At 43.8% G+C, this 144,179-nt stretch overlaps 2 protein-coding genes across 2 annotated transcripts in view; both read left to right on the forward strand.

The window, feature by feature from the left end:
• Positions 1 to 18,057: 18,057 nt before the first annotated feature.
• Positions 18,058 to 71,996, forward strand: si:ch211-122f10.4 (cathepsin A-like). Its single transcript, XM_060838295.1, has 11 exons — positions 18,058 to 18,293; positions 38,217 to 38,328; positions 47,473 to 47,610; positions 48,633 to 48,791; positions 49,547 to 49,638; positions 56,541 to 56,625; positions 58,530 to 58,679; positions 61,152 to 61,282; positions 61,475 to 61,637; positions 61,863 to 61,952; positions 68,030 to 71,996. Exons 1-11 carry the CDS (start codon positions 18,139 to 18,141, stop codon positions 68,111 to 68,113), a joined length of 1,359 nt encoding a protein of 452 aa, XP_060694278.1. The 5' UTR covers positions 18,058 to 18,138; the 3' UTR covers positions 68,114 to 71,996.
• Positions 71,997 to 123,977: 51,981 nt separating this feature from the next.
• Positions 123,978 to 144,179, forward strand: part of LOC132823806 (lysosomal protective protein-like) — a 26,338-nt gene continuing 6,136 nt past the window's right edge. The window contains exons 1-8 of the mRNA XM_060837840.1: positions 123,978 to 124,042; positions 127,273 to 127,384; positions 131,196 to 131,333; positions 133,775 to 133,933; positions 135,006 to 135,097; positions 137,557 to 137,641; positions 142,614 to 142,763; positions 143,334 to 143,467. Coding sequence (XP_060693823.1) covers positions 124,038 to 124,042; positions 127,273 to 127,384; positions 131,196 to 131,333; positions 133,775 to 133,933; positions 135,006 to 135,097; positions 137,557 to 137,641; positions 142,614 to 142,763; positions 143,334 to 143,467 — 875 coding nt within the window. The 5' untranslated portion in view covers positions 123,978 to 124,037. The remainder of the gene's footprint in view (positions 124,043 to 127,272; positions 127,385 to 131,195; positions 131,334 to 133,774; positions 133,934 to 135,005; positions 135,098 to 137,556; positions 137,642 to 142,613; positions 142,764 to 143,333; positions 143,468 to 144,179) is intronic.

Genomic DNA, 144,179 nt, shown 5'->3' on the forward strand with positions numbered 1-144,179 from the left:
GGCTCTAATGTAACGAGGGGTACATCAGGTTCCAAGCAATCGATTGTGATAGGGAACTGTCTAGTCAGAAGCACAGACAGACATTTCTGCAGCTGACAGTGAGAAATCAGAATGGTGTGTTGTCTCCCTGGTGCCAGGATCAAGGATATCTTGAGAATACAGAAAATTCTCAAAGAGGAATGGGACCATCAGGAGGTCATTGTACACATTGGAACTAATGACAAGGGAAGGAAATAGGATCAGATTCTGAAGGGAGAATATAGGAAGTTAGGCAGAAATTTAAAAAGGAGGTCCTTGAGGGTAGTAATATCTGGATTATTCCCGGCTACTGAGGGTAGGAATGGGAGGATAGAGCAGATGAATGCATGGCTGAGGAGCTGGTGCAGGGGGGAGAACAGTTCACATTTTTGGATAATTGGAATCTCTTCTAGGGTAGAAATAACCTGGACAAGAAGGATGGATTGCACCTGAATTTGAAGGGGACAAATATACCGGCAGGGAGATTTGCTAGAGCTGCTCAGGAGGATTTAAACTAGTACGGTGGGGGGCTGGACCCAAGGAGACAGTGAAGAAAGTGATCAGTCTGAGACTGGTACATTGTGAAAAGGAGCAAGCCAAATAGTCAGGGGAAACAGGGACAAAGCAGGGAAGGAGTTAGGATTGATAAATTAAACTGCATTTATTTCAATGCAAGATGAACTCAGGGCATGGATAGGAACATGGGACTGGGATATCATAGCAATTACAGAGATGTGGCTCAGGGATGGGCAGGACTGGCAGCTTAATGTTCCAGAATACAAATGCTATAGGAAAGATAGAAAGGAGGGGGGGGTGGCATTTTTCATAAGGGAGGACAGTATGGCTGTCCTGAGGGAGGATATTCATGGGAAAATGTCGGTGTAAGTTATTTGAGTAGAACTTAGAAATAAGGAAGAGATGATCACTTTATTGGGATTGTACTATAGATCCCTAATAGTCAACAGGAAATTGAGAAACAAATTTGTGAGATCTCAGCTATCTGTAAGAATACTAGGGTGGCAATGGTAGGGGTTTTTAGCTTTCTGAATGGAGACTGGAACTGCCATAGTGTTAAGCGTTTAGATGGACAGGAATTTGTTAAGTGTGTACAAGAAAATTTTCTGATTCAATATGTGGGTATATTTACTAGAGCAGGTGCAAATCTTGACGTACTCTTGGGAAATAAGGTAGAGCAAATGACTGAGGTGTCAGTGGGGGAGCATAATTTTATTAGTTTTAAAATAGTGATGGAAAAGGATAGACTGGATCTAAAAGTTAAAGTTCTAGAATGAAGGAAGGCCAATTTTGATGGTATTATGCAAGAACTTTCAAAATTTGGTAGGGGCGATTGTTCGCAGGTAAAAGGACAACTGAAAATTGGAAGCCTTCAAAAATGAGATAACGAGAGTCCAGAGAGACTGTGTTCCTGTTAGGGTAAAAGGCAAGGCTGGTAGGTGTAGATAATGCTGGATGACCAGAGAAATTGAGGTTTTGGTCAAGAAAAAGAAGGAAGCATATGTCAGGTATAGACAGCAGAGATCGAGTGAATCCTTAAAAGTATAAAGGCAGTAGGAGTATACTTAAGAGGGAAATCAAGAATGCAAAAGGGAGACATGAGATAGCTTTAGCAAATAGGGTTAAGCAGAATCCAAAGAGATTTTATAAATACATTTAGGACAAAAGAGTAGCTCGGGAAAGAATAAATCAGCAAGGCAGCCTATGTGTGGAGCCGAAGGAAATGGGGAAGATACTAAATGAGTATTTTGCATCAGTTTTTATTGGGGACAAGGACATGGAAGGTACAGAATATGGGGAAATAGATGGTGACATCTTGAAAAAATATTGCAGAGGAGGTGGTTTTGGATGTCTTAAACACATAAAGGAGGATAAATCCCCAGGACCTGATCAGGTGTACCCTAGAACTCTGTGGGAAACTAGGGAATGATCCCTTGCTGAGATATTTGTATCATTGATAGTCACAGGTGAGGTGCTGGAAGATTGAAGGTTGGTTAACGGGATGCTCCTGTTTAAGAAGGGGGTAAGGAAAAGCCAGGGAACTACAGACCGGTGAGCCAGACATTGGTGGTGGGCAAGTTATTGCAGGGAATCCTGTGGGACAGGATTTGGAAAGGCAAGGACTGATTAGAGATAGTTAACATGGCTTTGTGCATGGGAAATCATGTCTCACAAACGATTGCGTTTTTTTGAAGAAGTAACGAATAGGATTGATGAGGGCAGAGTGGTGGATGTGACATATATGGACTTCAGTAAGGTGTTTGACAAGGTTTCCCATGGGAAACTGGTTAGCAAGGTTAGATCTCACAGAATACAGGGAGAAAATATCCATTTGGACACTGAACTGGCTCGAAGGTAGAAGACAGTGGGTGATGGAGGGTTGCTTTTCAGACTGGAAGCCTGTGACCAGTGATGTGCCACAAGGATTGGTGCTGGGTTTATAAGTGGCATTCACTCACCAATAACATATTCACCTGCAAAACCAAAAGACCACTTCCCCCTAGGTGTCATTACAATCGTGGTTCAAAATTAACAGAATTCCAGAGGCAAGGTGAAGGTGACTGGCCTAGACATTAAAACAGTTTTTGACCAAATGCAATATTAAGAAATTAAGTTGAATTGCAGTTAATGGAAATCAGGGCCAAAACTTTTGTTGGTTGGATATGTATGTAGCACAAAGAAAAATAATTATAATTCTTGGAGAACAATCATGTCAACCCTTTGACATTGCTGCATGACAGTCATAGAATCCCTTTGGTGTGAAAACAGGCCATTCGGCCCAAAAAGTCCACATCGACCCTCTGAAGAGTAACCCACCCAAACCTATTCCCCTACCCTATTACTCTATATTTCACCTGACTAATGCCCATAACCTACACATCCCTGAACACTATGTGTGTATGACGTATTATAATGACCTACTCCTGGGTGAAGAGAGCAAAATTTATGGATAACATGTGAAGTTTTGTGAACTGTGTAGCAGACTGTAGACAAATTGAAGAAATAGGCAGCCTGGTGGAACAGGTGTGGACACAACATGATGAAAATTAATACAGAGAAATGTGAAAGTTTGAAAAGAGGCAATATAAAATAAATGGTATAGTTCTAAAGCGAGTGGCAAAACAGAAAGACCTGGAGGTCTATGTGTGCAAATCATGAAAGGAAAAAAAATTGGTTAAGAAACTGTTTGATAAGAGAAATGACATTCAAAGAGAACAAAGCAAGGTGGGTATGATGACTTCATAAAACACTCAAATAAAAGCAAAGTATTGCAAATACTGAGTATCGGAAATAAAAAACAGAAAACATTGGAAAAACTCTGCCAGACTGGCTGCAGCTGTGGAAGGAGAAAGAATTAAAGTCTTCAGTCCAATGACTATTCTTCAAAACTTAATTAAACACTATTTTCATCTCAAGTAGGTATGAAATCCAGTTCTGGGCATTGCACTTTAGAAAGGATATGCAGATAAAAACAAACAACATTACAGCACAGGAACAGGCCCTTTGGCCCTTCAAACTTGTGCCGATCCAGATCCTCTATCCAAACCTGCCGTTTATTTCTAAGGATCTGTATCCCTTTGTTCCCTGCCCATTCATGTATCTGTCCAGATACATCTTAAAAGGTGCTAACGTTCCCGCCCCTACCACCTCTGCTGGCAGCATATTCTTGGCACCCATCACCCACTGCGTGAAGAACCTTCCATGCATACCTCCTCTAAACTTTTCCCCTCTCACCTTGAAAACTCGTGATCCCTGGTAATTGAGTCCTCCACTCTGAGAAAAAGTATTTTGCTGTCCACCCTGTCTACACCTCTCATGATTTTGTAGGCCTCAATCAGGTTCCCCCTTCAACCTCCTTCTTTCCAATGAAAATAATCTTAAATCTACTCAACCTCTCCTCACAGCTAGTGCCCTCCATATCAAGCAGCATCCCGGTGAACCTTCTCCACACCCTCTCCAAAGCAATCCACATCCTTTTGGTAATGTGGCTGAACCAAAGTCTTAGGTAAAAACAATCACTGCAGATGCTGGAAACCAGATTCTGGATTAGTGGTGCTGGAAGAGCACAGCAGTTCAGGCAGCATCCAAGGAGCAGTGAAATCGACATTTCGGGCAAAAGCCCTTCATCAGGAATAAAGGTAGAGAGCCTGAAGCATGGAGAGATAAGCTAGAGGAGGGTGGTGGTGGGGAGAAAGTAGCATAGAGTACAATAGGTGAGTGGGGGAGGGGATGAAGGTGATAGGTCAGGGAGGAGAGAGTGGAGTGGATAGGTGGAAAAGGAGACAGGCAGGTAGGGCAAGTCATGGGGACAGTGCTGAGCTGGTAGTTTGGAACTAGGGTGAGGTGGGGGAAAGGGAAATGAGGAAACTGTTCAAGTCCACATTGATGCCCTGGGGTTGAAGTGTTCCGAGGCAGAAGATGAGGTGTTTTTCCTCAAACGTCCAGAATGATCTGTCCTCAGCAAAGGACTCACCTCATCCCCCTCCATCCACGCATCAATGAATTTAATACATGCTGTGACGTCGAAAAATTCTTCCATCGTCTCCGCCTCCGAGCTTACTTTCACAATCAGGATTCCCGCCCACCTTCCGAGGACCCCTTCGCCCACCTCCAACACACTGCATCCACCTAGACACCCCGCGCTGGCCTATTACCTGCCCTCGACCTCATTTCCAACTGCCGCCGGGACATTAACCGCCTCAACCTGTCTACTCCCCCTCCCCCACTCCAATCTCTCACCCTCACAACGCGCAGCCCTCCGATCCCTCTGCTCCAATCCCAACCTCACCATTAAGCCAGTGGATAAAGGGGGCGCAGTGGTAGTCTGGCGCACTGACCTCTACACCGCTGAAGCCAAACGACAACTTGAGGACACCTCTTCCTACTGTCCCCTCGACCATGACCCCATCCCCCATCACCAAACCATCATCTCCCAGACCATACAGAACCTCATGACCTCAGGAGATCTCCCACCCACAGCTTCCAACCTCACAGTCCGGGAACCTCCTTCCCAAGATCCACAAGCCTGACCACCCTGGCCGACCCATTGTCTCAGCATGCTCCTGTCCCACTGAACCCATCTCCACCTACCTCGACACTGTCCTATCCCGCCTAGTCCAGGAACTCCCCACATACATTCGAGATATCACCCACGCCCTCCACCTCCTCCAAGACTTCCGTTTCCCCGGCCCCCTACACCTCATCTTCACCATGGATATCCAATCCCTCTACACCTCCATCCGCCATGACCAGGGCCTCCAAGTCCTCCATTTTTTCCTCTCCAGACGTCCCCAACAATACCCTTCCACCGACACTCTCATTCATTTGGCTGAACTGGTCCTCACCCTTAACAATTTCTCCTTCAAATCCTCCCACTTCCTCCAGACCAAAGGGGTAGCCATAGGCACCCGTATGGGCCCAGCTATGCCTGTCTCTTTGTTGGCTACGTAGAACAGTTGATCTTCCGTAATTACACCGGCACCACTCCCCACCTCTTCCTCCGCTACATTGATGACTGCATTGGCGCCACCTCGTGCTCCTGTGAGGAGGTTGAGCAATTCATCAACCTCACCAACACATTCCACCCTGACCTTAAATTTACCTGGACAATCTCTGACACCTCCCTCCCCTTCTTGGACCTCTCCATCTCCATTAATGATGACCGACTTGTCACTGACATTTTTTACAAACCTACCGACTCCCACAGCCTCCCACCCTATCTCTTGCAAAAATGCCATCCCGTATCTGCTCCCAGGAGGACCAGTTCCACCACAGAACACACCAGATGGCCTCCTTCTTGAGAGACCGCAATTTCCCTTCCCATGTGGTTAAAGATGCCCTCCAATGCATCTCGTTCACATCCCGCAACTCCACCCTCAGATCCCACCCCTCCAACCGTAACAAGGACAGAACACCCCTGGTGCTCACCTTCCACCCAACCAACCTTCGCCTAAACCAAATCATCCGCCGACATTTCTGCCACCTCCAAAAAGACCCCACCACCAGGGATATATTTCCCTCCCCACCCCTTTCCACCTTCCGCAAAGACCGTTCCCTCCGTGACTACCTGGTCAGGTCCACGCCCCCCTACAACCCACCCTCCCATGTTGGCACCTTCCCCAGCCACCGCAGGAACTGTAAAACCTGCGCCCACACCTCCTCCCTCACCTCTGTCCAAGGCCCTAAAAGAGCCTTCCACATCCATCAAAGTTTTACCTGCACATCCACTAATATCATTTATTGTATCCGTTGCTCCCTATGCGGTCTCCTCAACATTGGGGAGACTGAGCGCCTCCTAGCAGAGCGCTTTAGGGAACATCTCCGGGACACCTGTACCAATCAACCACACCGCCCCGTGGCTCAACATTTCAACTCCCCCTCCCACTCTGCTGAGGACATGGAGGTCCTGGGCCTCCTTCACCACCACTCCCTCACCACCAGACGCCTGGAGGAAGAACGCCTCATCTTCCGCCTCGGAACACTTAAACCCCAGGGCAACAATGTAGACTTCAACAGTTTCCTCATTTCCCCTTCCCCCACCTCACCCTAGTTCCAAACTTCAGCTCAGCACTGTCCCCATGACTTGTCCAGACTTGTCCTACCTGCCTATCTCCTTTTCCACCTATCCACTCCACCCTCTCCTCCCTGACCTATCACCTTCATCCCCTCCCCCACCCACCTATTGTACTCTATGCTACTTTCTCCCCACCCCACCCTCCTCTAGCTTATCTCTCCACACTTCAGGCTCTCTACCTTTCTTCCTGATGAAGGGCTTTTGCCCGAAATGTCGATTTCGCTGCTCCTTGGATGCTGCCTGAAATGCTGTGCTCTTCCAGCACCACTAATCCAGAACCAAAGTCTTATACAACTGTAACATAATCTGCCAACTCTTGAACTCAATACCCCGTCCAATGAAATACTATTTTGAGATGCTAGAGAGGTTGCAAGAAAAAAATTTACTCAAAAGGTTCCAGTTATGAGGGACTTCAGTTACAAGAATAATTTGGAGCAAGACTCTTCTGAGAGAATATCAAGGGAAAGTGTGATGGAGTTCCTCAAAACCATGAAGGGTCTAAATAGAGCAGATAAGGTAAAAAGTATTCCTTTTGATGGGAGTGTTGAGAACTAGAGGACATAGATTTAAGGTGTTTGGTAAATAATCAAAGGCAACAATGAGAAGATTTTTTTTGTGTCAAATCTGGAATGCATTGGCTGAGACGGCTGTGGAGGTTGATTCAGTCATATTTGCAAAAGGGCCTTGGGTAATGTCTTGAAGGGAAGTAATTTTTCAGAGTTATGGGAAAGAATTGTGAGGTGGGAACAGCTGACTTGCTCTTGGAGACAGTTGGTGTAAACTCACCGTGCTAGACAGCCTTCTTCTGTTGGGTAACTATTCTAATTCCATGAATCAGTCTGTGCCTACATGCAGCAACACCTGGCCAATGTTCTATCTTCCGCTGATAAGTAACACTCATGCCAGATATGTTCCAGGCAATGACCAGCTCCAACAAGCAGGAATCTAACCATTTCGTCCTGACATTCAATAGCATTACTATTGTCAATATCCCGGGAGTTAATATTGACCAGCCATATCAATACTGTTGACAGCTTATGCGATCTTTCTTCAAAGTACATTTCTTTCTCTTTTATTCAATCTTACTGTTTTGCTGATAATTTCACTTTACATTCATAAGATCTCTCTCCCTCCATGGTGTAAACTGCCTGCCTGTGGGAGTGGCTGAATCATTTCAACTTGATTTCATTTATACCCTGCAGTTAGGCATGAGAACCCTTTTATCTGTTCATTGTTTTAAAATCATGGTTCTTCATGTCTCTCATAAGTTTAGCCAATAGCCACCATCTCTTAGAAGTAAAGAATGACAGTGAGTTTCACAATCACAGGATGTCACAAAGAGCCTTACAGCCATTGCAGTACTTGCGAAATCTAATCTGTGTTATATTATGAATGGATCCCAGTTAAGCTTCCCCAGATTTCCTTAGTCCTGCTCTCATTTGAGGGCTGTCCTTGAACTGGGTGAAGATTATTTGCTTTGGCATTCGTAACTTGGGCATCAAGCATGTAGCTGGCCCAGGAGAGTTGGTTTCAGATGGTTATGAACTCAATACTGGCCCAAGGACATTGATGTTAGTATGCTTGTCCTGCCATCTGATGGCAGAGAATCCATCTCCGACAGTGTTGATGATATTTCTCCAGGGGCCTTGAGATGGCCTATATATGTAGTCCAAATTTCAGAGCCATATAGAAGAGTCAGAATGTCAACTGCCTTTGCACAAGGATCTTGGTTTTAGAAAGGATGTTGAGATTGTCAAAGTTCTCATCCTTGGGCATCAGAAGACAGCACTCGCAGTTTGGGTGTGATATTGAATATTTGCATTGGTGTCAGCCTTAGGTGAGAAATAGCTCCCCTGGTAGGGATAGTGTTCCATGTTTTGGAGGATTTCTTTATCTATTTTAAAGAAAGGGTAGATGGGAACTTGTTCAGGGACAGGTCCTCTTGAGTTGAGGCTGAGACCAACTCTTGGGTATGTTTCTGTGAAGTTGTTAAACAAGGCTTGAAGATTCTCTTCTGAGAGAGTAAGAATGACATCATCCACATATTGAAGTTCCACAAGCGAGATTGGTGTAATTGTCTTGGATTTTAACCAGTTGAGGTTGAAACATTTTTCACCTTTCTTGTTCTTGACAAGATGAATGGTTGCGATGAAGGTGGAGAAACAGGTGGGGTTGAATACATATCAATGCTTGGCTGTTGTCTTGACTTCAAAGAATTCTGTCATATCATCAGTGAGGACCATTGCTGACATCTTGTCATGGAGGAGACAGAGGATGTTGAAGAAGGAGGAGGTTGTTTTTTGGACTGGAGACCTGTGACCAGCAGGGATCGATACTGGGTCCACTTTTGTTTGTCATCTATATAAATGATTTGGATGAGAATTCAGGAGACATGGTTAGTAAGTTTGAGGATGACACTAAATTTGATGGTATAGCCAATACTGAAGAAGATTACCTAAGACTACAAAGAGATCTTGATCAATTGGGTAAATGGGCTAAGGAGTGGCAGATGGAGTTTAATTTGGATAAATGTGAGGTGCTGCATTTTGGTAAAACAAACAAGAGCAGGAACTATACAATTAATGGTAGGGCCCCAGGTAGTGTTGGAGAACAGAGACCTAAGGGTTCAGATACATAATTCTTTGAAATTTGCGTCACATGCAGACAGAGTGATTAAGAAGGCATTTAGCATGCTTGCCTTCATTACTCAGACTTTGAGTACAGGAGTTGGGACGTCATGTTGAGATTGTACAGGATTTTGGTGAGGTTTCTTCTGGAGTACTGTGTACAGTTCTGTTTGTCCTGCTAAAGGAAGAATATTATTAAATTTGAGGGATTTACCAGGATGGTAAATCCTGGTATTTACCAGGATGTTGCCAGCAGTTTGAGTTATAAAGATAGGCTGAGACTTTTTTTAATTGAGTGTAGGAAATCGAGGGGTGACCTTATAGAGATTTATAAAATCTTGATGGCTTAGATAAGGTGAATAGCAAGGGTCTTTTCTTCAGGATGGATGAGTTGAAAACTAGGGAGCATAGTTTTAAAAATGAGTCGCAGTCAGATAGGATAGTGAAGAAGACGTTTGGTATGCTTTCCTTTATTGGTCAGAGTATTGAGTACAGGAGTTGGGAGGTCATGTTGTGGCTGTACAGGACATTGGCTAGGTCACAGTTGGAATATTGTGTGCAATTCTGGTCTCCTTCCTATCGGAAAGATGCTGTGAAACTTGAAAGGGTTCAGAAAAGATTTCCAAGGATGTTGCCAGGGTTGGAGGATTTGAGCTATAGGGAGAGGTTGAACTGGCTAGTGCTGTTTTCCCTGGAGCGTTGGACGCTGAGGGGTGACCTTATAGAGGTTTATAAAATCATGAGGGGCATGGATAGGGTGAATAGACAATGTCGTTTCCCTGGGCGGGGGAGTGCAGAGCTAGAGGGCATAAGTTTAGGGTGAGAGGGGAAAGATATAAAAGAGACCTAAAGGACAACTTTTTCACACAGAGGGTGGTACATGTATGGAATAAGCTGCCAGAGGAAGTGGTGGAGACTAGTACAATTGCAACATTTCAAAGGCATCTGGATGGGTATATGAATAGGAAGGGTTTAGAAGGATATGGGCTGGGTGCTGGCAGGTGGGACTAGATTGGGCTGGGATATCTGGTCGGCATGGACGGGTTGGACCAAAGGGTCTGTTTCCATGTTATCCCACCCCAACCTTAAATTCACCAGGACCATCTCAGACACCTCCCTCCCCTTCCTGGAGCTCTCCATCTCCATCAACAGTGACCGACTCAATACTGACATTTTCTACAAACCCATCAACTCCCACAGCTAGCTGGATTACACATCCTCCACCCTGCCTCCTGTAAAAATGCTGTCCCTTGTTATCAATGAGTCTTTGCTGCATGTGCTCCCAGGAGGACCAGTTCCACCACAGAACACACCAAATGGCCTCCTTTTATAAAGATCGCAATTTCCCCTCCCACATGGTTGGTGATGCCCTCCAGAACATCTCATCCACTTCCCACACCTCCATCCTCGAACCCCACCACTCCAACCGCACCAAGAACAGAAGCCCCCGGTCCTCACCTTCCACTCCACCAACCTCCATATACATCGCTTCACCCTCTACTATTTCCGCCACCTACAAACAAACCTCACCACCAGAGATACATTCCCCTCCCCACCCCATCCGCTTTCCATAAAAACCGTTCCCTACACGATTACCTTGTCAGGTCCACACCCCCCCAACATCTCATACTCCCCTCCCGGCACCTTCCCCTGCCACAAGAATTGCAAAACCTGCACCCACACCTCTCCCTCACCTCTGTCCAAGGCACCAAAGGAGCCTCCCACATCCATCAAAATTTCACCCGCACTTCCACACGTCATTTACTGTATCCGTTGCTCCCGATCCCGTCTCCTCTACATCTGGGGAGACAGGATGCCTATTTGCAGAGCGCTGCTGAGAACATCTCCAGGACACACACACCAACTAACCTCACTGCCCATGGCTGAACATTTCAACTCCCCTCTCCCACTCCACCAAGGACATGCTCCTCCATCGCCACTCCCTTACCACCCGATATCTGGAGGAAGAACGCCTCATCTTCCGCCTCGGGACCCTCCAACTCCACAGCATCAATGTGGACTTCACCAGTTTCCTCATTTCTCCTTACCCACCCTTATCCCAGTTTCAACCTTCCAGTTCAGCACCGCCCTCATGACCTGTCCTACCTGTCCATCTTCCTTCCTACCTATCCACTCCACCCTCCCTTCTGACCTATCACCATTATCTCCACCTCCATCCACCTTTTGCACTCTCAGCCACCTTCCCCCCAGCCCCACCCCCCTCATTTATCTCTCCACCCTCATTCCTGATAAAGAGCCTTTGCTTGAAACGTCGATTCCCCTGCTCCTCAGATGCTGCCTGACCTGCTCTGCTTTTCCATCACCACACACTCAACTGTTAAGTTCCAAGATGAGGGGAGAGAAACTGGGTTATCTTCTTCATTAAATTGATTGTAAAATGGTTAATTACTAAATGTCAGAAGAACTGGTAACACAAAACACAAGCATATGGCATTGGGGCAAGTCAAAAATGACAAAAGTTTAAAAAGCAGATATATGGGCCAGTCCCTTAATTGTTCACAGGGAATGGACAGTTGGACATTGTGACTGTTGCAGTGGAGTTACAGATAGTATGAACATTGATCATTGAATGGTTGACTTTTGAGATTCTTGTTTGTTCAAACTAATAGAAGTTCCTTTGTTTAGATTCCTTTTCTTAATGGTTTGCAGCACTAGGAGTGAGAGAGGGTCTTCCTTTACCTGCGTCACAGGGGCAACTAGGAGATAGTCCTTCAATTGTTATGATGATGGATCAGAATGCCAAAGAATTGATAAATACTTTTACTTCTAATTCCAAAATGTGCTATTTTTAAAATGAGGACTGCTACAAAAGTCTGACTTAAATTCAGTGACTGTCTGGCATAATCTTGTGTCAGACCCATAGAAGATTGCACCCAGTTTAAACACAGCTCACTAATGCTGAAACCCAGGATGGTACTCACAAAACCATTCAGTCCTACAAGTGCACTCCAGTACATTTGGAACTGGCTCTTAGTGTTCTTTAAAGGGCAAAGCAAAAACTGTTCCTACAGTTTTTATTGAGCAGGGTGTCATGAGCCTCTCATTATCCTTGTAGTCACAGGAGACCACAATGCAGTCTGTTTAAAGTTTTGCCGACTATTTACATATGGAGTATTCCATGGCATTAGGCATGACTTTAGCAGATTGTCATAGAGATGTACAGCACGGAAACAGACCCTTTGGTCCAACCTGTCCATGCTGACCAGATATCCCAACCCAATCTAGTCCCACCTGCCAGCACCTGGCCCATATCCCTCTAAACCCTTCTTATTCATATACCCATCCAAATCCCTTTAAATGTTGTAATTGTACCAGTCTCCTCCACTTCCTCTGGCAGCTCACTCCACACACACACCACCCTCTGTGTGAAAAAATTGTCCCTAAGGTCTCTTTTATATCTTTCCCTTCTCACCCTAAATCTATGCCTTCTAGTTCTGGACTCCCTCACCCCTGGGAAAAGACCTTGTCTATTTACCTTATCCATGACCCTCAGCATTGAATTTAAATCCTTAACGTTGAGTTGGTGGTAAGCATGTTTGGTACTGTGCCGTTATTTGGGAAGCTTGATTGATTTGATCCTACCATCGAAGACTGGGCAGATGAAAAGCAATGAGGAATTCTTCTGACAGCTTGTGGACCCTCAGCTTTATTGGTTATTAGGACTATAACTTTATCTGAGGTAACAGATTCTAAAACTTTTCAAAATTTGATGGATTTGGTTAAAGAATGGAACAACCCCAAACCTCCTCTAATTCTGAGTTGCCATCAGGTCAGGTAGATTGGCAATGCTAAATTGCCATCATGTCGAGGGGTGTGTAGATTCGATACGTTAGCCATGAGAAATGCAGGGTTACAGAGATAGGATAGGGTCATGAGTCTGGTGGGATGCTCTTCAGAGATTTGGTGTGTGGACTTGTTGGGCTGAATAGCCTGTTTCCTTAAATTGCAAGGTTTGTGAATGTTCCTTAATGTAGGGATGCCATAGATCCTCTACATCAGTTTTACTTGGCAATTTTACAACCAGGGGAGTCCGTTTCAGGATTTTTGTTTAGGTTAAGATGATTTGCAGAGGGTATTGACTTTGGTTTAACCCTTAAATTGGAAGGGGACTAATACACTGTCAGGGAAATTTGCTAGAACTGCTTGGGAGGATTTAAACTAGTAAGGTGGGGGTGGGGGGACCGAGGGAAATAGTGAGGAAAGAGATTGATCTGAGACGGGTACAGCTGAGAACAAAAGTGAGTCAAACAGTCAGGGCAGGCAGGGACAAGGTAGGACTAATAAATTAAACTGCATTTATTTCAATGCAAGGGGCCTAACAGGGAAGGCAGATGAACTCAGGGCATGGTTAGCAACATGGGACTGGGATATCATAGCAATTATAGAAACATGGCTCAGGATTGGGCATTCTAGCAGCTTAATATTCCAGGATACAAATACTACAGGAAGGATAGAAAGGGAGGCAAGAGAGGAGGGGGAGTGGTATTTTTGATAAGGGAGAGCATTACAGTTGTGCTGAGGAAGCATATTCCCGGAAATACATCCAGGGAAGTTATTTGGATGGAACTAAGAAATAAGAAAGGGATGATCACCTTATTGGGATTGTATTGTAGACCCCAATTAGTCAGAGGAAAATTGAGAAACAAACTTGTAAGGAGATCTCAGATATCTGTAAGAATAATAGGGTAGTTATGGTAGGGGATTTTAACTTTCCAAACATCGATTGGGACTGCCATAGTGTTAAAGGTTTAGATGGAGAGGAATTTCTTAAGCGTGTGAAAGACAATTTTCTGATTCAGTATGTGGATGTACTTACTAGAGAAGGTGCAAAACTTGACCTATCCTTAGGAAATAAGGCAGGGCAGGTGACTGAGGTGTCAGTGGGGGAGCACTTTGCGGCCAGTGACCATAATTCTATTAGATTTAAAATAGGGATGGAGAAGGATAGACCAGATCTAAAAGTTGAAGTTCTAAATTTGAGAAAGGCCAATTTTGATGGTATTAGGCAAGAACTCTCGAAAGCCGATTGGAGGCAGATGTTCGCAGGGAAAGGGACGACTGGAAAATGGGAAGCCTTCAGAAATTAGATAACAAGAATCCAGAGAAAGTATATTCTTATCAGGGTGAAAGGGAAGGCTGGTAGGTATAGGGAATGCTGGATGACTAAAGAAATTGAGGGTTTGGTTAAGAAAAAAAAGGAAGCATATGTCAAGTATAGACAGGATAGATCGAGTGAATCCTTAGAAGAGTATAAAGGCAGTAGGAGTATACTTAAGAGGGAAATCAGGAGGGCAAAACGGGGACATGAGATAGCTTTAGCAAATAGAATTAAGGAGAGTCCAAAGGGTTTTTACAAATATATTAAGGACAAAAAGGTAACTAGGGAGAGAATAGGGCCCCTCAAAGATCAGCAAGGCGGTCTTTGTGTGGAGCCACAGAAAATGAGGGAGATACTAAATGAATATTTTGTATCAATATTTACTGTGGAAAAGGATATGGAAGATATAGACTGTAGGGAAATAGATGATGACATCTTGCAAAATGTCCAGATTACAGGGGAGGAAGTGCTGGATGTCTTGAAACGGTTAAAGGTGGATAAATCCCCAGGAACTGCTCAGGTGTACCCGAGAACTCTGTGGGAAGCTAGAGAAGTGATTGCTGGTCCTCTTGCTGAGGTATTTGTATGATGATAGTCACAGGTGAGGTGCCAGAAGACTGGAGGTTGGCAAACGTAGTGCCACTGTTTAAGAAGGGTGGTAAAGACAAGCCAGGGAACTACAGACTGGTGAGCCTGACCGGTGGGCAAGTTGTTGGAGGGAATCCTGAGAGACAGGATGTACATGTATTTGGAAAGGCAAGGACTGATTTGGGATAGTCAACATGGCTTTGTGCGTGGGAAATCATGTCTCACAAGCTTGATTGTGTTTTTTGAAAAAGTAACAAAGAGGATTGATGAGGGCAGAGCAGTAGATGTGATCTATATAGACTTCAGTAAGACGTTTGACAAGGTTCCCCATGGGAGCCTGATTAGCAAGGTTAGATCTCATGGAATACAGGGAGAACTAGCCATTTGGATACAGAACTTGCTCAAAGGTAGAAGACAAAGGGTGGCGGTGGAGGGTTGTTTTTCAGACTGGAGGCCTGTGACCAGTGGAGTGCCACAAGGATTGGTGCTGGGCCCTCTACTTTTTGTCATTTACATAAATGTTTGGATGCGAGCATAATAGGTACAGTTGGTAAGTTTGCAGATGACACCAAAATTGGAGGTGTAGTGAACAGCGAAGAGGGTTACCTCAGATTACAACAGGATCTGGATCAGATGGGCCAATGGGCTGAGAAGTGGCAGATGGAGTTTAATTCAGATAAATGCAAGGTGCTGCATTTTGGGAAAGCAAATCTTAGCAGGACTTATACACTTCATGGTAAGGTCCTAGGGAGTGCTGCTGAACAAAGAGACCTTGAAGTGCAGGTTCATAGCTCTTTGAAAGTGAAGTCTCAGATAGATAGGATAGTGAAGAAGGCATTTGGTATGCTTTCCTTTATTGGTCAGAGTATTGAGTACAGGAGTTGGGAGGTCATGTTGCGGCTGTACAGGACATTGGTTAGGCCACTGTTGGAATATTGCATGCAATTCTGGTCTCCTTCCTATCGGAAAGATGTTGTGAAACTTAGAAGGGTTCAGAAAAGATTTACAAGGAAGCTGCCAAGGTTGGAGGATTTCAGCTATAGGGAGAGGCTGAACAGACTGGAGCTGTTTTCCCTGGAGCGTCGGAGGCTGAGGGGTACCTTATAGAGGTTTACAAAATTATGAGGGCCATGGATAGGATAAATAGACAAAGTCTTTTCCCAAGGGTCGGGGAGTCCAGAACTAGAGGTTTAGGGTGAGAGGGGAAAGATATAAAAGAGACCTAAAGGGCAACTTTTTCACACAGAGGATGGTACGTGTATGGAATGAACTGCCAGAGGATGTGTTGGAGGCTGGTACAATTGCAACATTTGAGAGGCATTTGGATGGGTATATGAATAGGAAGGGTTTGGAGGGATATGGGCCGGGTGCTGGCAGGTGGGACTAGATTGGTTTGGGATATCTGGTCGGCATGGACGGGTTGGACCGAACGGTCTGTTTCCATGTTGTACATCTCTATGATGAATGAGATACTGAGTGGTTGTTTGGTATGTGGGATTAATGATGTAATTATGCAAAGGTGCCCACTAGCTGAAGCCCAACTGGACTTCAAACAGGCAGACAACTGGCTTTGTCATTGGAAAATGTAGTTCGTGGAGGATATGAGTTGCAGTGTATTCCAATGGATATGTACACCCTCACCAGTCGAACTGAGCTTAGGGAACACCACCTGAGTTAAGGCAATTAGAGTCATAGAGATGTATAACATGGAAACAGACCCTTTGGTCCAACCCGTCCATGCCGACCAGATATCCCAACCCAATCTAGTCCCACCTGCCAGCACCCGGCCCATATTCCTCCAAACCCTTCCCATTCATATACCCATCCAAATGCCTCTTAAATGTTGCAATTGTACCAGCCTTACTCAGAATATACCTGAACAGAGGGACCCTAGGTCAGTCCATAACAAAACCCCAAAACAAAGCCAAGTCTTGTCCAAATGGTTCAAATGTTCCTAAGGATCTGGGCTAGCAAACCATTGTCATTGCTGCCGGTATGCTTGAGACAGTAAAAGAGTCCTACTTGACCCAAGTTCAGTATGAAAACTCATGGGCCAGTGTCCGGGAGAATGCATACCCTGGAAAGTCAACCGATGTCTGGTTTGAAACAGTTAAATTGCTCAGTAACATCCCAGTCAGAACCAAGAGTGGCATTGCTGCCTTACAGCACCAGGGAACAGGGTTCAATTCCAGCTTTGGGCTACTGTGTGGAGTTTGCACATTCTCCCTCTGGGTTTCCTCCGGGTGCTCCGGTTTCCTCCCACAGTCCAAAGATGTGCAGGTTAGGTGAATTGGCCATGCTAACTTGCCCATAGTGTTCAGGGATGTGTAGGTTAGGTGCATTAGTTAGGGAAAATGTCGAATAATAGGGTAGGTGGGTCTGGGTGGGTTACTCTTCAGAGGGTCAGTGTGGACTTGTTAGGCCAAATGTCCCATTTCCACACTGTAGGGATTCTATGATACAGTGAAAATAAACGCCTGGTTAAACGGTCACCTGTTTCTAATGGAGGTCGATATCAGTACAGCCATTTCAGAGTTCACAGAACCAGTCTTCCAACAAAATTCACTCTGGATTCCAACCCCTAAGTTTATGCAAGCCGTCTGCTAGACTGAGAACCTACACCGGGGGAGCCTTTACAGATTAAGGACACAACTTCCCTTCCAGTCTCTGATGTGAAGCAGCTGGTTCAGTTACCAATGATTGTGGTAAAAGGCTGTCACCTAGCCTGCACATCCCTTTACCCTACTGGGCAATTCAGCACGGCCATCCAGCTACCCTGCACATCTTTCAACAGTTGGAGAAAACCTGAGCACTCGGTAGAACCCAAGCAGACATGAAGAGAATGTACAAACTCCACACAGTCGCCCAGGGCTAGAGTCCGTCCCATCCAGCTTTCTCTGACTCATCTACCTCAATCTCCAGACCGTGTCTGCCGGCCTGTCTTACTTTCTCTCTCTTTCTCGTACAGCTCTCGGTTTGTCTCGTTCAAGACCAATCCACGTTCTCTCTCTCTGGTCTGGGTTTCCAGTTGCTCTCAGTGGTTCAGGGTGAACTGAGTTGCTGTATGTTGTGCGCCGCCTCCGCTTCCGCGAATATCTCATTCATTCTCGATCATGTGATCATTTTATTCTGAGCTGGTCATATGAGGAGGCCGCCAGAGCATTCCTGTAGTACTCTCCCAGCGTTCGGTAACAAACATGAGGTGGTGTTTGCTGTTGCTGTGTGTTCGGAGCTGCTTCGGCTTTTACCCCCCAGATGAAGTCCTGAGCTTACCTGGTCTGAGCACCCACTTAAACTTCAGGCAGTGGTCCGGGTACCTTCAGGCGTCTCCAGGCAAACATCTCCACTACTGGTAAGTGAATGTCGCTTCACAGGAGCTGGGATCCTGTTGTAGAGTGAGGCATAACCAGTTTCTGTCAGCCCTGAATTTTAGCCAGTAAAGATTCCCAGGTTGGATCAAGCGGGAAGAACAGAAGAGTATGACCGCGGGTGGAATCTGAACCCAGGCAATTACAAAAGCTGAAATCCTTAAACTGGACTATGCACACACACACACACACACACTCAAATAGTTCCTTATTCACTCTGACCACGAATTAAGTGGCCTAATGCTCGGTTCTGTGTGACAGAACAGTTTCAGAATGATCACTAATCCAAATGAGGAAGTTCCATGGACCTGTTAGGAGTAGGTTTTAGGTTGAGGTGATGCTGTAATGTGATTACAGTGCCTTTAAAAATCACTGCTTAATTTTTTAAGGGCTTCCCCGTCGAATGGTGGTTTTAAAGGAGCAATCTTTCTTCACAAGGAACCCAGAAGTTTTTTTGTGTTTTTTTTTCTGGTGGGTGACCGTGTAAGTTATGTACGGTGATTGCTTCCGGAGTTCGCTTTGAAGTAAGGAACGAAAGGGGGTTGCCCGTCAATTCTTGTCGTGTTCCTTTTTTTTAAAATGTTGCCTGGTCCATCCAGGGAGCGGGAGAGACTTGTTGGAGCTGGTCGGATTCTGGTCTCACGTTATCTCCCAAGCTTTCTCTGCTGGCCTTGTCCTGTTGAAATGTCACATTCTCTCATGGTGAGTTGTCGGCCATCTGGGACACCCAGATTGATCCAGGAAAGTCCTGCTCCCAGCCTTGCCAAGATTGTAGGCGGCGACGTTTTCCAGATGTTATGTTCCTTAATCACTTCTGGGAATGTGTGTGACAGTTACACTGGGCCCTTCCTATGAACCAGAAACATATTCTGACTGGTGATCTAACCTTATTAAAGATGGGGAAAGCAACAGATACTGTGTGCATGCTAATAGTGGCTTCTTGAATTAGGTTCGGGTAAAAAATGAGGTCTGCAGATGCTGGAGATCACAGCTGAAAATGTGTTGCTGGTTAAAGCACAGCAGGTTAGGCAGCATCCAAGGAATAGGAAATTCGACGTTTCGGGCATAAGCCCTTCATCAGGAATGAGAATCTTGAATTAGGTTCGCCAAGGATAGTTGGGGAGTAAGAGTCTATCTTGGAAGCATGACAAAAGGTTTAGTCCATTCTATCCCTCGGGGTTTTAGGGCTATACAGTCAAATGGTGAAATTCTTAATTGACCAGTGAATCAAGAGGTCATAAATGAGAAAGAGTTGAGGCTACAGTCTGGCCATGAGTGTTTCAGATGGTGGAGTATGATTGCATTCAATCTTAGCTCAAGATTCCCGTTTTGATTCCGTGTCCCTTTAATGTGACAGTTCTACGAAAATCCTTCAATAATGCATTGTGACATTTTCACTTGACCCCTAGCATTTTTCTTTGGTAATGGTGGTCTGATACTACTTTTGAGTAGAGTGGTGCTTCCTGACAGCACCCACAAATTTCTTAGCTCTCAGGTTAAGATGATAAATCTTATGAGGAGTCTCCCGCAATTGGAAATAATTCTTCCTCTCTACATGCTAGAAATTTTTTCAACATGTTTTTTCAAATCAAATGTTGTAATTTCTCAAAATTGGAATGTAATGTTTTTGCATTTCATGGTACATTGTCCGGGAGAATACAGCCCAGTCATACAGCATTTGTGACCATGTGGCCCAGGTTTGAGGGGCTAAAGTGGCCATTCTCTGCTCATCACTTCTGTGTGTTCTGGTTTCTGAGAAGCAAGCTTTTCTCATTTGGAGAGGTGGGGAGGGTCTGTTATGTGATTAAACATGACTAAAGTGAGAATTTCACAAGGATCCTCTCCGAATTGCACACTTGACAGCCATTCTTTCATCTTGGACTGTGAGTGACATGGGGTATCTGACCAGAAAGTTACAACCAAGCCTGGTCCTGCTCCATTCTGGACAGGAATGGGGAGGGAAGGGCAGAGAGGCAGTAGGAGTGCCATAATAACTAACTGTACGTGGCTAGTACTGGTAAGTTTACAGTGGGTAATCAGGTTTACAAAACCTCTTGCAGCTGTTGGAAAATGGTAGGCCTTTTACCCTCTTGAACTGCTCCGTTTATTCAGTGAGATCATGGCTAATCTTTGTCTGATAACCCTTTATATCTTTTGATAACCACAATCTATATTAGTTTATTGATTTGAAATGAACAGATGGCCTAGTGTTTTTGCAAAAGCAGAAATTGTTGGAGAAGCTCAGCAGGTCTGGCAGCAAGTGTGGCAAGAAAAGAGTTAATGTTTCGAGACCAGTCCTCCCTCCAGAATGGTGTGATAAAAGATTATGCAATCCTACCAATTTAATCTTGTGTCAAACAGCAACCCTGAAGATGAGTTTAGGAAGTGAAATAACAAACTTTGACAGATTGGGAAAGCAGTTAGCGCTGAGTCAGCAGGCGTATTTTCTAACTTCACTTCTGACCTGGATCAGTTTCTTAGGTAATGCTCTCCAGTTTTAGATTCCCCAAACAGGGGAAATAGCTGAATCCATTTCTCCTTAATACCCTGAAAACCTTGATCAAGTCAATGCTAACCTTCTAAATTCCAAGGAATTCAACTTCAGTTTGTAGACCATAAGGCAGAGAAGCAAAAGGGGGCCATTCAGCCCATCAAGTCTGCTCTATTATTCTAATGAATTCATGGTTAATCTGACAATCCTCAACTCATTTTCCTGCCTTTTACACACAACCATTGATTCCCTTACTGATTAAAAATCTGTCAGCCTCAGCACTGAGTAGACTTAATGCTACAACCTCCACTGCCCTCTGTGGTAAAGAATTCACAATTTTTTACCCTGAAAAGGAACAAATTGGGTAATCCTTCCTCATAATTTAACCTCTCCATTGACAATGTTCCATGCATACTGATGTCATGAATCAGCTGTAATCTTTTTTGATTCCAAATATTAAAAGAAATAATGTGAAACTATTTAGCACTTTGACAGTCTCAGCACATCCCAAAATACTTCACAAACAATTAAGTATGTTTTAAGTGGCAACACAGTATTTTACCAATAGTAGGTGGGTTCCAGGGTCATTCCTTAGAGGTGATGAAAGGCCATAGATAAATGTTATCTCTGCTTCTGAGTATTTTCACCATTTTTATTTTTGTTTCCAGAACCTGTAGTATTTTGCTTTGTGAAATTAGTCACCATTGTAGTATAGAAAAGTGGCAGACAATTTTCACATGGCAGGGTGACATTGAGCAAATAATCCATTTTTTACAATGTTGATTGAGGGATACATGGATACTAGGGATAACTCCCCTGCTGTTCAAACTGTACCATATGATCTTTTATGTCCATCTCGGAGAACAAAAAGCTCAACAACTTCTAATAATTCTGCATACTCATACCACTACATTTGACTGTCTGTGGAGACGTTCTGCTGAAAGGTCTGGAGTGAGACTTGAAGTTGCAACTTTTTGATTTAGACTATTATGACCACTGAGGCAAAGCAACAATTTGAAATGTTGACAAGAATACCTCAAGATTGAGACTTCTGTCAGAATCTGGGCACCAAGGAAGAATATACTGTCCTTGGAGGAAGTACAACTCGGGTTTACGTGAATGATATCTGAACTTCAAGGGTTAAGTTGTACAGAGAGATTACACAAATATTAGGCATGCTTTCTTGAGAATTTGAAAGGTGGCCTGATCAAAGCCTTCAAGATATTAACAGAAAACGATAAGGTAAATACAAAGAAACTATTTCCATTCTTTGGGAATTCCAGAATGAGTGGGCACAGATTGAGCATTACATTCAGACCATTCAGCGGAGATACTGGGACCACAGTATTGCTGTGATCTGAGAGTGCAACTGTTTCCTATATATTAATGACTTGGAGGAAGGAAGCGAATGTACTGTAGCCAGACTTGCAGACAACACAAATATAGGTGGAAAAGCAGGTTGCGAAAGGGATACAAACAGTTTACAGAGAGATATTGATAGGTTAAGTGAGTGCAGAAAAGTTGGCAACTGAAGTACAATGTGGAAAAAGGCAAAATTGTTAATTTTTGGAAGGGAGAACAAAGAACAGAATACTATTTAAATGGAGGAAAACTGCTGACTGCTGCAACACTAAGGGACTTGGGAGTATTTGTGCATGAAACCGAGAAAGCTAACACACAGGTACAACAGATAATCTGGAAGATGAATGGAATATTGGCCTTTATTTCAAGGATTAGAGAAGTCTTATTGCAACTGTACAGGGTGCTGGTGAGTCCGCACCGAGAGTGCTGTGAGCAGTTTTGGTTACCTTATTTCAGGAAAGCTATCATTTCAAGAGATGCAATTCAGAGAAGGTTTACTCAAATGATCCCTGGTCTGGAGAGATTGTCTTATGAGGAAATAGGTTGAGACTCGACTCACAGGAGTTTTGAAGACTGAAAGGACATCTCATGAAACATTGAGGATTCTTAAAAGATTTAACAGGGTAAATGCTGAAAGGATGTTTCCCCTCATGTGAGAATCCAGGACCACAGGGCACAGTCTCTGAATAAAGGGGTGCCAATTTAAGACTGAGATGATGAGGAATTTCTTCTCTGAGGGTTGGGATTCCTTGGAATTCCTTGCCCAGAGAGCTGTCAGGGCAGGGTCATTGCCTATATTTAAGGCTGAGATAGATTCTTGGTCGGATGATCAAGGGTTACAGGGAAGGGGCAGTAAAATGGATGTGAGGAATGTTAGATAAGCCATGATTCCTCTTGAATGGCAGGGCAGGCTTGAGGGGCTGATGAAGCTACTCCTGTTCCTATTTCTTATGGTTAGGAAGCACTTCCCACCTTAAAGGGTGGGATGCAGAATAAATTGCTGATTTTAAATCTGAGATAAATAATTTTTTTTAAAGATATGAGGAATATGGGCCAAAGGCAGGTAAATAGAGTTAGGCCACAGATTGTTAGGTTCTTTTACGCTTGAGATTCTTACACCCTAGGTGCAACTGCAACACACCAACTTCTGTGAACAAGCAGCCAAATTTATTAAGCACAGTACAGTACAAGCTTTCTGGATGAACCTTTGAACACACACCTCGCAGAGGTTACGGGGTCGTGCAAAAGCTCTCTCTGAACAAAAGGAAATGTCTTTCTACAAAACTCTCAATATCACAGTTAGTACTGCCCACAAGACAACCCTCAGCCATCCCCTCATTGTATCTTGAGTTGCATGTGACAATGTGGTGACCAGCCCACCTCCAGAAACAATGCAGAAATCATCCCTTAATGGTCAAATCTGTTGCAGATTGTTTTTTGTAACTAGAGGGGAGTAGTTAAATTTCCAACTACAATGTTGTTATTGGTTTCTGAATGAAAATGTTCCTCTCTCTGAATGGTAAGGAAATGGCTGTGTAAACCTCCCACATTCCACCTATAAGACAAAGACACACCACCTCCCCCCTACCCCTGCCCCAGGGCATTCAATTTCTTGCAGGTCAGTAGAGCAAGTTAACTCTTTGTGATCACAGCTGATCTTGAGATATTAATGAGTAGGGAACAGGTTTGAGGGCTGAATGGCTGACCAGTCTTCCATGTTCCTAATCTGAATGTTGGGTGATATTTAGCAGATGTGCAGAAGGTGGGATAATTAATTACATGTTACTGCCAATTTCATGCTTATATTGCATAAACCAGACACCATGAAGATAAAAAATTTATGAAGTAAAACAACAGACTCGAGCAGATTGAGAAAGCTGATTGTTCAGTCAATGCTGAGTCATACAGCATGGAAACAAACACTTCGGTCCAACTCATCTGGGCCGACCACAATCCCAATCTGACCTACGCCCATTTGCCAGCATTTGGTTCCTATCCCTCTAAATCCTCCCTATTCATCCAGGTATCTTTTGAATGTTGTAATTGTACTCACCCGTACCACTTCCTCTTGCAGCTTGTTCCATACACGACCACCCTCTGCATGAAAAAGTTACCCCTCAGATCCCCTCTCACCTTAAACCTATGGTCTCCTACCCTGGGAAAACGACCTTGGCTTATCCACCTCCCTTATGATTTTATTAACCTCGATAATGTCATCCCTCATCCTCCAATGTTCCAGTGAAAACAGCCCTGCCTATAACTCAAACCTTCCAACCCACTTGTAAATCTTTTCTGCACTCTCACAAGTTTAACAACATCCTCCGTAAGGAAGGGCAACCACAATTTGTATGCTGTATTCCAAAAGTGGTCTCATCAATGTCCTGTACAGCCGCAAAAGACATGCCAACTCCGATACCCAATATCAGTAGCTGGGAGATGGACAACAATTAACCCGGGTGTCTTTGTTTAAAGTAAATTAGCCACTGTCCTTCTTCCTGACCTACACAGGCAGCGCCTGAGGTTACTTCGATATTTAATTAAATCAGGACTGATCTGTGCCTGAACACTGTTATACAGTGTTATTCCATGTCATTTCACAAGTGTGTATGTAGTGGTGAAGAAAATAAACTAACTAAAATCAGCAGTCACACAACACCAGGTTATAGTCCAACAGCTTTATTTGGAAGCACTAGCTTTTGGAGCGCTGCTCCTTCATCAGGTGTTTGTGGCGTATAAGATTGTAGGACACTTATGATCTTACACGCCACAACCACCTGGTGAAGGAGCAGTGCTCCAAAAGCTAGTGCTTCCAAATAAACCTGTTGAACTATAACCTGGTGTTATGTGATTTTCTTTTAACCTTGAGTATCATGAAGTGATTTTGAGCTAGTGAAGTACACGTGAAGAGTCATTGCCTCCAAAAAATTGAAATCAGCAAAACATGAGAGAGAATTGGAGCATGACCAAGTCTTTCCATTTGTTTTAAGAAACTAAGAAACTGCAGCAAAAACAGACCATGTGTTCCACTCAGCCCATGTTGCTTATTTTCCAAATGAGCAGTTTTGTAATCCCATATCCCTTTGTTCTCTGCTTCCTCCAGCTACCTGGCCTATATTTAGATGGTGCTACAGCCTTGCTTTTATTGTTGCCAGTCCAGAATAGCACAGTGCATTGTAACCACTTAGTGGAATATATTGGAATGCTAAAGTGAACATGCTATCAATTGTTTTAATTGTAATGCAGTTTCTTTCCGTTCCTTGCATTCAAGAGGAGAACTGGAAATTGGCACCTCGTTTTCACAAGGTTGTTCCTGGAGTGGGGAAGAGCAGATGAGATTCTGATGTGAAACCTGAGAATTTAAATAGCAAAGCTGAAGGTTCCCTGGGCACAGCCCGTGAACAGCAGCGAGAGACCAAGCAGATGAGTCTCTCTGAGCTCAGGTTACGGTCCCCTGGGATCAGTTTGCAAGACCGACAATCCTCCAGCTTCAAGTGGTGCAGGTTCTGAAAGTCAGTCAATCAGAGACTGTCATCAGTGAATCTCAGCCAACTTCGAATGCCTAACATACTGAAGGCAATTTCCTGTTTTGTACGGCCTTCTATGATCCATTACAGGCAAATTTTAAATAACTGTGAACTATTCTGTAACTTTGACTTGCAGTCTTGAGTGTGGAGCTGGTTGGAAAGGTGTGGCAAGGAAGTGAAACTTCTAAAATTTTATCGGCTGCTAGATTTCATGCCCAAATGCGATGACTCTTCAAGTGTACTTCACTAGCTCAAAATCACTTCATGACACTCAAGGTTGTGAAAGGTATTGCAATGATGCAAGTAACTTAAGAAAATTATTCATGGGTTGTGGGCATCACTGGCTTACATTTACTGTCTCTGAAACCAACACACTATATGTCTTCTTAACTGCCTTATCAACTTTCGAGGGATCTATGGACATGGACCCCAAGATCCCTCTGTTCCTCCACACTGCCGAGAATCCTGCCTTTAACGCTGTATTCCGCATTCAAATTTGACCTTCCAAAGTGAATCACTTAATACTTTTTCAGGTTGCACTCCATCTGCCACTTCTTAATGCAGTCCTGCATCCTGTCAATGTCCTGTTCCAACCTACAACAGCCCCCCACACTACCCACAACTCCACCAACTTCCGTGCCATCAGCAAACTTACTAACCCATCCTTCCACTCCCTTATCCAAATCATTTTTATAAATCACAAAGAGCAGAGGTCCACGAACAGCACTGGTCACCGAGCTCCAGGCTGAATACTTCCATCTACCACCACCCTATGAATTCTATGGGCCAGCCAATTAAGAAAGATTCCAGTATGCCCAAAAACCAAGGAAACTTTTATTGAATCAGAGACATCGCTCCCTAATTAACATTAATTAAATCATTATAAAGAAAAAGAATACAGATTCTAATAGTAACAAATTTAAGATCCAGATGTTTCCATCCTGGCCAAGGATGGGGGTGTTGGGGTGAAGAACATTTGCAGATACCTTAACAAAGTTTCTGTAGGTCTCTTTATTCAAGAACCATTCTTAGAGATAACAAAATTGGCAGTGTCATTCCACTATTTCAGGAAGATAAAGGAAAGAGACGGAAAGGAAAGTTAGGGGATTATAAACCAGTTACTATAATATCTGTTGTCAGGCAATTACTAGAGTTTGTCACTTAAGGACAGGGTGATTAAATAAATATCATGAACAGTTTCAGTTGATCAGTGACAGCCAACATAGATTATGGGGAGGTCATGCCTGATGAATCTGAAATGTTTTGAAGAGTTGAATAAAGTAGTGGATTTGTTTATTAAAATTACTTTTTATCAGCTACCAGAGTACACTTGATAAAGTACCTCATAAAAGACTGTTAGTTAAAGTTGTTAGTTAAAGTTGAAGCTCTTGAAATTTTGAGATGAATTATTGATCTGTTTAGGAAATTGGCTGAGGGGCAGGTATCTGACAATAGGGATAATGGACAGGTATAATCATTGACAACATATTACTAGCGGTGTCCCAAATTCCTGAAGCTTTAAATATTTACTGGATTTATTAATGATTTAAATGACTGACAGGGAAGCTCATCCAAAATTGCTGCTAACAGTGGCTTTGTACTAATAAATACAAGTGTAATATTACAAAGAGCTGGCAGATTCAGTGCATGAGTGAAACTGTAGCAAATGGATTTCATCCACTTTGAGTCTAAATATATTATAACAAGTTAATTTTCTAATGGTGTTGAGGGAGAACACTAAAAGATAAAGTACCTTTAAATTTTATATTTATTTGAACATTTCCCCTTGCTACTTTTATTCACTGGTGCACTAAACCTCAATCTTCCTTCCTGTCTCACTCTGCATCTTTTCCCTATGCTGCACTGTAGTCTTGAATTCTTGTTTTAGATTTATACACTTTCCCCCACTTGAACAATCCTCACACTTTTAGTTGAGATATAGACCAGTATGCCATTACTGTTTGATACTTTTCTGTACCAATTCATGACATTTCAATGATCTATATACATGGGCCATCAAATCATAAAATCATAGAGATGTACAGCATGGAAACAGACCCTTCAGTCCCACCCGTCCATGCCAACCAGATATCCTAAATTAATCTTGTCCCATTTGCCAGCACTTGGCCCGTACTTCTCTAAACCCTTCCTATTCATATATCCATCCAGATGCTTTTTAAATATTGTGATTGTACCAGCCTCCACCACTTCCTCTGGCAGCTCATTCCATACATGCACCACCCTCTGTATGAAAAAGTTGCCCCTTAGGTCCCTTTTACGTCTTTCCCCTCTCACCCTAAACCTATGCCTTCTAGTTCTGGACTCCCACACGTCAGGGAAAACACCCTGTCTATTTATCCTATCCATGCCCATCATGATTTTATAAACCTCTATAAAGGTCACCACTCATCCTCTGACGCTCCAGGGAAAACAGCCCCAGTCTGTTCAACCTCTCCCTATAGCTCAAACAGCCAACCCTGGCGTTATCCTTGTAGATCTTTTCTGAACCATTTCAAGAACACCCGTTCACAAACGCCCTTTCAGAAAAGATTTACAAGGATTGTGCTAGGGTTAGAAGGTTTGAGCTACAGGGAGAGGCTGAATAGACTGGGGCTGTTTTCCCTGGAGCGTTGGACGCTGAGGGAGTGACCTTACAGAGGCTTTTAAAATCATGACGGGCATGGATAGGATAAATAGACAAGGATTTTTCCCTGGCATGGAGGAGTCCAGAACTAGAAGGTATAGGTTTAGAGTGAGAGGGGAAAGATTTAAAAGGGACCTAAGGGGCAATTTTTTCACAGAGGGTGGTACATGTATGGAATGAGCTACCAGAGGTAGTGATGGATGCTGGTACAATTACAACATTTAAAAAGCATCTGGATGGGTATATGGATAGGAAAGGTTTGTAACAATATGGACCAAGTGCTGTCAAATGGGACTAATTAATTTAGGAAATCTGGTTGGCATGGAAGTGTTGGACTGAAGGGTCTGTTTCCATGCTGTACATTTCAATGATACTATGACTTGATGACCCAGTTATATAGATTATTGAAATATCATGAATTGGTACAGAAAAGTGTCATGGAGTACTGGTCTGTATCTCTACTCAACATGCAAGGATTGTTCAACTGAGGTGAAATGTATAAATCTAAAGCAAGAATTCAAGACTACAGTGCAGCATAGGGTAAGAGTGCAGAGTTTGACTGGAAGGAACATTGAGGTTTAGTGCACCAGTAGCAAGGGAAATTGTTCAAACAATTAAAGGTACTTTATCTGAGTGCACTAAGCATTTGTGTGAAGATTAATGGTACAAATTGAGATAAGTGGATTTGATCTAATAGTCATTGCAAAGGTATGGTTGCATGGTAAACAAAATTGGGAATTAAATTTCCAAGGTGCTTTTGTGTTTTGAGGAGATGGGGCAGCCCAGAAAATTCAGGATGACACGGGGATCGTGGTGAAAGAAAAAGCCTTGATTCAGAATAGGGAATGGGATTGCATGAGGAGGGCTGAGAAGTGACAAGGTGAGAAGACATTGGCGGGAGTTGTTTGTCTTCTGCCTTACAGTGATTATAGTATTAGGCAAAGAATTAAGCGAAAAATCTGAACACTTTGTAGCAAAGGCTGTGGGGGATGGAACAGTGTTGTGGGGGATGGAAATCTTCATGAGACTGTACAAGTGAAATGACAAAAGTGTTTTGGAGGATACTTTAATGGACTGTATTCAAAAATGCTGTTCCATGGATTCACCTCGGGAAAAGGCAATTTTAGATTTTCCTTTTGTGAAAAGACAAGACAGATTAGTAATATTATTGTGATGTCTGAAGATTACTTTGTAATGTGGCAATTATGCCCATCCTTGGAGCCATCAATAATTACAGTCTTGGATGAGACTGTAGGTCTCCAAGTGGCACAATCTCTTGTGCGTGTGATGCAGATTTCAGGCCAGTAGATTTGAGAATTTGTTCTTTCTGTCAGTTGATGTAATTTTCAGAGAACAACAATTGCATATATTTCACCCCCTCGCCTGACAATTCACCAGCGTCCAAATTAATTGCTATTCATATCTGAGTTTAGCTAGCATTGTTGATTTACTCATCAACTGTGACGAGCATCACCGCTGAGCTGCAGAATCAGAGAATTTACATGACAATTGGGAAGAATGTTTTTTCCTGAGTGCACTGTCTATCCAAATCAGATTTAGCTGACATCAGTTAATTCAGCACTCACCAGACATGGAATCTAGGGATTTACCAATCCACTGGCTCATTGCCACATCATATCACGCTCTCAGCAATTGGAGTAGCTAAGTATTTTTTTAAAGTGCTTTTAGCTGAGGTTTAATTTCCAGCACAGATTATAACCACACGTGAGTTGAAACTGAAACTTGAACTGGCTTTTCAGCAGCTTTTTGATTCTTTATGTAGAAGGAGTATTTCTGTATACACTACCTCACTCATTCTTGTTCTCTTCCTTACTCTGTCCCTCAATCTCCCCTTCCTCAATGTTTTGCTTTTTTTTCTGTGTCGCCATATCTGTCCTAAATGGTCTATTTTGTATCCTCATACTGTAACCCCTTCCCAGTCCTATCCAGCATCCATCCTGTGTTTACCCTGTCTAGTCCTATTAGAATTTTATGAGAGAATCCCTTTGTTCTTCTAAAATCCATCAAATGCAGCCCAAATTGATCCAGTCCTCCATGAAGGAGATCAGAACTGGACACAATACTCCGCACATGGCCTCACCAAGGCCCCATCCAAGTGCAGCAAGACATTCCTGCTCTTGTACTCCAATCCTCTCACTCTAAAGGCCAACATACCATGTGCTGCCTTCACTGTCTGCTGTACCTGCATGCTTGCTTTCAGCAACTGGTGTGCAAGGACACCCAGATCTCACTGCACCTCCCCCTTTCCTACATTTGTATCTCATCAGCCATGTATTTTCCCACTCGCTCAACTTGTCCAAACCATACTTAACCATCTCTGTGTCCTTCCCCTGCCGTACCCTCTCACCCAGTTCTAACTTGTCTGCCAACGTGAAGATAGTATTTGTCTAAATCATTAATATATGATATAAATATCTGGGATTCCAAGCACTGATCCCTGTGGTGCCCTAATAGTCACTGCCTGCCATTTGTTTCCATCTGCCAACCAGTACACTACCCCCAATCCCAGACACTTTACTTTTACATGCTAAGTTTTATTTTAAGACCTTATCAAATGCCTTCTGAAAACCTAAGTAAACCACATCCACTGGATCCCCCTTATCAACTGTACTAGTTACATCCTTTCAAAATTCCAATAGATTTGTCAAGCATAATTTCCTTTTGGAAATCCGTGCTGACTCTGTCCAATCTCTCAGATGGGGAGGGAGACAGTGAAGAATGCAGGGAAAGTTGTAATTTATGTTGTAATGATCATGAGCATAAAAGCCTATTTAACGTGTAAGAGTGGGGTATTTCCTTCCTTCGATTTGGTTCTAACTTGGAAATGTGGACCTCACTACATATGAAGCCAGTTCACACTAAACCCATTATTAGAACCCTCACTGAATTTTTGTTATGCTATTATCAATGTTGAATTGTGAGCTGGTGGACTTTAAGACAGCTTGTGGTAAAGGAAAAGAATAAACTCATTTCTGAGGCCAGGCCTAGAGGCTAATTGCAGACTAAGCTTTGGTGAGAAAGGTTCGAACAGACACAAGGAAGAGCATTGTGTTCAAACAGAGATGAATTTGGCCATTAATGTCATCATAACTGGGAATTGGTTCCAGCAAGTCTGGAAGAGACTCTATGTTCAAGCAGATGACAGTTGTTGAATGGTAACTGAGGCCACAAAAGAGTTGATCAATCTATCAGGGCAGAAGCAGAATTAAAGTTGATTTTTGAACTATTTGTTTTGGGGATGTAGTTCTGAGCTGCAAATCAGACAGCGTGAAAATTTGAAAGCTCTCTACCTAATCTGCTACACAAAGATTCTGGAATCTCCAAGAGTAGAAAGCTGAGTTATAAGTTTTGCTGCCTTTGCCTGGGTGAACTGAGAAGATAACCTTGATTAATGTTTCAGGATTGCAAAACGATGCATGGTGAAATCTGGCCTGTTTTATTACTTATCCTTAACTGTGTGTGTTTGTCTGTCTTTTGTTTAAATGGCAGCTGAAAACAAATGTTTCAGGTTTACAGGACAGGCCTTAATCTGCTTATTGTATTATTTAATTTTATGACTGATGAAGCTATTGTGCATTTAATAAATGGTAACAGTATGTTCGACACTTGTGTATAACATAAAACCAGTATCTGGAAATTAAACATTCACAAAGCCTGGGATTGATTATTCAAAAATAAGGTTAGGGACCACTTAGTGATTATTTGGGGGTCTTCGGTTTAATCTCAGTGTTGTGAATACAGAAGTAGAAAGGCTGTCTGTTTCCATGTCGTAGCACCAGACTCCTTACAATTGCCTTGTGTGGCGTTTGTCATCAAGACTTGAGTTTCTAAATTGTTTTTTTTGTTTCATTTTCTGGCTGTGAACCTCTGCAGCTCTTCAGGACCTGTGCCTACAGTACCTCAGAAACCATGAGTCAGACCCTCTATTTCCCTGTCAGGAGTGTCCCATTCAGCACTGTAATTAGATTTCCACATGCATATGATTGATGTGTGAAACATTTAAACTGTGATTTGGTGAATTGTGAGGTTCAGATCAATCCTTCAAACTTGATGGTATTTGGAGTGAATGTTGAAATGAGACTGCTTTCTCCTTGCTGAGAATAATTTCAGGAATCAGATCCTCCGTATTGCTATGGACTAATATTATGATAGGATTAGGTCAAAACCCAATTCCACAAGAATGAAAAGTGTTGAGATTTTCGTACTGTATTTTCCCTTGGGGCAGTGGTGTAGCTGGCTAGACTACCGCTTCTGGCTTATCCTTGGCTTCCTGGAGAAAATTGTGAAGGGCTGCCTCTTCTTACTGCAGTCTGTGATGACTTGAGGGAGAGAATTCCAGACTTTTGATCTAAAGGACAATGAAGAGACCGTTTCCATAGAGACGCTGGGGAGACTTACCAGGAAGTTGCCCGGGCTGGAGAGTTTCAGTTATGAAGAGGGATTGGACAGATTGGGGGTTGTTTTCGTTAGAGCAGAGAAGACTGAAGGGGGCTATCACTGAGATGTATTTAAATTTGAGGGGCATGGCTAGAAAGGAACTCTTCCATTTGGTTTACCCCAGTGACCGGGGGCATAGACTTAAGGTAAGGGGCAGAAGATTTAGAGGAAATATGAGGAAAAATATTTTCACTTTTGCTAGGTAGTGGCAATCTGGAACTCAACTGCCTGTAAGGGTGGAGGAGGCAGGAACCCTTATACCATGTAAAAAGTATTTAGCTATGCACTGTGATGCCAAAGCAGTCAAGACCATGGGACAAATGTGAGAGGATGGGATTAGAATGCTTTTAACTGGCGCAGATTTAATGGGCTATATAGGGCCTTTACTCTGTGCTGTAGACTTCTATTACTCGAGTTCCATATCCAGCCAAAGTGTGATCATGGAGTTAGATAGGGAACCCTGTGTTTCTCTCCATTAAAAAATGATAACCTTGTACTTGCATCAAACCTTGATGCAATGGCATTGTGGTGGATTGAGATTGGACTTTGGAATTCTATGTTTGTATCATGCTGCGATAACTATGGACAGACAGCATCAAAGTAAACTATAGTAGGTCATAAGAACAACTTGACCTGCTTTAAATATCACTGTGACTGTGGTCAGAAGTTAGCAAATATCATGTGAATTATTGTTACTGAGTGTCTGCCAACAACAATGATAAATCTTTTTACTTGTCAGCACTTTGGTCTAGTTAGAATCTCTGAGATTAATAGAGGTAGGAAACGGTTAGTCTGTTGAACCTGCTCCACCACAATCATAGCTTCAACTCAATTTTCTTACCCATTCACCTTATTCCTTGGTTTTCTCTGACCAGAGATCTGTCTACCTGTATTCCAATTTTCAATGTAGTCAGTGTTGGAACATCTGTGACCCTCTTTTTTGGAGTAATAGACAATTGCTAAGATTCACAACTCCTTTGAAGAAATTTATCCTCATCTGTCCTGTCCTGTCCTAAATGAGCTCCCATTTATCCTGACTTGTCCCTTTTTTATCCTAGATTCCTCAACCAGCAGAAACCACCTCTCAGTACCTACCTTGTCTAATTCCATCAGAATCCGACAATATTTCAATGACATTCCCTCTCTATTTATCTCCAGGGAGTGTGGACTCCATTTACTTAGCCTCCCATCACAGGGTGACCCTGTCATCTCCGGAACTGATTTTAGTGAACCTTCACCATGCTGCCTTAAGTGCAAGTCGAGAGTGTGTTGCTGGAAAAGCACGGCAGCTCAGGCAGCATCTGAGGAGCAGGAGAATCGATGTTTTGAGCAAGAGCCCTTCAGGATTCCTGATGAAGAGCAAATGCTCAAAACCTTCATTCTCTGCTCCTTGGATGCTGCCTGACTGGCTGTGCTTTTCCAGCACCCACTCTCAACTCTGATCTCCAGCATCTGCAGTCCTCGCTTTCTTCCTGCCTTAAATACAAGTCTATTCTGGAGATCCAGGGGTATCTCATGTTTAGGGGATCTGTTTAAAGAAGGGGTCCTGATGTCTTTTGAACAGCTGCGTCAGAAATTTGGATTACGTAAAGGGGACCTCTTTCGATATTTCCAAATTCGAGATTACACGCAGAAGAAGACTACGTTATTAGATAGTCTTTATAAATGAGATAGAGAACGTACAGTGCTATGGCCAATGGGGGTATCTTCCGTTAGCACTATTTATCATTTGTTACATGATGAAGTATCGAGAGATATGGACAATCTGCTTAAAACATGGGATCAGGATTTGGGACTAGAAATCTCTATAGAAACGTGGAATGACATTTGGGAAAACGTCAGAAGAATCGCCATCTGCAACAGAACTCAGGCCATTCAGTTGAAGATACTTCATAGGGCCCATATAGCACCGGACCGATTGGCAAAATTTAAGGCAGGAGCATCTCCGATGTGTCCCAAATGTAAAATAGAAGTGAGCACTTTTGTACATTGCCTATGGACTTGTCATAAGATCCGTAGATATTGGATTAAAGTAGCAAGTACCCTGACAGAAATCTTAAACGAAATTAGAGTGGACCCTGTATCTCTCCTTTTGGGCTTTTCGAACTTTCCCTCCCTGGATATGCACGGGCGGAGATTATTTTCTATTCTCTCTTTCTGTGCAAGGAAAAATATTTTGGTGAACTGGGTGGCTGAGGGCCCCCCTGAACTTTTGAATTGGTACAGGTTAATCATGGAATGTATTCCCCTTGACTTCCTTATAAATATGGTACACCGAAAGACCACATTATTCCATAAAGTATGGGAGCCCTTCTTGAATTACATAAATACAGATATTTCGGCCGTCCTAACAAGGGCTTTTATTTAATTGAGGTGGCGAACCTGGCTGGTCCGGTGCCCCAGAGGAATCCCGCACGAATATGGGTTTTGTTATGATTTAATGTTAATACATTCCGAGCGTGTATCTCACGACCCAATTTCTGTATTATCCGTCGGTTTTTAAAAATCTTTTTGAATAATGTAAGAGACTTAATTATACACTCTGGTTAGTTGTAGGTTAGATTAGTAGTTAGTTAAGTTTTTCTTTTCTTGGTATTTTTCTTTTGTTAAATTTTGGTTATTATTTATTTAAGATTTAATTGTATATCAATGTTGATACTTGGGTTTTTTTATGTTTTGTAAACTTGTAAAAATATGTTAAATTTTCAATAAAAATATCTATTAAAAAAAAACAAGTCTAATCTTTCTCAAAATTGTGCACAGTACTCCAAGTGTGGCCTCTCTCTGACCCAATTCAGTTATAGCAAGACTTAATCCTTGAGTCCCAATTCCCTTGTAATAAAGGTTTGTTGTCTTTTTTGTATTCCTGGGACCTGGGCATTGCTGGCTGAGCCTGCATTTGTTGCCCACCTCCAGGTGCCCTTGAGAAGCTGTTGATGAGTTGCCTTCTGAAGCACTGAGAGTATATCCACAATGCTGTTGGGGAAGGAGTTTCAGGATTTTGACTAATCAAAAGTGATATGTTTCCAAGTCAGGTTGATTTCATGTCTTGGAGGGGAACATGCAGGGGTGGTTTTCATATATATCTGCTGCCCTTGTCCTTGTAGGTGGTAATGGTGTGGGTTTAGAAGTGCTGTCTCAGTGCATCTTGTGAATAGTATACACTTCTGCCCCATTCGCTCCTTCCTCCACCACTAACACTCAGTAGCAGTAATCAAGTAGGCTGCATTGTCTTGGGTGGTGCCAAGCTTCTTGAATGTTGTTGGAGCTGCACTAATTCAGGCAAGTAGGGAATATTTATAGAATTTTATAAAATCATCATGAGAGGTTTAGATAAGGTGATTAACCAGGATATTTTTTTCCCCAGAGTAGGGGACTCCAAAACTAGAGGGCATAGGTTTAAGATGAAAGGGGATAGATTTAAAAGGGATCTGAAGGGAAAACCTTTTCATGCAGAGGATGGTATATGTACGGAACAACCTGCCAGAGGAAGTGGTAGAGACGGGGACAATTAGAATATTTAAAAGACATGAACAGTTGATAGGAATGGTTTAGAGGGATATGGACCAAAGTCAGGCAAATGGGACTAGTCAAGTTTTGGGAAACCAAAGGGTCTGTTTCAATGCTGTATGACTCTATGACTTTCCATGACTGAGTATTCCATCACACTTGTGCTTCTAGATGGTGACCAGCCCTTGAGGAGTTGGGAGATGAGTTACTCACTGCAAAATTCCTACTCTCTGATTTGCTGTTGTAACCACAATACTCAGTTCGGTTTTGGGTCAATGGTAACTCTCAGAATGTTGAGAGTGGGCACTCCGTGATGGTAATGCCACTGAATGTTGAGATGATTCTTTAGATTCTCTGGGAACTGTCACTTGCCTGGCATTTGTATGACGCAGATGTCACTTGCCACATCTCAGCCTAAGCCTGGACATTATCCAATGGAAAATAGACTGCTTTCTGTATCTGAAAATGGTGCTGAACATTATGCAATCATTAGTAAACATCCCCACTCCTGACCTAATGCTGGTGTTAAGAGTCCTCACTGACTATATTTTTTTTTGTTTGTATTTTATTCCTTTTCACCAATTTGGAGCTGTGCATAGGAAGCACAAGCTAAAGATGACTTTTGAACTGTAGGTAACTGCTTGTGTTAAAAGGAAAACAGATCAAACAAGCTTTTGGTTATTCATGAGACCAGACCTGGAAGTTACTTGCAGGGTGGTGTTTGACCTAGACACTTGGTAAATGGGGAAGAGCATTATGTTTAAACAGACAGCAAAGAATGGCAATTAACAAAGGTTAGAATCTGAGAATTGGTTCCAACGAGTCAGAAAAAGACCTTCTGCTCAAGCGGGTGGCAGTTATCGGATGGTGGTTACTGGCCTTCACTGAGGAGATGTTAGTCTGTCAGAAAGTGGTCAGTTTGAATTGGATTTTAGACTCTGATTTCTGTGAAATGTAATGTGGCTGATGATAATGCAGCATCAAGATTTGAAAACTCACTGTTTAACCTCCCACGAGCAGCTCCTAGTCTTCCATTGCTGAACCTGTAAGTTTCATTGCTGTTATCTGAGTGAACTGAAAACGTGATCCTGATCAACAACTTCAGAAAACCAGCCAAGGAACCATCATCTTTGCTTGTGGAACAATACATCATGAAAACCACTTCAAGAGTTTGACCAAATTTTGTTATTTTCTTTTATTTATCCCGAAAGTGTGTCTGCCTGTGTGTCTTTTGCATGAATAGGACTAAACAAAGATTTTTGGGTTTATAACATAGACCAATTAGATTACTTCATTTAATTTTCTTCTGCTAATCTTCCTATATTGTTAATAACTTGCTCAGACTTTTATTTAAGATTCAAAGGGTCTGGAATTGATTATCTACCAAGCCAGCGACTAGTTATTCACATGTCTGGTTAGGAACCATTGAGGTCAATTTTGAGGGACTTTGACAGTTTAAATTTGACGATGTTATGAATGCAGAGATTGTAAGACTGATTCAGCTGTCTGTCTCAGTGTCCTAACAACAGAGGGAAGGTTGGTAATGGAGCAGCTGAAGACAGTTGGGCCATGGACACTAACCTAAACAACTATCCGTTTGCATTCCCACCTTTGTGTGTTATCATCAAACGTAATTACTATGAAGCATAATGCTACAAATATTGGAAATCTGAAGAAAGAAAATTTCTGGAAATACGCTACTGATCTGGCCACATCTGTTGTGAGCAAAACTGCGTTAACATTTTGAGGTCAGATAAATTCAACTGAGTGCATTAACTCTGTCTTCCTGTTCACAGATGCTTTCACATCTGTTAAATACATTGCAATAATATCGATTTGGGAAGAAGTGAAACCCCTGTGCAGGATGTTACCAGAGTTCAACAGATTATGAAATAAAATAGTGTTTTGTGTCTTGCAGGTTTGTGACATCTCAGCGAAACCCAGTCAAAGACCCTGTGGTCCTGTGGCTGAACGGTGGGCCTGGGTGCAGTTCCTTAGATGGATTACTCTCTGAAAATGGACCTCTGCACGTAAGTATTTCTTTTACCGGAGGGTGAGGATTGAGATTCAATGATGAATAATCTCAGGGAGAACAACAGTGTTAGCTTTAACTCTCGCTTAAGTTCCTGGTTCTGTCTTGACCTAGTGCACAACCTACCAACATCCCCCCCACCCCGTTCACCTCCCTGGATACAACTTAGGGGTGAAAGTGCAATCCTCTGGTTAGTCTAGCTCACTGCCATCCAGGATTGTACATTGTCCAAAGGAGCCAGATGTAGTTCATGGGGTTAATGGAATTAAGGGGTACGGGGGTGAAGTGAGAAAGATGACTGAGTTGGATGATCAGCCATGATCATATTGAATGGCAGACCAGGCTCAAAGGGCTGATTGGCCTCCTGCTCCTGTTTTCTATGTTTTATTTATACTCGGCCATGGGGAAAGTGAGAATGGTGTTTTGGTTAGAGGTGTGGGAACGTGCACAAGTGTATCAGAAAGAGAGGGGGACACACAGCTGCTGGAAATTCCCTCTGGCCTTTCTGGGTACGGAATAGAGCTGAAATCTAGGCTCCGCAGAGGCCATGAGCTACGGTGGCCAACAGTGAGGTGCCTCTCAGTTTGACACCAAGAAAATAATTTTTTTCTTGGTCAGTGAGCAAGTTTGACGACTAAAATAAAATGTTGGAGAAGTGGGGTGCACAAGAGGTAGTGTGAGATCCTGGAGTGCTCCCATGGTGTGTGGAGACCTAGAGATAGTTGTGAGTAGATGTGAGGGGTGTTGGGCAGTATGGAGTTTGAGGGTCCAGGCTGTTAGTTGCATTCAGTTTTGAGGTTCAAAATAGAAAAAGAGAAATTGTTGGAAAACACAGCAGGTCTCGCAGTATCCGTGGAGGTATCGTCCCACTCTTTTCCCCCCTCGCCCTGAGTCAAAGTAAAACACTCGGAGACACGGTATAGTTTTACCTCCTTCATCTTTATTCTGGGCCCCGGAGGGAGTGAGAACAATTGCCCATGTGCACAGAGACATCAGTTCTCAGCCTCTGGAACAGCAGATTCACTTTCAGGGAGGAGCATCCAGATAAGGCAAAATACAGATTGATCAGGTGACCATTACAATCAGCAGTCAGTGTCAATAGTAAAGATTAAGCCATCTGCTGTTAAACAATGAATGTTCTTAAGCTTGTTAACTGGCTTCACATAATGAGTGCTTTTCATCTTGTTAAACTGACTTTACATACTGAATACTGCTTCTTCTTCGTGTTAAATGGCTGTACATAATGAATGTTTTTCCACCTTGTTAGCCCATTACCCTTGCCTCCAGCACCCCATTGTTTACACTGCAAGTTCTTACATGATCAGAGTCATGCTCAGCTTAACTTTTGTTTTACAAAACTCAAAACGTAACTCTTTCCCTACCTGCTCATACCTTATACACATTCTCATTCCTGCCTTTTATATTTTCATGGTAACCACCTAGATGGTACTACTAGCTTTCATAAGACTCTGACAGCCAGTTTTTAAGCAAGCTATTCACATACAGTATGCAATTATTATAATAGCAAAAATTACCAATCCGTTACAGTAAATAGAATTTGAAGAATCCTCCCATGTGGGAAAAAAACTTCACCAGTAAAGTTCTTAAATCCACATGCTTCATGACCATTCCATTCCCTCTAAGTCACATGGAAATGAGCCAGTTCTCCAAAATCTCCTTCAGTAAAGACCAACCTGAAAACAAAATTCAGTCTGTCACTCCACGGAGAAATCTGAGTTCTTCGATTAGGGCAGTTAAATACTTAACAAAACTGATGAGGCTTCCATCCTTGCAGAGATGCTTCAGATGGAGGATACCAGCGCACCTGAGGCTAGGTGAATGCAACATTCTTTGCTGTTTCTGCTCCCATTCTGCTGTTAAATGTAACAAAGCCAACTGGCTGGTTTGATGTTAGCTTGATCAGTGAACCATCATATCCCTTAAATGGTCAAAAGATGAGGTAAAGCTCACGTGGTTTAATGTCCGTATGAAGGCTACTGACCAGAAGCGTACCAACCTCCTCTTCACTGTTAACTACTTAAGTTTTCATACACGATTGTAAGACACAGCATTTATAGCTAATCATGTCCTCCATAACCACCTGATGAAGGAGCGGCGCTCCAAAGCTAGTGTGCTTCCAATTAAACCTGTTGGACTATAACCCGGTGTTGTGATTTTTAACTTTTAACTACACTAAATTGCCTGTTTCAACCTTATTTGAATTATTAAAGCCTGTTACTCTGTTCACTATTTATGACGTTTTCAATTTTTATACAATTCATAAACTTTTAAATTGTACTGCCTAAACAATTCAGTCAATTATAAACAACGATCGATGATCCTAAAATCAAACCCTCCAGTACCTCATTCAGGTTATTCAAAAATTATTTTCCTTTAACAAATTCAAACTTGGCTAATGTGAAATTCAGGAAATGTTTTCAAAAGTCTGGAATAGTAAGTGAACAACAATGTTTCCTGTACTTTAGCAATTGAAGAGGCAGTTTCAGTTCAGATTTAAATCTCGAATATTCGTGGGAAACAAATGCAGAATATTTTAAAATATGTTTTTCAAACGAAACTTCCCAAATAAAACCGTCAGAATTACAGTGGCAACTTTGGTAGGGATCAACATTTTTTGAATTTGCAATATGAAGGGAGCCATTGAAGTCTCAGCAATAATTAACAGAACTGAAACAGCTCAGCCTCAAGTTCTAATATTCTCTAGAAAATCTTAACATAACATCAAGCACAAAATGCACATTTCCTTTTGTGAACACTCTGTATTAAAACACAGCAACAAAGATATTATGATACAATACTCTCATTTGGCTACAGCTTGACCACTACCCAATTGGGTTTTTTTAAAAAACCGGTATTGTAGAATTTGAAACAAATCAGGGACTCAAGGCACTCAATCAATGTGTATTAGGGTTACAAGTTCGATAATTTTAAAAAGGACATAATGTTGTACAATTTCAACGTAAAAAAACAAAATCTGCCCCATTACGTAGTCCACAAAACACACTGAATGGAGATCCTGATCCAAACAAGACAAAACAGTTACTTAAAAAGATTTTCTGAGCCAGTATTTTAACAAACCAAATTTTTTAAACATCAAACACTCTCAGCATGGCACAGCTTAGATTGAAACTTTCCTTTTTCAACCCAAGTATTAGTACAACCTTAATTTCAGCATTTCTAGTTTTTATTTATTTATTTTTTCATTCTCTCACCGAAATTACACTTCTAAAAAGAGCAAGTCCTAGCAGCAGACCACATAGCACTGCAGTCCAAGCCACACTCTTTCCCCCAGAAGAAATATTTGCAGTGCCTCCAATTTCACCACGAGGAGACTTTAACCCCTTTCTCACTTTATTCCCCATGGGGGCTCGAACCTCAATTAAACAGAGAACCCGAATCCCACTTAAACACAGAGAGCTCGAATCTCAATTGGACACAGGGACATGAATCTCAATACAGCACAGAGGACCTGAACCTCAATAAAACCCAGGGGACTCGAACCCCAATACAGTGCAGAGGACTCGAACCTTACTTAAGCCCAGGAGAGTCGAACCCCAATACACCATGGAGGACTCGAACGTGAAATTAACCCACCCAGGGGACTTCACCCCTTTACAGCACAGAGGACTTGAACCTCCATTTAAACCCAGGAAACTCTAATCCCAATTAACCCAATATAGCACAGAGGACATGAAACTCTGTTGTCAGTGCGTTTGCGAAACTGTTTCTCTCAACTGAACTAATTATTGTTCGAGGAGTCTGTAGAATAGAGCGTGATTGAGCGAGGGGACCATTTTTGACACCTGAATATCACGAGGGACCAGGGTTTAAAATCTTACCTTGTGGGCCCATCCGTCTCAAGATACTAATGTTCTGGGTGCTCGCTGACACCTTCCAATCTTAACTATTTGTTTGGATCCTGCTGACGTCAATATTGTCATCCCACTTACAACCGCACCCCTCCACACCCCCAGTCAAAGTAAACTGCTCATAGACACAGTATAGTTTAACCTCCTTCATCTTTATTCTGGGTCCTGGAGCACAGAGATATGGGTTCTCGGTCTTCTCTGGAACAGCGGATTCTTAATGAATTATATCGTCGCTTTCAGGGAGGAGCATCCAGATAAGGCAACATACATATTAATTGGGTGACCATTTCAATCAGCAAGTGAAGATTAAGCCATTTGCTGTTAAACAATGAATGTTCTTAACCTTGTTAACTAGCTTCACATAATGAATACTTTTCACCTGGTTAACTGATCTTACATACTGAATGCTTCATCTTGTTAAATGGCTTTACATAAGGAAAGCTTTTCCACCTTGTTAACCCACAATCTTTGCCTCCAGCACCCCTTTGTTTACTGCAAGTTCTTACCTGATCTGAGTCACGCTTAGCTGAACCTTTTGTTTCACAAACTCAAAACTTAACTCTTTCCCTACCTGCTCATACCTTACACACATTTTCAGAGATAAAGCAGAGTTAACAGTTCAACGACCCTTCATCAAATCTGCTTTCTCTCAGCTGGACTGGCAGCATCTGTTGTGTTTTTCCAGAAATTAGTTTTTTGTTTCTGATTTCCAGCATCCTCAGGTCTTTGTTGTTTTGAGGTTCAATATATACAGGTGGAAGGTATTGTTTGGATGGGTCCTTGAACACATATAAAAAGATACTTGCTAACAGAGGCATGGAATCACAAGAGCTATCTATAATAGAAAAGTTGAGATTCTGAGGAGAGAATATAGAAAACTAGGCAGGAACTTAAAAGGTAGATCCTTGAGGGTAGTAATATCTGGATTACTCCAGTGCCACGAGCTAGTGAGGGTAGGAATGGAGGATAGAGCAGATGAATGTCTGGCTGAGGAGCTGGTGCAAGAGAGAAGGATTCACAGTTTTGGATCTTTGGGATCTCCTCTTGGGTCGAAGTGACTTGGATAAGAAGGACGGATCTCACCTGAATTGGAAGGGGACTAATATATTGGCAGGGAGATTTGCTAGACCTGCTTGGGAGGATTTAAACGAGTAAGGGGAGGAGCGTACCCAGGGAAATAAGTGAGGAAAGTGATCAGTCTGGAACTGGTATAGTTGGGGAAAAATTTGGGGTGGGGAATATTTTGTTCTGTTAATTGATTTCTGGATAATTGAATGCTGGATAACAGAGCTCAGCCGTGCATCGGGACCTTGCGATCTTGCCGGATAGTCCGATATTCAGTTAATCGAATGCCAGGTAATTGAATTTCCTCTGTAATAGGGTGGTTATGGTAAGGGATGTTAACTTTCCAAAAATAGACTGAGACTACCATAGTGTTTAGATGGAGAGCAATTTTAAGTGTGTACAAGAAAATTTTCTGATTCAGTATGTGGAAAACTTAGAGGAGCTGGGATACAGTCTTGACCAGATCAAGATTGATGAAGTTGATGCGCTAGAAATTTTAGAACACATTAAGATCAATAAGTCTCCAGGGTCAGACCAGATTTATCCTAGGCTGCTCTGGGAAGCGAGGATATTTGCCTCCTCACTCTCCACAGGAGTCGTACCAGAAGATTGGAAGGAGGTGAATGTTGTTCCTCTTTTCAAGAAGGGAATAGGGAAATCCCTGGCAATTACAGACCAGTCAGTCTTACGTCTGTGGTCAGCAAAGTTTTGGAAAGAATTCTGAGGGACAGGATTTATGACTAGTTGGTAAAGCATAGTGTGATTAATGGAATTAGCATGGCTTTGTAAGGGACAGGTCATGCCTCACAAATCTTATTAAGTTCTTTGAGGAGGTGTCAAGACAGGTCGATGATGGTAGTGTATATTGTCTTCAGCAAGGCATTTGATAGGGTTTCCCATGGTAGGCTCATTCATAAAGTCAGAAAGTTTGGGATACAGGGAGATTTGGCTGTCTGGATTCAGAACTGGCTGGCTGACAGAAGGCAGAGAGTGATTGTAGATGGAAAGTATTCTGCCTGGAGGTCAGTGTTGAGTGGGGTCCCACAGGGCTCTGTTCTTGGGCCTCTGCTCTTTGCAGTTTTTATAAATGACTTGGATGAGGAGGTTGAAGGGTGGGTTAGTAAATTTTCAGATGACACTAAGGTTTGGAAGTGCTTTGATAGTATTGAGGGCTATTGCAGTGTGACAAAGACTGGATGCAGAGCTGGGCTGAGAAATGGTAGATGGAGTTCAACCTGGACAAATGCGAAGTGATGCAGTTGGAAGGTCGAAATTGAATGCTGAATGTAGGATTAAAGACAGGATTCTTGGCAGTGTGGAGGAACAGAGGGATCTGGGTGTACAAGTACATAGATCCCTCAAAGTTGCCATCCAAGTGGATAGGGTTATTAAGAAAGCATATGGTGTTATGGCTTTCATTAACAGGGGGATTGAGTTTAAGAGCCGTGAGGTTTTGCTACAGCTCTACAAGTCCCTGGTGAGGCCACACTTGGAATATTGTGTCCAGTTCTGGACGCCCTACTAAAGGAAAGATACAGAGGCTTTGGAAAGGGTGCAAAGAAGGTTTACCAGGATGCTGCCTGGACTGGAGGGCTTGCCTTATGAAGAAAGGTTGAATAAGCTCGGACTTTTCTCTCTGGAGAGAAGGAGGAAAAGAGGTGACCTGATTGAGGTGTACAAAATAATGATAGGAATAGATAGAGTCAATGTCCAGAGACTTTTCCCCAGGGCAGGACTGACTGGTACGAGAAGTCATAGTTTGAAGATATTAGGGGAAAGGTATAAAGGAAACATCAGAGGTGGGTTCTTTACGCAGAGAGTTGTGAATGCATGGAATGCGTTGCCAGCGGTGGTGGTGGAAGCAGAGTCATTGGGGATATTTAAGTGACTGCTGGACATGCACATGGATAGCAGGGAGTTGAGGGGTGCGTAGGTTAAGTTACTATATTTGACATTAGGATTAAATTATGGCACAACATTGTGGGCCAGAGGGCCTGTTCTGTGCTGTGCTTTTCTATGTTCTATATACCTACTCGAGAAGGTGCAAAACTTGATTTACTCCTGAGAAATAAGGCAGGGCAGGTGACAGGTATCAGTTGGGGAACACTTTGGGGACAGTGACTATTTCTATTAGATTTAAAATAATGATTGAAAAGGATAGACTGGATCTAAAAATTAAAGTTCTAAATTGAAGGAAGGCTAATTTTGATAGTATGAGGCAAGAACTTTCAGAAGTTGATTGGGGTGGATGTTCGCAGGTAAAGGGATGGCTGGAAAATGGGAAGCCTTCAGAAATGAGGTAACGAGAGTCCACAGACAATATATTCCTGTCAGGGTGAAAGGAAAGGCTGGTAGGTGTAGATAATGCTGGATGACCAGAGGAATTGAGGTTTTGGTCAAGAATAAGAAGGAAGCATATGTCAGGTAAAGACAGCAGCGATCGAGTGAATCCTTAGCGTATAAAGGTAGTAGGAGTATACTTCAGAGGGAAATCAGGAATGCAAAAAGGGGACGTGAGATAGCTTTGGAAATTAGGATTAAGGAGAATCCAAAAGGATTTTACAATACACTAAGGACAAAAGGATAACTAGGAAGAGAATAGAGCCCTGTAAAGATCAGCAAGGCTGTCTATGTGTGGAACTGCAGGAGATGTGGGAAGATACTAAATTAGTAGTTTGCATCAGAGTTCACTGTGGAGAAGTATGTGGAAGGTAGAGCAACCTGGGAAAATAAATAGTGATATTTTGAAAAATGTTCATATTACAGAGGAGGAGATGCTAGATGTCCTAAAACTTATAAAGGTGGATAAATCCCCAGGACCTGATCAGGTATGCCCTAGAATTCTGTGGCTAGTTAGGCATGAGATTGCTGGGCCCCTTGCTGAGATATTTGTATCATCGATAGCCATGGATGAGGTGCAGGAAGTTTGGAGATTGGCTAAATGTGATGCCATTATTTAAGAAAAGTGCTAAGGAAAAGCCAGGAAATTACAGACTGGTGAGCCTGGTATCAGTGGTGGGCAAGGAAATCCTGAGGGACTGGATTTACATGCATTTGGAAAAGCAAGGACTCATTAGGGATAGTCAACATGGCTTTGTGAGTGGGAAATCATGTCTCACAAACTTGATAGTTTTTCTGAAGACGTAACAGAGGATTGATGAGGGCAGAGCAGTGGACATGATCTATATGGACTTTAGTAAGGCATTCGACAAGGTTCCTCATGGTAGACTGGTTAGCAAGGTGAGATTATATGGAATACAGGGAGAACTAGCCATTTGGATACATGAACTGGCTCAGAAGTAGAAGACAGACTGGAAGCTTGTGACCAGCAGTGTGCCACAAGGATAGACGCTAGATCCACTGCTTTTGTCATTTGTATAATTGATTTGGATATGAACATAGGAGGTATGGTTAGTAAGTTTACAGATGATGCTGAAATTGGAGGTCGCATGGACAGTGAAGAAGGTTTCCTCCAGAGAACAATGGGATCTTGATCAGATGGGCCAATGGGCTGAGGGGTGGCAGACGGAGTTTAGTTTAGATAAATGCGAGGTGCTGCATTTTGAAAAGGTAAGTCAGGGCAGGACTTATACACTTAATGATAAGGTCCCAGGGAGTGTTGCTGATTAAAGAGACCTTGGAGTGCAGGTTCATAGCTCCTTGAAAGTGGAATCGCAGGTAGATAGGATAGTGATGAAGGCGTTTGGTCTGCTTTCCTTTATTGGTCAGTGCATTGAGTATCAGCATTGGGAGGTCACGTTGTGGCTGAAGAGGATGTTGATGAGGTCACTATTGGAATACCATGTGCAATTCTATCAGAAGGATGTTGTGGAACTTAAAAGGGCTCAGAAAAGATCTACATAGGCAGAGGCTGAATAAGCTGGGGCTATGTTCCCTGGAGTGTTAGGGGCTGACGATGAGCTGCCAGAGGAAGCTCATTCAACATTTAAAAGGCATCTGCATGGGTATATGAATGAAAAGGGTTTAGAAGGATATGGGCCAAATGCTGGCAAATGGGACTGGATTTATTTAGCATATCTGGTTGGCATGGATGCATTGGAATTAAGTGCCTGTTTCTGTACTGTACATCTCTGACTCGATGACTAACTGGCCAATAGGAAGGTAACATGCATACTGGAATTGGTTGCTGTCGATCCAGGTCACTGACTCCTCTCTGTTACTTCCAGGTGAATGATGATGGCAGCACACTCTACATCAATAAATACAGCTGGAATAAAGTGGCCAATGTTCTCTACCTGGAGTCCCCGGCCGGAGTTGGTTTCTCCTACTCGGATGATCAAAACTATGCCACCGACGATGATGAGGTATTGTGCCCAACGTGTGTCCTCTGTTAGGCCCTGCCAGATCATGCCAGCTGTTTACTGGAGGCTGGGATTCTCTGTGGCACTCTATCATGACACTGACACTCCATTGACACTGCTCCCTTTACAACCACACTTTGCTTTTCTACCTCCAATGTTCAAAACTCTGCCCTCCTTCCCATAAACTTTGATCCCTATTTTATGCCGCCTTGCTTGTGTTCTGAAGATGTGTCACTGGATTCAAAATATTAACTATGTTTTCTCTTCACAGATGCTGCCAGACCTGTTGAGTTTCTCCATAAATTTCTATTTTTATTTGTTTCCGACCACTGGTTTGTAATAATTCAGAGAGGTTTCTGACACTTGGGACAGATAAAATCTTGTGGATGTGTTGTTGTCAATTTGTGGTGTTCTGTAGCTGAGGACATTTTTAATTATGGGATAAAAAGTTTGTATTTCAATAGCACTTTTCACAACCTCAAGACACCCAAAGTGCTGCAGAATCAAACCAGGAGTTTGAAGAGTTGCCATTCTTGTACATTGGAAATATGGCAGTGATTTTAGGCAAAGGAAGATCCCATAATAACCAGGTCATCTTTGTTGTAATGTTGATTGAGAAATAAGTATCTCGCTGCTCTTTGAGATACTGCCATGGATCTCTTACTTACATTTCAGAGACTAGTGAGGTCTTGGTTTAACATCACCTCTGAAAGGCAACACTTCTGAGAGTGCCGCATTCCTTCGATTCTGATGCCAGGAGTTTCTATCTGGAATGTTCACCAAAGTCTTGCAAGTGGGACTTGAACCCACACCTCCTGAATTGGAGGCAAAAGTACTGAATGAGCCACAGCTGAAATCAGAATGTCTTGGGACATGAATGAAACATGTCATGACGTTTTAAGGGCAACCAACAGCCCTGAGCTCAGGCCTGTGAATGACTAGTTTTCGAGATCACCTGGGTTCTTCACCCTGTGGGAAACACAGCACTAAGCCCTGATCTCATATTCTTCTCCCCACTTTGCTAGGTTGCAGAAAACAATTACCTGGCCCTGCAGGATTTCTTCAGTAAGTTCCCCAACTTCACAAGCAATGATTTCTACATCTTTGGTGAAAGCTATGGAGGCATCTATACACCAACCCTGAGCCTGAAAATTGTGCATGGACCAGCTAAGATTAACTTCAAGGTATTTTGCAATTCCTTCTGCTGTAGACTTGTATCTGTCTCTTTCGGTTCCCCCAGCCCTGTGTTCCTCTAGCTGTCATTGTTGGATGGAGAGTCTCCATTGTAATCAGTACACTAACCTTACCCCTATACTCTGAACATAAGACTGAAGCATTAGCAAAAAGGGTGTTAATGTGAAAAATAAAGACCCTGTCTTTCATATTTTATCACACCATCCCAAAGAGCCTTTCAGCCACTGAGCTATTGATTAAGTATAACCATTATTGTAATATAGGATACACAGCAGCCAATTTGGGCACAGGGAGCTATCACCAATGTTGTAATGGCTGGAGAAATCTGATTTCCAGGGGGGAAAGTTGTCCAGAACATAATGGCAAACCACCCAGCTGTACTTCTGGAAAAAAATATGGCGGGATCTCTCATCGCCACCTGAGAGGACAAAGCAGAGACTGAGCTTACTGCTTCTTCACACTCCTTTCTGGTGAAGAATTTCCTCTGTTGTGTCAGCAATGTCAGATTTCAGTTTTGTTCTCCAGTGTGTACATTGGGAATCAAGTCCACTATGCTCTGGCCTGGGGGTGAGAATGGTCCTTATTAGCTGCAGTGATTCCATGTGTTGGAGGTCAGGCGCAGTGGGAAGCATCCAATGCCTGATGTGCAGTGAATACCAACACTTGATGTGATGAAGTAAGTTATCAGGGTGGAATGTGGGCAGGAGCCAAGCTTGTTGTGGTGAAACTATGTTCCGTGTTCTAGGGCTTTGCAGTTGGGAATGGACTAAGCAGCATATATTATAATGACCAGTCACTCGTCTACTTTGGATATTACCATGGACTCTTTGGGGACACGTGAGTATTAAACTGAGCACATTAAATCACAGTGCGTGGTCGGTCTAAAACAGGTGACCATTCTCACCCAGTCTGAAATGTTGCACAGACCAGGCTTGACCTGTTCAGTGTGGACAACCTGTTCCATTGAAGGAGCCAGGCTTCCATTTCTCAGCACGGTCACCTCCTGGAGACTGTGTTTGTGAAATGCTTAATGGACTGGCTGCTGCCATTGCAGGTTACTTCTGCTGGTTATTGAAGATTGTTCAGAGGCCACACTATAAATCCATTTTCCTAGTGATGTCTGTCTGAGGAACCTGACTTATATTTTTGTTCAGTCTGAAAAACGACCATTTACCACTACAGCTTCCTGTCACTCAGCCACTTTGTATCTATGTTGTCACTGGCCTTTTTGCTCTGACTTTGTGAAAGATATAAAGGAACATGTCCTGATGAAAAATACAGGCAAGTGCAAAAGTTATAGGACACCTGCGATGGAGAACTTAAAATTACCCAAAAATATGCAGTAGAATAATTGTTGGCTTCTGAAGATTTCCAAGTGTTTGTTTAGGAAAATGTTCTACAGCAGTATGTGCCTTTCCAATTTCGATAGGACTGAAAAGGGAAAATAGGAGGGGCTGACTGTTAACAGGAAAGAGAATCCAAAGGTGCCTACAGAAATATAAATGAGTGAATGAAAAAAGGAGGTCTGGGACTGATTAGGGACTAGAACATAGAATATAGAAAAAATACAGCACAGTACACGCCCTTTGGCCCTCGATGTTGCGCCGACCCAAGCCCACCTAACCTACACTAGCCCACTATCCTCCATATGCCTATCCAATGCCTGTTTAAATGCCCATAAAGAGGGAGAATCCACCACTGCTACTGGCAGGGCATTCCATGAACTCATGACTCGCTGAGTAAAGAATCTACCCCTACAGCATGGAAACAGACCCTTTGGTCCAAGTTTACCCCTGGAGCTGGAGAGTACCAAACAGCCCCCATGGGCCTGCTCCATCGTGCAGTACGGTCATGGCAGATTTTGGGCTTTAACTCCACTTCTCAACCCATTCTGCATATCCCTCAATTCCCTGAGAGACCAAAGTTCTGTCTCTCTCAGCTTTAAGAATATTCAATGATAGATTCACGAACTCACGACTCGCTGAGTAAAGAATCTACCCCTAACATTTGTCCTATACCTACCTCCCCTTAATTTAAAGCTATGCCCCCTCGTAATAGCTGACTCCATATGTGGAAAAAGGTTCTCATTGTCAACCCTATCTAAACCCCTAATCATCTTGTACTCCTCTATCAAGTCACCCCTGAACCTTCTTTTCTCCAATGAGAACAGCCCCAAGTGCCTCAGCCTTTCCTCATACGATCTTCCTACCATACCAGGCAACATCCTGGTAAACCTCCTCTGCACCCGTTCCAGTGCCTCCACATCCTTCCTATAGCATGGCGACCAAAACTGCACACAATACTCCAGATGCGGCCGCACCAGAGTCTTCTACAACTGCAACATGACCTCAGGACTCCGGAACTCAATTCCTCTACCAATAAAAGCCAGTACACCATATGCCTTCTTCACAGCACTATTTACCTGGGTGGCAACTTTCAGAGATCTGTGTACATGCACACCAAGATCCCTCTGCTCATCCACACTACCAAGTATCCGACCATTAGCCCAGTACTCCATCTTCTTGTTACTCTTACCAAAGTGAATCCCTTCACATTTACCTACATTGAACTCCTTTTGCCACCTTTCTGCCCAGCTCTGCAGCTTATCTATATCCCGCTGTAACCTGCCACATCTTTCCTCACTGTCAACAACTCCACCGACTTTCGTATCATCTGCAAACTTGCTCACCCAACCTTATAGCCCTTCCTCCAGGTCATTTATAAAAATGACAACAGCAATGGTCCCAAAACAGATCCTTGCAGAACACCGCTAGTAACTGCACTCCAAGATGAACCTTTACCATCAACTACTACCCTCTGTCTTCTTCCAGCCAGCCAATTTCTAATCCAAACCTCTAACGCACTCTCAATGCCATACCTCCGTATTTTTTGCAGTAGCCTACCATGGGGAACCTTATCAAACACCTTACTAAAATCCATATACACCACATCTACCGCTTTACCCTTGTCCACCTCCTTAGTCACCTTCTCAAAGAATTCAGTAAGGTTTGTGAGGCACGACCTGCCCTTCACAAAACCATGCTGACTATCCTTGATCACATTATTCCTATCCAGATGTTCATAAATCATATCCCTTACAATTCTCTCTAAGACTTTGCCCACAACAGAAGTGAGACTCACTGGCCGATAGTTACTAGGACTAAATGGAGATTAGTGTGTGGGTATGATTGGGGTCTTAATTATCTTTGCATTGTCTTTACCAGGCAAGCAGATACGTCTGTGTGATGAAGGGAGAGGTAGTTTAGACACTTGTCTTGTGAACAGAGGTTAAACAGTCTACATACTGGAGTTTCGAAGAATGTGTGAGAGATGATCTCCCTGAAACACACAGGATTCTTCAGGGCATTGACAGGGTAAATGCTGAGAGGTTTGTACCCCTCACAAGAGGACTAGAACTACAGGGCATAGCCTGAGAATAAAGGGGTCCCAATTTAAGACTGAGATGAGGAGTGATATTTTTAAGGGTTAAGTCTTTGGAACTCCTTGTCACAGAGAACAATGGGGATAGGGTCCTTGTGTATATTCCAGGCTGAGATAGATAGATCGATAGATAGATTCTTGCTCAATCTGAGAATCAAGGTTATGGGGAAGACACCCACGGGAAAGTAAATGTGAGAAAGGTCTCCTGAATGGCAGAGCAGGCTTGAGGGGTCAAACAGCCTTTCATTTCTTCTTGCCTTATGGTCTAAGGGTTTAAGTTGGATATAGAGGAGCTATTTTTGGTCAGTATGGACCAATTTGGGCCAAAGGGCCTGTGTCTCCATGCTGTAGGACTCGATGATCCTATCGGATAGGCTGCCTAAATTTGATAGGTCACTGAGCTGGTTTTGAAGGATAATGAGGGAAGCCAGGATGGAAAATGTAAAAGAGCTGAAAATGTGTTGCTGGAAAAGCGCAGCAGGTCAGGCAGCATCCAAGGAGCAGGAGAGTCGACGTTTCAGGCATGACCCCTTCTTTAGGAATCATGCCCGAAACATTGATTCTCCTGTTCCGTGGATGCTGCCTGACCTGCTGCGCTTTTCCAGCAACACATTTTTCAGCTCTGATCGCCAGCATCTGCAGTCCGCACTTTCTCCTGGAAAATGTAAAAGACTAAAGATTGGTAAATATTTTTCCAATAGAAAGTGTCAAGGTAAGCCCAGAAGGTACAGGTCAGTCAATTTAACTTTCGTGTTGGGGAAGCTTCTAGAAACAATCATTCGGAGCAAATGTAATTGTCACTTGGGTTAATGTTAAGTATGGAAACCCAGCACTGATATATTAAGAGAAATCATGTCTAGCTAAATGGATTGAGCTTTTCAATTGAGTAACAGACAGATGATGATAGTAATGCATTTCATGCAATGTATACTAACATCCAAATAATGTTTGATACAATGTCACATAACAAATTTGGGAAAAGAGTTATAATAAAAGATAGTAGCAACATTGATTCAAAATTGGCTGAATGACAGAACAAACAGTAGTGGTTAATAGTTGTTTCTTGGACTGATGGGAGGTTTGTAATGGAACACCCCAGGAATTGGTGATAGAGCCCCTGCTTTCCCTGATGTATTATAACGACCAACACTAGGGTGTGCAGGGCACAAATTCAACACTTGCAAGCCGTGCAAAACTGTAGTGAGAGTCATTTTGGTTGGAAAAATGCTGAGGGGCCATATAAAATAAATGGTACTGTTCTAAAGGGATTGCAAGAGCAGACAAACCTGGGCATATGAGTTATTGAAAGATGGCAAGGTAGGTTGAGTGAAGTTAATGAAGCATGCAGCATTTTTGAGAACTAAATACTTAGAGTAGAAAAGCAAGGAAGTTATATTAAGCCTGCATAAAAAACCGCAACTGGAATACTATATTCAGTTCTGGGTATTCTGCCAGCATCATACAGGCTTTTGTCTCTAGCCAACAATGCTGTGCTGAAGGGGATTGACAATGGGGGGACAAAAGGTTCCTCATGCAGGGCAATCCAGCACACAAGATCTAGGATAAGGGGCAGCAGATTTAAAACAGAAATGAGACATTGAGTAAATTTGAGGCGAGAGAGTTTTAATGGGTAGTGGACTGAAGGGTGATGGAGAGCAGGCAGGAAAGCGGAGTTGAGGCCACCATGAGATCAGCCTCGATTGTATCAAATGGAGCGGCTTGAGGGGCTGAATGGGCTACGTATTCTCCTTGTTCTTCTTGATGCTGGTGCAATAATGCTTATGTTCGTTTCCATGACGTAGGAATTAAAAATGCACTGAAGAGTCAAAAAATGTTAATTACAGCTCCTCCTGGTGTCTCCATACGATGCAGTCATAGGCAGTTCAGCGTCTGGCCTAATGTTAAGTTTTTCAGACACAAAAGGCATATCATGCTTCAAGAAGTCCTATTTACGAAGGAGACTGAGACCTTTTATACCTCAGGTCATATGCCATGATACTTTGAGGATGACATGAGTGCCTCTCTTAAGAGGTATGTTGTATATGATTCCCTATAACGTCAGGCACCAGATTGTTTTGAATTTTTTATTTACTCTTTCTTTTCTGGGATGTAGCTGTCGCTGACTAGGCCACCATTTATAGTCTGTCCTTTAATGGCCTTTTGAGAGTGTGTGAAGATGCAAAGGCATTAAAACTGGTGCAGAAAAGATTCACAAGAATGGTTCTAGGGATGAGGAACTTTAGATACCTAGATTGGAAAAATTGGAATTGTTTTCCATGGAGAAGAGAAGGCCTGGAGGAAATGTAATACATATCTTTAAAATTGAAGGCTCTAGATTGAATATACAGAGGAACCTTGATTATCTGAAGGATGTGGGTGGGGAGTGTTTTGTTCGGATAATTGAATGCCAGATAACAGTTTAGCTAAGCATCGGGACCTTGCAATCTTGTTTGGATAATCCGAAATTCAGATAATCAAATGTCGGGTAATCGAGATTCCTCTTTACAGGAGAGACTGTTCTCATTGATAGAAGGATGGAGAAGCTGAAGGCACATTTCAGCTAATTGCCAAAAGAAGTCATGGAATCATGAGGAGAAACATTTTCATTTCGTAGTGTTTAGGATCTGGAATGCACTGGAGGTAGAGTCACTCGAGGCATTGGATTATTATCTGAAAAGGATACAGGTTCCTGGGAGAAGGTGAGGGTGTGGTAATTGATTGGATCCTTCAGAGAATCAGCATAGGTATGATCTGCTAAATGGTTACAGCAGAGAAGGGAGACCATTTTATGATGAAAATGAAGCAAGCCTATTATATGGCACTTCATCGAACATCTTTTGGAAATCTGTGTATGCCACTTCATCGAACATCTTTTGGAAATCTGTGTATGCCACATCAATAACATTAACCCTCTCTATTACTCTACCAAAAAGAGCAAAGTTAGTTAAACGCGATTTCTCGTGCAAATCAGCACTGGCTTTCTCTCATTTACATTTATTCAAATGACTGAGTTACTTTTGTTTAGAATTCTAGTTCCTGAAAGCTTTCCCACCATTGACTCTGTCTTATAATTGTTGGGCTTATTCTTCAAATGTGTGCTCGAAACAGAGGGTTGTTAACATTTGCAATTTTCCAGTCTTCTATTAAATTGTCTGAATGAAAAGAGGGCTGAACATCTCCAGCCAATACCTTCCCAATACCAAACATTACTTCCCTCAGTAACCTAGGATGTATTCCACAAGACCTGTGGACTTTGCAACAAAATGCAATAAGCCTTTCTGGTATTCCCCTCAGATTTTTAATCCATTTACTGGATAGACACCTCCTCTTTCACTGTGGCAGTATTTCCTTCTTTGGTTAGAAACAGTTTGTCAATCTTCATCGAGTGGCCCATGCCACATACCTCCTTGTCAGGCCTGTTTTCTTTAGTCTCTGATCAGCCTCATCACTCCTCTCCATCTGTGTGTTTTGAAATAATAGGGTGTAAGACGATACTTTTGGAATTCCGTTTATGTTTGCTGTCTGGCTCTTCTCAGTTCTCTTTGCTTCTCTTGTTTCCCTTTCTTACTAACCATCTGAACTTCATACACCAAACCTTTTATCATCTGACATCTATGGGACGAGGAGTGTGCCAGTTGATCAAGAGGCCCACATAATCAATGTAAAAACACACACTGAGGAATAAACCTGAGATGCAGGAAGTAGACACATCACTGATATACCTTATTTAAGTGATTTATGCTGTAAATAATAATGCAACTTTGCCTTCAATAAAACTTAACAGCAGAGCGCCTCCTCACTCACACCATCAACTGACTACTTGAACATGGGATGGTGTCAAATACTTCCGGTATTTGAGGTATATCATATTTGCCAGTTTATGGAGAGGGCCAGGTGAGAAGGTGCTGGTTAAAACACAGTTTGCTGTATATAAATATCAACTGGCCCTCAGTTGTATCACCAACCAGACTTCTGTCATAGCCTCCTTTTTTTCTGCTTCACCTTTGCTTGTTTGAGAAGGTGCTCTGATTTTGCTTTCCTTTCCTTACCCTTTTTATCCACTTTTTAAATACTTTCTTGAACATTTTGTGGCTGAAATATTCAGTGTCCAATCCTGTCCTTTTTGGAGCTGGATCTCTCATATCACCACAACCTCATCGGGCAGTTTGGCTGGGCTGAGAAGGGAAGGAAATGTCTTAGGAGTGTCCGACTCTGAGCGCATGTAGGTACAATCCTACCTCATTATCTGGATCACATCACCTATCTTTCTTTCTTTCTTTCTTTCTTCCCTGCTAAAGATTGTGGAACAGACTGAACAGATACTGCTGCAAGAGTGGATCCTGCAATTTCTTCAACAACACCAACATTAACTGCCGAGAAACGGTACGCTTTCCTGTCTGTTCAGCTTGTTTGCCAGCAGTATGATTCTTCACTGGAGACATACAAAAAAAAAGAGACTTGTGGTTATGTTGAGCGCCTTTTCCTTTTTGAAAACCTCTTTCAAAGCCACTGAGGCAGTGGAGAGACAAAGCCTCGTGGTTTTATCACGTGACTTTTAATCCAGAAACCAAGGCAATGTCCTGGGGACCTGGATTCAAATCCCACCATGGCAGATGGTGGAATTTGAATTCAATAAAAATCTGGGATCATGAAACTGTTGCTGATTGTTATCGAAGCCCATCTGAATCGCTAATGTGAAAGAAATCTGCTGTTCTCATCCAGTCGGGGTCTCCATGTGACTCCAGATCCACAGCAATGTGATTGACTCTTAAATTGCCCTTTGGGCAATAAATACAACATCAGCATCCTGTAAATAAATGAGAAACAAAACAATTTTGAAGTCTAGTTACAGTTATAAATAAGGCAAACAGTTTGCATTCAGTCAGGCCTCTTAAAAAGCAATCTGATACTCACCAGATCATCAGGGTTTTAGTGATGCTGACTAAAGGAAAAAGGGCTGGGATACTAAAAGAAAGCCATATGGAAGGGGAAGACACCCAAGGATATGTTGAGAGGTAATTGCTTGTACATTCCAGACCACAGCCTATTTGGATTCTGCAGCACTCCTTTGTATAAACTCCCAAAGCTCCAAAGGAAGCGCCTCAGCCCATTGGATCTGTGTTGGCTATTTGGAAGAGCGATCTGATTAGGTCCATGCCTTGCCATTTCCCCAGACACTTTCAGATTGTTCCTTGCCAAGTGTTTTTCAAATCCCCTTTTGGAAGTTAGTGTTGAATCTGCAGGGCATTTTAAATAATCTTGTTACATCAGAAATATTTTGAGTTTCTCATCTATTTCTAATTCTCATGCCCTGCACCCCTCATCTCTATCAATTTCGGTGTTCTAATCTAACTGCCCTGCCAATAGAACAGTTTGTTTGTGTCTACTCCAACAGAACATTTGAGAATTTTGAACACCACTATTAAATCTTCACCTGACCACCTCTGCAAAATGAAACCATCCCAGTTTACCAATTTCTCCAATAACTAAAGTCCCTCATTTTTATCTGCCATGAGGCTGGTACAATTACAACGTTTTAAAAGGCATCTGGATGGGTATATGAATAGGATGGTTTTAGATGGAAATGGGCAAAGTGCTGGCAAATAGGACTAGATTAGTTGAGGATATCTAGTCGGCATGGACAAGTTGGACCGAAGTCTGTGACTATGATTCTATGCTGGTAAACCTTTCTGTTCAATTGACACACTACATCTGTTAATGCCTAACCAGTGAATTTCATATTAAGAAACAGTTACATTTATATAGTGCCTTTCATAACAACAGTACTTAAAGTTCTAACAGCTCGTGAAATACTTTTATAGTGGAGTCACTGTTGTTCTATAGGAAACATGGCAGTATATTTCTACACAAGATCCCCCAGACAGCAGTGTAACGTTGGTTAGGTGACCTGGTTTTAATGATGCTGATTAAAGGATAAATATTGGCAAGATCACTGAGGGAAACCTGCTGTACTCTACTTCAAATAGTACCACAGGGTCCATCCACCTGAGCGAGCTCACTGGTCTCTGAAAATGCCACACTCAGCACAAGCTTCTTGCTTTTGCACTTCCTACCTCTAAATGTATAAACCGAGAAGTCTGTTATGTTTTTATTAGGCTTATCAACTTGACCTTCTGTCTTCATAGATTTGTGTGTATGTGACCATTCAGTTATGTACATGTACATTCCCAATTGATGAGTGACACAGGTATGGTTTAAAGATCGCATGATAATGGATACAGGATTGCCTGGTAAAACAGACAATTAACAAATTATTTTCTTTACAGTTGGAGGAAGTCTTTATGATAATCTACAACAGTGGGCTCAACATGTATTCACTGTACATGGACTGTGCTGGTGGAGTACAGAAAAATAACATGCGCTTCCTCAAAGACCTTCAGAACCTCTTCCAATTTTACCAGTTTGAAGTAGTAGAGGTAGAAAATGTCTTTTTATTCTGTATAAATTCCCGGTGTACTAACCCCCTTTCCATTTACTCACATTATATTGAATCCTATTGAGCCATACCTTAAGACCATAACCAGGGAAAGAGTAGAGTCCATGCAGACCATCTGTGTGTGTGAAGCCAGAAGACGTTGGTAAGGTGTTAAACAAGTCTGTTTATACAGAATTCAGGATGAGGGCCCGAGGTCCTTGAGTACTTTGACATGAGGAAAGAGGAGGTAATGGAGATTTTGGCAGGCTAAAAGGGGACAGGTCCCTACATCCAGTTGATTTTATCCTGCTGCTGTGGGAGACAAGGGAGGAAATTATAGGGGCTCTGACTCAAATCCCTGAGTCCTGTCCACCACAGGACTGAAGGATAACTAATATGGTTCCACTTTTCAACAAGGGTGGTAGATATAGACCAGGGAATTACACAAGTTCCTCAGTGGTAGGGAAACTATTTGAGAAAATTCTGGAAGAAGGAATTAATCTCCATTTGGGAAGGCATGGTTTGATCAAGGATAGTCAGCATATATTTGTCAGAGGGAGGTCATTCCTCACAAATTTGATGGGATTTTTTGAGGTGGTGATCAGGTGTGTAGAAGAGGGTAATGTAGTTTATGTGGATTTCAGCAAAGCCTTTGACAAGGTCCTCTATGTGAGACTGATTAAAGAAAGTAAAAGCAGATGGGATTTGGGATAGCTTGGCAAGTTGGATCTAAAATTGGCTTGGTGACGGAAGACAGATGGTAGGTGTAGAGGCCTGTTGTGTGACTGGGGGCCAGTGTCCAGTGGTGTACTAGAGTAATCAGTGCTGTTTTAGAAACAACAATATAAAGGCAGTGCCTGGGTTGTGTATAGGTTCCATTCTGGAGTCTGTTCGCAAGTTGATTTGTATGCAAGTGGAACACTATGCAGGACAATATAAAGAAGCTGTTTGTAAATACAAGAAATGTTTGTATATTGGGTTTTTAGAATAATATTGTTTTTGTAAGTATGACCCCCTGTAGAAGAAAATGTGGAGGTGGGCTTTGATAGGTAAGTCTGTGGTTGACTGTGAGGAAGAAGGTCTTGAGTTACAGGAAGTTATAAATGGATTCATCAGATTGGCAGGTGAGTGGAAGATGGAATTTAACTCTGAAAAGTGTGAGGTGATGCACTTCGGAAAAGTTCACAAAATGAATGTTAGAACACTTGGAAGCACCAAGAAATGGAGGCATCTTGGGTTTCTTTTCCACAGATTCTTGGAAGTGGCAGAGCAGGTTAAAAGGGTACGTAAGAGGGCATACAGGATGCTTGCCTTTATCAGACTTTGCAGAGATTCTAAGAGCAGGAAGATTTCAAGGCTAGGGGCACATTTTTAAGGTGAGAGGAGAGAGATTTAAAATAGACATAACAGGCAAATGCTTTTACACAGAAGGTGGTTCATGCGTGGAATGAACTTCCTGAGAAAGTGGTGGATGTGGGTAAAATTACAATGTTTAAAATAAACTTGGATAGGTATATGAATAGAAAAGGGTTTGGAGGGATATGGGCCAGGGGCAGGCAGGTGAGACTAGTTTAGTTTGGGATTATGATCAGCATGGACTGGTTGGAGAGAAAGGTCTGTTCCTTCATTGTATGACTCTGATGTTTGAGCTAAGCAGGACTTTGGTTAGGCCACAGCTGGAGTACTGTGTGCAGTTCTGGTCACCACATGCTAGGAATGATATGATTGTACTGGAGAGGGTACAGAGGAGACTCACTAGGGTGTTGCCTGGGTTGGAGCAGGACAGCTATAAAGAGGCTTGTGGTGTTTTCTTTGTTGGACTAAACCAGGTTGTGGGGGAACCTGATAGAGGTGTATACGATTATGAGAGGCGTGGACAGGATCGATTAAAAAGCCACTGTTCCCTTTAGGTGAAGGGTCAGTACAAGGAGGGGCGGGGAGGGGGGGGGACATAATTTTAAAGTGAAAGGCAGGAGTTATAGAGAGGATTTGAGGAAAAGCAGTTTCACCCAGAGGGTGGTATGGGTCTGAAATACACTGCCTGGGAAGGTGGTTAGGCAGAAAATCTGACAATCTTTTTTAGAAAAAATTATTTGAATGGGCACTTGAAATGTCATAACATTCAAGGCTTATGGACCAAGTGCTGGGAAGTGGGACTCGTGCAGATTTCAATGCAGATTTTATCAATGTAATTATAATGGGTCGAAAGGCCTCTTCTGCACTATGATTCTATGGTTCTTACCATTAGCTCCATTTCTACAGAATCCCCATGGACCCCTTCCCATTCTCTTCAATTTGACAGATCTCAATGGTCCATTTTGATAGTTCCGGAGTAAAATTCATACTAGATTCTTCAGTACATTTTTGTAACAATCTTGCTGATCTTTCTGTGCTAATCTAGGTTTAGTTGTTTTGCATGAATAGCTTCTTGTGGTCTACTTTTCCGTTGTAAGTCACTAAAGCTTCCTTACAGGACTCCAGTGATTCCAGTAACTTGGTTCCTCCGTGTATTAACGGTACAGCTCTGAATGCATGGCTAAATCGTGCAGATGTGAGAAAAGCCCTTCATATTCCACAATTTGTCCCAACATGGGATATCTGCAGGTAAGAGAACATATCAGCAAGTATACCTTTCATTGGCTACCTTGGTTTAATCCCCTTTCCTAACAAAGTACCTTTTCAAACAATAAATTAACCACCTTTTTTATAGATCATCCTTCCCTATTCTAAATTGAATATGGCTTTCATTTTGATTTATGTACTCTAACCAGAGCTAAACTATCTTTTCCCTGGCAGTGATGTGGTTGGTGAAAAGTATGAGCGTATCTATGCCACAATGCGTGACTTCTATGTGAAGCTGCTCAGTAAGGGTCTCCGTGTGCTGGTCTACAATGGGGACACGGACATGGCTTGCAACTTCCTGGGCGATAACTGGTTTGTTCAGTCATTGAATCAGAAGGTACGCAGGAGTCAATTTTTTATTTCTCCCTGCTGGGCAGATTCTGGCACAGTGGGGTGATACTATGTTTGTCAGCAAGGTTCTTGCAAGTCACTAATATGGGAAAATTAGCCTTGAGCCTTTGCAGTCAGGGCAGGGGCTCTGCCTTTGAACTCCAGTAAGAACTGAGCTGTAGATGTGTCATTCCCAAATGTCTGATTTAACTACGTGACTGTTTTCCCACAGAAAACTCAAGACTATCAACCGTGGATTTACAATAAACAGATCGCAGGGTTTTATGAACAGTACGGGAACCTTACTTTCCTGACTGTCAAGGTAACTCAAACATATTTGTATCAATGTTCATTTAGAATTAGCAGGATCTTTGTGTGGTTATGACAGTGATACTCAGGATAAGAGTGTAACATGAGATGGTCTGATCACTATATCACATAACCAAGCAAGTGTGATTATTGGGCTTAACTGAGAACGTAATACTTGTATTACATTTTTCTACCTTTTGCATGGTCCAAGAATTTAAAGTTGGCAAATGATTGAACGTCAAATGCCCTTTGCAGAACTTCTAAACTTGTACTATGTTGCATGGCGACCTAATTTCCTAATTTCACTCCTGAAAGATCTGACTTATCTTTTACAACCTGTCTCCTAGTTCTAGATTCTGCAAAAAAAATGTTATTTTTTTCTATTCAAGCTTAATATTTTGAATATATTAATTGTCATCATCCACCACCCCCCCCCCCCCCCCCCCCCCCGGCGCGCACCTTCCTGAATTCTGTGGAATACAGCACTAGTTAAGTTAACCTCTCCCTGTAGCTTAACCAACGCAGTATGGTTGGTGAACAATGTTCTAAAGTTGGGAATTTGGTGCCAAGGGGAATCTGAAGCAAAGGTGGAGGGGGGCCTGCTTTTTTATTCTTTTACTTCCAGTGTCCCTCTTTAATTTCCAAAGATTAGAATCCTTCGGCCCAACAAGTCCACACCGACCCTCCAAAGGGTAACCCATCCAGACCCATTCCCCAACTACTTTACATTTACCCCTGACTAATGCACCTAACCTACGCATCCCTGAACACTATGGGCAATTTAGCATGGCCAATTTGCCTAACCTGCACATCTTGGACTGTGGGAGGGAACCAGATTACCTGGAGGAAATGCATGTAGACATGGGGAGAATGTGCAAACTCCACACAGACAGTCACCCAAGGCTGGAATCAAACCCAGGTCCCTGGTGCTGTGATGCAGCAGTGCTAACCACTGAGCCACTGTGCCGTCCTCATTAGGCATTAATTAGTTATTTTATTTCATTACTTATTTCATTAAGCAGTTAGTAAATAAGGATACATAGACATCACCAAATGGGCGATGAAGGTGAACGACAGTATGTGGATGTTTTTGGAGACTAAAGCAATCCCAGACTACTCTGTGTCATTGAGAAACTTCGATCACATTTAGGGTCAGGACTGTAGACAGTATAGAGCAGAAGGGAGACCAATTATTGACAGTAGAGTCAGGGGAGTGGATAATATTCTCTGCAGCTGCAGTTAGAAACTCCAAGGGTTGCAGTGCTGCCCAGTCTCAGGACATGCCCTTGCATCTGGTGATGAACTTGGACTGAGCGAGGGAGATATCATGGTCCTCTTGGGAACCAATGACTTCTGGAAGAATAGGAATGATGCTCTGCTGAGAGAGCTTGAAGAGTTAGGGTCCAAATTAAAGCACACATTCAAAAGTGGAATGTTAAACTCAAACCAAAGAATCATACTGCACAAACAATATCCCAGACATTTGTACATTCTCCCCGTGTCTGCGTGGGTTTCCTCTGGGTGTTCCGGTTTCCTCCCACAATCCAAAAGATGTGCAGATCAGGTGAAGTGGCAATGCTAAATTGCCCCTAGTGTTTAGGGATGTGTAGGCTAGATGCATTAGTCAGGGGTAAATGTAAAGTGATAGGGTAGAGGAATGGGTCTGGGCGGATTACTCTTCAGAGGGTTGGTGTGGACTTAATGAGCCAAATGGACTGTTTGTACACTGTAAGGATTCTATGACACACTGTCCTTGGAGGAAGCACTAAGAGTGGTAAGGGCACAGAACTACTCTGGGAGGGTGATGTCACAATCCAGTACCGCTACTGACCAAGCTGGACACAGATGTTGGACTGCTTTTGGGCCAAGTGGTGAGGGAACCAACCAAGGGAAAACAGACTTGACCCACATCCTTGCCTGCCGCAGATACAGTTCTTATGAAGTCCCTGTCTTCGTGTTGAGAATACCCTCCACAGTGTTGTGTGACACTAACACTGTGCTAAATGGGAAAGATTTTGAATAGAGGCTTGCAACTAAATATTGGCTGCCCATAAGCTCAGAACACATTCTGTAACCTCGAGCTTGGCATAGCCTCCACTCTACCATTACCGTCACGCAGAGGCATCAACCCTGTCTCAATGAAGAGTGCCCCAGGCATATCTGAAAATTGGATATCACCTTGATGAATCTATAACAGAGGATTACTTTCATGCCAAACAGCAGATCTGCAATAGGGTTAAGCAATTCCACAGACATGGGTCAGGTGTAAACTTTCCGTCCTACCACGTTTGGTCACTAATACTGGGAGGCAATTCAACAACTCACTGGAGGAGGGTCCACAAATATCCCCATCCTCAAGCATGGAAGATCCCTGTAAGTCAATGCAAAAGGTAAGGCTGAAGCATTGACAACAATCTTCAGCCAGAAGTACCAAGTAGATGATCCATCTTGGCCTTCTCCAGAAGTCCCCAACATCACTGAAGCCAATTCACTATATCTCATATGAAGAAACTGTTAGAGATACTGGATAATGCAAAGGATATGGGGTCCTGACAATATCCCAGCAATAGTACTGAAGACCCAAGTTCCTAGCACAGCTCTTCCAACGCAGCTACAACACTAACTCTACCCAACATTGAGGAAGATTGCTCAGCTATGTCCTGTACAGAAAAAGCATAACCAACCCAACCTTGCCAATTGTCACTCATTAGTCCACTCCTCAACAGTGCCGTGAAGCAGCATGTGCTTAACTGCAACCTGCTAAATGACGTTCAGTTTGCATTCCAAAAATGCGACTCACTCAGCTTCTGACCTCATGACAGCAAACATGGAGAAAAGAGCTGAACAGGGGTGAGAGTGGCTGCCCATGAAATTAAGGCTGCATTTGACTGAGAGTGGCGTAGGGACCCCCAACAAATCAAGAGCTAATGGGAATTGGTCGGAGTGCGACAAGGGGCCTCTCCATCTGGTTGTAGTCTACTGGGGAAGATAAGTTCCATGGGAAGATAATTTTTTTTGTGTGGTCATCTCTGCTCCAGGGTGTCACTGCTGATGTGCAATTATCAACGAACCTGGAGAAGCAATGGTTCCGCTCCATTTGCAACTCCTCTGATACTGAAGCAGTCCGTGTCCAAATATAGCAAGACCTGGACAACCTCCAGGCTTAGCCTGTCAAGTGGTAATTAACGTTCATGCCTCTCAAATGTCAGTCAATGACCATATCGAACAGGAGATGCTAAACATCATCCTTGACATTTCAATGGGATTACCATCACCGAAACCTTAACTGCCAGCATCCTGGGAGTTATCATCGACCAGAAATTGAACTGGACTAGCCATATTAATATTGTGACTATACTAGCAGATCAAACACACTTCCTGACTCCCTAAAGCCTGTGTACCATCTACAAGTCAGGAGTGTGATGGAATACTCGCCACTTGCCTGGATATGTACAGCCCCAACAACACACAAACTTGAAATCATCTAGGACAAAGCATCCCCCCTGATTGGCACTATATCCACGAGTATCCACATCCTCCACCATCCACACTCAGCAGCAGCAGTGTGTACTATCGCCAAGAAGCAGCAATTCACCACAGCTCCTCAGACAGCACCTTCCAAAGCCACAACCATTCTCAATGTAGAAGGATAACGACAGCAGAGACATGGGAATCCCATCACCTGCAGGCTCCCCTCCAAGCATCTCATCATCCTGACTTAGAAATATATCGCCGCTCCTTCACTGTCACGGAGTCAAAATCCTGGAAATTCCTCCCTAAGGGCACTGGGGGTCAACCCACAACACTTGGAATGTAATGGTTAAGAAGGCAGCTCATCCCCAACCTTCTTGAAGACTGCTTGTCAAAACACATTGGCTTAGCCAGTGAAGCTTCATATCGCCAAAATGGAGTTTATTTTTAGAAATCATTACGATCATTCTTTGATCAATTTTTCTCACTCAGACTGTTAACAAAATCTGGCTCATTACTCAATACACAATCTAATGTACCAGTCATCTTGTTGATTCTATAACACTACTGGTGAATATTTAATCTAAACACAATTGGGATTCACAAAATTATTCCTAATGAATTGGTCATCATATTGCAATCTGTATGCAGGCTAACATTCCTCATTTTCAACCACTCTGCCTTTGCACAACTGCTGAGATTTGATAAGCATGTAGCAATGTCCAGCTACTACAAGGGAGCTCCTACTGAGTCTTACATCCTGGCCTATTTGTTCATTCTACCCAGAAAGTCTCCATTTGCAGCTTACCCTCTCATTAAAACCTCTTACCATGTCATCACATCGCAGAGTGCTTGTTCCTCTACCGTTTTCCACATCTTTCCTGTGGACATTATAACCTGATCTATTTATATCCCATTACTAACTGTCTTGCAGCCACGTCTCAGTAATGGTTGCCATGTCAACCCTTCAAGTTGAATTTGTGACTATAATTCATTTAATTTGTTCCTTTATACTCCACATATTTCTGTAATGAAAATATATTAGGATCATCCTCCCTAAAATGCACTTCTATCCTAATGTTTGACTGGAATGTTTCTTATTTCTCTCTCCTCTTTAATCATTTAACATCTTTCTATTTCACCTTTGACCTCTTGATGCCAAAAACAGTTTCTGGTGCTTTCTCTGCCTCATTTGCCTTCTGGTTGTTTTTGAACCATTACAAGTACTAACCACCCTAGTTCTCCCTGTCTCCCCATTTAAAGGCCTCCTGACAGACCAATTTACCCATTCCACTAGTACTTTGCTCTCAGCCCAGTTCAGGCAGTGCCCATTCCATCAGTAGACCCATGAATAGAGATTCTTTCTGTAATCGCTCTGTTATTTATTTATTATCTGTTAATGATTAACTTGAGGTGCATTAAGTAATAATAGTGATTATAACCCTTGAGATCCTGTCCTGCATTTTAACTTCTAATTTGCTTCTTGGTCCCAAACTGGATCCTACACATCCTCCTCTATTGAATTTTAATAGCTGGTTGGAAATGTCCTTCATCCTGACAATAAGAAGGTGCCATAAATGTGGGACTCACTTCTGCACAGAAAGACTATCTGTCCTTCTAAATATTGAATCTTGACAACTGTCACATTACACTAGTTCCTCCTCATTGTGGCTATTTGACAGGATCAGTTTCTGTGATTCCTTATTCTCCATCTCTAAGGTTCTCTCTGTACTGTACGTTCGTCACACCACATTTCCCAAACAACTTCCCCTCATGTCAAAGTATCGGCAGCTCACACATGAACTTGATAACTCTAAGCCAGAGAGATTCCAGACAGCATAATTTACCATAAATCTGTTCATTAGTACAGTTTCACTGTCTTCCCAGTACAAGTATCTGAGACAAAAAGCAACAGCTCCTTCCTCCTCTACACCCCAGTTCTCTCATTCCAAGTTTTCTGGCTTTTTTGCTGTGTTGATGAGGCACTGTTAGAACCACTCAGCACAACATTGGTGTCAGTGTTTGACATCTGCAATTTTTACACTGATCCCTGTGGTACTAGTTTTTTTTGCACCCTGGGTTGACCTGAGATGTTGCGAGTGAACATTTCTTCTTGATCTACAGGGATCTTCACCTCTGGTAGTTTTGTACTCCTGAAATCTCTAGGGGTTCTCTGGCTCTCAGTTTTCCAAGACGTTGTTGCCAGCTTGGGTGCCGATGTCCTGTATGACTTGCTTGACTCAGAATTCTCAACAAAAAGAGTCAGGAGGCAGCGATTCATCTCTCTCCAAATGGAAAGATGCAAACTGATTGGACATCCAGACAAGGCAGTGACAGCTATGGTCAGATTTGTGTCTGAATATTGGGTAGCTGGTCGGCATGGCAACATAAATATAAAAAAAAAGCATTGTGACGTCACAATGTTCAGGTAAAGAATCATGGACTGTTAATGACATCATTGCTGCAGTGCCCAGTGACCAAGATGTCCTGGATCCTGTCATTATGGGCTGCTTGTACTTCAGAGAGAGCAGTGGGATTAAGATGGAATTGGAAAATGGAGTTGGAGTTACCAAGATGGTGATGATGATGACTAATCCTTTGTTTCTCTTGTTTTCTCAGGGGGCTGGACACATGGTACCACAGTGGGCACCAGCACAAGCTTTGAAGATGTTTGAATCTTTCCTGTCCAACTCTGCATACTGATGAGGCTGCTGCCTCACCCTGAATGCTTGTTGCCCACCTTGTTGCCTTATTATCAGCCACTTGTTAAATCTTTTCTTTCTTTCTCTTCCAAATGGGGTTTTATTGTGGCACAGAGACCAAAGCAAACAGCATCAAACTGATCCAAAGGAAACCAAATCCAATATGAAGGACTACATTAGAAGAAGGACCAACAATAGTTAATGAAGAGTTGTTTTTAATAATTCAAAGAAATCTCTTTTGACACTGCAGGAGGAAGAAGAATGGAGGGATATTTAAGAGTTGTGGTACACAAATGCCAGGCAATGATCATCTCAAACAAGCAAGAATCTAACATTGTCCATTGTCATTCAAGGACATTACCATCACTGAATACCCCACTGTCTGCATTCTGAGGGTTTAGCATTGATTAGAAACTGAACTGCACAAGTCATTTTAAGTAAAGTGATTCCAAGAGCAGGTCAGAGGCTAGGAATACTGCAGTGAGTAACTGATCTCCTGACTCCCCAAAGCCTGTACGCCATCGACAGTGCATGAGTCATGTGTGTGATGGAATAAATCCCACTTCCTTGGATAAGAACACTCAAGGAGTTTGACCCCAACCAGGACAAAGTCAGCTGCCTTAACTTGGTCGTTTGTTGTCCTTCCTTTACTGGGTTATTAACCTGGAACTCCCTTCTGACAGTACTATTTGTTCATCTACACCTTAACTGCAGTCGTCCAAAAAGGCAACTCACCACTAACTTCTCCCGGGCAGTCGATGACTTTTCCAACAATGCCCACATCCAGTGAAAAAAAAATTGAAAAGAAGCTCATGCTAATTGAGTCTTCTCTAACTGACACCATTTTGCGTTCTTAGAACTGCCCTTAATGCTCCAAACACCGAAATGTCTGGAGTGATATCTTCACACTGTGTCCAAGCTAGTTGTGACTTGCTACCACTGTATGACCCTAGCTGGGTCGGTGTGTGTACACACTGGGAGTCCTATCCGTAGGTGTCGTGAAATCAGCATTAATGTTTCAGATCCAATGACCCTGCCTTGAAATATTAACTTTGCTTTCTCTCCACAGATGCTGCCAGATCTGCTGAGTTTTTCCAGCAATTTCTGTTTGTATGTCTGATTTCCAGCATCTGCAGTTATTTTGATTTTTATTTGGGAGTAGCCTTGGGCCCAGTTCAGCTCAGTTTGGTGCTGTTGTTATTTTAGATTTTAAAAAATCCTGTTTTGGAATATTTTTGATTTTTGTAAATTTTGGGATTGCTAATCATTGGAATGTTCAAAACAATCAATCTCCAGAGGGAACTTTTTAATTTTCTTAATGTGATTTTTTTTCTCTCACAAAGGTCTGTGACCACTTGACTAAGTTCAACAACTTTACCTCCTCCTCCAAAAAGGAGTCCTTTTAGTTGCCTTTTGGATGGGTTTCTCTGAGATACCTTACACTCAGGATAAGTTTACCATTAATTTGAGTCATCGTGTACAGCAAGTTTGAGAATGAAAGGTAGTTGGTAACCTATGGTTCCCAAAGTTTTCCACCATGGGAGTTTTGGTCACTGATCTCTGGTCTGGACTCCTGTTCAGAGATTGATGGTTGAGGCTCATCAATAACTCTGTTATTGTTGTACCAGATGGCACCTGGGATATAAAAGGTCAGCTGGATAGATCATAGTCTTTTTTTATTTTCATATCTAGCCATGTTCAATCTATCACCCTCCCCTCGAGCAGCTCACACCTTCAGAAGGAGGTGAGGTTAAAAGGCTGCCTGTTCGCATTGACAAGGTTGTTTGTTATTTTGAACGCATTACTAAAACCCTTGGCTGCAATTCCTGCTTTCATTATACAATTTTATTATACAGTGTCTTCTCTGCACAAAGAACTTCAGTGTTAGCTCCCTGTGAGAGCGTGACAGCCCTGGTAGGTTTCTTCTTAACAGACCAAGGGGTCAGTCCCTGCTGAGAAGCTCCCCATGAGGGGGCAAGGTGCCTGAGCCAAATACCTTGAGCCTCATTTCCACTCCTCTTCACATATCTTTTGGTAACAGCTAAGAGGAGTTTGGAAGCAGTTTCCGAAAGCAACTCTAGACCCCTCCCCCTCAGTTTGGTGGTGAGAAAGTGATGATTGGCTCTTTCAATTGGGGAATGACAAACCAGATCAAGGACAGGAAACCACAGTATATGAGGTTGATTTGAATTTTAAGAAGTGTTTTGTGTTTTTCTTTTCTCTGTATTGTATCTCACACTAGCTTCCTTCCTTGTAAAAGGCCTTCTGTTGATTGCACTCAGCTCCAGAGTAGCCAGTCAGAGCTCTGCAAACGGAGCTCTGATCACAGGTTGTCTGCACTGACAGTAAGCTTAACCTCCTAGGGCATGAATCCAGGGATCAGAGAGCAGTCACACTGTGCAGCTCAAACTAGCCCAGGAATGCCATGTCCTGAGAGCCCTAAGGGACAATCAGGTTCTGTGACAGCACAGAGAGAGATGCATTATTGAACTGGTCTGACCCCTCCCGGTCCACGAGATCAGAGCTACAGGAACACAGAGGAGCAGCATCTTCTGTCGGCATCCTCATTGCTGTCTTAGTTCAAACATGGACCAAACTGTTAAATTCCTAAAGCAGAGGTGAAAGTGACAGCCATTGACATCAAGGCTACATCTGATCAAATGTGGCATTAAAGAGCCCTCGCCAAACTGGCATCAACAGATATCAGGGGGCAAACTCTGCTGGTTAGAGTCATACCTGGCACATAGGAAGATGGTTGTGGTTGTAGGAGGTCAGTCATTTCAGCTCCAGAACATCTCTGCAGGGATTCCTCAGGGTAGTGTCCCAACTGCTTCATCAATTACCTTCCCTCCTCCGTAAGGTCAGAAATGGGGATGTTTGCCAATGATTGCGCAATGTTCAGCACTATTCGTAACATTGAAGCAGTCCATGTCCCAATGCAACCCCATCTGGACAAAAATAGGCTTGGGTTGACAAGCGGCAAGTAACATTTTGCCAGAAAGTGACCATCTGTGATAAGAAACACTCTAACCGTCACCCCTTTGTCATTCAGTGGTGCTACCATGATTTAATCCCTCACTGTTAATGTCTTTGGGATTTCCATGGACCAGAAACTCAATGGGACTTACCACATAAACACAGGGCTATAACAACAGGTCAAAGGCTAGGAATACTGTGGTAAGTAACTCACCTCCTGACTCCCCAAAGCTTGTCAATCTTCTACAAGGTACAGGAATGTGATGGAATACTCCCCACTTGCCTGAATGGGTGCAGCTCCAACAACACTCAAGCTTGCCGTGAGACAGAACAAAGCAACCCACTTGATTGGCAGAACATCCACAAATATTCACTCTCTCCATCACCAATGCTCCGTAGCAGTGGCGTGTACAATCTACAAGGTGCCCTACAGGAAATTGCCAAAGATCCTTAGACAGCATTTTCTAAGCCCATGACCACTTCCATTTAGAATGACAAGGGCAGCAGATACATAAAAATGCCACCATCTGCAAGTTCCCCTCAAGTCACTCACCATCCTGATTTGAAAATAAATCACTATTCCTTCACTATGTCTGGATCAAAATCCTGTAATTCCCTCCCTGATGGCATTGTGTGTCGGACGACAGCAGCTGAAGAAGACAGCACAGCCACCACCTTCTGAGGGGCAGCTAGTGACAAGCAATAAAAATGTTGGCCAGCCAACAATGCCCACATGCCACAAGCGAGTGTAGACCAGGCTTCAGTGACCACTGTAGCTACTTGTAACAGTGTTCAGTTCTGGAAATCCCCACTATGATATGTATGTATTTGTGGAGATGAGGCGTGATGCAGAACAAGACATTCTGAACCACCGTGACATTTCAAATAAACAAATGATCTAAACTCTCTACCCCTTCGTTTCTCATTGTGTCTGGATCGGGGAAAGCATTGTCAACATTCCAGGATAGTTGTGGAGTTTCCTGAAATTGAAGGCCACTCTCCAGGCCACAGGAATATTAAACACAGGCACGCATTTATTCATTCTCTGAACATTTTCTAATGGTTTTATAATGTAACAGGGGGGTAAAGTCTGCCTGACAGTCAGTCAAAATCTACTGACTGGGCAATGGCAATTCTACTTGATTGTGGTAGGGGTCCCAATGGAAATTAATATCATCTCCAGTTCATGAGGTGACAGGTAATGTGTGTGACATCAATACAAACATATGAAACAGGACCCAAGGGAAAGTATTCTGCACCTTGAGCTGTCTGCTGTTCAATAGCATCATGACTAATCTGTTAGTGTTTCAAATTCCCATGTTCCCACCTATTCCCAATAACCTTGATTCTCCTGCCGAAAAAGAACCAATCCACTTCTACCATAATGCTACGCAGTAACCCTGCCTTCACTAGGTGGGTTCTAAAGTCTCACAACCCTCTGAGAATAAAGAAATGCTGCTCATCTCTGTCCTGAAAGGAGGCACTATTTTAAAATTAGGCATCACTAGTTGTTGACTGGCCCACAAGAGAGAACCCCGTTGCCATATGCACTTTGCCAACACCATTCTGAGATGCTTGAATTGAGTCACCCGTTCCTCTTCCAATTTCCAGAGGAAACAAAACAATCTGTCCAACCTATCCTCAGAAATCACCAACTTCAATGGAGATCCTTCAAGGCTTTTGAGGAGATTGCTGGTTTGTGGGAGAGTACAGATTTCCTCATTAAAGAGGCAGTTAAGTCACTCCACTCAAATCCTTACCTCTCCCAGCAATCTAGAGGCTGGAGATATTGGTGACCTCTGACATTTGAGCACCAGAGGGGAATGTTGGGTGCTTAGGGATGATAAACCTCAATGCAAAGCTCTTGAGAGTTCAAGCTTTGCTCTTTCACCCCAGGCTGCTAGCCCAGGATTGTCAAACATCTGCATCACTCTGACTGATGATGCCACTTAGGAAGCAGTCCGTAATGACTCTCCATCATCAGGGAACTCATTGACGTGCTCCTCACAGAGATATTGTTCCATTCCTCATAATCATCCCTTACTCTTAAATACAAATATAAACTTTAAACAAAACCTTCAGCACAGTGTAGGGCTTGGCTTTCTGCATGCTGTCTTTGCTGATGCAAAGCAGTGATTGAGCAGGGAACTGGTCAGTAGATACACAGTTATGAGTTGGTTAAACCACTGGGACATCCTGCCAATTGCTCTTGAAGTCTAATTGCTAATGCAGGGAGGGTAACAGCCCAACCTATACACAGCCTGCTCCCACAAAAAGGGAATGTAATAACTGAAACTCTGTTTTAGTAATGATCATTAAGGAGTCCAGGGAGAGCTGGCAAATTGGATACGCAATTGGCTTGATGGTAGGACGCAGAGGGTAATAGTGGAAGGATGCTTGTTGGACTGGAGGCCTGTGACTAATGGAGTGCCTTGGTTTAATGCTGGACCATTACTGTGTGTTATCTATAGCAATGATTTGGATGAGAATGTACAAGGCACAATTAGTAAGTTTCCAGATGACACTAAAATAGGCGGTATCGTGGACAGTGAGGAAGGCTATCTGAAATTGCAACAGGACCTTAATCAGCTGGGGAAGTGAGCCAAGAAATGGCAAATGGAGTTTAATATAGATACGTGTGAGGTCTTGCATTTTAGAAAGTCACCATGAAATTCTTACTTTGATTTGAATGGACTGGCTTTAAGGAGTGGAGTGGAACAGAGACCTTGGAGTCAGGTGCATGGTTCTCTGAAAGTGGAGTCCCAGGTAGATAAGGCAGTGAAGAAGGCTTTAGGCACACTGGCCTTCATCAGTCAGGGCACTGAGTATAGAAGTTGGGAAGTTATGTTGCAGTTGTACAGGATGTTGGTGAGGCTGCACTTGGAGGATTGTGTTCAATTTTGGTCACCTTCCTCCAGGAAGGATGCCATTAAACTGGAAAGATTGCAGAAGACATTTATAAGGATGTCTGTGTTAGAGGGAGAAGATGGACAAGCTAGGGCTTTTTTCTTTTCAGGGTAGGAGACGGGGGGGGGGGGGGGGATTTTTTAGAAATGTATAAGATTCTGAGAGGCATGGATAGGGTGAAGACACTCAGTCTTTTTCCCAGGGTTGGGGAATTGACAACTAGAGGGAATCAGTTTAAGGTTAGAGGGAACCTGAGGGGCAACTTTTTTACACATATGGAATGAGCTGAGAGTGGAAGTGGTTGAGGCAGGTACATTTAGCAACACTTAAAAGGAATTTGGACAAGTCCATGGATGGGAAAGGATTAGGAAGACATGGTCCATGTGCAGGGAAATGGGGCTAGCGTGGATGGACATTTTGGAGTAAAAGGCCTGTGTAATCCAAGATGGAGGACGGCAAAAATTTCTGGCTGTAACAGGCTGCACCTTTGTTGAGGTATTTAAGGTGGTAGAGATGATTTCCTCGAATTCCAGGAGCAGCAGTTACTGTTCTGAATGCTGTTATATTTTTTTCTCCAAAGTTCCAAAACAAAAGTCAAAACAACAGTTTTAAAAGGAAGAAGAACAGACAAAGGAAGCACATGGTGAGGACAGTGTAGGAGAGAGAGAGAGAAAAACCCGCACTGCTAACTGACACAGCAGTGAACCTGCGTAGTTACTGCCTTTGTGTTTGAATTCATGTATCGCTGGACATTGGAGTACATCTGGGAAAATCAACAAACAGTGACATTCACAACTAACCTTGGAGGCACCTGTTTGGGACAGGTCACAGTACAGAAACAGATATGAATACTTTTAAGTGTGGCCTTGCTGTAAGTCTGCTGTAGTGAGTAGAGTAGGTTTTTTTATTGGTAATATTTTATTGACATATATCTGTTGATTAAACGTAAAAATATAAGCCGTAAGTATTAATTTAATCTGAAGCAGTGTTTTGTACAGGAATAAGATGGGGCTATTTTCTGGGCCTGTAGATTGAAGGAAGCAAAAATGGCCCTTAGTAGAGTGATATGCTTTTCTTGTCGGATATGGGGGTTTAGAGAGAGTTTACGGGTTACTAAGGATTATATCTGCAATAAATGCCATTGGTTGCGAATTCTATCAGATCGAATGGATCAGTGACAGACTGTTAGAGCCAATGAGGACTTTACAAGAGCAAAGGGATGTGATGGATGGCAGTTATAGGAAGGGAAAAAAGTTGCAGATACAGTCACATAAATGGGTTAACTCCAGGAAAGGTAAGAGAAGTAGGCAGGCAGTGCAGGAGCCTTATGTATCTACCCCCATTTCAAACAAGTATGATGTTTTCAAAAATGTAGGGGGTGATGGATTCTCAGGGGAATGTAGCACAAACGGCCATGTTTCTGATATTGAGACTGGCTCTAATACAATGAAGGTTCCAAGAAACCGATTGTGTTAGGGGACTCTCTAGTCCAAGGCACAGACAGACATTCCTGTGGCCAGCAGTGAAAAATCAGAATGGTGTGTTTTCTCCCTAGTGCCAGGATCGAGGATGTCTCCAAGAGGGTGCAGAATGTTCTCAAGGGGGAGAGAGAGACTAGCAGGAGGTCATTGTACACATTGGAACCAATGACATAGGAAGGGAAAAGGATGAGATTCGGAAGGGAGAATATAGAGAGTTAGGTAGGAATTTAAAAATTAGATCCTCAAGAGTAGTAATATCTGAATTACTCCCAGTGCTGCAAGCTAGTGAGGGTAGAAATAGGAGGATAAAGCAGATGAATGTATGGTTGAGGAGCTAGTGTATGGGAAAAAGATTCACATTTTTGGATAATTGGAATCTCTTCTGGGGTAGAAGTGACCTGTACAAGAAGGACGGATTGCACCTAAATTGGAAGGGAACTAATATACTGGTAGGGAGATTTGCTAGAACTGCTCAGGAAGATTAATGAGGAAAGAAATCAATCTGAGACTGGTACAGTTGATAAAAGAAGTGAATCAAACAGTCAGGGAAGGCAGGGACAAAGCAGAGAACAAAGTAGGATTGATAAATTAAACTGCATTTATTTCAATGCAAGGGGCCTAACAGGGAAGGCAGATGAACTCAGGGCATGGATAGGAACATGGGACTGGGATATCATAGCAATTACAGAAACATGGCTCAGGGATGGGCAGGACTGGCAGCTTAATGTTCCAGGATACAAATGCTACAGGAAGGATAGAGAAGGGAGGCAAGAGAGGAGGGAGGTGGCATTTTTGATAACATTACAGCTGTGCTGAGGAAGGATATTCCTGGAAATACATCCAGGGAAGTTATTTGGGTGGAACTGAGAAATAAGAAAGGGATGATCACCTTATTGGGATTGTATTGTAGACCTCCTAATAGTCAAAGGGAAATTGAGAAACAAATTTGTAAGGGGATCTCAGTTATCTCTAAGAATAACAGAGTGGTTATGGTCGAGAATTTTAACTTCCCAAACATTGACTGGGACTGCCATAGTGTTAAGGGTTTAGATGGAGAGGAATTTGTTAAGTATGTATAAGAAAATTTTCTGATTCAGTATGTGGATGTACCTACTAGAGAAAAGGCAGGGCAGGTGACTGAGGTGTCAGTGGGGGAGCACTTTGGGGCGAGTGACCATAATTTTATTAGATTTAAAATAGTGATGGAAAAGCATAGACCAGATCTAAAAGTTGAAGTTCTAAATTGGAGAAAGGCCAATTTTGACGGTATTAGGCAAGAACTTTTGAAAGCTGATTGGGGGCAGATGTTCGCAGGTAAAGGGACGGCTGGAAAATGGGAAGCCTTCAGTAATGAGATAATGAGAGTCCAGAGAAAGTATATTCCTGTCAGGGTAAAAGGAAAGGCTGGTAGATATAGGAAATGCTGGATGACTAAAGAATTTGAGGTTTTGGTTAAGAAAAAGAAGTAAGCATATGTCAGGTATAGAGAGGATAGATCGAGTGAATCCTTAGAAGAGTATAAAGGCAGTAGGAGTGTACATAAGAGGGAAATCAGGAGGGCAAAAAGGGGACATGAGATAGCCTTGGCAAATAGAATTAAGGAGAATCCAAAGGGTTTTTACAAATATATTAAGGACTAAAAGGTAACTAGGAAGAGAGTAGGGCCCCTCAAAAATCAGCAAGGTGGCCTTTGTGTGGAGCCACAGGAGATGGGGGAGATACTAAACAAGTATTTTGTATCAGTATTTAGAATTTGGAAGATATAGAATGTAGAGAAATAAACGGTGACATCTTGAAAAATGTCCATATTACAGAGGAGGAAGTGCTGGATGTCTTGAAACACATAAAGATGGATAAATCCCAGGACCTGATCAGGTGTACCCTAGAACTCTGTGGGAAGCGAGGGAAATGATTGCTGGGCCCCTAGCTGAGATATTTGTATCATCAATAATCACAGGTGAGGTGCTGGAAGACTGGAGGTTGGCTAATGTGGTGCCACTGTTTAAGAAGAATCTGGACCAGATGGGCCAATGGGCTGAGAAGTGACACCTTGTATTTAATTCAGATAAATGCGAGGTGCTGCACTTTGGGAAAGCAAATCTTAGCAGGACTTATACACTAAATGGTAAGGTCCGAGAGAGTGTTGCTAAACAAAGAGACCTTGGAGTGCAGGTTCATAGCTCCTTGAAAGTGGAGTCGTAAGTAGATAGGATAATGAAGAAGGCATTTGGTATGCTTTCCTTTATTGGTCAGAGTATTGAGTACAGGAGTTGGGAAGTCATGTTGTGGCTGTACAGAACATTGGTTAGGCCATTGTTGGAATACAGCTTGCAATTCTGGTCTCCTTCCTATCGGAAAGATGTTGTGAAACTTGAAAGGGTTCAGAAAAGATTTACAAGGATGTTGCCAGGTTTGGAGGATTTGAGCTACAGGGAGAGGCTGAACAGGCTGGGGCTGTTTTCCCTGGAGTGTCGGTTGAGGGTGACCTTATAGAGGTTTACAAAATTATGAGGGGCATGGATAGGATAAATAGACAAAGTCTTTTCCCTGGGGTCGAGGAGTCCAGAACTAGAGGGCATAGGTTTAGGGTGAGAGGGGAAAGATATAAATGAGACCTAAGGGGCATCTTTTTCATGCAGAGGGTGGTACGTGTATGGAATGAGTTGCCAGAGGAAGTGGTAGAAGCTGGTACAATTGCAACATTTAAGTGGCATTTGGATGGGTATATGAATAGGAAGGGTTTGGAGGGATATGGCAGTTCGGACTAGATTGGGTTGGGATATCAGGTTGGCATGGACGGGTTGGACTGAAGGGTCTGTTTCCATGCCGTACATCTATCAAGTTTACATTTAAATTTCACGTAAACATTTGATTTTTGTCGTTGTGCATTTTGGTGGATTGTCACTGATTAATTTGCAAGCAAACGAGTGGGGCTCTTGACTTCGGTTGGCAGGATACTAACTTGTGCTTCAGAAAATGCCATCAGTTTGGATTTAATTACAGCTGAAAAGAAACTGGGACCTTGGCCCTGCTCAAACCAGCCCTGTACAAAAAGGAAATGACCCCACTTTGAACAATGACTAAGAATCTGCCTTTGAAATGAATAAACATGAGTACTGCTCTTAAAAATATTGCTGTGGTCTCCTCTGTGAAATGTCACAGCCTCTGTTTAATGTTTCTTCCTGAAGAGAGCACCTCCAACAGTCCAGTGTTCCCTCAGTACTGCGCTACAGTGTCAGGCTGGAAGACAGGTTCTGGTCACTCGAGTGAGGCTTGAGGCTGCAACTTCCTGAGACAAAGAGAGTGCAACCACTGAAGCTTGGTTGTGATTGGCCCCTCAATACAGAGTGACGATCGAGTCCAGGACACCCCGGTTTTGTGTGGCTAATTTGCAGCCTGAATAAGACAGGTCTAGTTTCAGTAAAAAGGAAATATTCCCTCAGCTGCAGTAAATTGTTTTAGATAAGATTGAGTCTAGTGAGAAATAGAAAGCTTACAAAAAATCAACAACAATTAGGTGGCAGTGATTTTCAGTTGTTACCTTTGAGACAGAGAGTCCCATGGTGGGGACAGAGACAGACCAGCTGACTGGGGGCTCAGGGGCTTTTAGAGGAGATGCCTCACTGAAAACAGCCACCCACCCACACCCAGCATCGACAATCTGGAGCACTCCTGTTGTGTGGCGTTAAAACCAAACCTGCCCCACTGTTCAACCACCACAAATCAGAACTTCCTCCCACCTTCAACCATTTCACTGGCAATGCTCCCTTCCCACTTATGGGAGCACTGGGTCACTACAGACCATCCCAAGGTTTAGGTAAAAGATTTACAACCGACTGAATTAGTGACCATTCAGCCCCTCGAGCCTGTTCTATAAGATTGTAATTGATCAGATCCCGGCCCCAGGTCTGTAGTCCCACAAACCCTGATAAACTTCAGTATGGATTCGCTGTGGACAGCTTTCCAGAGTCTTCAATAAATTGTTCTAAGGCTGCCTCGGATAGATTCTTGATTACAGAGAGCCAAATTGTCTTGGGGGTTGAGAGGAAGGATTGGCTAACGAATGGAAGACAGTGAGTTGGGATAAGTTTACAGGATGACAACCTGTAATGTGGAGTGCCACAGGGTTCACTGCTTGAGCCACAATTCTACATAATATAACTGACTTGAATGAGGCAAGTGAAAGTATTATAACCAAGTTTGTGGATAACCACAAAAATAGATGGGAAGGCAAGTGTTGAGAATCTTATATTCTGCTGTTCCACTGTCTGTGTAGTGGGTGGACAATGTTAATGGCACAAACCCTGCAACAAAGATCTATTATTGACACTCATGTGCTGTAATACCAGGGTCATAGAGAATCCTTACAGTATGGAAATAGGCCCTTTAGCCCAACAAGTCCACACCAACTCTCCAAAGTGCAATCCACCCAGACCCATTCCCCCTGACTAATGCACCTAACCTACACATCCCTGAACACTACAGGTAATTTAGCATGGCCAATTCACCTAACCTGAACATCTTTGGACTGTGGGAGGAAACCAGAGCACTCGTAGGAAACCCACACTGACAAGGGGGGAATGTGCAAAATCCACACAGTCGCCCAAGGCTGGAATCGAACCCAGGTCCATGGCGCTGTGAGGCAGCAGTGCTAACCACCGTGCTGCCCGATGGTGGCTCAGTGATATTAGTTAAGGAGTGGCATGTCACTGTTGAGATTCTGATGGTTGTGTAACTTGCTGTACACTGAGGGAAACAGTGAGCGGGGTTACAAGGGGCTCAGGCAGTAAGTGGGGCATTGAGTGGCACTTTCAGCCTGTTTCAGTACTCTAGCAGGAGATACCTCGTAGTTACGTCCTACCCTATCGGTTCCACTCCTATATATAATACTGTGACTGAGATGTCCTTTGCAGAAGTGAGATCCAGAACAATTTAATTCTTTAGCTGTTTCTTTATTTTCATTCCCAGCCCTACAAACGAGTAAAGTGATCTCACTTGAAAGTTAAGTCTGCCCTCTGGAGTAGAAGTCTGTGGCGAGAATAGGGTGGAGGGGTTTGCTTGGCTCTATTAGAAAATGCAGGACAGAGGCATTAGTTTGGGATTGATACAAGGTGATTGGTTTAAGGTGAGTGTGAGATTGGTTTGGGAATTCTAGGGCTAGCCTACACACTATAGGATTTTCTTTTTCAATCCCAACCACTTTGACCTTGTAACTAACACAGTATGGGAATCGGCCTTTGACCCAAGACTGAGGGACAGCTTCAGTGGAATGTATGGGTGAGCTGGGATAAGAGCCAAGTACTGAGGAGACTGAGAGAAAATGTCCTAATTGTCATGCTTCACCTTCACCTTCACAGTTAGTTCTTGTCCTTGAGAAAGTGTTAGTCAAATTGCCGAGTAACTCCTGCTCACTGTTGGATGGTGCAGTGCGTTCTTTCTGGCAGTGGTTAGGCCAGGTGTGACACAGGAAATGGGCTCAAAGCTGGTTCAGGATTAATGGGTGGAGGTCAGGTACTGATGAAGAGGTTTGAGGGACAGGTAATTGAAGACAAGATGTAGATTCCATTTAAAGGATAAATCGGGAGGACACTCAGGTTGTCAGCACGGTCTCAGGGCTCTCTGCTGCTTCCTGGAAAAAGGCCATGAATTCCCCATCCACCACCACCCTCCTCCAGCTGGCCAAGCTCGTCCTCACCCTCAACAAATTCTTCTCTAACTCCTCCCACTTTCTCCAGGTCAGAGGGATGGCCATGGGGACCTGCATGGTCCCCTGTTGTGCCTGCCTCTCTGTGGGACATCCCTCACTTCAATCCTGTTCTGGCCCCCACTCACAACCTGTGAGATTATCAGCGTTGCTTCCCTCTCTCGTCCAGAATTCGAAACGTTTATCAATTTCGCTTCCAGCTGCTTTCACCTTCACTCAGTCCATCTCTTCCCTGCCCTTCCTTCCTTGACATCATTGTTTCCATTTCTGGGAACAGATTGGCAAATGGTATTTTTACCTCTGCTACAAACCAACCGACTCCCACAGTTACTTTGACCGTACATCCTCACATCCTATTTGCTGTGAAGACTCTATGTCACTCTCCCAGTTTCTTTCTCTCTTTGTCCTATCTGTTCTGTTGGTGCCATCTTCTGAGGGGGACTCAGAAATGTCTCCAAGGTTGACAGGGCCCTCGGCCGTGTCCAACCCATTTCCTGCACTTCAGCCCTAACCCCCTCTCTCCCCTCCCACAACAGCAATAGGGACACCCTCATCTATCATTCTGCCAGCATCCACACCCAGTGCTGCCATTTCCACTGCCTCCAGCAGATTGGCAGTACCGGACACATACTCCCCTCCCCTCCCTTGTCAGTCTTCCTGATGAAGGGCTTATGCCTAAAACGTCAAATTTCCTGTTCCTTGGATGCTGCCTGACCTGCTGTGCTTTAACCAGCACACATTTTCAGCTCTGATCTCCAGCATCTGCAGACCTCACTTTTTCCTCGAAGTCTTCCTCAGGGACCATTTTGGTCCACTCCTCCATCACTCCCAACACATCCCCATTGCAACTGCAGCAGGGGGAACACCTGCCTGCTTACTTTCTCAATCCCTCACTGTCGAAAGCCCCAGACCCACCTTCCAGGTGAATCAATGTTTTACCTACATTTCACTCAATTTAGTCTACTGTATTCACTATGATCCCACACCAACATTTCTGTCTGAGGCCCACTGCAGTGTTCAGTGCAAATTGGTGAAACAAGTCCTCATCTTCCACCTTGCTGTCTTATAGCTTTCAGGACTCAACATTGAGTTTAACCATTTCAGAACATGAACACCTTCCTCCATAACCCCACTCCATCAGGACCTGTTCTGGGTGAGTTGCTCCTAACACTGCAACCTATGTTCTGCCATTCACACTTTCTGTTAGCCCCTTAACCAGCATTTATCTCTCTCTCAGCTCACCATCAGAAATCCCTTTGTTTGCCTCTTTCTTGTACTCTTTTTCTCTCACTCGCGTGGCACCATTTCCATGTGTTCCACTCATTCTTTCCTGCTCCTAACCCACATCAACACAAGTACCACTCTTTCCCAGCTGCTTTCAGTTCTGATAAAGGGTCACTGGATTCAAAACATTAACTCTGTTTTTCTCTCTACAGGATGTGGAGGTGCCAGTGTTGGACCAGTGTGGACAAAGTTAAAAATCACACAATACCAGGTCATAGTCCAACAGGTTTATTTGGAAGCACTAGCTTTCGGAGCGCTGCTCTTTCATCAGGTAGCTGTGGAGCAGGACCATAAGACACAGAATTTGTAGCAAAAGTTTACACTGTCATGTAACTGAAATGATATATTGAACAAACTTAGATTGCTATTAAATCTTTCATCTTTTAGAATGAGTTGCAGGTTTTGGTTCTTTAATATGTAAATCCCAGAACTTTTTAAAAGTCATTTTCTTAAGGTTTTATTTAAAACAAGACACCTCAGCTCAGGCAATGCATTAAAGGTGTAAGGTTAGAGGCTGTCTGTAACTCAGTCTTGAGTCAGACTGGTTCTATTTCCAAAGTAGGAATTTATAAAATGTTATATGGATTGACTGCCTGCAGATTGTATGCTTTTTGAGCAAAATAGAATGTATCTGCAAATACAATTCTGCAAATGCAAATTCACTCCATAGACTTATATGTGTGTGTGTATATGCATGTGAGGGAGCGAGAATGAGAGTGTGTGGGTGTCTGTGGCAGGTACTCATGTGACTCGGCCAACATAGTTATCTCATACGCTGCAGGCAAGAATGTCCCGAGGACAGGTACATAGCAACCACCCAAACATAAAGCCTCACTTACTGAGCAGTCCCACGTCCACTCCTGCTCAGTGTCTGCCCTGCCTAGACACAAGGTAAGCTTTTATATATTTCAAAATTACCTTCACGTGGGGCCTCTGGTCCTTGCTGTTGCTCCTTCCAATCCAACTGCCACCGAGAAAATGAAAAACAAATAAACCTATTGGACTATAACCCGGTGTTGCGTGATTTTTAACTCTCTCTCTACAGATGCTGCTAGATCTGTGGGCGGCATGGTGGCTCAGTGGTTAGCACTGCTGCCTCACAGCGCCTGAGACCCAGGTTCAATTCCCGACTCAGGCGACTGACTGTGTGGAGTTTGCATGTTCTCCCCGTGTCTGCGTGGGTTTCCTCCGGGTGCTCCAGTTTCCTCCCACAGTCTAAAGATGTGCGGGTCAGGTGAATTGGCCATGCTAAATTGCCCATAGTGTTAGGTAAGGGGTAAATATAGGGGTATGGGTGGGCTGCGCTTCGGCGGGTCAGTGTGGACTTGTTGGGCCGAAGGGCCTGTTTCCACACTGTAAGTAATCTAATCTGCTGAGTTTCTTCAGCACTTGAGAAGTGGGTCTTGTTGAAATAAAGAGCAATATCACCACCTGGTGGTTGAACCCAGTATTGAAACTCCAGTCACCACTGAGCAGCACCATTGAGAGCCCAGCATTCTGCGGTACTAGGTGAGTATGTGACACACTTTGATAACTCTCTCTCGATATTTAAGTAACTCTGAATTTTACCTTATGCCTGTTTTTCTATTTTTGACAGAGCGATGTGAACAGCATGCCAGTGTACAGAAACTTGGAGAAGTGGTGACAGCAGCTGAAAATGTGTTGCTGGTTAAAGCACAGCAGGTCAGGCAGCATCCAAGGAACAGGAAATTCGACGTTTCGTGCCAGAGCCCTTCATCAGGAATGAGGAGAGGGTGCCAGGCAGGCTAAGATAAAAGGTAGGGAGGAGGGACTTGGGGGAGGGGCGATGGAGATGTGATAGGTGGAAGGAGGTCAAGGTGAGGGTGATAGGCTGGAGTGGGGTGGGGGCGGAGAGGTCAGGAAGAGGATTGCAGGTTAGGAGGGCGGTGCTGAGTTCAAGGGAATTGACTGAGACAAGGTGGGGGGAGGGGAAATGAGGAAACTGGAGAAATCTGAGTTCATCCCTTGTAGTTGGAGGGTTCCCAGGCGGAAGATGAGGCGCTCTTCCTCCAACCGTCGTGTTGTTATGTTCTGCCGATGGAGGAGTCCAAGGACCTGCATGTCTTCGGTGGAGTGGGAGGGAGAGTTAAAGTGTTGAGCCACGGGGTGGTTGGGTTGGTTGGTCCGGGCATCCCAGAGGTGTTCCCTGAAGCGTTCTGCAAGTAGGCGGCCCGTCTCCCCAATATAGAGGAGGCCACATCGGGTGCAGCTGATGCAGTAAACGATGTGTGTGGAGGTGCAAGTGAATTTGTGGTGGATATGGAAGGATCCCTTGGGGCCTTGGAGAGAAGTAAGGGAGGAGGTGTGGGTGCAAGTTTTGCATTTCCTGCGGTTGCAGGGGAAGGTGCCGGGAGTGGAGGTTGGGTTGGTGGGGGGTGTGGACCTGACGAGGGAGTCACGAAGGGAGTGGTCTTTGCGGAACACCTCATCTTCCTCCTGGGAACCCTCCAACTACAAGGGATGAACTCAGATTTCTCCAGTTTCCTCATTTCCCCTCTCCCCACCTTGTCTCAGTCGATTCCCTTGAACTCAGCACCGCCCTCCCAACCTGCAATCCTCTTCCTGACCTCTCCGCCCCCACCCCACTTCGGCCTATCACCCTCACCTTGACCTCCTTCCACCTATCACATCTCCATCGCCCCTCCACCAAGTCCCTCCTCCCTACCTTTTATCTAGGCCTGCCTGGCACACTCTCCTCATTCCTGATGAAGGGCTCCGGCCCGAAACATCGAATTTCCTGTTCCTTGGATGCTGCCTGACCTGCTGTGCTTTAACCAGCAACACATTTTCAGCTCTGATCTCCAGCATCTGCAGACCTCAGTTTTTACTCGAAGTGGTGACAGCAATTGTGGTGATCTGACTGTCTGTGTACACAGCACTGTACACATCTTCCCACCTCACTGTCCGAGGCTCCACACACACCTTCCAGGTGAAGCACCTACATTCTGTCCTTAAAAATGCCCCCAAGCTTCTGATTGAGTGTATGCATGTGGATATGTGAGTGTCTGTGACAGTGTCTGTGAGAGTGTAATGGGGCATAAGTCTGTGAGAGGGTGCGTGTGTGGGTGTGAGTGGGGGGTATGTGTGTGAGCATATAAGAGAGAAAGCTTGTGTATAAGAGAGGGTCTGCGTGAGTATGTGGGTCTGGAGGTGTGTTTGTAGTTAGTGTAGTGGGGTCACCTGTAGTGGAACATGAACCCAAGGCACACACTCACTCAGTCTCCCCTGCACACATACACATTGTGGGGCGAATTTGTACTTGCAGAATTACATTTTATTTTGTTTAAAAACTGCATAACTCCATGTAAGATTCTGTAACTCCCACTTTAGAAATAGAATCAGTCTGACCTAACATTGGGACACTTCATCAGGACCTGCCTGAAATGTCGACTTTCCTATTCTTCTGATGCTGCTTGACCTGCTCCATGTTTTATTGACTCGGACTTTCCAGCATTTGCAGTCCTCACTATCTCCTTGACACTTTTGATCACCTGCAAAGACTTATTATTCAGCCCTTTAACATTCCACCCATACCATTTGTACTATTTTTTGACACTCTTAGTTACTCGGAATTATCTTACAATGATTTCTCTGCCTATATATTCTGTGCCTATGCGCTTCCCTCCACTTCACCTGATGAAGGAGCAGCATTCCGAAAGCTTGTGATTTCAAATAAACCGATTGGACTGTAACCTGGTGTCGTGTGACTTCTGACTAGATTAATTTAGTGTATGTAGTAGGCATGGATGGGTTGGACTGAAGAGCCTGTTTCCATGACTCTATGATTCTACGATTCTATACAGATCACATGATGGATTCTGCTTAAAAGTAACGAATGAAAACAAGATTCCGATTTGCTGGATCAAGGAAGTTACAACATACCTGATTCGACATCTACCCTCACCCCCTTCAGTTCAAAATTCATTTACTCTGCAAGTTGCTGAAGTCTGGGCTGGTATTTTTGTAGTGAGGTTGGGAGGGATATCTAGGAGCTTGATGAATGATGGGACTCGAGGACTAATACTGAACGAGAAATAGAGTGTAAAATAAAGATTGAGTTGTGAGAAAAAAAAAGGAAAAACAATTTCAAATTTGAACATTTCCAATTCTCAACAATCTCCCCAGTTCATCAATTTAGACTTTACGACAAGTCCTACCTTGGTTTGAATCAAATCCCACAGATTCATTCTTTCTTTTCTGGCCTGGCGTGAGTGATATTATAGAAGCATCAAGGGGTTTAGAGGAATGAGAAGTGATCTCAAAGGATCATGTAAGATTCTGAGATCGCTGAACAGAGTAGATCCTGAGAGACTTCCCAGTTAGTCATGGAGTCATAGAGTAATGTAGCACGGAATCAGTGTTTCGGCCCAAACTGGTCCATGTTGACAATGATGCTCACTCAGCTAGTTCCAAATGGTCCATAATCCCTCTAAACCCTTCCCATCCATGTACCCATCAAAATGTTTTTTAAGTGTTGCAATCATACTGCCTCAACCACTTTCTCTGGCAGCCCGTTCCAAATATGCACCACCCTCTGCGTGAAAACATTGCCCTTCGGGTCCTTCTTAGATCTTTCCCCTTGCACCTTATACCTATGCCCTCTAGTTTTCAATTCCCCATTCCTGGGAAAAAGACTATGTGGATTCATCCTATCTGTGCTGCTCATGATTTTAAACACCTCGATAAGATCACCCCTCATTCTCCTATGTTCCAAGAAACAAAGTCCTATCCTGGCCAACCTCTCCCTATAACTCAGGCCGACTAGTCCTGGCAACACCCTCGTAAATCTTCTTTGCACTCTTTCCAGTTTAACTATGTCTTTCCTATAACAGGATGACCAGAATTGTACACAATACTTCAGGTGCGGCCAACTCCTATACTCAATGCATTGACCGATGAAGGCCAGCATGCTAAATGCCTTCCTCATCACCCTGTCAACCTGAGACGCCACTTTCAACAAACTATGTCATAGTCATAGAGTCATAGAGATGTACAGCATGGAAACAGACCCTTTGGTCCAACCCATCCATGCCGACCAGATATCCCAATCCAATCTAGTCCCACCTGCCAGCACCCGGCCCATATTCCTCCAAACCCTTCCTATCCATATACCCATCCAGATGCCTCTTAAATGTTGCAATTGTACCAGCCTCCACCACTTCCTCTGGCAGCTCATTCCATACACGTACCACCCTCTGCGTGAAAAAGTTGCCCCTTGGGTCTCTTTTATATCTTTCCCCTCTCACCCTAAACATGTCCTCTAGTTTTTTTTTAGATTACTTACAGTGTGGAAACAGGCCCTTCGGCCCAACAAGTCCACACCGACACACAACCCACCCATACCCCTACATTTACCCCTTATCTAACACTACGGGCAATTTAGCATGACCAATTCACCTAACCTGCACATCTTTGGACTGTGGGAGGAAACCGGACCACCCGGAGGAAACCCACGCAGACACGGGGAGAATGTGCAAACTCCACACAGTCAGTCGCCTGAGTTGGGAATTGAACCCAGGTCTTTGGCGCTGTGAGGCAGCAGTGCTAACCAGTTCTGGACTCCCTGACCCCAGGGAAAAGACTTTGTCTATTTATCCTATCCATGCCCCCCATAATTTTGTAAACCTCTATAAAGGTCACCCCTCAGCCTCTGACGCTCCAGGGAAAACAGCCCAGCCTGTTCAGCCTCTCCCTATAACTCAAATCCTCCAACCCTGGCAACATCCTTGTAAATCTTTTCTGAACCTTTTCAAGTTTGACAACATCTTTCCGATAGGAAGGAGACCAGAATTGCACACTATAGTGGCCTAACCAATGTCCTGTGCAGCCGCAACATGACCTCCCAACTCCTGTACTCAATATTCTGACTGATAAAGGAAAGCATACCAAACGCCTTCTTCATTATCCTATCTACCTGCAACTCCACTTTCAAGGAGCTATGAGCCTCCACTCCATGGTTTCTTTGTTCAGCAACACTCCCTAGGACCTTACCATTAAGTGTATAAGTCCTGCTAAGATTTGCTTTCCCAAAATGCAGCACCTCACATTTATCTGAATTAAACCCCATCTACCACCTCTCAGCCCACTGACCCATCTCCAGGGTCTCTGTTCCTCATGACCTTATCATTAACCTGTATACATCCTACCTCGCTTTGACTTTTCAAAGTGCAACACCTCACCCATATCAGTATTGAATTGCATTTGCCAATGCCCAGCTCCCATCTCTATCCGATCAAGGTCCCTCTGTAATTTTTGAGAACCTGCCTTGCTTTCAATGATACCTCCTAATTTTGTTGGTGAGTCTAAAACGATGGAAAGGATAGATACCATCAGCTAGGACTGAGATGAGGAGGAATTTCTTCATTCAGAGAAGGACGAATCTTTGGAGTTCTCTCCATCTCTGAAAGGGCTGTGGACACTCAATCAAGGAATATATTTAGGACTGAGGTTGATAGATTGTTGGAACCGAGGGATATGGAGACTGATCATGTTGATTAATGGAGCAGATACAAGAGACCATATGGCTTTGTGTTGAAGACACTCCAGTTAGGAGAAGCAACCTCTTATCCTCTACCTGACAACCCCTCTGAGAATAAATTTCAATGTAATCACCTCTCATTTTCCTAAACACCAGAGAATTTAGACCCAATAAGACTCTCATTATAAGACAACCTCTCAGCCCTGTAATAGATCTACTTGAACCCTTATTGTAAGTTTCTCCTGCTTGAGATATGGGGACTAGTGTTGCAGTTACATTCCATGTGTAAAGCCTTATAAAATTGCATTGAGGTTTCCTTACTCAGTCTCCAACTCCGCCACAGTGAAGACTAAACTATCACATACCTTCTAATTGCCTGTAGACTCCTACAGGTTAGCTTTTGTGATTGTGTGTCCAAGGACAACAGAATCCTTCTGAATATCAGATTTACTAGTTTCTCATTTCTAAGGAAATTGTTCTGCCTTTGCATTCTTTCGACCAAAGTGGATAGGTTCATGATCCTCCACATTAAACAGCTTTCCAGTCGATCTCTTGACCTTTGGAGCCTCTTCGAATCCCTACATGTGGAAACAGTCTTGGTGACTTCCTCACAGTTTACTTTCCACTTAGTATTGTGTCAACAAACTTGGGTATTATATTTTATCCCGTTATTGTAGACGTTAATATTAATTGTAAATAACTGAAACTCCAGGGCTGATCCTTGTGACACACTGATTATCCCTCTCCCTTGTCAGTTGACATGCCCATAAAGATCTTGGTGACCATGGACTTCTGCATTGGCCTGTGGTATTACTTGGCAAGGCACTGAGGTGATTTGCCACTGCCATCTACTGGCCAGGAATGTCTCCTGTTATTATCACTTGCTATTGGTACATGTTGGAAGGGTTTACAAGTTCCCAACCTGTTTGACTATCTTATTAATACACCATCCTTGGCCACTAAGCTCTGGAGTGTGACTTGCAACTTCTGGCTCAGAGATAGGAACACTAACCCCCATATCACCCAACCTCCAGTTAAAACTTTACCATCCCCAATTTATTCCTACTGGGAAGTTACCCCATTTCCATGAGTTCTAACCTTGTGTAATGACTTTCTGTGTGCCACTTTGAAATTCCAAATACACTGTATCCACTGGTTCCCCCTTATCTGCCCTGCTAGTCTCACCCTAAAAAAATACTGTCCTGCCTTTATCATACATAATTTCCTTTTCATATAACCATCTAAGTATGATTTTCTAATGTCCCCGTTGTGCTATGTTTAATATTAGATTCTACCATTACAAATAAAGGTGATCCCAGGCTAATTCGTCTACAGTTTCTTGTTGAACAAAAGGATTGCACTCACTACCATCCAATCCATGGGATCATTTCATAATTTGAGTAATTTAACTGCATCGGCCCAAAATTTAAATTTTATCATATTATAATCAGTCCTCTCCAGAGGACCCTTTACCATAGGTTTGCTGTTGAGCTCTCATCTCAATACACAGAATAGATCTTAGGTGTTTCAAAGAAGGTTTACTAAACTGGTATCTGGGATGAGCAGGTTGACTTATGAGGAATGTTTGGGCAACTGGGCCTATTTCTGTTGGAGTTTGGCCAAGTGAGGGGTGGTTTGATTGAAGTGGTGGGTAGGTAATTTTTTGTACCGGATAGAATAAGAATGATCGATTCTCCTGCTCCTCAGATGCTGCCTGACCTGCTGTGCTTTTCCAGCACCACACTCTCGACTCTGATCTCCAGCATCTGCACTCCTCACTTTCCCCTGGAGTAAGAATGAATCAAAGAAATGGTCTCGGTTTGGAAGATGCAGAATCCAAATGGGTGGAGGTAAGAAAAACCACAGGGAAGAAGACATTAGCAGGATCTAAAATTTGAATTTAGGTAACAGCTATTCTAACAAAATGGTTTCTAAATTTAAAAGAATACTATAAAATGGCCTATGAACCTATACTGCTGATTTGCAGAATTAAGTTTAAGGTGAGAGAGGAAAGATATAAAAGGGACCTGAGGGGTAACATTTTCATACAGAGGGTGGTGTGTGTATGGAATGAGCTGCCAGAGGAGATGGTGAAGGTTGGTACAATTACAACATTTAAAAGGCATCTGGATGGGGATATGAATAGGAAGGATTTAGAGGGATATCCCTTTTCTCAAGGGTTGGTAGATGGGATCTAACTCGATGTGTTTGTTGATAGAGTTCCAGTTGGAATGCCATGCTTCTAGGAATTCTCGTGCGTGTCTTTGGTTGGCTTGTCCTAGGATGGATGTATTGTCCCTGTCGAAGTGGTGTCCTTCCTCATCCGTATGTGAGGATACTAGTGAGAGAGGGTCATGTTGTTTTGTGTCCAGTTGGTGTTCATATATCCTGGTGGCTAGTTTTCTGCCTGTTTGTCCAATGTAGTGTTTATAGTGTACAGGAAATAACATCACCAACCCAAAGAGACCAAACATATAAATTGAAAGCAGGAATTTTCAGCATTGGTTCACATGAAGTCCACTGAAGATGTTACCTAGTAATGTAATGAAACATCTGGAAATGAACCTTTCAGCTCAGCGAATAAACCTCACCTGAGTTGCAAATCTTCTCAAAACTCGCTATTACATTGATTAGTCCTAAACCAGGACAGATAGACCTGCAGACATATCCCTGACTTTTGTAGGGAGCTTCGTTAGAGATTTCCCCATGAGCCTTGAAGAGGTAATCACAACAGTAGAAGACACCAATAGCATTCCAAAAATACTTAATAATTGAAGGGATACGAGGGTGGGATGGGAAGGAAATAAACACAACAGCTAACACTAGAAAGAAAGTAATGGGATACCAAAGGGTCTGAAGTCCTGATAGATGCATTCTAGGGCATGATAAAAGGTAAAAACAGAGATAATGGATGAACTGCTAGGAATTTTCCAAGAATCCAACGATTCTGGATAATTCCCAGAGGATTAGAAATTTGTTAATGCTCATTCAAAAAGGGAGACAAAAAGGGTAAGTGTAAACTAGTTGCTTTAATATCTGCCATTGTGAAAATGCTGGAGTATTGTAAAGGATGCAGCAGTAGAGTATTTAGAAATACATCATATGATCAAGCAAGTCAGCATTGCTTCCTGAAGAGGAAATCGTGCCTGATATATTTATTAAAATTCTTTGAAGAGGTAACAGGCAAGATAGTTAAAGGGTAACCAGTAGATTTAATTCATTTTGATATCCTAAAGGCATTTGGTAAAGCACCTCACTTTTGGCTATATTTTAGGACCCTGTTGTATTGGGGGCAATATAAAGGATATTATTATGAATTGAGGATTGGCTGACTAATAGAAGACAGAGAGCTGGGATAAATGAGGCATTTCCAGGTTGGCGACCTGTGGAGTATCACAGGGATCAGCACTGTGCTACATATATATTAATGAGTTGGATTAGGGAAGTGAAGTGTACTATAGCCAAGTTTGTGCATGAACACCGATGGGAAAGCAAGTAGCGAGGGTGACACAGAGAATCCACAGACGGATAGAGACAGGTTAAGTGAGTGGGCAAAAACTTGGTAGATGGAGCAAGGTTAAGCAGTTTAGCAGGAAGAACAGAGAAGCTGAATGTTATTCAAATGAAGAAAGTCTACAGAAAGCTATAGTGGAGACTGCCTTTGACGTCTTTGCATATAAATCACAAAAAAGCTACCATCCAGTTTCAGAGGTAAGAGGCAAGGCAGTTATGGTCCCTTGTCTAAGGAAAGATAGATTGGCATTGGACTCAGCTTAGAGAAGGTTCACAAGGTTGATCCTAGGTATGGAGAGACTATCATATGAGGAGGGGCTGAGTAGGTTGAGTTGTACACTTTGGATTTTAGAAGGATGAGAGGAGGCCTTACTGAATCAGTTAAAATTCTTAGGGGGAATTGATGAGGTAGATGTGGAGAGGCTGTTTCCCTTGTAGGAGAGTCTAGGAGCCGAGGGCACTGACTTCGAGTGAGGGGCTGTCTGTTTAAAGCAGACTTGAGGAGAAATAACTTCTCTCAGAAGGTAGTGAATCAATGGAATCAGCAGAGAATCATAGAGGCTGGAAGGGTGGGGAAGGGGCAAGTTGCTTGCAAGTCCTTAAGCTATAGATGATTTCTTGGATATGGTCTCACTTCTGAGTAACTATCCAACTCACCCCATTGTTAGCTCATGAGCTCCCAGCTACACTTCTGGATCATTACACAGCCCAGATGCTGACCTGACACCAACACTGACACACCCATCCTTCTCCAACCCCCTGGGTGTCCCAGAGGTGTTCTCTGAAACGTTCCACAAGTAGGCAGCCTGTCCCAATGTACACCTGCACCAACCAACCCAACCGCCCCGTGGCTGAACACTTTAACTCCCCCTCCCACTCCGCTAAGGACATGCAGGTCCTTGGCCTCCTCCATCATCAGACCATGGCAACACGACACCTGGAGGAAGAGCGCCTCATCTTCCGCCTAGGAACCCTCCAATCACAAGGAATGAATGCAGATTTCTCCAGCTTCCTCATTTCCCCTGCCCTCACCTTATCTCAGTCCCAACCCTCTGACTCAGCACCGCCTTCATGACCTGCAATCTTCTTCCCGACCTCTTCGTCCCCACCACCTCTCCGGCCTATCACCCTCACCTTAACCTCCTTCCACCTATCGCATTCCCAACACCCCTCCCCCAAGTCCCTCCTCTCTACCTTTTATCTTAGCCTGCTTGGCACACCTTCCTCATTCCTGAAGAAGGGCTTATGCCCGAAACGTCGATTCTCCTGCTCCTTGGATGCTGCCTGACCTGCTGCACTTTTCCAGCAACACATTTTTCAGCTCTGATCTCCAGCATCTGCAGTCCTCACTTTCTCCACATTGTTTAAGAAAGCTGGTAAGGAAAAGACATGGAACTACAGACTGGTGACCCTGATACCAATGGTGGGAAAGTTATTGGAGGGAATCCTGAGGGACAGGATGTACATGTATTTGGAAAGGTAAGGACTGATTAGGGTTAGTCAACATGGCTTTGTGTGTGGGAAATCATGTCTCACAAACTTACCGTCAGACCATAAGACATAGGAGTGGAAGTAAGGCCATTCGGCCCATCGAGTCCACTCCGCCATTCAATCATGGCTGATGGGCATTTCAACTCCACTTACCAGCGTTCTCCCCGTAGCCCTTAATTCCTCGAGACAACAAGAATCTATCAATCTCTGCCTTGAAGACATTTAGCGTCCCGGCCTCCACTGCACTCCGTGGCAATGAATTCCACAGGCCCACCACTCTCTGGCTGAAGAAATGTCTCCGCATTTCTGTTCTGAATTTAGCCCCTCTAATTCTAAGGCTGTGTCCACGGGTCCTAGTCTCCTCGCCTAATGGAAACAATTTCCTAGCATCCACCCTTTCCAAGCCATGTATTATCTTGCACGTCTCTATTAAGTCTCCCCTTAATCTTCTGAACTCCAATGAATACAATCCCAGGATCCTCAGCCGTTCCTCATATGGTAGACCTACCATTCCAGGGATCATGTGTGAATCTCTGCTGGACACATTCCAGTGCCAGTATGTCCTTCCTGAGGTGTGGGGACCAAAACTGGACACAGTACTCTAAATGGGGCCTAACCAGAGCTTTATAAAGTCTCAGTAGCACAACGGTGCTTTTATATTCCAACCCTCTTGAGATAAGAGACAACACTGCATTTGCTTTCTTAATCATGGACTCAACCTGCATGTTTACCTTTAGAGAATCCTCGACTAGCACTCCCAGATCCCTTTGTACTTTGGCTTTACTAATTTTCTCACCATTTAGAAAGTAGTCTATGTTTTTATTCTTTTTGCCAAAGTGCAAGACCTCGCACTTGCTCACGTTGAATTCCATCAGCCATTTCCTGGACCACTCTCCCAACCTGTCTAGATCCTTCTGTAGCCTCCCCACTTCCTCAGTACTACCTGCCTGTCCACCTAACTTCGTATCATCTGCAAACTTCGCTAGAATGCCCCCAGTCCCCTCATCCAAATCATTTATATATAATGCGAATAGCTGTGGCCCCAACACTGAACCCTGCGGGACACCACTTGTCACCGGCTGCCATTCTGACAAAGAACCTTTTATCCCAACTCTCTGCCTTCTGTTAGACAGCCAATCCTCAATCCATCCCAGCAGCTCACCTCAAACACCATGGGCCCTCACCTTGCTCAGCAGCCTCCTGTGTGGCACCTTATCAAACGCCTTTTGAAAGTCTAGATGGACCACACCCACTGGGTTTCCCTGGTCTAACCTACTTGTCACCTCTTCAAAGAATTCCAACAGGTTTGTCAGGCAGGACCTCCCCTTACTAAATTCATGTTGACTTGTTCTAATCAGACTCTGCTCTTCTAAGAATTTAGAAACCTCATCCTTAATGATGGATTCTAGAATTTTACCAACAACCGCGGTTAAGCTAATTGGCCTATAATTTTCCATCTTTTGTCTTGATCCTTTCTTGAACAAGGGGGTTACAACAGCCATCTTCCAATCATCCGGGACTTTTCCTGACTCCAGTGACTCTTGAAGGATCTCAACCAATGCCTCTGCTATTTCCTCAGCCACGTCTCTCAGAACTCTAGGGTGTATCCCATCGGGGCCAGGAGATTTATCAATTTTAAGACTTTTTAACATTTCTAGCACTATCTCTTCCGTAACGGCAACCATACTCAACTTAGCCCCGTGACTCCCTTTAAGTTTTGGGATATTACTCATGTCTTCCACTGTGAAAACTGACGCAAAGTACTTGTTAAGTTCTCCTGCTATTTCCTTATCTCCCATCACTAGGCTTCCTGCATCAGTTTGAAGTGGCCCAATGTCTACTTTTGCCTGTCGTTTGTTTCTTATGTACTGAAAGAAACTTTTACTATAATTTCTAATATTACTGGCTAGCCTACCTTCACATTTGATCCTCTCATTTCTTATTACACTCTTTGTTATCCTCTGTTTGTTTTTGTATCCTTCCCAATCTTCTGATTTCCCACTGTTCTTAGCCACTTTATAGGATCTCTCTTTTTCTTTAATACATTTCCTGACTTCCTTTGTCAGCCATGGTTATCTAATTCCTCCCCAGATAATCTTTCTTTTCTTGGGGATGAACCTCTGTACAGTGTCCTCAATTGTACCCACAAACTCCTGCCATTTTTGCTCTACTGTCTTCCCGGTTAGCCTCTGCTTCCAGTCTATTTTTGTCAGTTCCTCTCTCATGCCCTCATAATTACCTTTATTTAACTGTAACACCATTACATCCGATTTTGCCTTCTCTCTTTCAAACTGCAGACTGAACTCTACCATATTATGATTGCTACTTCCTAAGGGTTCCCTTACTTTAAGATCTTTTATAAAGTCTGTTCATTACAAAGCACCAGGTCCAGAATAGCCTGCTCCCTTGTGGGCTCCATGACAAGCTGTTCCAAAAAACCATCCTGTAAGCATTCCATGAATTCCCTTTCTTTGGATCCAGTAGCAACATTATTTACCCAGTCCACCTGCATATTGAAGTCTCCCATGATCACTGTGACCTTGCCTTTCTGACATGCTTTCTCTATTTCCCGGTACATGTTGCATCCCTGGTCCTGACCACTGTTAGGATGTCTGTACATAACTCCCATTATGGTCTTTTTGCCTTTGTGGTTCCTCAATTCCACCCACACAGACTCCACATCATCCGACGCTATGTCATTCAATGCCATAGATTTAATTTTGTTCTTAACTAACAAGGCAACTCCACCCCCTCTGCCCACCTCTCTTGTCTTTTCGATAAGTTGAAAAACCATGGAGGTTTAACTGCCAGTCCTGACCTCCCTGTAACCAAGTCTCTGTGATGCCTACCACATCATAATCATTCACTATGATCTGTGCCATTAGTTCATCTGCTTTGTTATGAATGCTACAAGCATTCAGGTAAAGTGCTTTAATGCTAACTTTCTTATCATTAGAGATATTGGAAGTCATATGTCCTAAGTTATCCTTGCTTTTTTCCGCATTCTCAGTCTGCCTCAATTTTAAATCCGCCTGGACACATGCCATCCTGCTGCTTATCTTTCCATTTAACGCCATACTCCCTGATGCTTTCACTTTCCCTTCCCCCCAACTCAGAAGTTTAAAGTCTTACTCTCCACCCTATTTATCCTCTGTGCTAGAACATTGGTACCTGATCGGTTCAGGTAGAGACCGTCCCAACGGTACAGATCCCCCCTGTTCCAAAACTGATGCCAATGCCCCATGAAGTGGAATCCCTCTTTCCCACACCAATCCCTTAGCCACGTGTTTACTTGTCTAATTTTCTTGTCCCTATGCCAATTGGCACATGGCTCGGGCAGCAATCCGGAGATTATGACCCTTGAGGACCTGTGCTTCAATTTCCTGCCTAGTGCTTCGTAATCCCCAAACAGGTCCTCTACCCTAGTCTTGCCTATGTTGTTAGTACCAACGTGGACCACAACAACTGGATCCTCCCCCTCCAATATCCTTTCAAGCCGGTCGGAGATGTCCCGCACCCTGGCACCGGGCAGGTAACACACCATGCGAGACTCCCGATCTGGCTTGTAAAGGATACTATCTGTCACCTGAATTATAGAATCCCCTATAACCACTACTTGTCTATTAGCTCCCCCCTCTTGAATAGCCTTCTGCACCATGGTGCCCTGGTCGGTTGGCTCATCCTGTCGAGAACCCTTTTCCTCATACGAACAGGGAGCAAGAATCTCGTACCTGTTGGACAAGGTCAAGGGCTGAGGCTCCTCCACTCCTGAACTCAGGTTCCCCCTACCTGCCTCACTTACAGTCACACTCTGATGTGCCTGATCACTAGCTGAATGTGAATTACTTAATCTCCCATGTGTGACTGCCTCCTGAAACAAAGCGTCCAGGTAACTCCCCCTCCCGGATGTGCCGCAGTGTTTGAAGCTCAGATTCCAGATCATCAACTCTGATCCGGAGTTCTTCCAGCAACCAACACTTGCTGCAGATGTGGTCACTGCCGTTCACAATGGGATCAGCCAGCTCCCACATCATACAGCTACAGCACATCACCTGCCCAGCCATCTCTGCTTAGTTAGTTAATTACTTAGTTACTTTGTACAAGTTTGAGTTAGAATACTTTCTGATACCTCTCTGCTATAGTTTTTCCCTAAAAAAGGAACTAATATATATACACACAAAAAAAAACTTGATTGAGTTTTTTGAAGAAGAGGATTGATGAGGGCAGAATGGTGGACGTGAACTACATGGACTTCAGTAAGGCATTCGACAAATTTCCTCATGGTTACATGGTTAGCAAGATTAGAAACATGGAATACAGGGAGAACTAGCCATTTGGATACAGAACTGGCTCGAAGGTAGAAGACAGAGGGTGGTGGTGGTGGTGGAGGGTTGCTTTTCAGACTGGAGGCCTGTGACCAGTGTCACAATGATCAATGCCGGGTTCACTGCTTTTCATCATTTACATAAATGATTTGGATGTCAGCATAAGAGGGACAATTCGTAAATTTGCAGATGACACCAAAATTGGTGGTGCAGTGGACAGTGAAGAAGGTTACCTCAGAGTACAACCGGGGACCTTGATCAGATGGGTCAATGGGCTGAGGAGTAGCAGATGGAGTTTAATTTGGATAAATGTGAGGTGCTGCATTTTGGAAAGACAACCAGGGAAGGACTTATACACTTAACGGTAAGGTTCTGGGAAGTGTTGCTGAACAAAGAGACCTTGGAGTGCTGTCCCAGGTAGACAGGATAGTGAAGAAGGTCAGTGTATTGACTATAGGAATTGGGAGGTCATATTGTGCCTGTACAGGACATTGATCAGGCCACTTTTGGAATACATGTCCATTTCTGGTCCCCCTGCTATAGGAAGGATGTTGTGAAACTTGAAAGGGTTCAGAAAAGATTTACAAACATTGGAGGATTTAGTCTATAGGGAGAAGCTGAATAGGCTGGGGCAATTTTTTGTGGAACGTCAGAGTCTGAGGGGTGACCTTATAAAGGTTTATAAAATCATGAGGGGCATGGATAGCCAAGTCTTTTCTTTGGGGTGGGGGAGTCCAAAACTCAACAGTATAGGTTTAGGGTGAGAGGGGAAAGATTTAAAAGGGATCTAAGGAACAACGTTTTCATGCAGAGGGTGGTGACTGTATGGAACGAGCTGCCAGAGGAAGTGGTAGAGGCTGGTACAATTACAACATTTAAAAGGCATCTAGATGGGTATATGAATAGGAAGGGTTTAGAGGGAGATGGCCAAATGCTGGCAGATGGGACAAGATTAATTTAGGATGTCTGGTTAGTATGGATGAGTTGGACCGAAGGTTCTATTTCCGTGCTATACAACTCGATAACTCTTGTTAATTGAGTAAATATTTCCTAGTCAACTCATTTAGAGATGCTATTAAACATCTCTGGCACAGTGGAACTTGAACCCAGGCCTCCTGTCTCTGAGGAAGGAAGAGTACCATAGTAGCCCCATGGTTATTTGTATATTGATGAGGGATTAATTATATTTGGATGATGGATATAGGTTGAGAACTCACTTGGCAGAGGCTGTGGTGCAGTAATAGAGTGGTGGTATGTCTGCTTTGAGTTCAAGGTCTGAGTTCAAGTCCCCCCTTAGTGTATGATGGCCGTGGATGGATTTAAAATAGTACAGGTGCAGAATGGAAATGTGATTGAGTGGAGATGCAGGATCTGCTGTATGGCTCTTTTAATATAAACTAGAGACTGGGGTCCAGTGCTTTTTCCTTCACTATCTGACTGTGAACTCCATGCGTGATACTTCAGTAATTAGTAAATCCATAAAAGATCCCAGTGATGATCCCCATATCGTTTTCATGGAAACAGTGCACTCCAGAATGTAGGGAACAGAAGGTCTACTAATGGAAGTGATTGTTGATGTTGAACATGAGCAAATATTGAGTGCAAACAAAATTTTCAAGAATTATGACAGAAACATTTCTTTTTGCATTCTATGTGAGAGAGATAGTTCAGAAAAGCGTGTTTCAGGTACTTGACATTTCAACTTTATAGAGAATTAGATTCAAAAGGGATAAAAGCACATGAAAGTCGGGGGAACCAAGAAAGCTGACAGATGCAGGATGATGGATTGAATTGTCAGGTAAATGGTGGAATAATCCTGATCTTTTTACTTCAAGTCAGGTGCATTGATCAGTAGCCAGACATTTAAATCAATCATTCTAAAATAAATAACTACTCATAATTTCACAAGTGATAAACTCAGCGGGGAGTTGTGCAGCCTGACTCTCTTCCCTCCAAATCTATTTACAATTCCTGAATCCTGTCCTGCTCAAACATTAGCTAAGTGATACTATGACCTGCACAATTCTGGGGTACACTTACAACCGGAATACTGTATTATGTTTCCCGTTCTGAGAATTCTCTCTGTTTGAAGGTCAAAGTGATGAACTTAGGGTAAGGTGTGTCTGACCTTTCGACAGCTCAATACATAACTTAAAGGTGTTGTGATCACAAAAGAGGCGGTTCAGAGGTGATTTACCAGGACACTACTAGGGTTGGAAAATGTTTTATCAGTTAGGGGTTGGTTTCTTTGGAATAGAAGAAGATAAGACCAGATGTAACTGAGGTGTCTAAAATTATGAGGGGTCTAAGAGTGATAGAATCTATTTCACTTTGCATCGAGCGTAATAAATTGGGATCATCTTTTAAAAGTAAGTAATAGGATTAGAGGGGATTTGAGGAGAAAGGGTAAGACTATCTGAAATAGTCATAAAGTCATAAATCCTCTGCATTTCAAAAATACACATGTATATATTACACATGCAATGGGCTAAAGAGCTTCTGTCTGTGCCATAAATCTCAAGGACAACTTGATTTAACAGATTATAAGAATTGCCACATTGACTGTAACAGAAATCCTGATGTGTCTGTTACCACCCCATTCCCTTTATTTGCTGTTGCCTGGACATATCACATGAATGCCCTTGGTAAGGTGGAGACAGGCAGTGTGGCTGTCAGGACTTTCTTATCTTTGTAGATATTTCCAACTCAACAGCATCACTTGGCCTTGAATAATCATTGAACAGTTCTCACTGTGTTGTTGAACATCACAGAGGAGAGCACACAGGCCTGTAGTGGATCAAGCATTGTGCTGGGTGTGGAAATGCAGTTACTGAGCAGAGGCAGATTATCTAAGAGTGGGTATTGTGTCAGCTGCCCCTGTCTCTTTCCCAGTGAAGGAGGAGAAACTGCCCTTGAACAGACTTCAACAACATTTTCAAACAGTTCTGTTGGTTTTCTCTAGGTCCCTCCTTTCAGTTTGGATATAACAGTCCACCTCAGGGCACCTGGGCTAGGGAAGTCAAAAGTGTCCAGATTTCCTGTACATAATCCTGTAAGAACAAGAGACCATTCGGCCCCTCCAATCTGCACCACCATTCATCAACTCATGGCTGATCTGCGTCTTGACTTGATCTCACCACCTTTACCCCCTTTCCTCGATGGCCATAACCAACACAGCTCTGTTGGTCTCTCCAGTTCTCCAGAGAGCAGTCACTGCCTTTTCAGGGAGTGGTCTCAGGATTTTCATCACCTGTTAGTGGAAGAATTCCTTCCTAATTTTGCTCTCGAAAGTCCAGTTCTAACTTGTGTGCAAGGATTTCCCCAGAAGGGCAATCAAGTCTTCAATTATTTTAATACGTTAGCGTTCTCAATCAGCTGACTCCTACTGGAAAGAGTCACCAGGAAACAACAGAATTAACACCCACAGAAGAGAGGTCAGGCAAGAGACTTTTTATGGGAGACTCTCCTTCCAAAGGGAGATGTGACAATAAAACCTTCCTCACCTCTCCATGGTCTTGCAGATCGTCTGCTGAGGACAGAGTTCCAAAGTGTTTTGTGGGTTTTGCAGATTCGTAATGTCCCTGCGAAACTCAGTCAAAAACTCTGTGGCGGAATGACGGGCCTGGGTGCAGCTCCTTACAAGGATACCTCTCTGAAAATGAACCTCTGCATGTTTTTTTTTTGTAGATATTTTTATTGAAATTTAACATTTTTGCAAATTTACAAAAATAAACAAAACTCTCAAATACAAACATTGATGTACAATTAAATCATATATACAATAGTCATAATTTAACAAAGAAAAGAGAAAGAAAGAAAACAAAAAAAGAAAAAAAAAGAAACGATAAAAGAAAGAAAGAAAAAACTCAACTTTCTACTAATCTAACCTATAACTAACCAGAGTGTATACCTAAGTCTCTTACATGCTCGGAATGTATAAACATCAAATATAATAAAACCCGTATTCGCGCAGGATTCCTCTCCCAAGGGGCCCCGGAGCAGCCCGGTCTGAAATCTTCACTAAATAAAAGCCCTTGTTAGGATAGCCGAAATATCTGCATTTATATAATTCAAAAAGGGCTGCCATATTTTATAAAATAATTCAGTCTTTCGGTGCACCATATTTGTGAGGAAGTCAAGGGGGATATATTCCATAATTAATCTGTGCCAATTTGAAAGTCCAGGGGGGCCCTCAGCCACCCAGTTCACCAAAATATTTTTCCTTGCACAGAAAGAGAGAATAGAAAATAGTCTCTTCCCATGCATATCCAGAGATGAGAGGTTCGAAAAGCCCAAAAGGAGAGATACAGGGTCCACCCTAATTTCCGTTCCTAAAATTTCTGTCAGGGTATTTGCCACTTTAGTCCAGTATCTGCGGATTTTCTGACAAGTCCACAGACAATGTACAAGAGTACCCACCTCTATTTTGCATTTGGGACACATTGGAGATGCTCCTGCCTTAAATTTTGCCAGTCGAGCCGGAGCTATATGGGCCCTATGAAGTATCTTTAGTTGGATAGCCTGAGTTCTGTTACAGATAGCAATTCTTCTAGCATTTTCCCAAATGTCATTCCACATGTCCTCAGAGATTTCTAGCCCCAAGTCCTGCTCCCATGTTTTAAGCAGGTCATCCATGTCTCCTGAGACTCCATCATGTAGCAAATGGTATATAGTACTAACGGAGGATGCCCCCGCTGGTCGTAAGACATTACGTTCTCTGTCTGATTTATAAAGACTATCTATTAATGTAGTCTTCCTCTGTATATAATCTCGAACTTGGAAGTATCGAAAGAGATCCCCATTAGGTATTCCGAATTTCAGACGCAGCTGCTCAAAGGACATCAGGATCCCATCTTTAAATAGGTCCCCTAAGCATGAGATGCCCCTGGATCTCCAGAGTTTAAAGGTGGCATCTGTAATCCCCGGTTGGAATCCCCATGCGCCTACTATTGGTGCATGGGGGGATGTTTTATGTGAGTTACCCTCATTTTGCCGCATTATATTCCAGGCCTTAATTGTGTTTAATATTATGGGATTTTTACAGTGGTCTGTAATGATTTTCCTCTTATCTGAAAATAAAAGGTTAATAAGTGGGTATTTTACTTGGGAGGCTTCGATATCCAGCCAAATTGATTGTGGATCAGATGAAACCCAATCAGCTATGTAACTTAGTAGGGAGCTTAACTGATATTTCCTAAAGTCTGGGAAGTCCAGTCCTCCCCTTGCCTGTGGAAGCTGTAGCTTCTTCAGCTTAATAAGGGGCCGTCTATGGTTCCAAATAAAGGAGCCCAACCAGCCATATAATTTACGTAGGGCTAGCCTTGGCAGCATCAGCGGGAGCATTCTCATAGGATATAAGAGACGGGGTAGAACATTCATTTTAATTAATGCTATTCTCCCTAGCCAGGAAATCGGAAGGTCTCTCCATCGCTGGAGGTCCTGCCTTATCCTTTCCATTAATTGTACAAAATTAGCCCTATACAGCTGATCAAATACTGGCGTGATAAAAATACCTAAATATAAGAAGCCCTCCAGGGACCAACGGAAGGGAAAAGGGGATCCGTCCATTAAGTGGGGTATCATAGCCAGACCACCCATTGGCATGGCTTCCGATTTTGAAAAATTAATTTTATAGCCTGAGAATGCACTAAATGTATTAATAACTTGAATTAGACGAGGCACTGACATTAAAGGATTACTGAGGAATAAGAGAACGTCATCTGCATAGAGGGTAATTTTGTGTTTACCTGTACCAATCCTCGGGGCCATTATATTAGGATCAGTCCGGATGGTTTCTGCTAATGGTTCGATTATCAGTGTAAACAACAATGGTGAGAGAGGACATCCTTGACGGCAGCCCCTACCCACACTGAAGCCATCCGATCTTAACCCATTAGTAATAACAGCTGCTTTGGGGTCATTATACAATGTTGAAACCCATTTGGTAAACACCTGTCCAACGCCAAACCTTTCCAATGTGTAAAATAAATATGACCATTCAACCCTATCAAATGCCTTTTCCGCATCCAATGAAATTACTACTCCTGGTATCTTTCCCTGATGACAGGCTTGGATCATATTCAAGACCCTTCTGATATTATTGGATGATCTGCGGCCCTTAATAAATCCCGTCTGGTCCTCCTTTATAATATATGGCAGTACCCTTTCTAGTCTTAGTGCTAACATTTTTGAGAGAATTTTAAAGTCTACATTTAGTAAGGATATTGGTCTGTAAGATGCACAATCTTCTGGGTCTTTTCCTTTTTTGAGGATAAGAGAAATATTTGCTTCTTTCAGCGTGGGCGGGAGACAGACCTGACTATGCGCAAAATTATACATATCCATAAGTGGGTCAACCAATATTCCTGTAAATTCTTTATAGAATTCAGCTTGGAAACCATCCGGGCCCGGTGCTTTTCCGCTCTGAAGTTGCCTAATTGCCTCAAGTATTTCTTGGACTGTTAAAGGGGTATTTAGGGCCGACACCTGTTCCGGAGTCAGGCCCGGGAAGGTCAAATTTTTAAAAAATGACTGCATCCTCCTAATCCTATCTTCACAATCCTGCGATCTATATAGTTCAGAATAAAATTCTTTAAAGGTCGCATTGATCTTTTTATGATCATGAGTCAGGGTACCTGTACTTTCCTTGATGGTCGGAATAGTTTGAGGGGCTTTCTTTTTCTTTGCAAGAAATGCTAAGTATCTACCCGGTTTGTCGCCATATTCATATAATCTTTGTTTCGCAAATAATATTTCCCTTTTAGCCGTTTGAGTAAGCGCGGTGTTTAAAGCTGTCCTAAGAGCTGTAATCCTCTGCAATTTTGTGATAGAAGGTCTATCAGCGTATGCTGTTTCGGCTGCTTTTAGGCGAGCTTCGAGCAGACGCTGTTGCTCTCCCTTCATTTTCCTCTGGGTCGCTGAATAGGAAATGATCAAACCTCGTGCATAAGCTTTGATGGTCTCCCACATCATTGACGGATTGCTAGCCGTACCAGTATTAATTTCTAAAAAAGTTTTAAGTTCTTGGGAGAAGTACTTTAAAAATTTGCTATCTTTTATCAGGAAGGGGTCCATACGCCAATGCCGAGCAGATGTCCCATTGTTCTTTACCTTAGTTTCCATGTATACAGCGGCATGGTCAGAGATTGCTATAGTACCTATTTTACAGGTTGCTATAGAGTTTAGAAAAATCGATGGGGCAAAAAACATATCAATTCTTGTGTGACATTTATGTGGATTAGAGTAGAAAGAAAAATCTCTACCCTGTGGATGGAGACATCTCCATACATCTACCAATCCTAATTCTTTATTCAGGTCCGCCAGTTGTCTAGATCTGGGAGATACTCCAGCGGCACTCTTGGGAATCCTGTCTATTTCCGGATCCATAATACAATTAAAGTCTCCCCCTATAATTGTATGACGGGCACCAAAGGCCATCAGTTTTGAAAAAGCTTCCGTTATGAATTTAAAGGGGTGTGCCGGGGGGCAGTATACATTTAAGATCCCATATTCCTCTCCATTTATGAGGGCTTTAATCAAAATATATCGTCCAGATTCGTCTTTTATCTGATTTAGAATTTTCAAAGGGAAGTTCTTCCGGACAAGGATAACGACTCCCCTGCTTTTTGAATTAAAAGAGGAGAAAAAGGCCTGATCAAATCCGCCCTGTCGTAATTTTAAGTGTTCTTTATCCGACAGGTGTGTCTCCTGTAGGAGAGCTATATCAACTCTCTCCTTCTTAAGATTTGATAATATTTTCTTCCTTTTAACTGGCGAATTACTCCCCCTGACATTCCAGGTGCACCACTTAACCGACTGTTCAGCCATAATCATCTGGACAGATCCGAGACCCCTCGGGAGGGGGAACCCTATCTGGAACATCCCGAGCATGGAGCATACAAGATTTACAAAAGTAAAGATTCTCTGATACACTCAAAACAATATAACAAAAAACTCTTTCTAAATATAAAAAATATAAAACATTCCGAATTGGAGATTTTCTCCCTTGTTCCCAGGGAGCGTCACTTCCTCTCCCACAGTCCATCTTACCCTCTTCCAACCAGTGCCCCACCCTTGACCCAGGTGTTCCTCAATAAAATGAGGAGAATTCAAATATAATATAAAGCTAGAGTTAACAGTGAACACCCCACCCCCACCCACACCCACATCTAAATATATTTGGGAATATTAATACCATATATAACTATAAGATTACAATCTCAACACGTAATACTTAAATATAATACCACAAAATAACAGGGGAAAGAAAAACAACCCCGCTCCTAAAAACAGAAGTAAAATAGAATAAGGTAACCACCTCCCCCCACCAACATTAACCAAACGCCCCAACATATATATATATACATACACACATAGGGGGAAAGATAAGAAAAGATGAAGGGATGTAAACCAAAATAATGGGAAAGGCAGACCAGCGTCCACAATCTCTTACAGCTTATTTAAGAGAGTCCAAGAATTCCTTAGCCTTCTCCGGTGATCCGAAGTTATATATGGATCCTTCGTGGCTAAGGCGTAGCGTCGCTGGATATCGTAAGGAGTACTGGATATTTAAGTCCCTTAAACGCTTCTTCGCCTCATCGAATGCCTTCCTCTTTCGGACCAAAGCTGGGGAGAAGTCCTGGAACAGCATGATCCTGGATCCTTTGTGGGTCATAGCTTGGGGATCTTTTCCCAGATTTCTTGAGGCTTCCAGGAGCATCTGCCTCTCCCTATAGCTCTGCAGCTGGAACAGGACCGGGCGTGGGCGCTGGGTTGAGCCGGGCCCACGTACTGTGACCCGGTAGGCCCATTCTACCCTTACCTGGCCTGATCTATTATGCAGATTTAAAAGTTGTGGCAGCCAATGCTCTAAGAATGCTGTCAGCTGGCCTCCCTCTTCCTGCTCGGGCAGGCCCAACAACCGAATATTTTTTCTACGACATCGATTTTCGAGGTCATCAATGTGGTTTTCTAGGTTCTGGACTCGATTCTCGAGAAAACGGATGTGGTCGGCTGTTGATTTTATCGCAGTCTCTGAGGCTGCGGCCTTCGACTCCACCTCTCTGACTCGGCACTCCAATTCCTGAATGTCTCTGCCCTGCTTCTGCAGCTCGGCTGATAGTGCTTCTCTGCTCTGCCGAGACTCATCGATAAAAGCATCAATCTTCGCCTCCCACCTGGCAAACATCTCCTCAAAGCTCATCTTCATTGGTAAATCTCCTGAAGTAGCTGAAGACACCTTTGTTGCAGCTGAAGAGGGAGAGGGTGGGGGAGGGGTCCCTGCTTTCTTAGAGCCGCCTGTTCCCTTCCCTTTACTCATTTTCCAGCTAGTATTAGACTATTTAAATGTACTAATAGGTAACTATTTAAGGTTAACAACTATTATAAATGGTTTAGTGAGTGTGGTGGGGGTGGATAGCCCACTTTTCCCAAGTTTTGGGTAGAGCACTGTGGACTCAGTCTTGCTGGGTCGCCGCCATCTTGGATCCCCACCTCTGCATGTTTAAGTATTTTCTTTACTGAAGGGTGAGGATTGAGATCCACTGATCACTAATCTCAGGCAGAACAACAGCGTTAGCTTTAACTCTCCCCTGGGCTGTTAAGAAGGGAACAGCTAGAGTTCCTGGTTCTGTCCTGACCCAGTGCCCACCTACCAACTTCAGGTGGTGCCTGATTGGAAAACAGGGTCCTTCTCCTCTCCCCGTTCACCTCCCTGGATACAACTTAGGGGTGAAAGTGCAATCCTCTGGTTAGTCTAGCTCACTGCCATCCAGGATTGTACATTGTCCAAAGGAGCCAGATGTAGTTCATGGGGTTAAAGGAATTAAGGGGTACAGGGGTGAAGTGAGAAAGATGACTGAGTTGGATGATCAGCCATGATCATATTGAATGGCAGACCAGGCTCAAAGGGCTGATTGGCCTCCTGCTCCTGTTTTCTATGTTTTATTTATACTCGGCCATGGGGAAAGTGAGAATGGTGTTTTGGTATGAGGTGTGGGAACGTGCACAAGTGTATCAGAAAGAGAGGGGGACACACAGCTGCTGGAAATTCCCTCTGGCCTTTCTGGGTACGGAATAGAGCTGAAATCTAGGCTCCGCAGAGGCCGTGAGCTACGGTGGCCAACAGTGAGGTGCCTCTCAGTTTGACACGAACAGATAGAATTCTAAATAATAACCAAGGAAATGATCTTTTATTGGTCAGTGAACAAGTTCAACAATTTAAATAAAAAAGGGTAGTGGGGTACACCAGAAGTAATGTGATACCTTGTGGCGGAAGGGGGGAAGGGGGGATGGGGGGGTCCCATGGTGAATGTGGAAGCCCATGCCTGAAGGGGTCAGGGAGTGTGGAGTCATGGTGATGGGGAAGTTGGTTCCTGTAGATCCAGGTCACTGATTCCAGTGTGTTACTTCCAGGTGAATGACAATGGCAGCACATTCTACATCAATCTGTACAGTTGGAATAAAGTGGCTGTACCTGGAGTCCCCGCCTGGAGTTGGTTTCTCCTACTCGGGTGATCAAAATCATGCCACCGACAATGATGAGGTATTGTGCCCAAACTGAGTCCTCTGTTAGGCCCTGCCAGATGATACCAGCTGTTTACTGGGGCTGAATCACCACTTCCTGGACAGCAGCGGACAGAAATATGTTTGTAAATTACAAAACACTAAACTCTTGCCATTCAGGGTTGTTTAATTCCTGGGTCCAACAATTGATATATTACATGTGCTTGCTGTTTGAGAAGCTGTTGTGATTTTGATCGATTGTGCTCATCATCAGCCTTTACAAATCAACAGCCTCTTCCATCTCTTTGTTTTCTTCACTGAGTGACTGAGGCTTCTGCTTTTATCCCCCCACCTTCCTCCTCCCCAGTTTCTGCCCTTTCCCCTGATGCTGCTCTTCCTGACCTTGATTTTGAGCATATGTCGTCCCTCTACTGTATGGCTTAATTGTACTTCGCCACTGACTGATGTTGAAATATCTCATCTCCCTTCATGCACTAAACCATCTTGTGATATGTGGTGAGAGTTGCCATCTAGGTGTACATGATCTTTCTGCGATGTCCAGGCACATCTGGAGCCTGGACTCTCGAGCCTTGCCTGCCCCTCAGATATGATCATGGTAGAAACCTTCTTGCATGCTTTCTATAGCCCATGATTGCCTGAAAAAATCTGTCTGGCCTCTAATATACACAATGATGGACCATCCACACAGGCAGCACGGTGGCTCAGTGGCTAACACTGCTGCCTCACAGCGCCAGGGACCTGGCTTCGATTCCAGCCTCGGGTGACTGTCTGTGTGGGCTTCCTTCCACAGTCCAAAGATATGCACGTTAGGTGGATTGGCCATGCTAAATTGCCCATAGTGTTAGGTGCATTAATCAGAGGGAGGTGGGTTACTCTTTGGGGGGTCAGTGTGGACATGTTGGGTCAAAGGGGCCTGTTTCCACACTGTAGATAATCTAATCTCAGAGCCTTTAGAGAATTCCAAAGATTCACAATCCATTGAGTAAAAAAAATTCATAGATCAGTAGGAAATGATCACCTCCTTCATCCTTAAATTATACTCCCGGTATTCTGGACTGTACCCAGCTGGGGAAGGCAAGCAACTTGTCTGTGTCAACCTCCCCATTGCCATGTACCAACAGAATCCTGTATGTTTACATGGAGGTTAAAATATCAACTCTTGGCCCAGTGTTCACACTGAGAAAGGGAGTGGGATTCCACTCTGCTATCAACTCAAGGCATCAAGTTACCCAGGATCAGCACTACACCGTGACAGCTTGAGATAGCTTGGGTAACCAGGCCATTGAAATGTAAAATCACTAAAAGAATTTAATCAATTGGCAAATAATGTGCACAAGGAACTCCTATCTCCTGCCTGTGGCTGTAGTCTGGTGACAGAACTAATCCTCTCCTATTATTCAATGCTTCAATAAATACAGTTTGAAATCTCTCCTTTATCAAAGGAAATCTCAGAACATCAGACACAGAAAGGTACAGAAAAACATTGCTGTGCTACTTCCAGGTGAATGATGATAGCAGTACACTACATCAATTGGTACAGCTGGAATAAAGCGGCCAATGTTCTGTACATAAAACATACATAGAACATTGCAGCGCAATACAGGCCCTTCAGCCCTTCATGTTGCACCGACCTGATAAACCATTCTAAAGCCCACCTATCCTACATTATTCCATTATACTCCATATGCTTATCCAATGACCATTTAAATGACCTTAATGTTGGTCCACTACTGTTGCTGGCAGTGCATTCCACACCTTTACTACTCTCTGAGTAATGAACCTATCTCTGACATCTATATCTGGAATCCCCGGCCGGAATTGGTTTCTCCTACTTAGATGATCAAAACCACGCCAGCAATGATGATGAGGTATTGTGCCCAACCTGACTCCTCTGCTAGGCCCTGCCAGATGGCACCAGCTGTTACTGGGGGCTGAATCACCACTTCCTGGACAGCAGCGGTTAGAAATATGTTGGTAAATTATAAAACACTAAACTCTTAACATTCAGGGTTGTTTAGTTCCTGGATCCAACAATTGATCGATTGATTTTGGGATTATTCACGATCACATACTCCTTAAATATCTATCCAATTTTACCTATATTTTCATCCCCCACCTGTTTTTACTTGACAGTAAGTTCAATACGTTGATCAGACATTCATGAAGCCATTTAAATTTTCCCTTTCAAAATAAACAGTGGCTCCAGACCTTATGTTAGTGTTGAATGTATTACTGGGGTTCTGTTTCTCAGCTTATTTGAGAATTTTGGATAAAACCTCTCCCAAGCCTCATCTTCACCAAATTAACAAGCCTTTAAATGTTCTTCACAGCCAAGTGTTTAAAGTTAGTTAGCAGTTCAATCACACTACTTCCAGTGCTAGGATATTCTTTCTGTAACTTAACCAGAAATGTTGCATGCAGAACAATGCTCGATTTTCCTTCCACTTTTGTGTTTACAGTTCCCACTGATCATCTACCATTCCTTACTGCGACCACATGCTTCAGTGAACAATCCATTGCTCCCTTTGATTCCTATGTATTGTGTAGCCATTTGCTTTATTTTTGTTTTGAGAATTTGCCTTTCCTAATTAAATAACATTTCTCTAACATTGCTGTGTATGCCTACACCACATGGATGACAGAGGTTTATTGGCACTTTCTGAAGGGTGATTAAAGATGAGTAACAAATGCTGATCTAGTCAAAGATGCTGATATCCCAAGGAAGAGTAAAACAATTCTACTCACCAGCTCGCTTCCCCAAACTATTCATGTTTTTTGTATATTGTTTTCTCATCCTCAATATTTGGAGTCTCTGGAGTGAGATTTGAACCAAAAAGCTCCTGGCTTGGATGTGACAATGATAGCCACTGAACCACTGGCTGAAGCCACCATGTTTCAGTATCTTGGTGGGTAGCAGCAGTGGGACACTGTGGTATGATAACAGAAAAGTGACCTATTACATTTCAATTTCCATCATCTGATTATTATACTTGCCATCTTTCACTGACTAGGATGGTGTTTAAAAGAAACAAACAGTAAGTTCACAGACTGAAGCAGGCTTCATGAATCCATGTGGAACAACATTGGAACGTGAAGGCTTAGTGGTATTATTGCTAGATTATTAATCTAGAAATTTAGCTAATGTTCTGGGGAGCTGGGTTTGAATTCAGCCATGGCAATTGACAGACAAAGAACTTGAATTCAATAAATATCTAGAATTTTAAAAATTCATTTGTGGGATGTGGGTGTCGCTGGCTGGGCCATCCCTAGTTGCCCCTGAGAGTGGTGGTGAGCTGACTTCTTGAACTACTGCAGTCCACCTGCTGTGAGTTGACTCACAATGCCATTAAGGAGGGAATTCCATGATTTTGACCCAGTGACAATGAACGAATGGCGATATATTTCCAAGTCAATGGGTGAGTGGCTTGGAGGGAAATGTGCAAGAGGTGGTTTTCCCACATATCTGCCCCTTCAAGATGAAAGTGGTCATGGGTTTAGAAGGTGCAGACTCTGGAGAATTTCTGCAGTGAATCTTATAGATAGAACACACTGCTGTTACTGAACATCGACAGTGGAAGGAATGGATGTTTGTGAACGTGGTGCCAATCAAGCAGGCTGCTTTGTCCTGGATGGTATCAAGCTTCTTGAGTGTTGTTGGAGCTGCACCCATCCAGGCAAGTGAGAGTATTCCGTCACACTCCTGACTTACACCTTGTAGGTGGTGGATATGCTTTGGGGAGTCAGGAGGTGAGATACTCGCTGCAGTGTTCCTAGCCTCTGACCTTTCCCTGTAGTGACTGTCTTTACGTGGTGAGTCCAGTTGGTCAATGGCATCCCCAGGATGTTGATAGTGGGGAATTCAATGACAGTAACACCTTTGAATGTCAAGGGGTGATGGTTAGATTGTCTCTTATTGATGATGGTCATTGCTTGGCATTTGTGTGGCGTGAATGTTACTTGCCACTTATCAGCCCAAGCCTGGATACTATCCAGCTCTTGTAGCATTTGAATATGATCTGCGTCATTATCTGAGATGTCACGAATGGTGCTGAACATTGTGTAATCATCAGCAAACATCCCCCCTCTGACCTTATGAAAGAGGGAAGGTCAATTAAGAAATTAATGATGACCACGAACTGCTGCTAATCGTCAGAAAAACCTATCTGGTTCATAAACATCCTTCTGGGAAAGAAATCTGCCTTCCTCACCTGGTCTGGCCTACCTGGTACTCCAGACCCACAGCAATGTGGTCAACTACCAACTACCCTGAAATGGCCTAATAAGCCACTCATTCACCACCACCTTCTCAAGAGCAATTAGGATGAGAAATAAATGATGATCCAGCCAGTGTCTGCTCTGAAGTTACCATTTTTATCAAAAGACGTTGAATTCTGGCAACTGAGTCAGCACCAAGCAATGTGCATTTCCTGCTTTAATTCACACTTATACAGTAATTTCAGACTTTGGGAGAAGAACGGCTTGCCTGCCAGTTAGTAACTTTGAAACAAATGAAGCTAGGCTCAGGAATATACACTGAATTATATTTCAGGAGCTGAACTTGAGCTGCAGCTCGGAAAGAAGGAAAGATGAATTGGAAACAAGAATTGTTGAGGATAATTAACTATTCAATGTATTAATTAAATAATTATCAATAATTAAACAACTGTGGTCTCAAGTTAAAATATATGATTCCCACACCTCAAGGAATCTAAGTCTTTTAAATGGCAGAGCCTTTATTCTTCCTGTCTGTGAGCATTCTCTCTTTGAAATGAATTTTCCATGTTTGTCTGTGGGTTTTATAGAGTCACAGAGTCCTACAGCATGGGCAAAGGCCCTTTGGCCCAATCTGATCCATGCCAACCAACATGTCCACCCACACTAACCTCACTTCCCTGCCCTTGGCCCATATCCTTCTAATCCATTTCAATCCATGTACTTGTCCAAATGCCTTTTAAATATTGTTACTATACCAGCGTCAACCACTTCCGCTGGCAGCTCAATCCACATGGGCACCACCCTCTGTGTAAAAACGTTGCCCTTCAGGTTCCCTTCTATTCTTTCCCCTCTAACCTTAAACTGATGCCCTCTCATTCTCGGTTCCCCAACCCTGGGAAAAAGACTAAGACCCTATCATGCCTCTCACGATCTTATACACTTTATAATATTGATTATCTGAGATTAAAATGCTAAGATGTGATATTCATACTTTCAAAACGCAGGATAAAATAACTTGTGAAAAACTAAAAACCTTGTCCTTGGAAGAATTAAAAGAGAAAGCTAGGCACTTAGAAGTGGAGTTACACCCGAGAAAACAATTGCAAAATGGATGCAGAAATATCTAGAATTAGAAACTGAGGATAGTAAGATAGAGAAATTAAAACTGGAGCAGAAATTAAATTTATAATTCCAACTGAGAAAAAGAAGGCAAAGTTCATCCAGAAAAGTGAAAAAAGGGAAAAAGAGAAAGGGAGAAATGGAATTAAATGGAACATCTGTTGTGAAGAAGGGTCACTGGAACTGAAATGTTAAATCTTGTTTCTTTTTCTACATTGCTGCCAGACCTGATGAATTTTTCCAGCAATTTCTGTTATTAGATTAGATTCTCTACAGTGTGGAAACAGGCCCTTCGGCCCAACAAGTACACACCACCCCTCCAAAGAGTAACCCACCCAAACCCATTCCCCTACCTTATATTTACCTCTGACTAATGCAGCGAACACTGTCGGCAATTTAGCCTGGCTAATTTACCTGATCTGCACATCTTTGTGACTGTGGGAGGAAACCGGAGCACCCGGAGGGAAACCCACGCAGACACAGGGAGAATGTGCAAACTCCACACAGACAGGCGGGAATCGAACCTAGGTCCCTGGCGTTGTGGGGCAGTAGTACCAACCACTGAGCCACCGTGCCACCCATTTCAAATTTCCAGCATTTTTAATTTTGTAATAAGGACATAAAACGGCTGCTGCAATGAGATATAGACAGGTTACGTGAGAGGGCAATGGGATGGTAGATGGAGTATGAGAGAAAGTATGAAGTTATTCATGTTGGTTATTAGAATAGAAAACAAAATATTTGTAAAATGTGTGCAACTTGTAAATGTGGATGATCAGACAGAGCTGGGTGAGCTCATAGAAGGAATTCTGAAAGTTGGCATGCAAACACAGCAAGTAGTTAGTAAGGTAAATGTTATGTTGTTGGGAATACTGTGTGGGCATTGGTGTATAAGAGTAAAGGAATCTTGCTACAATTGTATAGCACTTTGGTGAAATCAGACCTGGAGTACTGTATGTAGTTTTGGTGTCCACAGTTAAGGAAGGGTATACTTGCTTGGAGGCTGGACAACAAATTTCACTAAATTGATCCCTGGGATGAAGGGCTGACCTATGAAACTTTTGTGTCTTTATTTGGAGTTTAGAAGAATTTTTATATGTGTCCATGGGATGTGGGCATCACATTTGTTAAGTGCCTTTCTCGGGCCATTTCAGGGGGACGTTAGAAGTTAACCCAACTGCTGCAGATCTGGAATCACATTTAGGCCACACCAGGTAAGAACAGTGCACTTCCTTCCCTCAAGGAAATTTATGAACCTGAGATGACTCTCTCGGCGTTCAGGCCTCTGGCATGGAGCCTGTCCCCGTTGCTCTGAAGGGAAGGGTGGAGAAGAGCAGAGCAATAGTTCGGGGTACAGATAGGCGGTATTGCAGGGGCGAGAGAGAGACTCATGATTGGTATGTTGCCTCCCAGGTGCAAGGGTATGTGATGTCTCTGATCGTGTTTTCCGGGTCCATAAGGGGGAGGGGGATCAGCCCGAAGTCGTGGTCCACATTGGCACCAACGACATAGGTAGGAAGAGGGATGAAGATGTTAGGCAGGCTTTCAGGGAGCTAGGTTGGAAGCTCAGAGCCAGAACAAACATTGGTTTGTTACCCGTGCCACGTGATAGAGATTTGAGGAATAGGGAGAGAGAACAGTTAAATGCGTGGCTACAGGGATGGTGCAGGAGGGAGGGATTCTGGTATCTGGATAGCTGGGGTTCTTTTTAGGGAAGGTGGGACCTTTATAAACAGGATGGTCTACACCTGAACCTGAGGGGCACCAGTATCCTTGGGGGGAGGTTTGCTAGTGCTCTTTGGGGGGGTTTAAACTAACTCTGCAGGGGCATGGGAACCTAGACTGTAGCTTTAGGGTACAGGATCTTGAGTGGAGGGAGGTTAGGAACATGGCATCAATCTCGAAGGAGGGTGCCTGTAAACAGGAAGGTGACTTGAAGTGTGTATACTTCAATGCGAGAAGTATACAAAATAAGGTAGGTGAACTTGCAGCGTGGGTTGGTACCTGGGATTTCGATGTTGTGGCTATTACGGAGACATGGGTAGAACAGGGACAGGAATGGCTGTTGCAGGTTCCAGGGTTTACATGTAGGGTCAGAGGTGGAGGTAAAAGAGGGGGAGGTGTGGCATTGCTTGTCAAGGATAGTATTACAGCGGTGGAAAGGACGATGGATGAAGACTCGCCATCTGAGGTAGTTTGGACTAAGGTTAGAAATAGGAAAGGTGAGGTCACCCTGTTAGGAGTTTTCTACAGGCCTCCTAATAGTTCTAGAGACATAGAAGAAAGGATTGCGAGGATGATCCAGGAGAAGAGTGAAAATAATAGGGTGGTTGTTATGGGGGACTTTAACTTTCCAGATATTGACTGGGAAAGCTATAGCTCGAGTACGTTAGATGGGTCGGTGTTTGTCCAAAGTGTGCAGGAGGGTTTCCTGACACAATATGTAGACAGGCCAACAAGAGGTGAGGCCATACTGGGTTTGGTTCTGGGTAACGAACCAGGCCAGGTGTTAGAATTGGAGGTAGGTGAGCACTTTGGGACAGTGACCACAATTCGGTGACTTTTACTCTAGTGATGGAGAGGGATAAGTGTGCACTGCAGGGCAAGAGTTATTTCTGGGGGCAAGAAAATTATGATGCGGTGAGGCATTATTTAGGAGGCGTGGCTTGGAAAAGTAGTCTTCAAGGGAAGGGCACAATCGATATGTGGAGCTTGATCAAAGAGCAGCTATTGAGTGTCCTTGATAAGTATGTACCTGTCAGGCAGGGAGGAAAGGGTCATGTGAGGGAGCCGTGGTTTAATAAGGAATTGGAATCCCTTGTTAAAGGGAAGAGGGCAGCCTATGTAAAGATGAGGCGTGAAGGTTCAATTGTGGCGATTGAGAGTTATAAGGTAGCCAGGAAGGATCTAAAGAGAGAGCTAAGAGCAGCAAGGAGGGGACATGAAAAGTCCTTGGTTGGTAGGATTAGGGAAAACCCAAAGGCTAACTATAGGTATGTCAGGAATAAAAGAATGACTAGGGTAGGAATAGGTCCAGTCAAGGATAGTAGTGGGAAGTTGTGCATGGAGGCTGAAGAGATTGGAGAGACATTGAATAAATACTTTTCGTCAGTATTCACTCAGGAACAGGACATTGTTGCCGATGTGAATATTGAGTCACAATTAATTAGAATGGATGGCTTTGAGATATGTAGGGAAGAGGTGTTGGAAATTCTGTAAAGGGTGAAAATAGATAAGTCGCCTGGGCCTGATGGCATTTATCCTAGGATTCTCTGGGAAGCAAGGGAGGAGATTGCAGAGCCATTGGCCTTGATTTTTATGTCCTCATTGTCTACAGGAATAGTGCCAGATGACTGGAGGATAGCAAATGTGGTTCCCTTGTTCAAGAAGGGGAGTAGGGATAACCCTAGTAACTATAGGCCAGTGAGTCTTACCACTGTTGTGGGCAAAGTCTTAGAGAGAATTTTAAGGGATAGGATTTATGAACATCTGGATAGGAGTAATGTGATCAAGGATAGTCAGCATGGTTTTGTGAAGGGCAGGTCATGCCTCACAAACCTTACTGAATTCTTTGAGAAGGTGACTAAGGAGGTGGACGAGGGTAAAGCGGTAGATGTGGTGTATATGAATTTTAGTAAGGCATTTGATAAGGTTCCCCATGGTAGGCTACTGCAAAAAATACGGAGGTATGGCATTGAGGATGAGTTGGAGGTTTGGATTAGGAATTGGCTGGCTGGAAGAAGACAGAGGATAGTAGTTGATGGTAAAGTTCATCTTGGAGTGCAGTTACTAGCGGTGTTCTGCAGGATCTGTTTTGGGACCATTGCTGTTTGTCATTTTTATAAATGACCTGGAGGAGGGGCTAGAAGGTTGGGTGAGCAAGTTTTGCGGATGATACGAAAGTCGGTGGAGTTGTTGACAGTGAGGAAGGAAGTGGGATATGGATAAGCTGCAGAGCTGGGCAGAAAAGTAGCAAATGGAATTCAATGTAGGTAAGTGTGAAGTGATTCACTTTGGTAAGAGTAACAAGAAGATGGAGTACTGGGCTAATGGTCAGATACTTGGTAGTGTGGATGAGCAAAGGGATCTTGGTGTCCATGTACACAGATCTCTGAAAGTTGCCACCCAGGTAAATAGTGCTGTGCAGAAGGCATATGGCGTACTGGCTTTTATTGGTAGAGGAATTGAGTTCCGGAGTCCTGAGGTCATGTTGCAGTTGTATAAGACTCTGGTGCAGCTGCATCTGGAGTATTGTGTGCAGTTTTGCTCGCCATACTATAGGAAGGATGTGGAGGCACTGGAACGGGTGCAGAGGAGGTTTACCAGGATGTTGCCTGGCATGGTAGGAAGATCGTATGAGGAAAGGCTGAGGCACTTGGGGCTGTTTTCATTGGAGAAAAGAAGGTTTAGGGGTGACTTGATAGAGGTGTACAAGATGATTAGGGGATTAGATAGGGGTGACCATGAGAACCTTTTACCATGTATGGAGTCAGCTATTACGAGGGGACATAGCTTTAAATTAAGGGGAGGTAGGTATAGGACAGATGTAAGGGGTAGATTCTTTACTCAGCGAGTTGTGAGTTCATGGAATGCCCTGCCAGTAGCAGTGGTGGATTCTCCCTCTTTATGGGCATTTAAACGGGCATTGGATAGGCATATGGAGGATAGTGGGCTAGTGTAGGTTAGGTGGGCTTGGATCGGCGCAACATTGAGGGCCAAAGGGCCTGTACTGCTCTGTATTTTTCTATGTTCTATGAGGAAACATTTCTTCATTCAAAAGGTTGTGAATTTATTGAATTCTCAATCTCTGACAATTGTGAATCTATCATTGAATATTCTTAAAGCTGAGAGAGACAGAACTTTGGTCTCTCAGGGAATTGAGGGATATGCAGAATGGGTTGAGAAGTGGAGTTAAAGCCCAAAATCTGCCATGACCGTACTGCACGATGGAGCAGGCCCACGGGGGCTGTTTGGTACTCTCCAGCTCCAGGGATAAGCTTAGACCAAAGGGTCTGTTTCCATGCTGTCTGACTCTATTTAACTTTTCTGCAGTTTCCTCATTCCCCAATAATAATTTTCCCTCTCTCCGCCTCTGTGGCATCCATACTTACTTTCCCGAAACACCTCCCTTTTTACACACTTGTGAAAACTCTTACAATTCATGTTTATATTTCTGCTGGCTTACTCTCATATTACTTTCCCCTCTTAAAACGTCTCTTGGTTATGTGTTGCTGACTATTTAAAAGCCCTTTCAATCTTCAGTCTTTCTACTCTCTTTGGCAACGGTGTTCTCCTAATGCTGTTTCTAACCTTTCCAGTTAGCCAGGATTGTAATAACTTTCCAGCAGAATTTAAATTCCTCAGCAGAACATCAATTCTTTGAGGAGTGAGTTATTTCTTTTAATTTCTTAGCTACGATCATTTAATACAGGTTTCCTATCTACTTTTGTCAGCCCACTTTACATATCTGCCCAGATGGTTTTGATCTTAAGATCCTCATTTCTATTTTAACATTGCTTCAAAACTTAAATTTCATTACAGTATAATCACATGTTCCCAGACATATCTTTACTCTTTGATTACTAATTGATATGTTTCATAGTACAAAATGGTTGACTGTTGAAGGGGTTATTTGACATATTGTCTTTAATATTACATTCATACTTATGAAATCATACCTTACAGCTAATGTCCTGTCCTGTCTGCAAGACAGACCCACTAGAAATGATGGCATACAGTAAGGAGGGAGTTATCTCAGGAGCCCTCAACATTAACTTTGGAACTCGGTGAAGTCCAATGGCACCATGTCAAACAAAGGCAAAAAAACCTCCTGCCAAATACCATAAACCATTGTTCCAACTAGGAATAGGTGGTAAATGCAGACCTAGCCGGTGACACACACATCACAAAAACAAATAAATAATTGTGAATTTGAACTGTTTTAGAACACCTTGAATTGGGCTACATTTGGGCAAATGCAGTTTCCATAGGAAACTATATGGTGGCTCAGTGGTTAGCACTGCTGCCTCATAGTGCCAGAGACCCAAGTTCGATTCCAGCCTCAGGTGACTGTCTGTGTGGAGTTTGCGCATTCTCCCCATGTCTGCATGAGTTTCCTCCAGGTGCTCCAGTTTCCTCCCATTGTCTAAACATGTGAAGGTGAGGCAGATTGGCCATGCTGAATTGCCCAGAGAGTCTGGGGATGTGCAGGCCATGTGGATTAGCTCGAGTAAATGTCAGGGGATGGGTCTGGGTAGGATGTCCTTCGGAGGGGTGGTGTGGACTCAATAGATCAAATGGTCTGCTTTCAGACTGTAGGGATTCTATACCATGGGAAATTCAGCAGTGGTTGGAAGAGCATTATTATCTACACTGTATTCATGGATTTAAAGGACAGCTTGGGGTCACTGGCTCTTTTGTTACTTACCAAAACTAACCAGCATAAATAACAAATGTCACCTGTTTACAGTATTCCAACATTTGTTTTAATACCTTGTGATTTCTATCCTTTTCATATGTTAATATTTTAATTCCCGCCTTCTTGTATCATGCACCATTGATCATGTGACCATCCAATTCCCAGCCCAGTTATATGAGGAGCCACCAATCTCGGCATCCACATTCCTCAGGGATTCTCTGAGATTGGTTGTCACACACAGTCTCCGTCTCTCTGCCCCACTGCTTCGCAGCCATGTGGTGGTGTTTGCTGTTACTTTGCATGAGTGGCTGCCTGGCATCTTACTCCCCAGATGAAATCACCTCCTTACCGGGTCTGAACACCAGACTGAACTTCAGGCAGTGGTCTGGCTACTTGCAGGCATCTCCTGGCCAACATCTACACTACTGGTACGTGAATGTGGGAACTGGGATATTGTATAGTTAGTGTAAAAAATGAGGTCTGCAGATGCTGGAGATTACAGCTGCAAATGTGTTGCTGGTCAAAGCACAGCAGGCCAGGCAGCATCTCAGGAATAGAGAATTTGACGTTTCGAGCATAAGCCCTTCATCAGGAATAAGAGAGAGAGAGCCAAGCAGGCTAAGATAAAAGGTAGGGAGGAGGGACTAGGGGGACGGGCGATGGAGGTGGGATAGGTGGAAGGAGGTCAAGGTGAGGGTGATAGGCTGGAGTGGGGTGGGGGCGGAGAGGTCAGGAAGAGGATTGCAGGTTAGGAGGGCGGTGCTGAGTTGAGGGAACCGACTGAGACAAGGTGGGGGGAGGGGAAATGAGGAAACTGGAGAAATCTGAATTCATTCCTTGTGGTTGGAGGGTTCCCAGGCGGAAGATGAGGCGCTCCTCCTCCAGCCGTCGTGTAGTTGTGTTCTGCCGGTGGAGGAGTCAAAGGACCTGCATGTCCTCGGTGGAGTGGGAGGGAGAGTTAAAGTGTTGAGCCACGGGGTGACTGGGTTGGTTGGTTCGGGCGGCCCGGAGGTGTTCTCTGAAGCGTTCCGCAAGTAAGCGGCCTGTCTCACCAATATAGAGGAGGCCACATCGGGTGCAGTGGATGCAATAGATGATGTGTGTGGAGGTACAGGTGAACTTGTGGCGGATATGGAAGGATCCCTTGGGGCCTTGGAGGGAAGTGAGTGTGGAGGTGTGGGCACAAGTTTTACATTTCCTGCGGTTGCAGGGGAAGGTGCCGGGGGTGGAGGTTGGGTTGGTGGGGGGTGTGGATCTGACGAGGGAGTCACGAAGGGAGTGGTCCTTGCGGAACGCTGATAGGGGAGGGGAGGGAAATATATCCTTGGTGGTGGGGTCCGTTTGGAGGTGGCGGAAATGGCGGCGGATGATACGTTGTATGCGGAGGTTGGTGGGGTGGTAGGTGAGAACCAGTGGGGTTCTGTCTTGGTGGCGGTTGGAGGAGCGGGGCTCAAGGGCGGAGGAGCGGGAAGTGGAGGAGATGCGGTGGAGGGCATCGTCGATCACGTCTGGGGGGAATCTGCGGTCCTTGAAGAAGGAGGCCATCTGGGCTGTGCGGTGTTGGAATTGGTCCTCCTGGGAGCAGATGCGGCGGAGACGAAGGAATTGGGAATATGGGATGGCGTTTTTACAGGGGGCAGGGTGGGAGGAGGTGTAGTCCAGGTAGCTGTGGGAGTCAGTCGGTTTATAATAGATGTCTGTGTTGAGTCGGTCGCCCGAGATAGAAATGGAAAGGTCTAGGAAGGGGAGGGAGGAGTCTGAGACAGTCCAGGTGAATTTCAGGTCGGGATGGAAGGTGTTAGTAAAGTTGATGAACTGTTCAACCTCCTCGTGGGAGCACGAGGCAGCGCCGATACAGTCATCGATGTAGCGGAGGAAAAGGTGGGGGGTGGTGCCAGTGTAGTTGCGGAAGATGGACTGTTCCACATATCCTACGAAGAGGCAGGCATAGCTGGGGCCCATGCGAGTGCCCATGGCAACTCCTTTAGTTTGGAGGAAGTGGGAGGATTGAAAAGAGAAGTTATTCAGGGTGAGGACCAGTTCAGTCAGTCGAAGGAGGGTGTCAGTGGAAGGGTACTGGTTGGTGCGGCGGGAAAGGAAGAAGCGGAGGGCTTTGAGTCCTTCGTGATGGGGGATGGAGGTGTACAGGGACTGGATGTCCATAGTGAAAATAAGGCGTTGGGGACTGGGGAAGCGAAAATCCTGGAGGAGGTGGAGGGCGTGGGTGGTGTCCCGAACGTAGGTGGGGAGTTCTTGGACTAAAGGGGACAGGACCGTGTCGAGGTATTGGGAGATGAGTTCGGTGGGGCAGGAGCAGGCTGAGACAATGGGTCGGCCGGGGCAGGCAGGTTTGTGGATTTTGGGCAGGAGGTAGAAACGGGCGGTGCGGGGTTGTGGGACTATGAGGTTGGAGGCGGTGGATGGGAGATCCCCTGAGGTGATGAGGTCCTGGATGGTCTGGGAGATGATGGTTTGGTGGTGGGAGGTGGGGTCGTGGTCAAGGGGGCGATAAGAGGAGGCGTCCGCGAGCTGGCGTTTGGCTTCAGCGGTATACAGGTCAGTGCGCCAAACTACCACCGCGCCTCCCTTGTCTGCGGGTTTGATGGTGAGGTTGGGATTGGAGCGGAGGGAGTGGAGGGCTGCTCGTTCTGAGGGTGAGAGGTTGGAGTGGGTGAGAGGGGTGGACAGGTTGAGTCGGTTAATGTCACGGCAGCAGTTGGCTATAAAGAGGTCGAGGGCGGGTAGGAGGCCAGCACGGGGTGTCCAGGTGGATGGGGTGTGTTGGAGGTGTGAGAAGGGGTTGTCAGAGGGTGGGCGGGAGTCTTGGTTGTGAAAGTAGGCACGGAGGCGAAGGCGGCGGAAGAATTGTTCAATATCTCGCCGCGTGTTGAACTCATTAATCTGAGGGCGTAGGGGAATGAAGGTGAGGCCCCTGCTGAGGACTGATCTTTCATCCTCAGAGAGGGGGAGATCTGGAGGGATGGTGAAAATCCGGCAAGGCTGGGAGCTAGGACCTGGTATGGGACTGGAGCTGGGGGCGGGGACAGAGATCGAAGTAGGGGCGGAGTTAGACGATGTGGGGGCGGGGTTACGCGAAGCGACGAAAGACGGCGTGGGGGCGGGGTTATATGTGGTGACGAAGGTTTGCGTGGGGGCGGGGTTACGCGTAGTGACGAAAGACGGCGTGGGGGCGGGGAAACCTGAGGATTTGTGCTCCTGCAGGTTAGTGATGTCAGTGGGGGCGGAAGTGGCTGCGCCGACGGCAACCGGAGGGGCGGAAATGGTTGCGGCGACGGAGGAGTGGTGGTCATTCCCGGTGGCCGCGTGGGATAATTGTATAGTTACCCCAGCATGACAGACAACGCACAGTTAAATCAATCCCACTCTCCTGAATTCTTAGTGAGTGCAGATTCCATTTTGGATTCCTGGTCTGCTCTGAATTGGACTTTACTAAACTGTGGACTTGCTGATGAGGTAGAATTGGAGAGATTGAGATATAGGAGGGGTCTGCTTTTACTCGCTTTTCAATTAATTCTATTTGTGAGCTGTGATGCTTTCTTTTGTTTCATGTCCCATTGACATCCAGCTCAGAAAATGGGTTAGTTAACGGAAGGTAATTGCTTGTGGGACATATAATCAGCAAGAGCAAGAAATAAAACAAAGTAAAAGACTTTAATGTAGCATTTCTTACAACTACATTTCAAAGTGTGGCCATTATTGTAAGATAGGAAATACAGCAATTGGTTTCTACAGAGCAAGCTCCCACAAACAGCGATAATGTTTCTGTGAAGGTGATAGAGGGATGTGTATTGGCACCAGGACACCAAGGAAAACTCCCTTCTCACCTTCAGCAGAAGCTGGAAGTATACACTGCTGTTTGGTTTGGTTTAACAGCTCATTTGATTCACACCACTCTGACATTGCCTCAATTGGAAGGTTTTTGACAGAAGTCTGTTAACCTCCTTCTCTCTCCAGAGATGCTTCCAGATCCACTAAGTATTTCTTGAACTTTTTAGTTTTATTTATTGTCTCAAGTCCTGGAAGTTGGGCTTGAATACAGTATGTTGTGGCTGAGAGGAAAGGGTGGTATGGCTGATCCATAAAATTTCTCAAATCCGAAATGTACCAATGAGCTCCTTTCTCCCCCAGCCCTAATCACCTTCAGTTCAATCATTCATTCTTGGGCCAGCATTCATTGCCCATCCCTGACTGACCCAGCGAAGGTGATGATGGGGCACCCATGTATTTGAAGTGCTTTAGTCCACATTGCAGTAAGAGAAGGAGTTCTGGGATTTTGATAAGTCCTCAGCTAGGTGTCCCAATAACAGCCACAAACCGTGTCACTCAGAGCGTCAGAGGAGCTTTGACCCTCAGACCTGCAGTGTGTTGGTCTGCTTGTACATGCCCTGGCTCTCAAGAACCAAACTCCCAGTTTTGGGCAAGTAGCTTATGGATTTCTTGGGAGGATGGAAAGCTAAAAGGAGTAAACCCTCACAAAAAGAACTGGAGTGAAGCCGAAAGGCGGACTAATGTCCAAATATGCCATCTTCTCAGCTTCCAAGCCAGTGTCAAATGTAAATTGTCTTTGTTGGCTAGTATAGTGACGATGGGCTGAACGACCTCATTCCACGCCAGGCATTTCTAATGCTCTTGCATAAAGCTGTATGAAAGAATGGTAGAAAATAATTGTCTGGTTGCTATGGATACTTTCCCTCCCACATGTGCATTACAACTCACTTCCTCTCTTTGTTCTCCAGATGTTTCACATGTTCGAGGGGTTAGGATACCCTCAGTGGGACAGACAATGGAGGCAGGCAGCACTTCCTTCTCTTTGAGCTATTTTTAACACTGTGGCACCGACTTGTTCTTGAACAATCATTACTTTCACAGAGATGCTGTTCCCTTTCAGTGCAGCACCAAAGGTGAGCTGCACTCTCTGAAGTGCTGTCTTTTGGACGAGAGGTTAACTTAAGGCCCTGTCTGCTTATTCAGCTGGATGTAAAAGATTGCAGAAACAAAGAGGTTCTGCTCTCTGGCCAATGTTTCCCTCAACCAATGTCACAAGAATAGTTTACCTGGTTATTCTAACTATGCACACCTAGTGGCTCCAGTGTTTCCCAAATAATAACACTCCTTCACCCCGACACTCCTTCAAAAGTACTTTCACCATGTCTGAGTTGTAAGCAATACGAAAGAAATGCATTCTCTCAACTTAAACTCCCAACATTTTACTTTCTGCGATCAGAGCCCCCCTCTCAAACGTTAAACCCATAATCAGTTTTTGCTACCATTCTCCCTCATTTACTATTCCTACAATTGGCACCTCTGGTTACATTCACAAAAGAACTGACTTGGGACAAAGTGAAACATTTTCATTGTGTTGCTGAAGGTCACACAGGAGAACACGCAGACTGTGGTGGATCAGCCATTAAAGCTGGGTAGGGAATGGAGTTACTGAGCAGAGGCAAAGGGATTATCTAAGAGTAAATATCCTGCCAGCTGTTGCTGTGTCTTTCCCAGTGAAGGAGAAACTGCCCCTGAACAGACTGCAGCAACACCTTCAAATGGTTCTGACCAGTGCTGCTGGTTTTCTCTACAGCTCCCTCCTTTCAGTTCAGGTATAACAGGTGGCCTCAGTGCCCCTGGGCTAGGGAAGAGGAAAGTGTTCAGGCTTCCCACACCTAATCCTGTAGGAACAATAGGCCATTCAGCCCCTCCAGCCTGCGCTGCCATTCATCAGCTCATGACTGATTTGCATCTTGACTTAATCTCGCCATCTTTACCTCATTTCCTGATTGACTTTACCCAACAAAACTCTGTTGGTCTCAATCCTGAAAGCTCCAATTCTCCACAGAGAGAATCCACTGCTTTTTTGGATGGACTTCCAGATTTTGTCTAAAGTGTCAGATCCCAAAGGATCTAACTGTACTTTTAAGATTAAGTGTCCTTGGTATAGATTTAACCAAGTAAAGGAAATAGATTCCTCGTGTCAGCCTCATTGAATCCTTTAATGCGTCAAAGTTTCCAGCTGCATCCTTTTTTTGGATAATGCATGCATCTGTCAACTGGGTGGACAGAATCAATGTTTTCAGTGATTGAGGGCAAGAATTTAAATGGCCATTACAAAACACATGGGTAATAATGGGATAGTGTAGGTTAAGTGGGATGTAGATTGGTTTCACAGGTCAGCACAATATCGAGGGCTGAAGGGCCTGTACTGTGCTGTGATGTTCTATGTTCTAAGTAGTCTGATGGGAGATTCTCCTCCAAGTGGGGTAGTCCAAACCAGTGACTTGAAAAGATCAGAGGTGACATTGTTCCCATTGTTGCAAGGATCATAAACCAGAGAGTCTTGATTGAAAACAATTGGCAAACAAACCAGAGGCAACATAAGAGACAACGTTTACACAGAATGTCGTTTGAGTCTGGAATGCACTATCTGAGAGCATGAGGGAGGCATATTCAATCACACTTTGCAAAAGGGAATAGGACAGTTATATAAAAAGATCTGTATGACTATACAAAATAGGCAGGCGAGTGGAAATTACTGAGTTGCACTGACAGAGAGCTGGCATGGTTACAAACAGCTGGATATCTTCTCTTTGTGCTGGTACCATTCAAGACCCTGAAATTATTCCACATTTCTTCAGCGACTTGCAGAGTCCTCAGTGGAGGATGTTAATTTTCCAATGTGTCTCCTGTAGGTTTGTAACGTCCCAGAGAAACCCAGAAACTGACCCTGTGGTCCTGTGGCTGAACGGTGGGCCTGGGTGCAGTTCCTTAGATGGATTACTTGCTGAAAATGGACCTCTGCACGTAAGTATTTTCTTTACTGTAGGGTGATGATTGAGATTCACTGCTGACTAATCTCAGGCAGAGCATCAGTGTTAGCTCCGGCATTCAATAAGATCATAGCTAGTCTGATTGTGGCTTTTACTCCAGCTTTGTGACTGATCTCCCCCCAGCCATGCCATTAATAACTCTTAACTCCATAGGCTATCAAAAATCTGTGTAACTCAGCCGGGGATAAACATTAAAGACCCAACCTCCAGTACTTTCTGAGGAAGAGACTCCGACAGAGAAATGACCTCTAAAAGAAAAAAAATCTGTAAGATTTCACTAAAATCACCCATCATTGTTCTAAATTCCAATGGGCAAAGGTCCAACCTGTTTATCCCTTCTTCATACGTAATAAATGAGTCGTGTAAACCTTCTCTAACTGCTGACAAAGCAGTCTTTTTCTAAAAATAAAGACAGTACACCAGAAATGGTCTCACCATTGTTCTGTACAGCTCAAGTAAAATATCCCTGGTCTCACATTCCATTCCCCTTGCAACAAACAACATTTAATTTACCTTCCTAATCACTTGCTGTACTTGTATTCCAATTTTGTGATTCATTATCAGTCATTCAGAGCCCTTTGTACCACGAAATTCTTAAAACTGTCTCCATTTAATGAGTATATTTTTCTAAAACTCTTCCTGCCAAATGGACAGGTTAGACAAGCAGAAGGCTTGCACTTTGGAAAAAAGAATAAAAGCATAGACTACTTTCTAAACGGTGAGAAAATTCATAAAGCCAAAGTACAAAGGGATCTGGGAGTGCTAGTCGAGGATTCTCTAAAGGTAAACATGCAGGTTGAGTCCGTGATTAAGAAAGCGAATGCAATGTTGTCACTTATCTCAAGAGGGTTGGGCTATAAAAGCACCGTTGTGCTACTGAGACTTTATAAAGCTCTGGTTAGGCCCCATTTGGAGTACTGTGTCCAGTTTTGGTCCCCACACCTCAGGAAGGACATACTGGCACTGAAGCGTGTCCAGCGGAGATTCACATGGATGATCCCTGGAATGGTTGGTCTAACATACGAGAAATGGCTGAGGATCCTGGGATTGTATTCATTGGAGTTTAGAAGATTAAGGGGAGACTTAATAGAAGCTTACGATATAATACATGGCTTGGAAAGGGTGGACGCTAGGAAATTGTTTCCGTTAGGCGAGGAGACTAAGACCCGTGGACACAGTCTTAGAATTAGAGGGGGTCAATTCAGAACAGAAATGCGGAGACATTTCTTCAGCCAGAGAGTGGTGGGCCTGTGGAATTCATTGCTGCAGAGTGCAGTGGAGGCTGGGACGCTAAATGTCTTCAAGGCAGAGATTGATAATTCCTCGTGACATCAAGAATCTAAGGGCTACGAGGAGAATGCGGGTAAGTGGAGTTGAAATGCCCATCAGCCATGATTGAACTCAGTGGGCCGAATGGCCTTACTTCCACTCCTGTGTCTTATGGTCTAAGGCTGGGAGAACAATGGACAAGTTCCCAATTTTCCACATTATATTCCATTTGCCAAATTTTGACCGTTCATCTAAATCTACCCATTTACATTCATAAGATCATTACCTCTTCCTGACAACATACTTTGCTACCTATCTTATATCCCTTACTGATTTTGGTCTCATCTGCAAATTTAGCTCCATTACATTGAGTCCATTATTAAGGATGAGTCTGTGGAGTAATTGGAAGTGCATGGTAAAATAGGATTCTGTCAGTACGGCTTCATCAAGGAGAGGTCATTCCTGACAAATCTGTTACAATTTGTTGACTAGATAACAATCAAATTAGACAAAGAAGAGCCAGTGGATGTGATCTATTTGAATTTGCAGGAGGCCTTTGACAAGGTCCACACAGAAGGCTGCTAGTTAAGATAACAGCCCATGGTGTACAAGGCAAATAACTGGTATGGATAGAGGATTGGCTGACTGGCAGAGAGTGAGGATAAAAGGGACTCTTCCAGGTTGGCAGCCAGTGACTAATGGAGTTCTGCAGGGGTTGGTTTTAGGACAATTCACATTATACATCAATGATCTGGAGGAAGGAACTGAGGCATACTGGACACATTTGCAGATGACCAAAAGATAGGTGGAGGGACAGGTAGTATGAGGAAGTGGAGAGGCTGCCGAAGGACTTGGACAGACTAACAAAGTGGGCACGGAAGCAGCAGATGAAATAGAATGTGGGAAAGTGTGAATTTATAGACTTTGGTAGGAAGAAGAGGTATAGACTATTTTCTGCACACACTGTTCTGAGGAATGGTCACCGAACCTGAAACATTAACTCTGACTTTTCTTCACAGGCCTGCTCGGCTTTTCCAGCAACTTTTGTTTTTGTTCCTGATTTACATCCACAGTTCTTTCAGTTTTTAGACTATTTTCTAAAGGGGAAAGACTTCAGAAATCTGAAACACAAAGGATTAGGAGTCCTGGTTCAGGATTCTCTTCACGTTAACATACAGGTTCAGTTGACAGTTAGGAAGGCAAATGCAAAATTAGCATCCAAGAGGGTTTGAAGACAAGAACAGAGATGTACAGCTGAAACTGTAAGGCTTCATCTAGTCAGACCTCATTTGGAATATAGTGAGCAGTTTTGGGGTTTACATCTAAGGAAGGATGCACTAGCCTTGGAGGGGGTTCACAAGTGATTTACAAGAATGATCCCAGGAATGAAGGGCTTGTCATATGAGGAGCAATTGAGGACTCTGGATCTGTATGGAGTTTAGAAGGATAAGTGGGATATCTCTTGAAGCTCACAGAATACTGAGAGGCCTGGATAGAGTGGGTGTGGAGAAGATGTTTCCACTAGTAGGAGAGACCAGAACCCGAGGGTACAGAGTGAAGGCACAACCCTTTAGAACTGAGATGAGGAAAAGTTTCTTCAGCCAGAGGATGATGAATCTGTGTAACTCACTGCTACAGACGGCTGTGGACTCCAAGGTTATGATAGAGATAGATGAGTTCTTGGTTAGTAAGGGGATCAGATGTTATTGAGGTGGGTGGAGGAACAGAAGAATGGAGTTGAGAAACATATCAGCCATGATCAGACAACAGAGCAGAGTGGATAGGTCGAATGGCCTCATTCTGATCCTATTTCTTATAGTTCCCTCATTCAAGTAATGTAGGTTGCAAATAGTTCAGCTCAAGTATTGATCCCTGCAGCAAAGTACTCCCTCTGTCAAATCCGTCAACAGACTTATGGTATAGTAGGACAATGGTGACTTTATCTTTGTTTGTATTACTTACAGTTTACCAACCCAAAAATGACCCAATTTCTCTGTTTAATGTGCTGCCTGTTAATTTATAAATCCAGTGTCTGTGCTAATATGTTACTCCCTACACCATGAGCATTTGTTTTGTGCAATACCCTTTGATGTAGCATCTTGTCCAGTTCCTTTTGGAAATCTAAGTATATCTGCTGATTCCCCCTTTTTCCATGTTACTTGTTACTTCCTCAAAGAACTGTAATGCCAGAACACATTATGGTTATCCGGCGATAATCCTGAATAAAGATGATCCATTTGCTGTTGTCAATCCACTCCCAGTATCTGAAAATTATAACCAATGTCCACAATCCAAGCACCCAGGATGCCAGGCAGTGGTAATTCAGAGACAGGGTGCAGGGGAGTGTGGAACGTGAGTTCGAGGATTGGTGGTGGTGGGGGGGGGGGGGGGGGTGAGGGGGTTGGTGGTGGTGAGGGGGTGGGGGGGATGGGGGTGGGGTGGGGAGGGGATGGGGTGGGGGGAGGGGAGTTGGTTACAGTGGATCCTGGTCACTGACTGCAATGTGTTACTTCCAGGTGGACAGCGATGGCAGAACACTCTACATCAATCCGTACAGCTGGAATAAGGTGGCTAATGTCCTGTACCTGGAGTCCCCGGCCGGAGTTGGCTTCTCCTACTCGGATAATCAGAACTACGCCACCAACGATAACGAGGTATTTGTGCCCAAGGCCCCGCCAGCTGCTGCTGACTGGGTGCAGTCAAGGGTGAACTGCATCAATACTCAATTCCTTCAGCAGTCACGTGAAATATCCCATAATCAAGAGACTTGTGACGGCGGACGGGGCCCGGACCAAGTCCACAAGTGTTTACACTGGAGAGGATGTTGAATAACTAACGGTCTGTTGCCAGGCTTCCAGTGACGGCGCCATGTTGGGGCAGACTGGAGCCGCGCACGCGCACTGTTCCAGGCCTCCAAGACCGCACTGCGCATGTGCAAAGGACTGGCGCAATGTCCACGTGGTGGTGGGGGGCGTCGATTTGTTTCAGGGTGAAGACAGATCAGCTCGTGGGGAGAGGGAGAGATCAACGCGTGGAGGGCGGCGACAGATTAACTTACCGAGGAGGGGTTTAGGCTGGGAATGAGGGGGGGAGGGGGAAGAGAGATCGGCCAGTCCGTTCTTTTCAATGCCACCCCCCCTCTCTCCCCAGTGGGGCATTTGTGAATGCTGCCTGTCCAGGCTCAGTGTGTGGGTGAGAGAGAGAGCAGTGGGTACATGTTTGCAATGTCACCTCACACTGGGTATTTAATGTAGTGCTGGCATGAAACAAAGTGTGTGCATGCACAAATGCATCACGTAAACTTTGCATCTCCAGCAGCCATGCTTAACCTTGTGAACACAGCCCAGTCCATCACGCAAGTCTTCCATCCATTGACCACCATCCTTGCTTCCCGCTGCCTCCGGAAGCCAGCCAGCATAATCAAAGACCCTGTCCACCCTGGTTATCATCTCTTCCAACTTCTTCTTTAGGGTAGAAGATCAAAAGGCTTAAGCACACGTACCAACAGATTTAAGAACAGCTTCTTCCTTGCTTTGCACATTCTCTCCGTGTATGCGTGGGTTTCCTCTGGGTGCTCCGGTTTCCTCCCACAGCCCAAAGATGTGCAGGTCAGGTGAATTGGCCGTGCTAAATTGCCCATAGTGTTGGGTGCATTAGTCAGAGGGAAATGGGTCTGGGTGGGTTACTCTTCGGAGGGTCGGTGTGGACTTGTTGGGCCGAAGGGCCTGTTTCCACACTGTAGGGAATCTAATCTAATCTTTATTAGACTTCTGAATAGAAGTCTGAATAGGCCTCTCAAATTTCAAACTTAATGTTGACCTCGGGCTCTTTATGCACCTTGCCTGCAGTCATAACATTGAATTCCTCACCCTTACGCACTTTATATGGTATAAACTGCCTGAACTGAATGCAAAACAAAACTTTTCACTGTGCCTAGGTACATTTGACAATAATAAATCAAATCAAGAAATTAAAAATCATAATTAACAATGTAGAACACCTATCCCCTACCAAACCAAAACATCACATTAACAGACAGGAGCAGGTAGAAATGTGTTCGCAAATATAAATCATGAAATGTAGGGCTGTTTATTTCCTGCATCCAACCAATGATACGTCATGCAAGGTAGCTACTGAATACCTGATGTTAACTGGCACATGTCTCTCTCTGTAAAGAGGTGATTTTATACTGCAAGCTCCTCACTGATTTGTTTGGAATCTGAAACACTAATTTTTGGTCCAGTGTTCACACTGAGAAAAGGTGGATGATTACACACTGTTAATCCAGATATCAGCTTGTGACCCTTCCTTCACTGATATTCGGAATCATTTACAAATTTACATGCTTTCATTTTTACTTCCACTTAATAACATGCCCACAGGAGAACTCCCCCTGCGGGACTTGATCATGAACCTCTATTGTACTGATGCTGCTCCCTGCACAACAACACTTTCCTTACTCTAATTCATCCATGTTTAACTCTCATTGGAATTTTGGCCCTTGATCTATGCCTATTTTTTGTTCACATCACTGCGTTGGTAATAGTTAGAAGCCCCTCTGATACCTGAGCATATGAAATACATCAGATCCCCAGGACTTAAAATACTCCTTCCTGTCACTAGTTAATCCAATCATATAAAAACTTGGATTTCATTAGTGCCTTTCACAACCTCAGTTAATTCCAAATGCTTCAGCAACAAACATGGGTTTTTGAAGTGTAGCCTGTTGTAATGTGGAAGCCAGTTTGGACAGAGTAAGGTCCCACATTTTGCATCATTCCCAAGTTCTTTAAAACAATGCCATGGATCTGTTACATCTATCAGAGAAACATTGGGGACCTCGGTGTAGTGTTTCAGCAGTTCTTGGAATAGTGCATGACTAGTTTAGTACCAGCATTGGCTCTTAGTCTGGATTGGTCACTGAAGGCTCTCAAGGTCCACACCTTCTGAATTGGAGGCAGAGGTACCCACTGAGCCACAGGTGAAATCTGAATATCTTTGGAAGTGAATGAATTCCATCTCATTATGATTTCTTCACCCTGTGGGAAACACAGCACTAAGCCCTGATCTCATAGTCTTCTCCCCACTTTGCTAGGTTGCAGAAAACAATTACCTGGCCCTGCAGGATTTCTTCAGTAAGTTCCCCAGCTTCAAGAGCAACGATTTCTACATCTTTGGTGAAAGCTATGGAGGCGTCTATGTACCGACCCTGAGCCTGAAAGTTGCGGACGGATCAGCTCCGATTAACTTCAAGGTATTTTGCAATTCCTTCTGCTGTAGACTTGGATCTGTCTCTTTCGGTTCCCCCAGCCCTGTGTTCCTCTAGCTGTCATTGTTGGATGGAGTGTCTCTGTTGTAATCAGGAACACTAACCCGTCCACATACTCTGAACATGGGATTGAAGCATGAGCTAAAGGGGTGTTAATGTGAGAGAATAAGGAACATGTATTTCATATTTTGTCACAACATCCCAAACAGCCTCTCAGCAACAGAGGTATTGATTAAGTGTAACCAGTATTGTAATGAAGCCAATGTGTGCAGAAGAGCTTTCAATAACAGCAATGTGATAATGGCTGGAGAAATCTGATTGACTGATGTGACAGAAAGATTAAATTTGGGGGAACCACACATTGCTCTTCTCCAAATAGTGGCATGGGATCTATCATCTCCATGGGTGGCTCAGTGGTTAGCACTGCTGCCTCACAGCGTGAGGAACCTGGGTTCATATCCAGCCTGTCTGTATGGAGTTTGCACGTTCTCCCTGTGTCTTTGTGGGTTTCTTCCAGGTGTTCCCACAGACCAAAGATGTGCAAGTTAGGTGGTTTGACCATGCTAAATTGCCTGTAGTGTCCAGGGACGTGTAGGTTAGGTGGATTAGCCATGGGAAATGCAGGGTTACAGAGAGGAGGGGGTTGGGTCTGGTTGGGATCCTGTGCAGAGGGTCAGTGTGGACTTGATGGGCCAAATGACCGGTTTTCACACTGTAGTAATTCCATGATCTGAAGGGGCAGAGATTTAGTTTAACTTCTCATAAAGAAACAGTATCTCTGTTAGTGAATAACTCTCAGATCTCAGTCTTGCCCTCCAATATGTGCAATGGGAATCAAACCCATTATCCCCTCACTCAGGGTGAGAATGATCCTTGCTGGTGTGGGCTACAGTGTTTCCATATGTTAGAAATCAGGTGCAGTGGGCACCATTCAATCCCCCAGCCAATGCCTAGTGTCCAATGACTATCAGCATCTGTATGTACTGGAGTCAATCCAGGGGGTGGAGCGTGGGCAGGAGCCAAGCTTGTTGTGGTGAAACTACATTCTGTGTTCTAGGGCTTTGGAGTTGGGAACGGACTGAGCAGCACATTCTACAATGACCAATCACTTGTCTATTTTGGATATTACCATGGACTCTTTGGGGACACGTGAGTGTTACGCAAACTGAGCACATCAAATCATAGCGTGTGTTGGTCTAAACCAGGGAACCGCTCTCACCCAGTCTGAAATGTTGCGCAGAGCAGGGTTGAATCTGTTCAATGTGGGTCAACCTGTTCCCACTGAAGAAACTATGGCTTTCATTCCCAGCGGTAATTTCAGTAAAATCTTTAAGGTTCTGAGGGAGTTTGACAAAGTGGCTGTTGTAAAGAGCCCAAAATCAGAGGTACTGGTTCAAAATAAGGTGTTAAGAAGACAGAGCTGAAGAAGATCCTCGTCTCTCAGAAGGTTATTACACTTTGGAATTCTTTCCCTCAATGAGCAGTGGAGCCTGGTTCTGAATTAGGTAGAGTTTTAATTTACAAGGGACTCAGAGCTTCTAAAGGGCAGGCAGGGATGTGAAGTGGAGGCTACAATTTGATCATTAGTGAATAGCCTGCTCAGTTACTTTTGCTTTTGCAGGTAGCTAGGATTGTCTCATTCGAAAATTACTAACAACTAGAAGACAATAGATACAAGGATAAGGAGCTTTATCTCACTTGAGCTCATTTTGGAAAACATGACAAGCTGCACTTTGGACTCTCTCTGAAGAAAACAGAAGGGAGGCCAAGAGGAATTAGTATTTGTGGGTTATGGGGTCTTGTCCTTTTTCCAACTGCTCTCTGAAAAACTTGGACCAAGATGAGGAGTGCAGAATGCGGGGACAGTGTCTGCAGGTGATCTGAAGGCGTAAAAAGAGTTTGGATAAGTTGGAAGGTACATTTTTTTCCAAAAGTATCACTTCATTAAAGCGTCCATTCTTCAATACCTCACTTTGAATGGAAAGGAAATGAGAAACAAGTCAAATAGACAGAGGCAAAGAAAAATACGAGAGAAGGAGCAAAGGAGAAATAAGTGAATGAGATATTCTTCGACTTACCCTGTTCATTGTCACAGGAGTTACATTCCTAGGTTCTAATTTCTAATAGAAACTACCCTCATGTATTTCGAGCACTGTAATTGCACCATCTCAGAAAGTACTGCTGCATAATCCCAACTGGTAGGAAAGTGTAATTCCATTGACAGTTCACATTTCAAATCCAGACACAAGTTCACCATGGGAAAAACTGACAAAAAGTTAGATTTTGCAGATAGGAAATGCAGCTACAGATGCTAAAAAATATAATTGTAGGTAGTTTCAGCAAGTGACATTTTTATGACAAATTCTCAGGACACCGTTGATTGAACTGACAAACAACAGGCACCGCAGCAAACAAACGCAGCTGTTGTCTATTTGCTGGAGAAGCTCAGCAGGTCTGGAGCATCTGTGGAGAGAGAGAGAGGCCAAATTAACGTTTCCAGGTCCAGTGACCATTCTGGAAAAAAGATTACTAGACTCGAAGCGTGTACTCTGCTTTCTCTCCACAGATGCTGCCAGACCTGCTGAGTTTCTCCAGCAATTTCTGTTTCTAGTTTCAATTTACAGCACCTGCAGTTCTTTGTTTTAGTGTCTGAGGCACTATTTTTGCAGCTTTGGGTAATATCTTCAGCCCAGAACAAGCCCAATGGTGACCCTTGGGATAAATTGACCAAGGAATTTCCCAGCTTCTTTAAGTTGTAGTCAGGTCTTTGGGCCTGTTTGTTTCCATCTTGCTTTGTGACTTGTGGGAATCTTTGGCATGAATGCCCAATCCTGGTATCCTGAGAGGGTAGTGGGGGTAAGCTGATGACAGTTTGCACAACCATCGCTTAGCCTGTTTTCTCGTATTCACAAAGATTGCAAATTTTTAAAAGATAACATTTCACACCTTTATGGGAAGTCAACTATAAAATTATGTCTTTTCATAATCCAAAGATGTGCAGGTTAGGGTGGATTGGCCAGGCTAAATTACCCACACTGTTCAGGGATGTGTAGGTTAGGTGCATTAATCAGGGGTAACTATAGAATAACAGGGTAGGGGAATGGGTCTGGGTGGGTTACTCTTCAGAGGGTCAGTGTGGACTTGTTGGGCCGAAGGGCCTGTTTCCACATTGTAGGGATTCTATGATTCTACAGGGAGATGGAATCCCACTCATTGAGAACACTGTGGAGTGAGCGTTCAAATTAAATACAGCAACCTCATTCAATTCATTGATTTCTATTGGAATATATGGAACCTGCAACATTGCCCTCAAGACAAAATTGTATCGATAATAGATACTGATGTATTCACTGGATTCTGTGCTGATTGACAATATCAGGGTTCCAAATTGAGGAATACGATACTTGGCTGTTACCTGCTGAGATAAGGAACTCAATTTGTAGACGCAGGAGATTGAACTTGACGTGAGGAGACTGAGGCAAGAGGATAGGATGGGAAGGATGGCAGTGTCTCCTCATGGTGCTGCCTGGCCCTCAACACATAAAGATGTGATCTTGACCATGTTATTCTCTCTCTCTCTTTCTCTCTCTCTTTCTTCTCCAATTAAGATTATGGAGCAACCTGAACACGTACTGCTGCCAAGGTGGATCCTGCAACTTTGTCAACAATGACAACTATTATTGCCAAGAATCGGTAGGTGCCCCTCACTTACCTACTGACCCCCGTCCCCCCGACACTCTGCATTTGCTCTCTGATTCTGCAAACTTAGATATAAGAAACATAGACAGGTATTTATATAGCGCCTTTCACAACCTTGGAACATCATGATTTTGAGATGCCGGTGTTGGACTGGGGTGTACAGAGTTAAAAATCACACAACACCAGGTTATAGTCCAACAGGTTTAGTTGGAAGCACTAGCTTTCAGAGCGCTGCCCCTTCATCAGGTGGTTGTGGAGGATACAATTGTAAGACACAGAATTTATAACAAAAATTTGCAGTGTGATGTAATTGAAATTATATATTGAAAAATACCTTGACTGTTTGTTAAGTCTCTCATCTGTTAGAATGATGATGATTGCTTCACTTCTTTAATATGTAAATCACAAAAACTTTTTTTAAAAGTTACATTCTCAGGTTAACTGTAACAATTGGTGTCAGCCAGATAAGATGTTGAAGGTGTTAGCCCCCTGTGTTCTGTTGTCTGTGCCATAATGTTTAGATTGGTGTACATAGTTAAAAATCACACAACACCAGGTTATAGTCCAAAAGGTTTAATTGGAAACACTAGTTTTGGTGGCTGGACAACCAAATAAAGGGGCAGTGCTCCGAAAGCTAGTGTTTCCAATTAAACCTGTTGGACTATAAAAGGTATTGTGTGATATTTAACTTGGAACATCATAAACACCTCAGTTAAGTATCTTTGAAGTCTGGTTTAATGTCATAAATGAGAGAGCCAAATTACACACAGCAAGATCCACAAACAACATTGTGACATGTCAGATGGATTATTTTCAATGATACCCATTACACTGATCTCTGACGCACTTTGAATAGCAGCAAGACATCATTCCTGTTTCTTATGTTCTCACTGGAGGGATGGCAGGTCTCTGTTCCACATCACAGTCAGCAGAACTTCCTTAACTTTGCACTTTCTGCCTCTGTCTGTAAAGCTCAGTACCCCATAGGGTTTCATAACCGGCTTATCAACTTCACCTTCCATCTTCATAGATTTACCAATGTGACTGTCAGTTTATATGTCAGTTCAGTCCTGTTACCTTCTCTGAGGAACAACAGTACATATGTAGACGAAGACACCTAGAGCTCTATAAAACTACAAGTAGTTTATTAAGTACAGTCAGTTCTACTATAATGTGTAGTTCCGTTCTTGTGCAATCCCACGTTATAAGAAAATTGTGTAAAGCTGCACCATTTAAGCAAAGGGACTGGGATTGATGTATGAGCCCTGATGGACAAGCTGCACGACGTCTTCAGCACCCCTGCAGACGGAACGCAGCGTAGATACACCTGGTCACGGGCAGACGGGTCTATCCGCTCAAGGATAGATTACCTGTTTGTGTCCCGAACGCTCTCAGTCAGATCCATCGACGTCAAGCCAGTGTTCTTCTCTGACCACTGCCTCCTGCTGGCCGACTGTCACCTACAGGACGAGCAGCGGGCAGGTAAGGGAACGTGAAAGCTAAACACAAAGCTGTTGACCCCAGGAAACATTGAGGAGCTCAAGAGGGCCTGCACAGGTTGGAGAACCGTGAAGCTCCTCTTTGAGTCTCCAGCGGACTGGTGGGAAACAGTAAAAGGGAACATCAAGAGGTTCTTCATCCTCAAAGGTGTTCCGGAGGCGAGAGAGAGGCGGGGTAAACTGTCCCAGCTCCAGGAAAGTATGCAGAACCTGCTCCTGCTGTAGATGATGGGGGTCAATGTCATGGAGGACCTTAAGGAGGTGAAGGGCCAGCAAGCCTCGCTCTTTGCCTCATCGGCTTCCAAGATAATCTTCCGGTCCAGGGTCCGCTCGGTGGAGCAGGACGAGACGTGCTCACGTTTCTTCTTCCAGAAGGTGCACAAAGAGAGCTCTGTGCTCAGCAGCCTGAAGGAAGAAGATGGCTCGACAACGTCATCTCAGGCTGACGTCATGAGGATCAGTAAATCCTTCTATGCCAGTCTGTATGACGCAAAGCCGACCAACAGTGTGGCCTCCCAGTCGTTCCTGTCGTCTATCACAGAGGTTTTAGACGACAGAACACGCGAGAGGCTGGACCAGCCGCTATCTCTGGACGAGCTGACCAAGGCCCTCGAGTCCTTCGAAAAGAATAAAACTCCCGGAAGCGACGGCTTACCGGTCGAGCTCTATTCCGCTCTGTGGGACTTGATTGGCCGGGACCTGCTGGAGGTGTATGTCAGTATGCTTCAGGCAGGTACCATGAGCGAATCCATGAGGAAAGGCATCATCACCCTCATCTACAAGCGGAAGGGGGAGAGGGAGGAACTCAAAAATTGGAGACCAATTTCACTGTTGAATGCGGATTACAAAATTCTGTCAAAGGTAATCGCCAACCGGGTCAGGTCTACTCTGGGGTCAGTGATTCACCCCGACCAAACCTGTGCTGTGCCGGGCAGGAAGATCGCTGAGAGTCTCGCACTCCTCAGGGATACAATCGCCTACGTGCAGGACAGAGGGTTGGACACCTGCCTGATCAGCCTGGACAAGGAGAAAGCCTTTGACAGGATATCACACAGGTATATGAGAGATGTTCTCTCCAAAATGGGCTTTGGGGAGGGAATCTGCAATTGGATCAGACTGCTCTACACCAACATCGTCCGTGCTGTCTCAATCAATGGGTGGGAATCAGATAGCTTCCCAGTCAGATCTGGAGTCAGGCAGGGCTGCCCTCTCTCTCCTGCCTTGTTTGTGTGCTGCATAGAGCCATTTGCCGAGTCCGTTAGGAAGGATGCAAGCCTGAGAGGGGTGACTATTCCTGGCAGCGGGGGGCCTGCAGGTTAAGGTCTCCCTCTACATGGATGACGTCACCGTTTTCTGCTCAGATCCGCTGTCCGTGCGCAGACTCATGTGCATATGTGACCAGTTCGAACGGGCCTCAGGGGCCAAGGTAAACCGAGGCAAGAGCGAGGCCATGCTCTTCGGGAACTGGGCCGACCAATCCCCAATCCCCTTCACCGTCAGGACCGATCACCTGAAAGTATTTGGTTCGGGGGGGGGGGGGTGGGACATGCGCTAAGTCTTGGGAGGAGCGTATCAGCAAAGTGAGACAGAAACTGGGCAGATGGAAGCTACGGTCGCTCTCCATCGTGGGAAAAAACCTGGTCATCAGGTGTGAGGCACTGTCATAGCTATTATACGTGGCACAGGTCTGGCCTATCCCCAGAACTTGTGCCACTGCAGTCACCCGGGCCATCTTCCAGTTTATATGGAGGTCAAAGATGGACCGGGTCCGAAGGGACTCGCTGTACAAAGATATGGGCAACGGGGGAAAACATACATGCAATGCCACCCTCATCCTGATGGCCACCTTTGTGTGTGGCTGCATCAAGCTGTGCGTGGATCCCCGATACGCAATCACCAAGTGTCACTACGTACTGAGGTTCTACCTGTCCCCGGTGTTGCGAAGGATGGGCCTGGCCTGGCTGCCGCGGAACGCTCCGAGTAGTTGGACTGTTCCGTATCACCTGTCCTTCTTGGAGAAGTTTATGAAGAAAAACATCTTTGACCATAAGTCCATCAGGAAGTGGTCAGCATGTAGTGTCCTTGAGACCCTTCGGGAAAAGGAGAGGGCGGATCTTATCGAGTGGTTCCCTGAGCAGACTGTCAAAGCCATTTGGCAGAATGCCTCATCGCCAGAACTTTCCAACAAGCACCAAGACATGGCTTGGCTGGTGGTGAGAAGGGCTCTGCCAGTGAGATCCTTTATGCACGCCCGGACTCTCAGCCGCACCGCACGCTGCCCTCGAAGCTGCTGCCGGGGGGGATGAGACTGTCACACACCTGCTTCTGGAATGTGCCTATGCAGAGGAAGTCTGGAGAGGAATGCAGTGGTGTTTGTCGAGGTTCGTCCTGAGCAGCGCCGTGACGCGGGACTCCGTGCTCTACGGCCTGCTCCCCGGGATGCACACCGAGACGAACATCAACTGTGCCTGGAGGATCATCAACTCGGTGAAGGACGCTCTCTGGGTGGTCCGAAACCTGTTGATCTTCCAGCTGAAGGAGTTGACCCCGACTGAGTGTTGCAGACTGGCACATTTCAAGGTCCAGGACTACGTGTTGTGGGACGCGCTGAAGCTTGGGGCAGCTGCCGCCAAGGCGCGGTGGGGAAAGACCACCGTGTAACATCTGCCTGCCTAAAGAAGAACAGGGGGCCCACGTAGTCATTTGGGCTCTGCTGATGCCTCAGTTAATGTTTACATATATATGGCATGACCAACTGTACAGACCATCAAATTATTTTATATTTTTGAAATTTAAAAAAGTGAACATGCTTTAAATGTTCGTGCTATAGAAACAGTGTCCCCAATTTGTCAATCGCATTAAAGCGAATTCGCATTAACGAAACGTGTGTTAGAGCAGAACGACCTGTACTTAAATGAACAACACACACTTTTAGCAACTAGAGAGACTTCAATCACTGTCTTTCACTCCACTTAGTAAACTCAGATGTTATTACCCAGGAGAGTTCACAGCTGGCCTGGCTGATGTCTTCACCATGCCTCGTGGCATTAGATACTTCTTGCACAGCACGAATCTTTGAAGTGTTGCTGAACAAAAGGATTTCTTCAGGCTCTTTATACACTAAGCTCTGTGCCAAGCGTGTGCCTTATATTTACAATTATCTGTGCACGTAACCAATCCAAATGTTTTGACCAAATATATGCCTTCTGTGGTAGAGCCAGCCTTTATTAATTTCCTGCAGGTTTAACTCTTAGCAGACCTGCATGACTCACCCACTCTCTATTCACATAACAACCCATTGTTCAGCCTCTTATCAGGTCCTATTATCTTCAGCCTCATCCAACAATCCTTAGGCCAGATGCAAGTTCCCAGTTGAAGGGAGTGACAGATGAGGTGTGAAGGTGACAGGCTGTTGGATACTCAGGGGACCTGAGAAAGCAGCCATTGACAACTTATTGTCTTTCCAGGTCCAGGAGGTCTTCATGATCATCTACAATAGTGGACTCAACGTGTACTCGCTGTATATGAACTGTGCTGGTGGAATACCAGGAAGTAACTCACGCTTCCACACAGATCTCAAGAACCTCTTCCGATATTACAACTTTGAAATACCAAAGGTACTGAACATCTATTTCCATCCTGTATATAATCCCAATGGATCCAACCTCTTCCCTCGCGCTGTCACTATATAGAATCCTAATGGATCTGATCTCTTCCCATTCACTCTCACCATACAAAATCCCAATGGATTCAACCTCTTCCTATTCACTCTCACTATATAGAATCCCAATGGACCCAACTTCTTCCCACTCACTCTCACTGTATAAAATCCCAATGGATCCGATCTCTTCTCAGTCACATTGACTGGACAGAATCCGAATGGACCAATCTCTTCCTGCTGTCACTGTACAGAATCCCGTTGAACACAGCTTCTTTTCACTATACAGAATTCCAATGTACCCAAACACTTCCCTTAACTCCAAATTGACAGAATCCCAATGACCCATTCTTCTTGCATGTATGGATTTCTTGATCTCACTGTCAATTAGTCACCAATTAAGGAGACAATTTCGTTCATTGTATAAATTATTTTTGCCCATCTTCCTGTGACCCACTGGGTTTAATTGTGTGTGCATCTCTGGGGTATCTGTACTCTCTGTTACTCACATTTTCTTTTGCTCTTGTAGCAGAATGCAGCTACATCAAAGAACATGGCACCTCCATGTATCAATGATACCGCTCAGTGGACCTGGCTCAATCGTGCAGATGTAAGACAGGCTCTGCACATCCCAGACTTTGTCCAACCTTGGGAACTCTGCAGGTAAAAGAACATGTTTGCAAACAGACAGTATCGTATCTGCAAGATACGCCTTTGATTGGTATGGCTTGATTTAACATCTCATCCTAAAGATGGCACTCCTGACACTATGGCACACCCTCAGTACTAGGAGAAAGTGAGGACTGCAGATGCTGGAGATCAGAGCTGAAAAAATATGTTGCTGGAAAAGCGCAGCAGGTCAGGCAGCATCCAAGGAGCAGGAGAATTGACGTTTCGGGCATAAGCTTTATGCCCGAAACGTCGATTCTCCTGCTCCTTGGATGCTGCCTGAACTGCTGCGCTTTTCCAGCAACACATTTTTCAGCTCCCTCAGTGCTGCACTGGCATGTCAACTGAAATAGTCTCTTGATAAATTGGTTTAACCTCAATTGTAGACAAATGTTTCTGTTAGTGGATTAAACAATCAGTACACTAATCCACTTCAAATTGGATTGAATGGAAGTTGAAAATCTGGTAGAGATAAATTGCACAGTCAATCCATTCATTCCCATGGATAGAGATGAAGATTCACCTGTTTGCTAATGTCGAGGTCAGATTTTTTTTATGGCACAGTGGCTCAGTGGTTAGCACCGTTGCCTCACAGCGCCAGGGACCCAGGTTCAATCCCAGCTTTGGGCGACTGTCTGTGTGGAGTTTGCACATTCTCCCCGTGTCTGCATGGGTTCCCTCCAGGTGCTCTGGTTTCCTCTCACAA

The sequence above is a fragment of the Hemiscyllium ocellatum genome, chromosome 17, assembly GCF_020745735.1.
Source record: "Hemiscyllium ocellatum isolate sHemOce1 chromosome 17, sHemOce1.pat.X.cur, whole genome shotgun sequence".
Lineage (NCBI taxonomy): Eukaryota > Metazoa > Chordata > Chondrichthyes > Orectolobiformes > Hemiscylliidae > Hemiscyllium > Hemiscyllium ocellatum.

Coding starts and splice junctions, on each gene's coding strand:
- si:ch211-122f10.4 (XM_060838295.1), top strand. CDS start 18,139: ATGAGGTGGTGTTTGCTGTTGCTGTGTGTTCGGAGCTGCTTCGGCTTT. Junction 38,329..47,472: donor CTGAAAATGGACCTCTGCAC/GTAAGTATTTCT, acceptor TGTTACTTCCAG/GTGAATGATGATGGCAGCAC. Junction 56,626..58,529: donor ACATTAACTGCCGAGAAACG/GTACGCTTTCCT, acceptor TTTTCTTTACAG/TTGGAGGAAGTCTTTATGAT.